Source organism: Anas platyrhynchos, chromosome Z (genome assembly GCF_047663525.1).
Source record: "Anas platyrhynchos isolate ZD024472 breed Pekin duck chromosome Z, IASCAAS_PekinDuck_T2T, whole genome shotgun sequence".
Taxonomy (NCBI): Eukaryota; Metazoa; Chordata; class Aves; order Anseriformes; family Anatidae; genus Anas; species Anas platyrhynchos.
This window is the reverse complement of record NC_092621.1, coordinates 28030395-28174573: the sequence shown is the minus strand read 5'-3', so window position 1 is coordinate 28174573 and position 144179 is coordinate 28030395. Positions and strand designations below refer to the sequence as shown.

At 39.6% G+C, this 144179-nt stretch overlaps 3 protein-coding genes and 1 long non-coding RNA gene across 8 annotated transcripts; 2 read left to right on the top strand and 2 right to left on the bottom strand.

The window, feature by feature from the left end:
* The first annotated feature begins 7728 nt into the window (after positions 1-7728).
* On the top strand, positions 7729-36664 carry ZNG1A (Zn regulated GTPase metalloprotein activator 1A). Of its 3 annotated transcripts, none has more exons than XM_038170470.2 (15): positions 7729-7931; positions 8789-8875; positions 9569-9665; positions 10786-10877; positions 13903-13962; positions 14975-15012; positions 17448-17494; positions 18190-18276; positions 19120-19164; positions 22665-22721; positions 24753-24804; positions 30558-30626; positions 30726-30791; positions 35308-35437; positions 36124-36664. In XM_038170470.2, exons 1-15 carry the CDS (start codon positions 7826-7828, stop codon positions 36195-36197), a joined length of 1107 nt encoding a protein of 368 aa, XP_038026398.1. In that variant the 5' UTR covers positions 7729-7825; the 3' UTR covers positions 36198-36664. The 3 variants fall into 3 exon arrangements, 2 of the variants coding, with proteins under 2 accessions (XP_038026398.1, XP_071886961.1); XR_005261651.2 differs by having other exon boundaries at positions 7742-7931; positions 35327-35437; XM_072030860.1 differs by lacking the exon at positions 36124-36664 and having other exon boundaries at positions 7742-7931; positions 35292-35414.
* A 9583-nt stretch (positions 36665-46247) lies between these two features.
* On the bottom strand, positions 46248-51777 carry LOC110351333 (uncharacterized). 3 transcript variants are annotated; one of them, XR_003492858.3, is made up of 4 exons: positions 51559-51777; positions 51326-51459; positions 48283-48408; positions 46248-46467 (listed from the first exon to the last, which is right to left on the bottom strand). It is a non-coding gene; the product is annotated as an uncharacterized lncRNA (long non-coding RNA). The 3 variants fall into 3 exon arrangements; XR_011805709.1 differs by having other exon boundaries at positions 51281-51777; XR_011805708.1 differs by having other exon boundaries at positions 51326-51777.
* Positions 51778-51941: 164 nt separating this feature from the next.
* Positions 51942-136225, top strand: PGM5 (phosphoglucomutase 5). The gene is made up of 11 exons (XM_027446247.3): positions 51942-52317; positions 60073-60235; positions 62958-63104; positions 65515-65640; positions 68063-68253; positions 69160-69314; positions 101928-102043; positions 113609-113744; positions 114653-114836; positions 120375-120509; positions 134634-136225. Exons 1-11 carry the CDS (start codon positions 52057-52059, stop codon positions 134721-134723), a joined length of 1704 nt encoding a protein of 567 aa, XP_027302048.1. The 5' UTR covers positions 51942-52056; the 3' UTR covers positions 134724-136225.
* A 5142-nt stretch (positions 136226-141367) lies between these two features.
* TMEM252 (transmembrane protein 252) lies at positions 141368-143143 on the bottom strand. The gene is made up of 2 exons (XM_021266892.4): positions 142825-143143; positions 141368-141712 (listed from the first exon to the last, which is right to left on the bottom strand). Exons 1-2 carry the CDS (start codon positions 143097-143099, stop codon positions 141454-141456), a joined length of 534 nt encoding a protein of 177 aa, XP_021122567.1. The 5' UTR covers positions 143100-143143; the 3' UTR covers positions 141368-141453.
* Between the last annotated feature and the right edge of the window lie 1036 nt (positions 143144-144179).

Below are 144179 nucleotides of genomic sequence, written 5' to 3'. Positions count from 1 at the left end.
TTTTTTTTTTTTTTTTTTTTTTTTTTTGATATTACTCAAAACTGGTATATAAAGAACCTTATTTTCTCTTTTTTTTTTTTCTTTCAGAAATTTAGTTTAGATATTAATAAAAAACACATTCTTCTTAAGATGCCATGAAATAAACACCAGTTTGTGCATTTTCTGTGCTGTCCAGACTCACTGCAGAACAGACAGGAGACATTACTTATGTCCTCTTCACACATGTTGAGATGGTCTCTCTCAGCTCAGCTGCATTCTAACTCCTCTGTAAAAGGAGTAGTGGAGGAAAAACTCCATTTGCAGTTTTTCACCAGTAGAAGGTCACTGCTATCACGTGCAATTGTTTTCAGGTAGCTTAAACCTGCATTATAGATTGCCTGTCATTAGAAGAGCTACTTGTCCACAGAAGTTAGGTCTCTTGTTTCTCAAAATATTGCTTCTGAAAACCATAACCATCCTTTTTGTTGTTTAATTTCTAAAGCCTTCATGAAGTGCTATGTGTTTTCTAACTATGAGTCTGTTTCTAGCAGCTTACAAGCAAAGGAGGAGAAAAGTAAGCAATGAAAAATAAGCAAGTAGCTCCCTTAACCATTCTGTACATTGTCTAGACGTAGAGACAGCAGGACAAAAGTTTTGGCAATAAATAGGTTTCACACCCATCTTTCTGTTCATTGCAGGCCCAATCGAAGGAATAGGACTTTCTCACTCTTCCTTTACTGCAGCGTATGGTTAATTGGGCTTGGGGTGTTGGTTTTGTTGTTTGTTTTTTTTTTGTTTGACGACAGGACCATGCTTCTATTACTAGCTTTATCTTCAGAACTGCTAACTATTCAAGAAGAAATCATTACCTCAACTTTTATGCTATAAAAATAGTACAGGCTTTATCTTAACAGCTCATGTGGTACCTTCTTTGATTGCCAAATTTGGCCACACAAATTGAGGCGGCAGTAATGCATATAACATCTCAATCTCACACAACTCTTAATTTTGCAGTTTCCACTTTCTTTCTTTTTTTTTTTGTAAACAAGGACAAAAGGATAATTCAAAAATAATTTGTCACGTGGGAAAAAGCACCTGTAGAGAAACACAAAACTAGGGTGTTGTGGTTTAACCCCAGCAGGCAGCTAAGTACCACACCCTTTAATTAATCACCTCCCTTCAATTAATACACAGATATTGTTCACTTAGTCTGTGGACGACCCCCATGAAATGCCCTTAAATTTTTCATAAAATGTCCACTGAGTTTTTTCAGTCCATGACTTAGATTCTACCTGTTGTGGTGGCTGCTCAGGGCAGGAGAGGTGGTGTGCTGCATGGAGTTACTGGGCACCAAGGCCAGCTCAAGTTGGTTCACTGTTGCACTTGCACTGTTTCTTGTGAGACATCCTCCATTGGTTTGAGTGGTTCCTGCTATAGGACTTCCTATAACATGTGGCTCATATTGGGTTGAATGGGTTACAACAATTTTAAGGTGTATCCATCACAATCTCCACCCTTGGTCCCCTCCGACCAGGCTGCAGGGTTCTGCATTGCAATGAGCTCCTCCCCTTGTCCCTGGCCTGGCTAGCAGCAGAGGGTTTCTCCTATAGCGCTCCCTATAAAATGCAGCTCAAATCATGGGTTGCAGCAGTTTGAAGGCATATCCACTACAATCTCTACCCTTTATGCCTTTGGACCAAGCCATAGGGGTTGACATTGCAATGAACACCTCCACAATGAACACTTACCCAGGAGCCACAGCATCTTCAGAGGCCTACCTGCTGCGGCATGGCCTTGTCCACAGCCACAGCTCCCTGCCTGCAGTGGCATGGACATATCCACAGCCACAGCCACAGCTCAAGGTGTACCTGCACTAGCATGGTGACATGGGACCTTCAGGGGCCCCTTCAGACACCTCCTGTGTTGTGCTCTCACCCACGGCCACAGACACTTTGAGGTGCATTCTGTCATGGCCTTATCCACGGGCATGGACACTGCAAGGTGCACCTGCTGTGGCACGGACATCTCCACAGCCACAGATGCCTAAAGGTGCACTTGCTCCAGAGCTGGCTCCTCCATGGTCAGAGATGCTTCAGGGTGTACGTCTCCCACGTGGGCTCACAGGTCTCCATCCTTCTGACTTGAGTTCACTCTGGAGCCCCAGCCTGTCCAGTAGAGCCGCACAGGAACAGCAGCGATGCCCAGGCCATCTGCCAGCCTGGGCGCATGGTCACAGATGTTAGCAAAATGTTCCCAGCTGAGCACCCCAGTTGCTCACTCACACTCCACAGGTGGCATGGGGGAGAGAGTTGGAAGGATAAAAGTGTGAGAAATCATGGGTTGAGATAAGGTTCCCAAATTCCTGTCAGTAGGCAGGTGTTCAGTCACTTCCAAGAAGCAAGGGTCATCACTTGGAATGGTTTCTTGGGAAGACAAATAGCATCACCCCAAATGTCCCTGCTCATCCTCCTTCTTCACATCAGCTTTTATTGCTGAACAGGACATCATATAGTGCGGTACACCCCTGTGGTCAGTTGGGATCCACTGTCCTGGCCCTCCCAGCTCCTTGTGCACTCACAGCCTCCTTGCAGGCAGGGCAGCATGAGAAGCTGAAAAGTCCTTGGCTCTGTGTAACCACTGCTCCTCAACAACTAAAACATCGGTGTGTTATCAACACTGTTTTCATAAAAAAATCCAAACCATAGCACCATAGAAGCCTCTGTAAAGAAAACTAACTCTATCCCGGTCAAAACCATGACAGACGGTTTCCATGGCTGCTAGTATGTTCAGCAGCTACATCCCAAACATTTAGATCATTAGAAGTTTTCATTTTTTTTTTTGCATGAACTGAATTATCATCAGCCTACTTCATCATATGAGAAGCAAAAGTCATCAAGTATTCTTTTTCATCTATTATTTCAGCACTTTTTTTTTGTTTGTTTCTGAAAAAAAAAGGGGGGGAAGGAATTCTGTCATGCAAGTTTACATATTTTTAGCTTGTTGGATTACTATAAGATGAGGTGTTAATAGATGGACTTTTTACACTATCTGATCCAATAAAATTTTGTCAATACTGTTGCTTCAGCTTATTATTAAACCCTGTCATTGTTTGAATTCCTGCAACTAACACACCTACTGCATACAAGGCCATGAAGTCTAGTCATGTCTTTAGAAAAAGAAGTAGGAAGGTCTTTCCAGTCAAGAGATGAAAAAAGCCATCAAACCAAGTGTGAGTGAAGTGAGCACAAAATCAAGATAAAGCAAAGAAAATAATGCAGTTTGTAACACATCGTGATTTTCCAGACCTGGCTTGCTTGGATGGCAGCAGATGCTGGGGGGTCTTGCATACCACACACTAGAAGGAAGCATGCTTTCATTCCCCGTCTCCCCATCCTCCTGTCACAGATGCAAGCATCCCAGACTGTGATCCTAACGATTGCTTCCTCACTCACCACCACATTTCAGCCCTAGAATCTGTCATAAAGGCATGCATCCCCTGACCCCCACTGCATTTTCAAATGTTCTCACTCTGCTTTGGTCTCACTCCTGCAACCTGGCCAGCAGGAGGTAGGACACCAGCAGCTGGGCAGGGTGAGGAGCTGCAAGGCCAGCCTCCAAGGGCAGCGAGGTGCTGCTGACTGGTGGTACTGCCAGAGCAGCTACTGTACCCAATGTTGCGTGAAATTGTCAGAGAACAGGCAAACGGGATTGGGAAGCACTGGCAGGGACAATAAACAGCGTGTCTATGCGCCATCTACCGGGGGCTTTTTTCTGTAATGACAAGCATTTCCAAAAAACTTTTTCCTTAGAAGTGTAAATTAGGAGTCACTTGTTTACTGGCAGTCATATACCTGAAAAAAATGGTATGGCATGGCAGGGTGCCTACCACTAAACCCGACTTTATGGCCCAGGAGAGTCGGGGATGATGAAGCCCTGGTGAGGCTCTAAGCGTCCCTTGCTTTTTGCAGAGGATACGCCTTTGATGTTTTATCAAAAGCTGAATTAAGTCCACAGGAATATTCTCAGTATCTTTTAGAAGGGTAACTTTGAATCCTTGGCAAAATACACCAGCAATATGCAATTTCAGTAAAGAATAACCATTACCTGATCATCTCATTAGAGTATTGGAGGTTCACATCAACAGGAGAACTGTGATGATCTCTACCCGCCAGCAGCACACAATGACTGCCAATGTTTGCTAACATTACACCATCCTACAATGCTGCTGGCTCATCTAGCCAGTGCCACTACGCACTCTTGCTAAGGGAAGCTGGATCTGGTCATGTGCAGTGCTCTCACTGGCATAAATCTCAGTAATGTCTAAGATCACTTCAAGTTTAATAAAACAAAAAACTCTTATATGAAAATTAGGAGGCTAAATCTAAGAAAAGTGTACTTTTCTACTACTCCTACTGATGTATTAAAGAAATTGGCAAAGAAATTCTCAACCATCCTTTAAAAAACAAACAAACAAACCAAAAACCGCACCCACCCAACAACAACAACAACAACAAAACACTTCTATCTTTAAGTTTCATTTCTGTGTTGGTGAAACATAAGAAAGGGAACTTAGACCACACTGGAGCTGCCTTTTCACAGAACATTTGATTCTAGAAACAAAGCAATAGCCTATGTGAATCTTCTTTTTTTTTTTTTTTTTTTTTTTTTTTTTTTTTTCCATTCGTTTACCACTAATCTATATAATTTTTTCTGTAGAAATATAAATATTATAGGCTGAACTCTCAACAGAATGCTCACATAAACAGCACTTAGGTGGAGGCAACGCTGACAGATAATATTTTCCATTATAACCACCATCCTCTTACGTACAATTAGGGAACCTGCTAGGTTGTATATGTTGATATTCAAATTCTGACTATAGGCCATGCCTCTACTCAAATACTGTGTTTCACTAAAACAAATTAAAGCATAACACTGTACTACACTCCAGTCATAAAAAGCAGAAGTGTCAAAAAGTAGGTGTACTAACTGAAGTAACACTTTTGCTTTTAAAAGCATCTCCTTGTCTTATATTCCATGTTAATGATGTGTTCACTAAAAAAAAAAAATAAAAAAAAAAACAAAAAAAACCCGACAATCTCCTTTTATCAGGGAGTTAATATTTCAATATACAAGTCATTTTCAGAGCTTCACATGGGTAGAACCTTACTTCATTATTGAACCTCACTACAATGCAGCAGCTACAGAGGTCTGACAGCACCTGAATTGCTTCCCTGATTCAGGTCAGCACATGCTGATGACACTGACTCTCCACATACACTGTGCCAGGAATCTATAGGAATCTATCACAGTATTTGCAAGATCTGGGCCAGCATTACATCTTTTACCTACTGTAGTTTTTTTTTACCAGTTATTACTGGACATCGTTTCTCAGAAGACTGCTCAAGCAAAAGGCTTTCAAACCCTCTTTATTTATCTGTTTATTTCCTGTGTGTCCACAATGGGTGTACCAGAAACATCCACAAGTACATTCATAACAGTTGCCATGAGAAGTTCTCAATGTACATACAAATAAGAAAATAGAATCTAAATATAGATAAGAAAATAGAGAAAGCTTAACAGAAATACTTAAACAGCATTCATAGGCAAGAAAGAAGTTAATGTACCCAGGGCAGTGTGCAAATCACACTAAGGTTATGCCTCTGCTTACCAGTTTGTATTTTGAGATACATGGGGCTGCTAAGCAGCTACTGAACTCATCACAAAAATGAAAATTTCAGTTCCTTCATTGTTTTGCAGATTAAACAACATCAAAAAAAAAAAAACAACAAAAAACTGGTATTGTTGTATTGATTTGCAGCAACACCTTTCTCTGGGATGCTGAACTACACTTTACTATATACACTATTAATACCGTCCAGAAACCTCCTTCTCCAGAAGGCATGATGCTTTAGGACTGTTATAGTCTATATACCACTGAAATGCCAACGTTTTTATTTTCCTGTTGTTTAAATCACATAATGCTCCCATTATTGATACATGATACAACAGCATTTGCAGTATCTTGCGACATTCTTCAGTGCATCTTTTTCCTTACTTTCACGGCTCTTACAGTCTTGTTCCCTAATTCTCCTCAAAGAGCAACAGCCTAAATAAACATTTTTATCCTTTGTTGAAATCAGTCTGAAACAAACTACTTGCTTGCACTGAGATCTTCAGAATTTTGGAAGGTACTAACTTACTTCAACTGCAGCCAAAACCACCTAAACTAACAGTTAAATATGACTTCCTGCAACCTATCAACACTTCACCACTTTCTAATGGTGTGACTGGAAGAGAAATACCTTAGAATAAACCACTCTGACTATGCCACCCAGTTTGCTGTGTTCATTTTAGTGGCCACCACAACAAAATATGCAGGCTTTGCATTTAAATTCACATAGTAGGCCTTATTACAAAGTTCAACAGAAATGCAAGGACAGCTAATACAGCAAATTTCTGATGTTTGAATGTAAACTTTCAAGAAATTTGAAAGGAAATCCAGAAACCACATTATTTATTTTGGGTAATTTTGTTCCAGAGAAACGTAATGACCTGGCACATGTGAACTAATGAAAAGCAGAACAACTTGCAGAGCCAGGACACTGGTCTCATCATATCTTTTTTCCCCAGTATGTCTCACTGACATGTAAATGAAATTTCAGTATTACATTTTTTTTTTTTAATGTTCTGTCATGCTAACATGCCAGTTTCCAATACCTCTCTGATTATTTTCTTCCTTTTGTTTTCTGTGAGCTTTCTCACAGTGGAAATCTTTACAATTTTTGTTAATTAATGCCCTAATAGAAGAACTATGAAAAGCTGAGCAGTCTCAGCACAGCAGAAACACGTGCCATTGGAATTCACTTTCAGAGTGCAAACAAAGAGTTTTGAAAAATGGGCAAGTTTTTTCCTTTAAAACAGGATCTGTAACATTTACCTGACCGAAACAAGACTGCAAACAGATGTATCATGTCTTGTATTGGTCCTAAATTGCATGCTTATACAATATAAGCAACGGATGAGATTTACTGTCTTTAACAATTAAGGCAACACAAACTCCACAACTAATTTCTGTCAGGTATCCTTATTTATTAAAGGTACCTAGGCCTGTCACCTTGTTAAACTCACGGCTTTCATGCTCAGGCCTTTACTGAAATTCTATCAAACAGGCAGAAGATTTAGAGTATTAAGCAACATGAATTATTTTAACTACAAGCAGAACAAAAATAAACAAACAATCAAAAAAAAAAATAATCAAGCACTGCATTTCTGTAAAAAATCAAGAGCATAATAATTTGCATTTGAGCTTTCCTTTTTACCTTAAATGATCGCATAGTTATAGGTATTTCTGTTGGAATAAGTAATTGTACGTGCATGGACAAGCTAAATTAATGCATCTTGTAACTAACTTGATCGCTTTTAGATCAGATTTTTACACATTTGTGACTGAAGTAAAATCAAACTATTTAGCTACAGAGAAGTATCATTGAATATCGTTCACATCACAGGGATGTTTTAACCTGTAAAAACATAAGAGGATTCAAAGGCGTGTGTACCGCCCACAGAAGTAAACAAGCACACAAACACGATTAAGACACGCATTTTATTAATTTGTACCAAAACCCGTCTCACTAACGCCTGCCTCACCAGGCTTTACAGCCAGATGCGCATGCGCCCAAGCGGGCAGCGCATGCCCGCGGCGGGCCGTGATGGGAGGCGGGCGCGTGGCGGTGGGGGAGGAGAAGGAGGAGGAGGAGGAGGAGGAGGAGGAGGATGGCGGGGGGAGGGCGGTGGCGGCGGCGGGCTGAGGGGGAGCGGCGCGGCCGCCATTAGCCGCGCTGTGATGGAGGACGAGGAGTGCCCGGCCCTGGTGCCCATCGCCGGCGGCGGCTCGGAGGGGCCCGACGCCGGCAGGAGGATCCCCGTGACGATCATCACGGGCTACCTGGGTGAGGCGCTGCGCTGCGGGCTCGGCGCCCTGTGGGGGTGTCCCCGCTTAATGGCGACCCCGTTTAACGTCTCAGCGAGGTGCTAGGGTGGTTGGTCGCGGTTCCTTTGGTTCCTTTTGCCAACCAAAGCTTTGCTCTCCCTCTCTTAAACCAACGCGGTGATTGGGAACACGGCATAAAGGTGTGTGCAGTAAAGGACCGGGACTGCACACCCCCTTCTGAAACTTGTCTTAAAACTTTGCACTTCGTTGTCCTCTTCCCCCCCCAAAAAAACCAACAAAACCGAGGACGCAAAGGAGGGTTGTCTCACCAAACCCCTGTTTTCTTTGTGGGATGAAACTCCTGAGAGTGTGGTTACTGGTTGCTTAATGGTGCCTCGTCCCATGGCACGTAGAGCACAGTCACTACTGATGACAAAACTGCTGCTTAGAAGAAGCAACGAGAGGTAGAAGAATAAACGCTTATTCTTCTACGCTTATTAACACAGTAAACGTGAATTTTCTAGGAAAAGGCTGCCCAGCTCGTAAGGGCTTGTAAATTACTTGAGCGCTGGCACTTTGTGAAGAGAAGACTCTGGTTTTTTGGTTTGTTTGTTTTTAAGCTCAGATAGAATGAGCTAATAGTCTTTGAAGTCTCCTTCAAATTTTTTAATCTCCTTCAGTTTACTTTTTTCAGTTTAATCTCCTTCAGTTTAATTTTTACGGTGTTATAACAGAATGCAGGATGTGAGACTGAAAACTTTTATTTCAGAAGAGATTAGATTCGTCTGATGTGTGTGTGCCCGCAGTAGTATTTGCTTTTAATTTGAAAATTTAGCCACTTTTAAAACCATATCAGAAATGATGTTTGTGTTCTAGGTGCTGGGAAGACAACTCTTTTAAATTACATACTGACAGAGCAACATAGTAAAAAAATCGCAGTGATACTCAATGAGTTTGGAGAAGGTATGTAGACCCGTAGAAACATTATTTTTATTTATTTCTGCCTGTAAAATATATATAAAATTGCTAGAAATCAAGAACATCTCGTTGCTGAGATTATTGTTATGACACCCTAGAAAATGGCAAAAAGTCTTTTGGTTGGTATTAATAGAAAATTACTATGTGCTGATCAGTTTTGTACATCACTTCAATTCCTTGAAGTCAAGTAAATGAATATATTATGCTGCTGCAAGTGCTGTACCTCCATTTGGCCTTCTCATTCTTAAGCAGATGGAAATTAAAATGAACTGTTGGTGGGTAAGCTTTTATATATAATGGTCAGTGTTGCTTACAGTTTGCACTGTGGTAGTGTTGTTTTTCTTTAGTGGCGGTGTTTTTTCTATATGCATGTCACTTCTAGTCATGGAGCCTAAAATAACATAGCCTTTTCCCTTGCTTTTAGCAAAGTTAGTTGCAGTTGTGCTGTCATGTTTATCCTTTGGGTTTTGGTGTTTGTAGAGCCAGTCTGACTTTGTTATTTAACTGTCTCAAAAAATGGAAAATACTGGCTTACAAACAGTGTATTAGAAACAGTCTCTGAAAACAAAATGTAATTTAAGAGTGAAATGTATGCCAACCTGATTCTTTCATATCTCCTTTGCAGGCATTCTTTCACAGATTTTTGGATTCAAATTACAGTACTTCCTCTTTTTCCAGGCAGCGCATTGGAGAAATCCCTGGCAATCAGTCAAGGGGGAGAACTCTATGAAGAATGGCTGGAGCTCAGAAATGGCTGCCTATGCTGTTCAGTAAAGTAAGGAAGGACTGTTACGCGAGTTCTTACAGGGGGTTTTGGGGAATTGAGGAGACCGAGGTCTAGATTCACAGAACTGATGGGAGTGTTGATTGTGACCTCTTTTTGTCAGTTAAAATGAGAACTGGAATTTGATAGGTAGAAATGTATTTTAGAAATGCATTGATATAAACACCAATTGGGTATTGTAGGGTAAGGAGCTCTCAGTCTTCTGTTACTAGTACATGCTATTAAACAGGAAGGCTGGAACTAGGACTCAGGTGAACTAATTTCCAGTTCAAATCCTTACATGGTGTTTCTTACTCTATCTTGATTAACACTTGAATGTTTTGTTCCTCAGAAAGGGTAGAGGGTGAGCTTGGTGGCCTAATGAAATGTGATATTCTGAATTGTAAACTGATGGTTATGTTGAAAAGTAATAGTGTATTTGGTTTTGTTATGTTTTGTTCCCATGTTCATTTGAATGCTGGATTGTTTTTGATAAACCATCGCCTTTCTTATAAATTTATTTGCCCAGAAAATTTGAAGAACTGATCTTAAAAATGGGATAGTAAGGGGAAAACAAAGATCCTATTGTACTGTGTTGTATGGCGGGATGTAAAGAATGCTGCCATTACTACTTTTTTTTTAATATACATTGGTTTCCTATGTAAAATACCGTATGTTTTGACTTCATCAGCTGATTCAGTTACACATCTTGATTTTGCTATATGTGATAGAGAAAGACAGGAGAACATTGATTGATCTCCACTGCCCCCCTCTTCTTTTTAAAATCTCAGTTTACAAATAAAAAAAGTTATACATTCATACAGCTGTGCTTTACAGTTATTTCAGTGTTTGAAAATGAATATTCATTTAAATGACCATTGTTACGCCCTTGGGAGTTGGCAAATAGTATTTTCAGACTAAAACAAAATAGAAAACTGCTATTTACCTGATAGTGGAACAGCATCTTGATGACTGAATTTTAAGTGTAGTCTGTAAGTCCTGACTCAGACCTTTGCTTTGATGATACTGTTACTGTGTTCTGCATCAGAAGATAAATATGTTTACATAAAACATGTCTATATATGTTTTACTTGTATTCTCTGTTCTCAGGTTTAATTGTTTCTTCTTATAGGGACAATGGTGTGAAGGCTATTGAGAACCTCATGCAAAAGAGAGGAAAATTTGACTATATATTGTTAGAAACAACTGGTTTGGCAGATCCAGGTAGTTCGCATTATGCTTGTTTTTCATAACCATTATAATTATCCTGTTTTTATGAAGTGTTCGTTTGCTCACCAGTCAGTTCACCATTCAGAATGTATTATAAAGTGGTGACTCATCAGTCACATGCTTTGGTTGCTGTATAGACTGAAACTGAACTGGTGAAGGGAATTGGTGCACCAAGAGGTTGTGGTGTTTTTTGTTGTTGTTTTTAAACTTTTAACCTTTAGATTGACTCTAAAGCCTAACAGAAATCCAGTTAGAATATATGTCTTCCAACAAAATAACTGGTAAGGCTTGGAGAAGAGCTAGCTTTCAGTAGTCTTTTCTGACCTGTGTTTCTCCTTTCGAAGTATAGATTAGTATCATCTGGTTTAGTGTTACATGGGTTGTCATAAGCCTTGTATTCTGTGAAGTACTGCCAAACAGTACATTTATAAGTAAACTTATACATTGGTTTGGTGTACAGAAGGCAGTAATAGATCTTACAAATTCCTTGTGTACTGTTTAGTGATATTTATTATAAAAAGGTGTTTCAACTGGAGTTCATGTTAGTAATAACTATCTAAACGTTTGTCTCTGAGCCATACCAATTAAAAATGTGTCATTGATTGAGAGTGGAGGAAACTCTTACTGGCAGTTCAGTTGTTTCCCGTTTAGTAGATTGACACTTTCCAGCTCAAAGCTAAATAGTTGTCATAGTAAAGTAATTTTTTTTTTTTTTTGAAGGAAGGACATTGATTTGGCCTCTGTTACTCACACATCCTATTTGAGTCAAATTGGAAAACTATTAAGCTTTTTGGAAAAAATCAATAGATACCAGAAAACCATTAGATCTTGTGGCCTTTGCTATAGCCTGCATGAGTAAGTCCTGTAAACGATTGACAGGTATTTGGTGGTGTTACAGAGTGATGTTTGGAGGACTGCATCTTGTCAGTTCAGCTGGACAGCTCTAGGCATTAGAATAAGTTCAGTTATTGTTTTCTTCTGTGATTTATTTGCTTAGACAGTCTGTCAGTAAAGAAGAGTCTGATAATTGAAAAATACGAGTACTGTCGCTGCTGTTAGCTCCTTCTATCTTTCATGTTGTAGCTCTGATACATGCTAAATTGGTTTGTTTCATGACAACTTGTGATTTTTTTTGTAAATATGCAGCACATCCTACAGTTGCTAGAATGTATTTCACAGGGTCTTTTTAGCAGAAAGCAAGGAGTAGCGTGTTCTTGGGCCATATATATTACACAGGTTGCAGGTCACAAATTTCTAAATCCTTGATAGAATGTGACCACAGTGGTTCAAATACTTTTGGATTCTTTTTCCTCTAGGCTTATCAGCTTAGTATGTTCTGTTTTACATTATAAAGAAATGTTAAAATTACACAATCACAGACTATTTCAGGTTGGAAAGGATGCTGGAAAGTCTTTAGTCCAACTTCCTGCTCAAAGCAGGGTAAGATATAAGATCAGGTTGCAGGGTATTCTGTCAGAGAATGGTAGTGATAGAACAACTCCAGTCAACCTGTTCTGTGCCTGCCTTTTCATGGTGAAGCGTACTTCTGGTATATGTGGTCTGAACCCCTTATTCCTGTGATTGTATGCTGAACTCATACACGTCTATTGACATTTTTTGTGTACATGGGATCCCTGTGCTGGAATTGCTATCCAGGTATGGTCTTAAAAATGCTAAATCGAGGAAAATGACCTGCCTCAGCTATGCTCCTGTTCCAACAGCTTGGGATGCTGTTGGCCTTCTTTATTCCCATGGCATACTGATGGCACAGCTTCTGCTGACCACGATCCCAAGGGCCATTTCCATAGACCAGCTCCCTAGCCCGTATTGTTGCAAGGGGCAGGCTTTTCCTGAGTGTGTGGCTTGACCTTTCTTCTTGCTGAATTTCATCAGGTTCCGATTGCCCTTTCCTTTCTGACTGCCCCTCTGAAAGGCAGCCCTACCCTTAAGTGGTAGGGCTACCCTTAAGCAACTTTTCATTTCCCAGTTTGATGTTCTATGTGAGCTTGGCAGGCATGTCCTCTATCTCCTTCTCTGGACTGCTGCTAAAGAGGTTAGAAAAAGGACAGGTGCAAGGATAGACCCCTGCAATACCCTGCTTATACTGGCTTCCAAATAGGATGTGACCCATTAACTGCAGCCTTCAGATCTTGCTGGCCAACCAGTTTTGTCTAGTTGTGTTTCTGCTTAGGTTGGTAATGCTGCATCGTGTTTACAAGAATGTCTTAGAATACAGCATTCATAACTTCGCTAGAGTTGAGGTAAATGGCATGCAGTGCACTGCCCTGTTCGACAGATAAAATGCTCATTAGAAAAGAAGGCCAGGCATGGCCTTGACAGATGGGTCAGTCATGATTTACACTGTTAAACCTCCAGCATAATATCTGTCTGCAATTTGAACCTACATTAGAGATTTGTTAACCTGATTTATCCTAAAATATTTTAGGCCAGAGGTTTTCCTGTGCAGATCAGAGATAAGGAAAGCATTCTTCTCTGTCTTCAGTTATTCTTGACTTTCTTCATACTGTTGATTTTTGATGAAAGAAGCTGCATAGAACAGTTCAGAAAAGCTGCTGAAGCGGAATAGATCCCTGGGTGGGAGCTGATTTCTCCCACACGTCCCAATACCATTTTCCTTTAACAGTTTTATCTCTTAAATGCCCCTCTTTTTTTTCTATAAAATGTGTGGACGGTGACCATGGGTGACAACGGGTGAAGGGAGTAGCGCTGAAAACTTTAAAAATGAGGGAGCCATGCCATGAGTACAGTAATGGCACTGGGTTAATACTACTGAGGTACTAAGCTAGTTCAGACAACTTACGTGCACCTGTGTGGGGTTTTTAAAGCTTTTCTTAGTCATAGCTGTTGATTTGCACACAAACATAATGTAGCAGCTGATAGATAAAACGTGGTGGTTGGGTACTTGACCTCTATGATGCTATCTGAATTTGGAAGAGAAGGATTTTAAATACAGTACTATTAATGTTAATTTTGCAGCTAAATTTACTGTATTTCTTAGGAGCTGTGGCCTCCATGTTCTGGGTTGATTCTGAGCTGGGAAGTGACATTTATCTTGATGGTAAGCAGCGCAAACTTGTACCTGTGTTTAGTGTAATGTATTCTTATAATTTAAGGCAAGATTTCAGAAGATGTTTGAAAGACATAGTCTTGGTTCTCACATCCACAGATTTAACAACAAAGACCCATTTTCTTGCTCTGATACTTGTATACTTGATGAGCTGTTTTAGTTCACTAAAGCCAGCAAAAGTTGTGTATGTTTTGCAGAGGGATCAGATAACGAGAGATCTTGATTTTGATACCAGGGGGAATAAATCAAAAAGAAAACACCTCATTAGTTAAATGTAATTAAACATTATTTAGGAGTGATATTACGGTTTCTATTCAGTTTCTATTATTTTTATTCAATGTTTCATTATTTGTCTTCTGTGTTGTTTTTGCCTTTTGTACTCTTGTTTACTTTAACATTTGCTGTGTTCTATTAAATATCTGAATTTACTGTAATACAAACTGTCAGTAGTTAAAGAGCATGTTGAATGTTGTTGTTTTTAGCTAGAAAAAAACTTTTAGATTTTGGATTAAAAAAAAGTCCCTGAACCAATTTGGTTAGGCTGTGAAGCAGCCAGCTAGTCAAGGAATGGTTCAGTTGTGTAGGAAACAGCTTCCAAAGTTTCTGCTAGACAACTGCAGATTCCTGGTCACTTAAAATAACTGTGTACTTCAGTCAGTCCCCTTAATTTATTTTAGTGATCTGTGGAAGTATCTCTCTGCCAATTTGCTTTGGCCTGGAAGCAGAAGGAGAGGCATCCGTCTGGTATGAATTTCTCTTACCTGGCTTAGTAGACTTCAAAAAAAAAAAAAAAAAAGCAAAACAAAACAAAAAAACGAAACACAACACAAGTGTCAAGTCTAATGTTGAGATGCACTGGAAGCACTGAAAGTATTGTGAGCAATTTTAAATGTGATGATACTGTCATTTACTGTCACTCTACTAGTTGTACATGAAGCTAACAAATTGTTAAATTCGCTGTAAACGGTTAATGGTTTTACTCCATTTTGATATTCTCTTTTAGGCATTATATCTGTCGTTGATGCAAAGCATGGACTGCAGGTAAGATACTGGCTTTGTTACATATTTGAAAAAAATTGCAATGTTAAAAAAGCTATTGCAATATTGTTCATTTTGACAAATTAATTTTTAACAGTTGCTTTAATTCTTACAATGGATGAGGATATATTTCAGTTACTATAAGTAATCACCAGTTATATTTAGTGCTGTATTTTGAATGGGAATAAGAAAGTACCAATACACAAGTAGTTCCCGGGTCCTTACCTGCAAGTGCAGCAACGTGTCTACTGAGTCTTGTCAGGTTGCTAAATATTTAGTTCCTTATAGGTTATGTCATTTCACCCAGGTATCTTGGTTGTATTCCAAATATACTTCTGTATTATTGTGAAAGCAGTGGGAGAAATTTGGCTTACAGAGCACCATCGGTCCAAGTTACCTGAAGGTAGAGGGGTAAGAGTAGAACTCTGATACTAGTGTGGTAACAAGTGAGTTAAGGCTGTAAACTCGGGAAAGGTGCTAGCATAATTGCAACTTTGGGGAGGAGAAATTGGAGAGCCTGATGATGAGGCACCCTATCAGATAGAACCTATGTAGAACCTACAGACCTACAGAGTGAGGCTGAGTAAGAGCGGAAATTACGATTAATACAAAATACAAATAATACAAATAGTTTACCTTATTCATTAACAGCTGGTTATATTTGTAATTTATTAACTTAAGCAGTGACAACTTTGATTAGGTATTGATTTTGTAGGATTCAAAAAGAAAATGATTGTGAGAAAAGATGCCCCTATGATATAAAAATACCATCATGCTCTGCTAGTGTTTTTGGTGTCTCTATTTTGTATTTTAACAATGGCTGCAAGAAACTGAGAAAACTGAAGAAGAAAGTTAAAAATAAGGAAATGATCCCTCCTTTCTAAGGACTTATTTTGTTCATGCTATTTGGTTTCTTGTTTTAGTTGAGCTGATCCAGTAGCTGGCTTAGCAAAAGGGTGCAAACCTATCATTTTACCAATTTATGTTGCACTAACTAGTATGGTACTCTTGTAGTCCCCTAGCAGCTAGCTCAGTGAATGTAAGACAATGTGTTCTGCATGGTTTTCTGCGAAGGAGATGGTGGAAGAATGAAGGGGAGGGTCTGAGAGCAAGCTTGCCATCACAGAAAGGATCCAATTTTAAAATAAGATCAACTATTAGAACAAGTCACAATGTTTTAAATCACTCCACTTGTCAGTTGGGCACCCTTGTATTGATTTAGATGTGTTGTATTACTTGCAAAAATGTTGTGTTTAACTTTCTCCTTGCACAATGCTGACTTATTGGCTTGAATCAAATAGACTTGTGTGGTACAGGGCTGTACTTAATTTTTAAGGAAAATAAATTTTTGATGTTTAAACTTGTATGTAATATGCCAGAAAACAAAACCAAAAATTGAAAAATTCAGCTTTTCTATGTGTTACTAACTTTGCTCAATGAAAACTCTTATATTATTTTTCATTAGCTCTGTACAATCTTGACATCTGCCCAGAATGATAGAACTTCAGACTTTTGAGTTATATGCCAAGCAAATAACTTCTGCTTTACATTATGGACTTGATACCTTTTGCAGTTTCTCTGGTTACAAAGCTTGACCTCAGGAGCTTCTTGTGATTCACAGAATTCTGAAAGCAATACAAGCAGGGGCGTTGAGGTAATAGGCAGAAATCTAAGGGTGTCATGCTTCAAAAAAACAATACATCATTAAAAAGACAAATAGTACCTTGTGACCAGTCAGTCAGACAGAAACTGAAGTTATAATTGGCATTGTGGGCTGTCACTCTAATAGGATTGTCACTCAACAGCCTGAAATAGTCATTTCTTTTAAATCAAGGACAAACAGTTGGACAAGTTGAAGTGATAATTCTCCATTTTCAGGTCTAGACGTTTGGGATACTGGCACTGTCCTTTTCAGAGCAACAAGTCTGACCATGTTTGATTTGATAGAATCAATATACAGAAGCTTAGAAACGAAGGGTCAGAGGAGAGGTTTCCTTCCAGTCATCCTGTTATGATCTGCTTAGGTTGTGCACAATCAGGAAATAGTTTTTGTTTGTTGTGTTTTTTGTTTAAAAAAAAAACAAAAACAAAACAAAAACAAAAACAAAACAACAGCACACTGATAGTATGTGTGTATATGTATATATATATATATACACACACTATATATAGTTAACTAAATATAAATACTATACTATAATTTTCTAACTCTTTGGCATTCTAATTAAAAATAATTTTTAAAAAGTTTTCATTAAAGAAATGTTAAGCTTCTGTAATGATGAATATATAAACTTTTCAAAAGTAATTAAAATAACCAAGATGTAGTCTTCCGTATTCCTTGTTGAAAATCATACCTTGGCTGAAATATTTTTGGCTTGCTTTATGTGCAAATGAATTTGACCGTTATTTGAACATCCTTAATCCAATTGTTTGTCTAGCACTTGACAGAGGAGAAACCAGATGGCCTTGTCAATGAAGCATCTCGGTATGGATATAAAGACTTTTTTTTTTATTGTTGTCTGCAACTGCGCTGTATGGAAGGTCATTAATTATTTTAATTATTTTTTTTATAAAGCTTTTTGCTTCTTTTACACCAATCTACATTGATTTAATGAGGTAGAAAGCAAAAGTGAGTTCATGTTCCATCTTAACTCTTCTAATACATGTTTTAAGAGAGATGGAATTTTACATAAAATATGGGGAAATAACATGTACTGGGGGCAAAAAAGAATGACATGTTAGGATCTGTCAGATAGTCAAAGTAGAATGGGAGATAGAGAAATATTTTGTTTATTAAATGTGGAGCCACAATGAATAAATGTAATTGTAGTAATAGCAGTCCTCATAAAGCAGGGACTTCAAATATGACTTTATGAAGAGTACGTGCAAGAGAATTAGGCTCATAAATCACCAAACACTTTGGAGTAGATGACTTTTTTAACCTTTCTACATCAAGCCTTTGTAGCTTAGTAGACTCAATTCTGTCAAAGGAGAGGAGTTACATGGAGGTGAAGTCAATAGTGTTGTAGTTATACTCCATGATGTTCTTGTTTGATTAATGCTTGCCCTTCTGTACTAACAATATCATACTTCTATGTTCACATGGGAGAGATGTTGCTTCTGCCTTACAGAAATAATTTGTTTGTTCAAGTGTCTTTTATTTTTTTTCTTAACATATAGGCAGGTTGCATTAGCTGATCTTATAATCATCAATAAAACAGATTTGGTTTCAGGGGAAGAATTGAATAAAGTCAGAACATCTATCAGGTATGAAACTTTGGTTTAACTGTAATGCTATACTGGTTCAAATGTTATTTTACTATGTAACCACAGTTAGTTCTTGCTGTTAATCCAGAAATTAGATCTCATGATTATTCTGATACATCATTTAGTCAGCAGTGAAAAAGAGACTGCAAAAGAGACTTTTGAAGTCATGCCCATTACATTTATGAGCTTCCACAGTCTTAACAGCTTGCCTGCATAAGACCTGATATTATCTAATAAGGGAAGGCCTTTGTCTTAAGTGTCTACTTTCTTTTATTTTGGGGCAGCTCTTCCCATTTTTCTGAGTAACCATTTGTAGGAGGAGGAGAATCTCTTAGTAGATATGTGTTCATTAGCCAATACAAATGGTTATAGAATATATTCCGAATAATTGTCTTGGGTATGAAAGAACCAGTGGTTTGAACTGAATGAGCGATCAAAGGCTTGTACCATCTTTCTCAATAAACCGGTAAAGAAAATATTAAAATGGAGTAATACCTTGCTACTTTATTAATGGTTCCTCTTAAAAAAAAAAAAAAAAAAAAAAAGTAAAAATGTGTTTCAGTGTGTATCAGGAGTCTTGCATAAGAAAACACTATTCACTAATTTTGTTGTTAGAACTTGCGAAGTTCAATCTTAAGATATAAAAAAGTCACAAAAGCAAAGCCTTTTGGGATATCTATGGGATTGTTTGATTTGTTAATAATGGCATTGGAGTTGTTGTGGTGCTCTTTCTTGTGCTTCTTAACGTGGTCGAATTGTTCAAAAAATTGTTGGTCATGTTGGTCAAAAATCTGTCTATTACAATTGCTTTTACACTTCTGCTTTTTTTCTATTTTATTTTAGGTCAATAAATGGACTTGTCAAAATTCTAGAGACGCAGAGATCAAGGTATTAGATTGGCCAGTATTACTAGGTACCAAATCCTGTTTCATGGGTGTTATTTTAGCAAAACCTGCATTTTGGTCTAAGTTTAATATTAATGTAACTTTTAATAATTAAAATTGCTTTTTAGTAATGCTGTTACTTAGAAACTTTCCAAATGTTTTTATTCCCTGAGAAATGCTAATGCAGACATAATTTACTGGCTTCAGCATATTCCAGAAATGTAGCAGATTCTTAAGGGAGTGTTACAGGCAGGAATTCATTTATTCTCCTACCTTGTGACCCAGATCTTGTATATAGAGTAACTTGTGAGGCCTGGTTGTTTCTGAGGTAAACGCTGGTCACAAATTTTATAATATCCACATTTGAGTATCTTATTTTTGAGATCTCTGTATTATTCACAATTTATATGATCTCTGTGCAGTGACATTTCTTCATCTAATGTATGTATGTACTTTAACTATAGCCTAAGTGTAGCATCTGGGTAAAGAACTCATTGGGAACAGCCCTGCAGAGAAGGACTTCGGGGTTCTGGTGGACGAAAAGCTCAATATGAGCCTTGTAGCCCAAAAGGCCAACTGCGTCCAGGGCTGCATCAACAGAGTGGCCAGAAGGCAGAGGGTGGGGATTGTACCACTCTGCTCTGCCCACTGAAGACCCCACATGAAGAGCTGCAACCAGGTCTGAGCTCCCCAGCACAATAAGGACACGGATGTGTTAGAATGACTCCAGAGGAGGGACACGGAACTGATCAGAGGGCTGGAGCACCTCTTCTGTGAAGAAAGGTGGAGAGAGCTGGGGATGTTCAGCCTGCAGATGAAGGCTCTGGGGACACCTCAGTGCAGCTTTTCAGTACTTAAAATGGGCTTAGGAAAAAGATGGAGAGCAACTTTTTGCTCAGGCAGAGAGCGACAGGACAAGTGGGAATGGCTTTAAACTAAAAGAGGGGAGATTTAGATTAGATGGTTGGAGGAAGTTCTTCACTCAGGAGGTGGTGAGGCACTGGTACAGGCTGCCCAGAGAAGCTGTGGATGCCCCATTACTGGAGGTGTTCAAGGCCAGGCTGGGTGGGGCTTTGGGCAACCTGGTGTGGTGGGAGGTGTCCCTGCCCATGGCAGGGGGTCGGAACTGGGTGATCTTTAAGGTCCCTTCCATGATTCTATATTAAAAAATTGAAAGATATTAGCATCTTCCTTAAGGTTAAGAGCAAGTGTAAAATTGCTGTGAAGTGATGGAGTTGCAGAGATGCAGTTGTAGCATTTCCCTTTTCTCCTGTTAAGGAAGCATTTCAGAACATTATATTAATTTTTAAAATCCTGGATTTCATCTTAGGAAGAATGGGAAATTTTACACATGGCAATGAGTGGGGAAGTAAATTAGGGCTTAGGAAAGAAGTCTTTATGAAAGAAGACTTGTAATAGATTGTTCAAGCTGAAATCAAAGAAGGGACAACATGAGAGTTTTAGTGAAAATAGTGATATTGAGAAAGCAGGTCAAGAGTTCCATGTTCTTCTGCTGCAAGGCAGAGAACAGAAATCATCAACGGAATTCTTTGTGTTTGGGGGTGGGAAGAAAGCTCTTACACAATTTATGCAGGATATAACTTTATTAATGTGTATCGATCTAACTCCCTGAAGGAGATGATTACAACTTCGGGGCCAAGATTTTTGTAATGTGCCAAAAAAAAATCTATAGTGGTTAGCAATTTTGAAGAGCATACTAAATTTACTGCTTTGGGGCTTGAATTAATATCTGTCCATGGGGGTTAGGGAAATCCTGTATGTGAGGTGTAATGCTCACATCTGTACTTCCCGTGAGTGTTTGATGCCAACCAATGTTAGAGAGATTAGATTAAGTGGACCTCAGGTACAATCCTCAGTGATAACTGTTATTTTACCAATAAATACTCTTCAGTGAGTGATACCTTTCAGAAGTGAAACAGGCACCAAAATAATTTATCATCATGCTATTTGAAAACATTTTTCTTTAATTTGGGCTTTTGTCTCTCAAAATCCAACATGTAAAAACAATCACTTGTGTTTCTATAAACCAAATACAAGTTTTCAGAAGACTGCTGCGAACAGTTTGCAATGAAGCTAATCTTGAACTTTATAGAGGGTTTGTTATGCATTTTACATTATAAACCTTTCATCTTAGATACAGTTTTGTAAAGCTACTGTTGGGTATAAAAGTTTCATAATAATACTGGCTACACTCCAGAAATCTCTTTTTAATGTCTTGTCTGTAGATGTGTTCCTTGTCTTCAGCAACATTAAATATGCTTATAAAGCTGTCAGTTGCTATGAGCAGTGAAACCTTTGTTACAAATCAAATGAGTATATTTCTTTTATAAAACAAAATATTTTTATGCAGGTGTTGCAGGTATCTATTCTTACAAGTAAATATGATCAGTGCTGCCTATTCCAAATTACATTTTTTTCATCAGTCTTAGCTTCAGATACTAGAGCTGAAATTCTTCACAGTAACATTTACATCATAGCGTATTGCTAGTGATTATTTCAGTAGACGCAGCTTGGTTGTTCCGTTGAGTGAAGTTTTGGTATTCCACCTTGTTCCACCAGTATTTGAAAAATAAAATTAAACTATGGCCATTTCTGAAAAGAAGTGCCAGCATCCTGTGTTCTCAAACAAAGTCTCTAGATAGAGTAGCTTTTAAATAACTGTGTTTCTAGGTGTATGGCTTTTATGTTCTCCTGAAATCCACTCACTGAAAATGACAGCCTGTAAGTACTCATGGTTTTCTAGTTCAGAGAATTCAGTGGCCAAGCAGTGTGGATTTTTCACAGCCAGCTCATGTCCAGGGCAGCAAATGCTGAAGTTGCTGCTTTGGTCTCACGGTGGTATATGCCAGATACACGTGCACTGAAAAGTCTAAAAAATAGATATAGACTCTTACTTTAATAAAGCTCCAGGATTCCAGCACAGAAAGGGCCAGTCAGTGGTTTGATGAAGGGGAATATACTTAGCTCAAGATGTAAATTTGAAAACTTCAGCTCTCTTGGCTGTGTGTCAGTACAGCTGCATGTGTTTCAGCAGTATTTTGTGTATCTGCCAGACTTCTAGTGCACACGCGTGTTGAAGAATTATATTAGTAAATATTAAGGGTGCAGATTAATTGCAGGAAGAACCTCAAGATCTTTTTTCCCGTATAGGAACATAATATTATTCAGGCATCCATTATGAGGGATTTTATATTTCTGGAAATACTTTCTTGACCTTTATTTTTTTAAACTATATTGTTCAAAATTCCATTTTTGTGCTTACATATGACTGTGTAACTAAAAGTTGCTTTTCGCTGTAGTAAAGAACACCAACCACCAAAGTCCAAAATTAAGGCTAGCTGCTTGTGTTTGGTGGCATTAGAATAATAAACCAGAAAAAAAAACACACTAGCTATTTCAAAGATGATTCATTGAACTATGCAAAATGGTTAAGTGCAGTAAAAATACAAAGCTTTCTTTTTTTGTTGTTGTTCCCTTGTGTAGAGTTGATCTCTCCAATGTGTTGGACCTGCATGCTTTTGACAGTCTATCTGGAATAAGGTATGGCAAGAATTCCACTGTTGTTTATCAGAAATAATGTTTATTGTATAAATGCAGGCATGAAATAGACATACGCTGGCAAAGACTACATCAGAGTTTCTGGTACAAGTTCTAGTTCGGTCAGTTGTGTAACATTGTCACTTTATAAATAATAGTGTTTTTTTCCACTAGACATGCATGCAACAAAAGGTTTTTAAGTTTTGCTTTAATACTACTAATAATGAATCAGATTTTGATTTTTTTTTTTTTTTCTGACTTGTAAGTTTCTCTTAAAACTTAAGAGGATTTTGAAAAATTTTCTCACTTCATATCATGAAGAACTGGAGACCTTAGTTTTCACAGAAAACCAAGAGGGACTGAAGTGCCGTAGCATTCAAAGCCACTGCAAATGGTATAATGTGTTCCTGGTTCCCTGAAGTCCCCAGGTTCTTTAATGTTGAAGAGAAGACCAGTTTTAAATTAGAAGACACGCTCTGCAGTAAAAGTGTGCTGTTCACTGGAGTTGAATAGAAGCTGGCATGTAGTATTTTCAGTTAGTGTTATAGTACTAATTTAATTGAAAACTATTCTCACAGGCAATAGTTTTGTACTTTTTTCTGCTAAAGTACTTTTAGTAACTGATGTCCACTACATGGACGGATTCTAGTTAGTTTTCCCTGCTTGCACTAATGATGCAAGCTCCTACTTTTGCTCATACACAAAGGAATATTCAACATTGTTATTATTTGAAGTATAAATACTTATAGTAAGAGTTAACAGTATGCTTATTTTAATCTGTGTTTATGTTTTAAACAAACAAACAAGGAATTCAGGCATATTTCAGATTGGTGAATGCCTTGAGTGATAATTTAATACTTACGTTTATTTTTTAAAGTTCTGTATCGCTGACAGTAATAAACATCCCCCTGACACCAGAAGTTTTTTTTTATTTTCTTTCATAAAACTACAAAAGTATAAAATGTGCTGGTGTGCTTGTGAGCATAATTTAAAATTGGTATTTTGATTGTTTATTCATGAGCTTTGTTTTTTGAAGAACCCAAAAAGGAAGGAGAAGAATTTGAACTCTATCACTGTCAAGACACCTGGATGATTAACTTGGCTAAACAGTGTATTTGCATGTGAACTTTTTTAACCTTTTTAAGCTCATTCTTACCAGTGTACAAATTTCACTTATTTTCTCTGTCTGCTTTCATCAAATTTCCAAAAATCTTTGTCGTCTTGCTGTGACTGAAGTCACAGCGCCAATATCGTGATCCTTTTTTCATGTAAAATAGTTTCTTTCTGAGGTTGTGTTTTCTTGCATTTGAACCTCAGCACACCCGTACAGTGTGTGACTCCATGATGTTGAATCCATAGTTACAATGAATTTATTTTTGAGTGAGTACTGTGTAGTGTTGCAACTGTTCTGGTCAGAAAAATGTTTGTGAACTTCAATGTGTTTAATGTGATTTGCTGTTTCACGACAGTATTTTTAATTCAAACTGTTACCTATTCTCAATAGAAGTTACACACTGACACGTGATTGCTAAAAACGAATTAGAGGGCCATACTGTTAGCCTGTTTATAAAAATGGATCTCCAAATCTTTTAAGTCAGTCTGACAGTTCAGTTAGTCTGTTGTGATTAGAGAACTTTGTTAGCTCTTTAGCTGATGCTCAGCTTTAATCCTACAACTTCAAACAAGAATATGTTGACCAGATAGGTCACACTTCTTTAAAATTTCTTCTCATGTAGAAAAAAAATCTGTTACTGTTTTGTACATGATAAAAATAAGATAATGTAATCTTAACAGTAATGTGTTGAGTGGAAAGCCAACAGTCAAACTATGACAAACTTTCTAACACAAACCATTAATGAGATCAAACCATGTAATTAAATGTAACTATTCTGAGATTAATATGAAATTAACAGTTCAACTGATATTTGGTATTTTAGTTTTGCTCCGCAATGCTGAAGAGTTTTTGTAAACTTCAAAATAATGATATTATATCCATGCTATTAAAATGTGACATTTAATTTTACTTATTTTCAGTTTGCAGAAAAAGCTTGAGCATGTGAAGACAACACGTGCGCATTTAGATAAGGTAACTGCCAAAGAAACTGCTTTAGTCTGTTTGTAAGAAGATTGTTCAGGATAATTGCAACCACTGCAGGTTAATCCATCTTACTTTTTCAGAAAGTTTCAGTTAGGTAGTAGAATGCTTTAATATCTCCAGAAGATTACATTGAATGTCTGCTGCAGTGTACTTTGTGGATACATTCTAAATGTATATAGTAAATTACACTATCAGAAATAGCTTAGAGTTACACTGTTGCAGGCAGTCACATCATCTATTTTTGTATATTGGAGACTGTTATTGAAACAGACAAACACTACTACTCTTCAATATTTGCAGAATTGAGTCATGAATTTATAGCAGATCTCTATCCTGTAAGTTTTCTGTCCAAATAGTCTATGTATGTACTCTGCATTTTTTTGAAGCTTTATTAAAACTTAACTAGGAGGTTAAGGAGGTGTATATTCCTGAGTGCTACCCATAGCTTTCACAAGGAATAGCAACAGTTTGACTTGTAACAGTCAAGTAGATTTTACCCTAAACTAGTTGTAAATTTTACTATTGTGTGTATGGTAGAAATTAGGAACAGTTATGTTGATACTATTTTTAGTTTGTCAAAATCTAAAATGTTTTGTTTTTCCAGATCTGCAACCCAATGAGTATTTATGTCAATGCAGAATCCCTGTGTGTAATAAAATGATGCTTGCATAATACAGCTGTAAAATGCATTTCTGCCTTCATGGCTTTTGTTTATATACAGAGCAAATGAAGTATTCTTTGTGGTTTGCAAATTGGATTTCTAACACAGGCTCAAGGAAAAAGGATCTGGTCTGTCATCCCTACAGAATACAAACAGTTTTGGGCTAAATGCTGCTTTCAAGCATCTGTCTTATTCTTGATACACAGGTTTTACTAGTAAAGCTCGCTTTTCATTTTCTTTTTTTTTCTGGTTTCTTTTTAGTTTTCCAACTGCTATAATCAGTCTTTTTGTTTTGTTCTGCTTAACCTTGCCAAAAGCAGAACTTTTTTTTGTTGTTGTTTTTAAAGGGAACTATAGAGTTTATTGTGAGGCAACAAAAGCCTACTGATGTAGTACTGGGAAAAACAAAACAAAACAACAAACAAAGCAACACCAACACCAACAAAAAAAATGACTTCAAAACAGTTACACAAATACTTAAATGAATACCACTTTCTCTGCCCTTCTCTCCCTCAGCTTGCCCTATATTTTTTCAGGGGGTTGCACTTAGTCAAATCAAGCTCATCCAGCAAGGCAATGACTGGCATAAGAGGTTGGGGATGTTTGTTCAATGACTTTCCTGTGCCTCAGTGTTCTGTGGTGCTACTGCCCTCTGGTTCACCCAAGTGCCCCAGTCCCTGTGGAGTTCTCTTGTGCTGTGGATAAAGCACAGGCTGCAATCCCTCAGGGGTATGTGTAACCAACCCCTTTGGCATGCCATGCCTCCTCCAAAGAATCTGCTGTCCCACATGACTGGAGTTGCCTCTCTCTATTGAAACAGGGTGCCATATACTTCTCTGAATGGCTAAAGATTTAGTGGGATTGTTTATTTTTATATTATTTTTCACTGTTGTACCGTTTCAAAGCTGACTGGAACAGGTCCTAAGAGACACCAGGCAGCTGATGGCCTCCACCCAATGCCTAACCAGTGCAGCCTCCTGCTACACAAGTCTTGTAAGCTTACACATATTAGAAACGCTTGTTTAAGAGCTCTGTGAACATACATTGGTTATATGCTCCACCCCTCATATCATCAGGAATTGAGTTTATACCTACATCATGTTTCACCTGTTGCCTCTAAGAATCGGAGCGTAGGTATAAAATTGTAGCAGTCTGAATATACACTTGAAAAATTCCACTGCATACTCCTTCAGCTGGATTGTGGGGGTTAGCACTGGAATGGTTTGCTTATTTCTATTGTAGACTTCACCCTTTTCCCCTTTGCTGTATGTTACAGAGATTAGTATTGCTTACTCCAAGGTTTAGGCCCTGTTTTTGTAAAACACCAAACCGAGAGACTCAACTGTTTAGTTTATTCACCATACCTTAGTATATGAACAAACACTCAAACAAAACCATTATAAGGTACAAACAAAGAGTAACACCACTACTGGATATCCAGTATATCTGGGTCTAGGAGCTGTAGTTTCATCCAGGACTCAAAATGTGTGGTGAACAATGTTCATTGGATACAGCATGGACATTGTCCCAGTCGAGGAGTAAAATGATACATCCTATGACTTAAATTTCCCAGAGTTTGCTCCACATCCTGTAACCATTCTAACTGAGCTCAGATCTCTCTCCACAGCTTGCAATTACTTAACTCAGGTATCTAGATCTTTGAAGGATGTCGTGCCACCTCTAAGTCACAGTTTGTAGGGTGGGAGCAGGGAGCTTTTTCATCCCCTACCCTCACTTTTGCTGCTGCAGTTTTGTCATGCTTTGCTGTGAGGCTGATCTTGCACCTGCATGCTCCCCATAGTACGATGCTGTTGGTCACTCAGGTGCCTATATGATGTCCCACTGTTTTATCAGGTGATAGGTAATATGAGAGGGTCAAGAGTGGCAGTGTCTAGTTGTCAGAGCTTTGGAGCTATGGCTTCAGTGATAAAACCTTTTCAGGGTCCTTTATCCCTCTCCTGTAAAGTCAAGTGGTAGTTCAACTGCGGACAAATTGCCACTTCTGCCCAGTCCCTTGACAGAGGTCATGTTTGTGTGTTTGGAAGAATTGAGCTCAACATACCTCTCCCATCAGTTAGAGAATCACACAACGGTTTGGGTTGGAAGAGACCTTAAAGATCACCTAGTTCCAACCCCCCTGCCATGAGCAGGGACACCTCCCACGAGACCAGGTTGCTCAAAGCCCTGTCCAGCCTGGGCATCCAGCCTTGAATGTCTCCAGGGATGTTAAGCTGGGCGTCCACAGTTTCTCTAGGCAACCTGTTCCCCAACTGTTGTTGGGGACTTTACGTAATATTGTGTTAGTAAAAAGTTACAGATACCTTGTTTGGAGCAAAAGAAATGCATGGATGATTAAACACCTATCCTCTCTGTTTCCAAGTGTGAAATTTTTTTACCTTCCCAGTAGGTTTTTGAGTCTGTCAACATTTCTCCATGGAGGAATGGAGATATGGCATTGTAGCTTTCTGCTGTTTTTTTTGCGTAATGTTTTTTTTTTTCACTGCTCAGTTCCTTGGTACGCCTGCTCCGTGGGTCACCCACGACCCCAGTCTATGTACAGGTACCCTGCTCTATGGATTAGTGATGGGCCACCAATATCTTCAAGGTATCCCCAGTCTGGTGCACTTCACCCACTTACAACTGCTCTCTAAGGGGCTGGAAAAAAACAAAAACAACAACAAAAAACTTCTGTTTTTATGCAGTAGATTAGAAAAGTGTGCCATCTTTTTAGAAAGTTATGATTGAATTTAATTTTCAAGTTAAAATGCAATACATATGATACCTGTAGTTTTCCTTTTGAACTGCAAGTCTTGACTGTGAAATTGATAGTCTCAAAAATATGAAAGATGGTTATAGTTTTCTCTTGGAACTAAAGATTAAACATAAAAAGAGTTTCTTGCTGAACTATAATTATGGTCTGAATCTTAAATTCGTAGGTTTTTGTTTAATAAAAACTTAAGTTAGTCTTAACAGTGTTCAGCTATTGTAATAAAAGTCTGAAGTAAAGTAGAAGCCTTCCTGAATGTTGCAATTTTCATAGTATACTTGTATCGTTATGGAGATTTCTTGCTGGTTTTGTAGCGTGGAGCCATTCAACCAGCAGGAAACAGAATTCATTGTTATTATCTCTGTTTAGTTCAACAACCACAGTTTTAAGATAGCTAGTGGGACAAATGAGGCATAAATGAGAGCAGAACACTTCTCTCACAGCAGGCTGTAAGTCCCTGTTGGGTGATAAAGTGTGTTTATTGACTTTATGTGGAAGGTCAACGGAAACAATATTGCACTATGCACAAAGTAGTGCACTGCTGTCTAACTTGTTTTGAAGTTGCCTGAAGTGTGTTAGTGGTTGGATGTTTTGGTTAGATTTCTTGGGCATTGGATAAACATGTAGATTTGCTGCTTGTTGCTTTTATTTGTTTTTGTTAAATTGAACGAGCAATCTTCTGAAAGTACTAATCTGAAAGGTTTTTAGGTTGTACAGAAAACATTCTCTGTGTGCTTGTGTGCCATTGAGAGGTTTTACTTGCAAAAATACATTAAGACATACTTGGTCTGTTCTGAAAGCAGTAGGACTGGCTTTTTCCTGGGCGAACGGGCGGATGAGAGGTGGTCTGCACGCGCAGGATCGGTGGAGGGGGATATTGGGAGCGCTGGGAAAAATCAGCAGTCGGCTGTTGAAGAGAGCAGGTCGCTTGTACTGTGAACACCTGTGGAAACGCCTCGTCACGGAGAATCATGGAGCGTTTACTGGAGCAGCGATACGCGATCAAATTTTGTGTAAAGCTTGGTAAAACGGGCAAAGAGACTCACAACATGATTAAGGAGGCCTACGGTGATGCTGCCATGGGTAGATCGGGTGTTTTTGAGTGGCACAAGCTGTTCCGAGAAGGTAGCGAAAGAGTGGAAGACGACGACTGCTCCGGACGCCCTTCGACCAGCAAGACCAACGAAAATGTGTCGTGAGTGAAAAATTTTCGTGGAAGTCCTCACAAGACTTGTGAAAACGCATTGCTCGTGTCCGCCTAGCCATCGTCAACAACTGGCGGCTGCACCATGACACCGCGCCGAGCCACACAGCGTTCCGCATAGTGGAGTATCTTGCCCAGCACAAGGTGGCAACGCTGCCTCAGCCCCCCTACAGCCCCAGCTTGGCCCCACCAGACTTTTTTCTATTCCCGAGAATAAAATCGACGCTCAAGGGGAAGCATCACGCATCGGTAGAAGTGCTTCAAGAAGCCGTGACGAGCTAAACGGCATTCCGGTCCAGGCGTTCCTGGAGGTGTACGAAAACTGGAAAACTCGTTGGCAGCAGTGTGTAGATGTGGAAGGGTGCTACTTTGAAAAATTCTAATCGTTTGTTCTATTCTCATGAATAAATTTTTTTTTAAAAAAAAATGAGTCCTACTATTTTCAGAATAGACCATGTACGATTTCCTTTATTTTTGAACAAAATGTAAATTCCAAACTGCATTCTTACTGTCATCTTCTGTTACAATAGCTGCTTTGAGTGGTAGCTGATGGTTGTTTTGGAATAAAACTTCAGACATCCTTACTTCCAGGATCTATTCCTACACAGTGTATTTGTAAAAAGCTTTTTATGAAAGTAGTCATAGATTAAAAGTACATTAGTGATTTTTCATCTGATAGAAATGTGATGAGAAGCAGAAATGACAAAGATTAGTAGGCCAAGAAAATAGCATTTTTAAACTCAGTTATGTGATTGAGCTTACTAACCTTTAAGTATTACTAACCTTTAAGCATTAAAATTGTTAGGCTTTCTTTGAGACCTAACATCACCTACAGCAAAGAGTTTTGCCATAGAATATGATGGTATTAGCCTGTCTCGACTATTGGTTATGCCCCCTAAGTGCACACCCAGGCAGAACCAGGAAATCCAGTATATTAGGGCAAAAGAGAAATGGAGATATTATTTTATTTTGTTGTAATTTGGGAAGGAGTAGTAGAAAGTTACTTTCTTTTCTATAAGGCCAAGTTATAAAGATTGCTAACTTTTAAAATTAATGTATTGAAAAGTTCATGCCATTCAGTAATAATAACTTGGTCTTTCCATTTGCAGGGTATAATGACAGTAACATTTGAAGTTCTAGGAGACATAAAAGAAGAAAACCTGAATCTCTTTATACAGGTAAATAATACATCACGGTCAACTGAACAGTCATTGTAACTTTTTATAGAAAGTCATCCCACACTATTCTGTTCATGAAAACATTTTTCCTCTTTATAGAATCTTCTATGGGAGAAGAATGTGAAAGATAGGACTGGACATGCCATGGATGTTATAAGACTGAAGGTTAGTCTGAAATGACCAACTTATTTGTTTTGTCCTTTGCTTCTTTTACATTTAAAATGTACTGTCAGTTACAGAGCTGTCAAAGGCACTGCTGAAGCAGAGCAGACAAAAGGGAGAATAGCAATTTGTCATTCTTCCATGTGTAGACAGCTTGTTTTTTGCTGGCCAGTGGAGCAACTCAAAAGGAGATAGCTGACAGAGAGGCAAACATTGATCCTACATGTTGTGAACTCAGAGGGAAGACTTGCAATCCCAAACATCCCCAACACCAAAGTGTGGCAGGATTAATGAGCAGGACATAACAAAGTCAGTCGTTCATTTTTTACCTGCTTTGCTCCAAAAAGTTTCATCCGTCTCACTTGAATGTCTCCTTACCTAGGGTTGTAACTATAGGTTGCTATCTGCAGTTATAGTTATTGACATAATATATAGAAGTTGAATTCAGCGTAACAAAGCAGCACAATACTAGTTATGGTCTACACTTAAAAACTTTTTCTAATATGTCAAACCACAGTTTTAAAGATGAGATCCATACATAAGTGTATTTGTCTTCATGAACACTTCATATGTGAGTCTGTTGCATGGTTTTGAGGTGAACATAGGTGACATTTTAGTGTTACAAATTCTGAGTCAATTTAGCTTTCTAAGATTTATTTATGGGGTTAATAAAAGGCAAGTAAACAGTGCTGGGTGTGCGGGGAGTCTGGGCTCCTCCAACACGCACACTGGTTACATCAGGCAGCTGGTTTTTATGCTCCTAGACTAATACATATTCATTGCTACTTCTAGAAAAGGCAGGGTTATTATAACCAGTTTCTGGAATCCAAACCCTCCCACTGGCACACGTGTATCAATTTCCAGTGGTCCCTCTGGGGGTCTCTCGTGCTGAAGGCTCATAGTCTTCCTCCCAGGCTTTGTCCTTGTCCTCCTTTGTCCATCTTGGCTGGATGTCAAAGACTTGCACAGCGTCCCATGCAAGCTTCTTTTAGTCGTCCTTCAGCTTCCCCTTTCTCCTTAATCTCTTGGCCAGATATCAGAGACTTGTGTAGTGTCCCATGCAATAGTCACAGTAGTTAGCAGTTATTCTGAAACCCCTTTGTTCTCTTATCCCCGGACATCAGAGACTCAAGGTTTACACTTCAAGCCCTCTGTTGACACGAATTGCTGGAACATTACTTACATTAGTATATATTTTCATTTTCCTTAAACCAAAGCACTGTCATTAAAAAGTAAAAATCAAGTTTGTAATTTAGTAAGGTGTGAGAAATACATGAAAACATGTATTTCTGTAAAATGTAACATGTAAACTCTGGTTTATTTTCTGAGAATACTTGTGTGTCATGGGTAGTAACATAATTATTTTTACTTCATTGGAAGAAAGGTTGTATTCCTTGATCTTTCAGCATCAAAACTGAAGATTCTTGTCTTCCCCCTCATAAAAAATAGAAGAAACTAGCCACTGATGCATTTTAAGCTGTCTGAAAACAGTACTGCTGAGCTCAAGTATGCTTTTGTTGTACTGAGCATTGGAATCAAAGTAATTCTTCAGGAGATCTGAGGCAAATAACATACTGTGTGCTGAGCCTCAGTCATAGACAAACACACCAAAGCAAAATAATAATTAATTATAGAATGGGTTCCAAATTTTATTGCTTTTATATTTATGTAAAATATAAAGGAGGGGCGCAGCAGTTTGTATGGCAGTTCACGCAGGCAGGGTGAGCAGGGAGGGCCCCTCGATGCTTCTCCACAGTGGTCTTTCCCATCCGTACTTGTAACCATCTTGTGAAAAGCCTGGCCATGGCATCAACCAGGCAGAAAACCATGGCCTCCGCATCTCTTGCGGCCTCTCCAGCCAAGTGTCTCCTGCCATGCAGAAGACAAAAGTTCCCTCATACCGCCAGGCAGCAGGAGGAGACCGAGGCCAAGGGGGGGAATGGGGGCAGGTTCCTGTTCAGGGTGGTAGGTGAGCCCTGTCCCTGCCCACCTCACCTTCCCATCTACCTGTATGTAACAGGTATGAGGGTCTAGAACACAACAGTCAGAACAATGAAGGAGACAAAAGCCTATCCCAGCTGGAGAGGGTGCCTGAGGCACGGCAGCCTGCCCCCGCATTGCTACGTCGTCTGTCAAGAAAGACAGAAAGGTTATTGTCATGGGGGACTCCCTTCTGAAAGGGACAGAGGGCCCAATATGCCGACCCAACCCACAGGGAGGTCTGTTGCATCCCCGGGGCTCGGGTGCGAGACTTCGCTAAGAAAGCCTGGTACTGCCCAGTGACTGCTACCCGCTGCTGGTCTTTCAGGCTGGTACTGACGAGGGAGCAAGGAGAAGTCTGAGAGCAATCAAAAGGGACTTTAGGGCTTTGGGACGACTACTTAAAGGATCAGGGGCACAGGTTGTGTTTGCCTCTTGTCCTTCTGATAGGGAGGATCAATGCTGACAATCGGGCTCAATTAACACGTGGCTTCGGGACTGGTGCAAGCAGCAGAACTTTGGGTTCTTCAGTCACGGGAAGGTCTACACAACACCGGGCCTGCTGGCACTAGATGGGATGTGCCCCTCTTAGAGAGGGGTAAGGATTTTGGCCCAGGAGTTGGCAGGAGTTCCTTTCATGTTTAGATCACCTGTCTTGTCAATCAAGGGAAACCAAATGATGTGATCTTTTTGCACTTCAGCAAGGCTTTTGACACTGTTTCCCATAGGATCTTACTGGACAAACTGTCCATCATACAACTAAACAAAAACATCATAGGATGGGTGAGCTGACAGGCAGGGCTCAAAGGGTTGTGGTAAATGGGGCCACGTCAGGCAGGCAGATGGTCACTAGTGGGGTCCCTCAAGGCTCCATTTTATGGCCAGTCTTCTTCAATGTTTTTATAGATTATTTGGATGTAGGACTAGAAGGTGTTCTGAGCAAATTTGCTGACAACACCAAATTTGGAGGCATTGTAGACACTGATGAGGGTGGAAAGGCCTTGCAGAGAGACCTGGACAGATTGGAGAGCTGGGCGATGACCAACCCCATGAAGTTTAACAAAGGCAAGTGCTGGGTGCTGCACCTGGGACGGGGAAACCCTGGCTATACGTACCAACTGGGTGACGAGATGCTGGAGAGCAGCCCTGCAGAGAGGGATCTGAGGGTTGTGGTTGACAGCAAGCTGAACATGAGCCAACAGTGTGCCCTGGCAGCCAGGAGGGCCAACCGTATCCTGGGGTGCATCAAGGGAAGTGATTGTCCCACTCTGCTCTGCGCTGGTGCAGCCTCACCTCAGATATTGTGTGCAGTGCTGGGCACCACAGTACAAGAAGGACATTAAACTGTTGGAGAGCATCCAGAGGAGGGCGACAAAGATGGTGAAGGACCTAGAGGGGAAGACGTATGAGGAGTGGCTGAGGTCACTGGGCCTGTTCAGCCTGGAGAAGAGGAGGCTGAGGGGGGACCTCATCACGGTCTACAACTTCCTTGCGAGAGGGAGTGGAGAGGCAGGTGACCTATTCTCTGTAAACACCAGTGATAGGACCCGTGGCAATGGTGTCAAACTGAGGCAGGGGAGGTTTAGGCTGCACATGAGGAAGAGGTTCTTCACCGAGAGGGTGGTTGCACACTGGAACAGGTTCCCCAGTAAAGTAGTCACTGCACCAAGCCTGTCTGAATTTAAGAAGTGATCGGACCGTGTACTTACGTGGTCTAAACTTTTGGGTAGATCTGTGTGGTGCCAGGAGTTGGACTTGATGATCCTTATGGGTCCCTTCCAACTTGGGATATTCTATGATTCTGTGACTATATTTTGCCTGCAGTGATAATCCTTTTGGCAGTGATGGTTGTAGAATTCCAACTAGTTTCTCAAATGCAGTTATTTTTTACACAAAATATTCTTAGCTCAATATTTTTTTTACTTCCTTAGGGAAGCGTAGAAGTGTTTGACAGAATGCTAGAATATTTTACAAATTTTTACACAAAGTGATGAAAACTCTTTATTGCAACTTCTAGAATGTGGGTTAATGGGCTCAATCTGGCAGGAATCCATTCTAATCCCATTGCTAAATCCATTTTACCTCATAGATGTTAGTTCTTTCTCCAGTTTCCAGAGGTTCTTTTTCAGAATAGTGTTAATGCTAAGCATGAGAGCTTAATCAGAATAATCTCAACATTTTTGCTCATTTTACATCATCTTTGGCTGGCAATCAGTCTTTTGTAGGAACATACCTCATGCATATGTTTAAAGTGACATGGTAGCAGATGATGTTTTATTTTACTCAAACGTAGTAGGTAACTGTCCAAATACAGGTAGAGTATGTCAGAGTGTAATTGTTAGTCTTCAACAAACTAAAAAGATAGGAAAATGGATGTTACAAGAGGTGACTGTACTTCATTGTCATTTGGATTAACTGGTTCATAGTTTACAAAAATACTTTTCCCTGTTTGCCTACTTTCAAAGTTGTTTTTCCCTCCCTTAAGTACTTCCTCTGTAAAGGTTTGTTTATATACCCTAACAGTTATTTTTCTGATAAGGGACTGGTATCTATTCAAGGCAAATCTCATCAAGTGATAGTCCAAGGTGTCCATGAGCTCTACGATCTGGAGGAGACTGCAGTAGAATGGAAGGAAGATGAGAAGAGAACAAATAGACTGGTTTTAATAGGTAAGAATAAATTATGCATCTCTTTGTGTAAGTTTAAGGAGCTGTTTCTTTCAGCAGGCGGTCCTGGGACCTGTCCAGTAAAAAGCAACCAGCCTAAACTAACCAGAATAATAGCAGTGAGAGGATGTTCAGTATAACCTTCACTCCAAGGTTTATATGTGAAGAACTCCTGTTTTTTTTTATTGCAGCTGAGGAGAATCTGTGCTATCCTTTTTAGTGATATAAAAAAACATAATAAGTATTCATTAATTATATAGGCATATTGAAGACTATTTTGAAAATACTTAAACCTAATCATGTTGTTGGGAAAAGGTTGATATTTGAGCACATTTATTAGTGGTGAGGAAGGTGATTATAGTCATTGAAGTGTACCAAATATGATTTCTTTCTGATAAGCTGTTAACACTGAGGTTGTATGTTTCTTACTTCCCGCTTGATGCTGTGCTTTGTAAAGTGTTTTTATGACCAAAAAACCTCCTAGTTTTCTGTCCTCTTTTCCACGTACAGCTCGAAATGCGTTGTTGCACGTAAAATGTAAAATTAAGCTTGTTACCAGCAGTTTAATTTTAACAAAGTTCTGTTTTCACTCATAGATAAAATAAATATTTTCTTTGTTGAGAAGACTTGCAGGTTCATACATAGCTTTTTGTGAAATACAAATAGCTAACCTTTTTTTCTCTTTACAGGTAGGCACTTGGATAAGGCCATCATCAAAGAAGTGTTCATAGCCACTGTGACAGAGAAACATGGAAACGGTTGACATCAGACTATAAAAACAAGTTGAAAAGCCTCTGCTTAACCTTGTGAGCCTTTTATGATAAAAAAGACAGAATGACATGCAGTGTAGTTGCTCTGTTTTCATTTTGCAATTTACAGAACAGTTAAACTCTGAAGTTCTCCTGAGAAATCCAGCTCACCTACTGCTTAAAGATTAGCTGTTATGGTCTAGAATCAAGCACAAAGAATTCTAGCATGTTGGATTTGGCTTAAGTTACATCAGTAACATCGTTTAGATTTGCAGAAATACAGATATGCAAAAGACTTTATTATGCCGTATGTGAAAAGAAGCCATAAATTCCAATAGGCATGTAGTAAACATGTTTGAAACCCAGTCCTTTCTCCTGCTAATTCTCCTTTAGTACTGGAAATTAAGTAGTATTGATTTTTACCAGTCATGTAATTACAATGAAAAGTATTTAATGTTTACTATTAAACTCTCTTGCCTTACTTTCTACTTGTTCCTTGATTTTTGAACACACCCATCTATCCTGGGAAACACTAAATCTGTTGTATTAAATGAAATTAAAAACACATAAATAGCAGAGGATCAAGACCACCTGGAAAATGTAGTCCACATAATTCTGCAGCGTTCAGTCATGTAGTTGAAGTGTTGAAAGATGTAACTGGCCTCATAGGTCTAGGCCTTGACCTTGCCAGTTCAGGAGTCTGGGGGGCTGGGGACAGGATATTTTCACTGTGTTATCCAGACTGCCCTGCACAATTCGTTATGGCATTCTCTGACACTGCAGTTGCTGCCTTGTAAACCTCGTTTGAAGTTTCTATTTCTGTGCTCCTTGCTTGTAGAAGATAAAGCTGAATTTCTTGCTCTCTAACTTCTCTAGCAGCCATTGTACACCTCCTAGCTTTAGAAGGGTAAGTTCACCACAGCTGGGTGAATGCAAAGAGAGTGGATGGAAGGAAATAAGATGAAATGAAAAATATTTCAAAAAGATAATTATAGCATATGCGGTGAACAGTCTGAAGAATAGGGTAAACAGAAGTTAGTTTTCAGTACTAGGGTGTGTCATGTGTCATGCACATAATGTGCACTTCAGGAGAAAAGGTGCATCAAAGTAAAAATAAAAGGCCATTTCCTGAATAGCAGCCTTAAAAATTTATTTTGCTTCTACTATTACAAATGACCTTAGGGAAACAATCAGTTTCCAAAGACCTGAGGAAGGAGACATGGTAGACATGGTTAATCTTTCACTGCCAGGTGCTGTTGTCTCATTTGATTAATATATGAAGTCATGTGTCCATTAAGATGGAGGCCTTCAATCTACCAGTGGATAGACAAGCAGACATGAATTGATTCGTAAGTAGTTTTAGGTAGCTTGAAGAAATTTCCATAAACTATAAACTGAAGTTTATAAAAAGAAAGATTTTTTTTTTTCTTCGGTAGAGAAAGCAATCAAATATCTTTTATCATATAAATACCTTATATACTTAAAGAAGTCTGTTACTTTTAGAAACATGAATTGATATTCTCTGAAGTGCCCAACTGATTGTTCATTTTCAACTTGAAAAGTGTCCAGAGATCTAATAAGAACTTCAACCACGAATCATAACAGAGCAAGCCATGGATACCTGACACATTTATCATCACATTTTAAATGCATTCTTTTTACATTTGCTTCCCAATCACGTATTCCAGAGATTCCACAAGTACTGTCAATATCCTGGTTTGTGTTGATGAGATTAGTGGGGCATCTCTGCAGCTGGCAATCTACTTCTGTACAGCTCATCTTGCTATTACTCTTCCTCTGCAGGCCCTTACCTTTTGCAAAGGTAGCTCTAGAGGAACTTAGTCGCTGTAAGCAGCTCTTATCTCCCACTGTCTCCTATAAACTGTTTCTTCCCATAGGTCTGAAGGGAGCCACTGGCCCAGAGAAAGATTGTCAGGCAGGGTAAGATGGTGCACCTCTTTATCCTTGCTGGCCATCAGTTTGCCTGCCACGTTGTGTCCTTGTCTACTCTATTGACACATTAGTAGTACTGTCAAGTGTCTGCTCCTTATTTTCTCCTCCCACGAAGATTATTGTATTCTTTTTTTTTTTTTTGGGGGGGGGGTATTTGTTGGAGGGACTTTTTCTTGTCTCATATGTCCAGGTTGGGGTGCTTGCTCTTGCATCACACCAGAATGAAAAGAAGAAAAGTGTATGTCTGAGCTCCAATAAAAACTATGTTTTATGAACCGATGGTCGAACATTTCTGCTATTTGCTTTGTGTTACTGGCAGTAACATCAAGGATGCCCTCATCCTGGCATGGAACCTGTGTTACAGTGAGGTGTTATCTGCAGGTTCATGACCGAGACTGCACGTAGAGGGTGTGAGCACAGGGGCAGGTCCACCTGTGGGGCAACCTTAATGGTTCCCTTCTATGATTCTCCCTGTGGGGGTCCCAGGAGGGGCGCAGCAGTGAGCGGTCATGCCTCGCTCATTAGGAAGTTGTGCCCACTGTGGGCCAGGAGCCATCCACAGCCTGGCATGCCACTGAAACTGCACAGTTCTCTTTGTGTTGTTGTTAGCAGAGGCAATTTTTAAAAGCAGCATGTTTTCTGGAACCTCTCTTTGTCAGAAGAGAGTATAAAATAAAGATCAGACTTTTGGAAGGTAGCATGTTTAAGTTTGTCAGATCTTTTTCTGTTGCTCATACTGAAATATCCCGTGGGAAATTGTGCAATGTGGTGAAGAAACTAGAAATTTCACACCTTCCCAAAGCAGAGTGTGCTGCTCTCTGTTTCTGCCAGGAGCTATGAGGAATTCACAGCCTTAGAAGTAACCTTTAGTTGTCACAGTCACCTGAAGGCTTATGCTTTTAATATTTACTCTCCTTTTTAACACCATGCTTTTATTTTTGCACTCTACCTTTTGCCAGTTACTTTTATCATTGCTGTGAGAGGCTTTTCACAGACTGAAGTGTTCTCAGTTCAGCAGACAAGGTCACAACCAGAGCTGAAGCCAAGGGCTGGATCTATACAAAGACTGAGTAGTGGAAAGATGTTCTCTTTCAGATATTTAACTATTCGAAGCAACCTGAAGTCTCAGTTACCTAGGCTGCTTAAATCAAAGAAGGACATCCTTCCAGAGTATGCATTGTAGTTCACTTTCCTTGACATCGTATTCCTGGAGTTTCTGGATATTCTGTGATTCTGTGGTTTGATTTTGTGGTGGTCCTATGTGGAGCAAGGAGCTGGACTCGATCCCTGTGAGTGTCTTCCAAATTCTGTGATTCTAAGATATATCACAAGTTATTTAACATGCAGGAAAGTCAGAAAAAAGTCAGAAAAGGCAATCATATAGCTGTCTTTTTTGACCATAAGAACATATAAGTTTTTTTTTTTCTTTTTTCTTTTTTTTTTTTCCTTTACCTATCAAAATTTTTTAAGAATTGAATTCTATAATTTTGACTGTAAAATACATAAATTACAATTGTCTGAAAAACAAATACTGACAGGTTCACGGGGTGTCTGACATCAGTGTTCCATGTTGCATCTATTAGCTACAGGGGAAAGGAAAGAAAATGGTTTTACTGTGAAAAAATACACTACATAATTCACATTAGCCAATTCAGAGTAAGCACTGCAATACGACTAACCAGAACTCCAAATCTCTCCATCCCTGTGTTTCCCAGGAGTGGTGGGAGCCAAGTTTTCTGAGGAGTAGGATCTGCTCCCGTGCCCCGCTCAGGTCGGTAAGGAAGCCCACCACCTCATTTTAATCAGAAGGTGCCGCATCACTTTGCATTTCTGCTGAAACTGATCCTGGCCACTTCCTACCCTCCAGTCTGTTGGGTGAACTGTTTTCTTACCCGATCCTCACAGTCTTTATGTTACAAAAGACCTCATGATGCAGAGTGTGATGGAGGGGATGAGAGGTGGGAGGAGAACGGATTCTGGCTCTTTTGCTAACACAGCATGGGCAGCTGTGTTTTCCTATTGCTCTGGTTGAGTGTGTCAGAACACCCATTCCCAGAACTTTGTTATTCAGCCCAATAAAATGGGCTTTACAGTCCACCGGCTGGGGAACACCATGTGCTCCCCCCAGCTGGAGGGGTGCTGCCTGCTCCCAAAACACACCATGCTCACACGGGTGGGCACTGGCTGTGGCACCGGGCTGCCAGGGCCTGTGCTTCTTACTGCCACCGACTGGTGTTACCCTCCTTCTTCCACGTGTGCCCCAGGATGCTGGGTCTGGGTGGGACTGAGCCCTGTCCATGCCTTGGGCCGTCACCCAAAGCCTGGGCCTTGTCCAGTCACAGATCTGCAGCCAAGAAAGGCAGGCTGAGCCTCAGTGCCAGAAGAAGGAGCTTGCACATTTTCTGTAGTCACTTTAATGGGACTTTCAGTCTTTCTACACACACAGAGAGACGTGGGGCAGTTTCACAAGGCCGTTGGGCCTTGCAGTGGCACTACTTTTCTTAGTGAAGCGACTTGCTCCTTCTTCTCTGGAGGTGGAAAGAGACCGCCCATCTGCCTCAGTCACCCTTAGCTGAGGAGTCAGACGAACCTCTGTCCATCATAAACCAACATTCATCATCGGGGAGCAGCACCAGTTGCTGTGCAATGCAGCGGCAATCAAACATTTTCCTGCGAAGGCCAAAATGCCGCTGCGTGACAGGGCACCTCTCGTTGTGAGGGCTGCTCCAGCCTTTTGGAACCTGGTTTGGGAATCTCATGTGCAAGAGGAGCAGCACAGAGCTAGGAAATCAAGTGTGTTTGTGAAACTGAGCTTTTTAACATCATTCACTATGATTTACATCGTTGAAGACAGAAAAAAAAACTTTCTCCATGGGGGGGGGTAGGAAGGTTGGGGGAGGGGAGCGTTTTCAAAGATTATACAAACCAAAGAAAATAAAATGTGGCAGAAAACTAGTATTTGCTGTCATCTACTGGTAACACTTATTTTAGCAACTATGTGAGCTTAGCTACAGCAATGTTCCTGTGTTTTCTCATACAGGGTTCTAAAGCTGATCTTGGACTTACTCTCTTTTTCAGGCAGTAAAAGTGAGGGGGAGAAAGCCTACATCTTTTTAGTGGTAATTATTTTTTTTTTTTTCTTATTAAATGCTTTCCTCTTGTTATGGTTTAAATCCAAAACACAACACCATACCTCTACTAGGAGGAAAATGAATATCCTAGCCAAAACCAGGACACCTCTGTCTTGTAAAACTATGAGAATTCTGACTAGTTTTTTGATGAGCAACTTTACTGACATTATTGCAAGAACCTCTGACTGCATCAAAGGTGCCTGAGAAGCTAAGCTTTAGCTTACTAACATGAGCACCAACAGAGGAGGGATAACTTAAATCACAACTAAAAAGAACTGGTCAATATTGTGAAGAATATAAAAGCAGTATTTTCTCAGTACAATTGAACTCATTCCCCCCCTCCTCCTGAAAGGAAGGAAAGGAAGGGAGGGAAGGAAGGAAGGGAGGAAGGGAGGAAGGGAGGAAGGGAGGAAGGGAGGAAGGGAGGAAGGGAGGAAGGGAAGAAGGGAGGAAGGGAGGAAGGGAGGAAGGGAGGAAGGGAGGAAGGGAGGAAGGGAGGAAGGGAGGAAGGGAGGAAGGGAGGAAGGGAGGAAGGGAGGAAGGGAGGAAGGGAGGAAGGGAGGAAGGGAGGAAGGAAGGAAGGAAGGAAGGAAGGAAGGAAGGAAGGAAGGAAGGAAGGAAGGAAGGAAGGAAGGAAGGAAGGAAGGAAGGAAGGAAGGAAGGAAGGAAGGAAGGAAGGAAGGAAGGAAGGAAGGAAGGAAGGAAGGGAGGAAGGAAGGAAGGAAGGGAAGGAGGGAGATGTATCCAAAACAAAACAAACAAAACCCTCTATCTAAAACCAAGCAATTGCATGGGTAATGTTTATATCATACCACAAAAAGATTAGGACTTTTTGAATATATAATTCCTAAGGAGGCTTCTAGGTGATATTCTTGCTGCTACTAGGTGGATGCCGCTGTGTGAATTCCTGAGGGATCACTCGCATCTATTACATGCCACAGATGGCGTGCTGAGTTACAGCTGCTCTTCCTTGCTTTAGCTCTGTAGGTACCAATCAATAGCAATTTGTACTCTTTGAGGAACTGCCAGACAATGGGATTCAAAGTAGAGCCTGATGCGAGCAAGTCAAAACAGCTTGGTATGCACACACAGACCTTCGCTTCTGTGCAAGAGGAGCCTCCCAGGAAAATGAACTTGTAGCTCTAGAATGAAGAAATTAAACAGCATGTTACTTCTTTAAAAAAAGCTTCATGGACTAAATAAGACAAACTTGCTCAAGGCAGATTCATTTCTGAAGTATTAGGCTCTGAAGACCTCAATCCAGACCTGGACTGCTTGCATAAAATGAATTGTTTTATATTTAGCAGGAATTAAAGGAATTATCCCCTATGGTCGCACAAAGGTCACCTGTATCACCCTGCTTACAATTTAAGCTGATAATTTATTGTCTGTTGCTCTATTATGTGGAAACATGTTCATTTCCTTTCTTAAGTGCTCAGAGATCCTCAAACAGGAAACAGAATAGCTGAGTAGTTTACAGCCCAATAAAAATAACAATTCAGCCTTCCAGTTGTTTGGAAAGAGAAATTTTATTATTTTATTCTCTCTATGCCTCTACAACCACAGAAACACTACGTACATTAACTCAGTGCCTTGGAAATCTGCAGGGAAACTACCTATTAAACACCTGCAATTGATACTTCGCTTATATTAGTATTTTAGTTTACTTTGTATTGCAATTGCCAACCACAGACTCGTTTTCCAAAGTGCATCAAATATTGATTCCACTTGCGCTTGCAAAACATCTACACAAGAAAATCTGAAGTGACCCTGGATTCATCAGAGGCCAAATGAAAGGGCAGGGAAGACTGGGAGGGAAGAGGCAGTGCAATGGAAAAGCTAGCTTTTCTGACTGCAAGCGCCCGGAGGCGCTCCTCCAAGCGGGGATGCCCAGAGAAGCACCCTGCCGGGCTTGCGGCAGTCTCAGGGACGAGCAGCAGGACGTGGCACGCTAAGGAAGGGGAAAATAAAGCAGCTTTTCCTGCGGAAAAACGGGCTGTCGAGGAGCAGACACAGGGAACGACTGCAGAAGGAGGCGCTGCTCGATCAGTTTGCGCATCACTGCTGAAAGCTGGCTGGGGTTCTCAGGTCTCAAGCAGCTAAATGTAAGTCTGAAGCACCTCGGAATTACACCTTTGACTCGGTTCTGTCTGATTTTTCTGGAGTGTAAGGTCGGTTCAGAAATTAAACTCAGCATTTTTTTTTTCTGGATTATTTTAATCCCTTTAAGGTACTGCTTTTATGTCTATCTAAGCTTGTTAGTGGTCAAAGAAATAGGCAGAGCCACCTGAATTCAGAGAAGCTGTGTAACAGACACAGCACATTACCATAAGACATTTCTCTTCTTGCCACCAGTTATAGTGGCAGATAATATAAATGACAGATGATAATATACATTTGCTGGGAAAATCTGTCTGTGAGCTAGAATTTAGAGTATTTATGCTGAAAACTTTCCTGATCCTTGAGATGAAAGAGAGGGAAATTCATAAAAAGAGAAGAATCTCCCATGTTTTAACCAGTAATATTACCTGGAACGGCAGGGCCAGAAGCAGCAGACAATGAAGAGTGAAGTTAACAATGTCGTTTTCACTAGGTTCGAAGAGGAGCAGAGAAATTCTTTAATCAACTATACAAAGTGATCTAACCATGATATTGATACTTTTTAAGGAATTGATGGAATTCTGCCTGGGACCCTTCCTGAAAATATACCTAGGGTGGCTTTCTAATCCCAAGGTCTTGAAGAGCTTTCTAAAGCATGTGAACCGAGGGACTTAAACAAATGTGACTTTACCCAAAACTCAGAAAGTAAACTAGGTATTATTTCCTCCCCCCCCCCCCCCCCGCCCCGTCCCATTCCGAGGAGCTGATTTTCCATGTTGCTTTCTTCTTCCATCTCTGTTGCATTCCTGAATAGTTTTCAAGTCTTGAGCCCTTGTCAGAGAGACTGTGACTTGGAGCAGAGATGACAACACCTTCTTTGCTTTTTCTACCTTGATACCTTGTTGTTGAAGCCAGTGTATATACAACAAGGAGTCCCTGGAGTCCCTGAGCCAAACAATCATAATATTGTGTATCTCCCTTCAAAGGTGTTTGCTTTCAGAATGGCTGGGGAAGAGTGCTTCCTGCTGTGCATTTTTCAGCTTTATATATGCTTTGACTACAAGTTAAAAACAGTGTTTTCTCTGTTACCATTACTAATCAGCATCTCTGGTGCTGGTGGCTCAAAAAGATAGCCAGAATATATATCAGAACATACATTTCACTTCTCTGTTATCACTGCCCAGCTCCCAGTATCAAACTGCTGGTCCTCAGGTGAGATTTTGGTTAGTTTTGTTTCATTTTACTCAGCAATTCCATTGAAAAGCATCAGCATACATAGAGAATATGCTAGCTTGTAAGGAGCAAACTCTGGGCCATGAAGCAATTTATCTGCCAGGTTTCTGAAGTGAAAAAGTGGGAAACGATGGTGAAGAGGCCATCCAGTTGGCAGTATCTGTGAGGATTATTTGGTAACAGTTATAGAACATGATGCCATAGCATAACAGCTTGGTCTCGTGTCATTCTCATTGGTTGCAGTGATAGTACCTATTTCTTGCACCTCGGAACATCGGACCTGAAATCTGCAGGTCTTTTGCAGTCGGAGCAGTTTGCAGGTGGTGCTTTATTCTTTGAATGTCACCTGCCAGAATGTCAATCCTATGCATGAAGTTTTCACTCGTAACTTGTGACACAAATGGTAAATAGCCATAAATGGAAGTGGAAGGCTTCCACAGCATATACGGAGTAAGCTCTTGCTAAATCAGGACTTGACGGCATGTTGCTTACTTGGCAACACAAACAGTTTCTTAAACAGAATATAATGATCTTTACCACACAGGCTAACAAGATTGTGGTGATTGCACATGTAATCTTACATGTAGAAGGATTAATTAACTTACTTATTTGTGTTAGAAAGACTACAAATCTCTTAACAATGGGCAAAAGTAAGAGTATGAAACATTGCTCCATATTAAGCACTTCCAGAAGGAAAAGACATATTCCTACAGAAACAAGTATAGGAAGAGTTTCTGCTGGACTCAGAGAATCTGTCACTTCCTGAACAAGAATTTAATTAGGTAATTACAAAATGTTAACATTTGATAATGTTAGTGTTTTAGATGGCTTAAATACATTTCCACATTCTGTGACTAACTTCCAGAAGATCCATGTCAGAAGTCCTTTTTTGGTTTGCATGTGGGCTTTGTTCATTCTGGGCACTGACTGCCCTGAAGTATTTTTATGGGGTAGTAGGAAGGACTTGTACTGCACAGTGCCTTCTCTCAAGTGCCCTCTCCTGCTGGTAAGAAGGAGACCACTGTTCTGCACAGATCTTTCTTGTCCCTAGCCTTTCTCTTCCCCATCCCCATCACAGCTCTCTTTACCCTTGAATCAAGTGACTTCCCATATGTATTTAATTAAAGGACAAGAACAAACATTGGATATGTTGATGGTTCATCATTTCATGCTGAATTTTTTGGTATTCATTCATTTTTAATTCCCACACAGAGAAGAATAATCTCACATCTCTACATAAACCCCAGCATGAACTCAAGTTAAGAATACTGAAATGTTCCCAGAAGATGTCCTCTGCAGATGTCCAGACTCCTAATGTTGGTAGCTAGTGTGTGCACAAAGAGTTATACACATTTTAGAGCTTACTTGAATGATTGAATCCAGCAGCTGTTAAACAGGAGTTATTGAACAATACTGAGAAAAACTTGAACAGTATATTACTTTCAGTCTTATTATCAACACAGCATTTATTCCACCCCTTTTTCCTGGGTGTATGAGCCCAGCCAGGCTGACTAATGAGAAGCTGTAATTTGTTCAGAAACGTATCCACTACATCCTGATTTCAGACATCTAGCCAAATCCTCTGTATGGCAGCACTTGTTTTGGACTAGACAGCAAACCTAACATGTATGCAGACCAAGACTTGAATACATTTTAATTCTTTTAATGTACATGGAGTGCATAATAGTTGATGACCTAAGAATGCAGTGTAAGTAAGTATAATGGTGTTCTTGCAATACATGCATAGCATGGCAATACATGCACAGAAGCTTTGTATATACCCTTGCGGACTGGAGAGGGCTTACTTTGACTCCCAGGCATTGTATTTTGTTTCCTCTCCCATGCTGGTGAGTCACATTCCACGTCCCTGTTAAGGCAATAGGAGAATTAGTTTCAGCTGCTTCCCCTGCTTGCTCCAGTCCTGACAGCAATGGAGCTCGTGAGCTGTGGCAGAGTGGGGACAAAGAAAGTTGCTTGGGCCCACATTCAGGTTCTGCCTCTTCCCCAGACTAGCAAGGGCTGAATGGGTAAATGCCCTTACTTTTCCATGACTTGTGGACTAGAATTCAATGTGCATGCCCAAGTGTTTATGGACTTACTTATTGAAAATAAGAATAACTGATTGGTCTATTCATAGTACTGGAAAAAGAAAAATTGCTAGTGATGCCAAGATACTCAGAGAATTGAAAGCTCTAATTTGAGTAGGCATATTGTTATAGTTTTGAAATGGATGCTTATCCTGATTTTCTCAGTTATCCGCAAAAATATTTAAATAAACTTTCCACATTTGAGGGTATGTTATTTTTACAAAATTGTCTTTCTCTGTTAGGTCTTTCTCTGTTAGGAAGGAAGGATCTTCCTTCCTCACTCCCTTCCTTCCTTGTTTTTCCTAATTTGATGCTTAGTGATGGGCAATTTTTTAAGTCATACCTTATCTATACAACATTGTGAGTTGCTGACATAGCAGTAAAATAGTTGCCAGTTATGAGAATTATTTTTTTTAGGGAACTTTTGCTGTGTGGACTCTGTAAATCAATTTGCATGTGAGTTTGTGTGAAAATGTCCCTTAGAACAATAGCCCTGTTTCATAATAATTAGAAGCTTACAGCTGTGGTGAAATATAGCCTTTTCCGGCGATTAAGAGTAATTTCCAGAAAACAACTTCACTGAGTTGTGATATCCACACTATTATAAATACAATTTCTCAATAAAGTTCTGCTACAAGGGAACTCATTTTCCTACAAGTCTATAAAAATACACTTTTTGACCTTTTCTAAACAGTTTGTAGCAGGGCTTACATAGAAAATCTTCCATTTGTGAACTCATTTTCATCGTTTATTGTGAAAGAAAGGACAGCTCAAGCTACTTAAAAATCTTTCATTTTGATTTTCTCTTTTATTTTTTTTTAACTCCAAAGTGACTTACATTTTGAAATGAGGTCATTAAAGCCAAAGAAAATGAAGTACTCAGAAGAATAAAATGCCTCATCTAGAAGCACTGTGTTTTAAAAATTGTTTTTGCTTTCATTTGCAAAACAGTACATAGATTGGAATTAACTATTTTCTTTCTATGTTTTGATTTTGATGTGCCAACATTTTATGATAACTTTTCTGCAAAATGTTTTTTTTTTTTTTATATATGTCAGATTAGCATTTTTCATTTGATAATAAGAAAACCATATGCTGTTCTTCAAATGATCACTGCACTTTGACAGTAATTGGAAAATCCAGTTGCATGCTAGAATAAGAATTTGAAATGCAAAATATGGCACCTTGGTGCATGGCTTAATTTTGTGTATCTAACTGCATTTCTATCACAAGCATGTACTGCATGGAACTGTTGTAAAAGTATGTTTCTGTCCAAAACTTAGGTATGCAAGCACTGAATTACAACTAGTAATACAAATGAAGGAGCAAAACTTGTTAGCTAAGGGTACTAACAGTTCTGCTGCTGAAGCAATGTTTGCAAGGCAATAAAAAAGAATATATATAATATATATATATATATATATATATATATATATATATATATATGTATATTTTTTTTTTAACAGGAAATAAGCATCAGGTCCATAGCAATTTTTTGTATATTTGCATCAAATCACATCTGGGCTGGGCTTCACTAACCAGCCTTTAAGCAGATTCCTTTGCAGTTTCTGTTATCTTGGAGAGGGGACACTTACGTTCACCAGGCCACTGACGCAGAAGTAATTACATGGCTATAGAGGACTTCTGTGGGAGTGATTTCTTTCCTGTGAGTCAACCAGACGAGAACCCAGTGTCCAGCTAAGTCGATGAAAAAATTGGATCTGAAGGCACACGAACAGACATCAGTATAATGCTGGAAAAAAATAACGAAATGTAAAAATTATGTCTCTTACAACATTGACTCATTTAATTGCAGAACACAAGTGAATTATTGTAAACATTATAAGGCCCAGAAATTAACAAGTGTTAATCACATTAAAGGTTGAAAATGCTCCTGAGCTGGATAATGTATGCCAAAGCCAGCCTGCAAAGTTGGCAGTCAGAAAGCAAATTGTTTTACTTGGAAATGGAGCAAACCGAGCATGTATTCTATCACTCCATTAAGTTGTTTTTCATTTTGCCACCATTTAAAGACTAAATCACAACAAACTATGGTAATTCTAAGAATATATTTAGCTGTTGTTTTCCTTGAAGGCATTCCAAGGATTTAATATCATTCCATACTGATAGTTGTTCCTTTGTTAAGAGATACGTAGCAGTAACCACTTAATGTACTGCAACAGAGGTCATTTACAGAGACCTCCAGTTTTGAATGAAATTTGCTGAGAGCAGAGCCACTTGTGGGACTCACATTGCTATAAAAGAGAATTTGAAGAGCTTTCTCAGGTATAAATACACCAACGAAATGCTAATCCAGGTGCTTGAAAAATTAGGAACTTATATATAAAAAAGGCTCCTTTTAGTCAGTTCTTGTGCTAGAATGTTTTCTAGTTCTATACATTCTCTACTTCTCTGGGCTGGTGAGTTTTTTAATTTAAAAAACAACAACAACTGAGCTTCTCAGGAAACAGTATGACTTCAGGAACTTGAGTTTTGCAAATTATTAAAGGAATCACAGTAAAAGAGGGATCATGAAAACGTTAGCCTGAAGATACTTTTCTAGGAGAGACTGACTTTGAATTTAAAAATTTACAGTGCTCTTTATAATCCATTATAATCTTGGTAGAGACAATGTCAAGGTGATACCTGAAAAAACAAAACAAAACAAAAACAAAAACAAAACAAACAAACAAACCTCCAAAACACTATTTTTCTTTATTTTTTAACATTGTTTATGTAGAGGAAATGACTGAAGACAAACACTTCTGGGAAACTGTCACTAGCAGTGCCTCTAAAACATGTATATTCTGGGAATTTCAGTGTTTGTGGCATTCTTCAAACTGATGTATTTTTTTTTCCAAATGGTGAATGCATTTCCCCTACAAGTACAAAATGTGCAGTCATTTCCCTGTTTTGGAGGCTAGTACTTTGCTTCTTCCTTTGATCCTGTGTATTCCTTTATTTGATATTTGGATCATCCATTGTTTCTAACACTTTCCACCTTTGTTGCTGTTTCCTCTTTGAATTGTTGCTGTGATAAATGTCAGTTACCCGATTCAATTTCAGTTCTCACTATTGCAGCCTATATATTGTGGCTACATTACTGGTAATGCCCAAAATTATTTAAGGTGTAACCACCTCATCTATAACTGTGCCTTGTTTACATTAGCGGTCTGAGAACTGGCATTTCTATACTTTCCTTTTGCTATTTAACATGCATTCTGATTGGAACAGACAGGCATAAATGTCACTATTTTCTGCTGAATTAGTATTTCTAAGAAATACTGGATACATTTACTTTTCTTTTAGTTTTTCTTCCATTGATTTCTGAATTCAAAACAAACAAACAAACAAAAACAACCAACCAACCATCAACCTAGTTCACAGGCTTAAACGCGTGGATGACCCTCTGGAAATATATTATTACCCCACTTCTACTGTTGTTCCAGAGCATGGGAGCACTAGAATTTCTCAAGCACTGGTATATTTAGGACTTTTCTTAAGGAAAAACATTTTCTCCTTCTTCCTTTTCAGAAATGATTTATCTATTAAATCACCCACTGTCACAAAAAGGCCAGCACTTGGGCTCATCTAAACAGGGAGATCCCTGCAATACTGGCTTTGCTGACATAGCTGTACTATAGACCACAGTACATAAGCTCTAGGAGATCTAACAGAGAACAGATGACTGCTTCCTTCTATCTGTTCTGCAGTACTGGCCCTCTGCCAGAATGTAAGTGACCCTTCAAGAGAGCTAAAATTCCTACCTGCTTCAGTGGGTAAGTTTATTTAAACTGTTAGGCCTTGCCTACTGTGGCATGGAGAGCATTCTGCTGTGAAGGTGGCGGTCACTCACAACGGCGTGGATGACAATCATATTTTAGTAGACATATTTAGTAGACAATCATATTTTAAAAATGCCATACACTGTCTGCCCAATCCACCAAGAGGTCTGCAGAGATGGCTCAAAAGTGTGACTGAGTTACTGCAGTTACCATTCATCAGGTGAGTCTTCCTGAGTCTTACTCTCATGAGTCTCACTTCATGAGCACTTAGACTATGTAATAGACAGAAGTATTTTACTCCTTGTTCACCTGGTCACCTCTTGTAATGCTGCTAGCATGTCTTGTTGAGCCTTGACACTCCGTCAAGTTTCTGAGCAGTTTCTGAGCAGCCTCTTTAGCGGAGACCTTGAGAATGCTTCCATGAAAGTGAGCCCAGTGAACTACCAATTTTTTTGTCTGCTCAGGTGTACTTACCCGGGGATTTCATAAGCACAAGAATGCCATTTAGGTTGCAAGTCTCTCTCTCTCTCTCTCTCTCTCTTTTTTTTTTTTTTTATTTATTTTTATTTTTTAACAGTTCTCCAGCCAACAGAGCTGCCCTGGCAAGAACAACAAAACAAAACACACATGCACACACACAACACTGTTGTGTGGACCTAGTGTGAAGCAAGCATTTGGATGGAAAATTTCATCTGATGTTTGACAGCCATAGGCATCTGTAAACACTGCTTTTATACTGGGAAATGTCAGACATCCCTGCAATAGTGCTAGCACCTCTGCGTTTATTTTAAGCAGAATGAACACTCACGTGAATGGACCGAGTCAATGAACATCCCTAGGAAACGCATAATACCTGACATTTTTTTTCAAAGTGAAAGACTGTTTCAGAGGGATGCTTTGCCTGACAGGAAAGATGCCTGGATGGAAGCTTGCATGCTCGGTTATCTTTCTGTCAGACCAGACTCTTTCTGTGGTACTCAACGCCTGCTGCAAAAACAAACAAAAGAAAACCCTTCTGTGAACTTGCTTATTACACAAAAAACTTGTTCGTGAGCAACACGGGGAAAAAAAATCCCTTCGCCTCACTTCAGGCGCTGCAGAGACAGAAGGTCTTCATGCGTTAATTCCTCCTTGCTCCTCTCTTTCCTCGCCCGCAAAACGGGGCACCACCACCCCCAGCGGGCTGGGGCTCAGATGCAGGTGCTCCTGGCACCCGCAGCGGGCTGTGCTCCCCCGGGCCGGCTGCCGGGGGTGCCTCCCGGGGCTACCCGTGCCTGCCGGGGCCGGCTGCGGCGCTGACAGAGCGTGATCCCCCCGCGCAAGTGTGCCTCGCTGGCCGCCCCTCTGCCTCCCCAGCCTCCAGTTACAGCCCTGGCAGGAGGCGGCGGCGCCTCGCAGGGCTATTTTTGGCCGGCGGCAGAGGTGCCGCGGGGGCCCCGAGCCCGCCTCCGCCCCGGGGGGCCGGCCGTGAGGGAGCCCGACCCCGCGGCCGCCCGGGGGAGCGGCACCAGCCCGGCCGCCAGAGGCTGCCGCTCGCCAGCCGAGCCACAGCCGGGCGGGCGGCGGCGGCGGCGGGGCGCCGGCATGGAGAGGACCCCGATCCCGGTGCTGACCGTGCAGACGGCGCCCTACGAGGACCAGCGGCCGACGGGCGGCGGGGGGCTGCGGCGCCCCACGGGGCTGTTCGAGAGCCAGCGCAACTACCTGCCCAACTTCGTGCAGAGCCTCCTCTCCTCCGTCGACCTCCGCGACCGCCAGGGCTGCACCATGGTGGTGGGCAGCGACGGCAGGTACTTCAGCCGGGCGGCCATCGAGATCGTCGTCCAGATGGCGGCGGCCAACGGGGTAAGAACAGCGAGCCTCTCTCTGCGCCGAGGGCTCGGGCTCGGCGCCGTCCAGCCCCGGGCTGTGCCGGCCCCTAAGGCTGCGGTGCCCCCGGGTGTAGCCGAGGGGTCCCTGAGAGCCCCGGGGGGCGGCCTCGCCCCGCACGGGAGCAGGAGAAGGCGTCTGACCCCGCGGCAGGGGAATGCGGCGGGATTGGAAATAGACTTGTGTGGGAAACGGAGGTGTCAGGCGTGGGCTCGCGGTCTTCTAGAGACATAGCGGGAAAATGTTGCCGAAACGGGAGAAATTCAGCACCTTGGGTGCATCTTAGGAAAAAATGTTCTTCACTGTTCACCTACTGAACAAATTATGAAATGCGAGAAGACAACAGTGGCAGGTAACTCTAATCGGATGGGTTGCAGCTTTTTTTGTTCAGTTTTGAAAATAAAAAGTAGTAAGAGAACCGATATCTTCTGATAGCATAGCACACACTTGTGTGTCAATTTGTACGTATTTGTACTTATTTCCAGCTTTCCAGCTGGAAATATCAGCTTAAATAAGCTCAAAGTTTTCACTTCAAAGCAGAGTTAAACTGCTGTCTCTTTGTTAGGATGGCCAATCTCATTCTTCAGGTCAGGGAAAAGAAGAAATACAATTCTATTGCAATTTTGTTAGTGAATTGATTTTTGATTTTATTTTTAATTACCCCAAAGTTCTTTATATTTAGTCCAGTTTCACAACCCGAAGGTCTTCCAACTTCAAATTTCCATGCGTCTGAATTTTCCCTTCTCATTACTGTCAAGTGCGATCTGTGTGGCGTAGCCAGCCTGGTGCAAAAAATAAGCACTTTTAATTTTTCCCTAAATCATGGTCTTGCCAGTGCGATGCTACCAAACACACCCCAAGCAGCACCTGAGGTTTTAGGGAGCCTGGCTGCCTAGCGTATCAGGTGCCTTTGTAAGCTTGCTGTTCACGCAGGGCTTGGCACGGGACAGAGCCTCAGTGGCACCGGGCGTGAGGAAGGCTCTCAGGGCACCCGCCGGGGTATGTGGCACTGGGAGCGAGCACTGGCTGTGGGGAGCAGCAGGGTGCCGCAGCTTGATGCTGGGAGGCCCAGAGGAGCCCTTTCCCCTGGCCCCTCTCCCAGCTGGCTCAGCGAGGGAAGCCGCTGGAGCTGTCTGCTGACAGGGCAGGGTAAAGCGCAGTGAAAGCTAAAGTGGCAGCCCTGCAGCGAGAGCTGCTTTGCCGGTCCTGAGGTCGTGCGTGTCCCTTGTGCGGACAGTGCGAGTTAGGGCTGCAAGGTGACCACAAGGACTGAAGTGCTGAGGGAGGCAAGAAGTTGAGGGCTTAGGAGAGCAGGGGGTTCTCAGCCAGACTGTGCTGTATTCCAGACTCCTTCTTGGCTAATTTTCCTGTCAGCTTGCCTCCTTCCAACTTGTGTCACATTCCCCATTCCCCTGCAGATTAAGCCTTTTTGACCTCAGGAGGTTTCCAGTTTGACAGATCGCTGGCACTTCGCTGTAATAGTACTTCCTCTTTTCTTAAGTTACTGCAACTTTCTTGGAAACAGTTTCTCCTGACTGTTTTCTGAAGCCAAGAAACAAAGTTTTTGTGCTCAACAGTTCCCACAAATATGTGAATTAAAGCATGATACTCTTACTAATGATACAGTCTTTAGAGATTCAGGAGGCTGGTTGGTGGGGTGACACTGACACTGAAAAGTCTTCCTCTTTCTGTGTGCTCCATCCCCTCTCTGCCAACCCCACCTTGTACACCCTCTTCCTTGTCTCTACAGCACACTGTAAGTGCATAAGCCTCACTTTTTTTTTTTTCTTTTTTAGATTTCTTTTCCTCAGTGAATACTAATTGCACATTTTATTCTTTGACCGTTAAAATGTGACAGCTGGGAAATTATCTGAACCTCCCTTAAATGTATTGTTCAGTGCTGTGCTGTATAACGGGAGGGAGAGAGGGGGAATACTCCTGAGGGCAAATATCCTTCCCTTTGGGTGAAGTGAAATGTCACTAAAAGGAGCATGGCCAATATCACAAGGGGAAAAAAAGTGAGCTGGCATAGACAGGATGATACGAAATGTGTGGAAGCCTTGAAGCTGTGCTTAAAACCTTTACCTGCAGCTGAATTCCAGCAGGGTGATGGCCAAATAGTGCTCAGAAACTGAACCTGAGTCTCTGTCCTGCAGGACATGTACTGAGTCGTATGGTTAGTTGTGCCTGCTGAGTATAAAAATAAAGGGGATTTTCTATTATCAACTGTAAATGTATTGCCCTTTAGAGTCACTAGGTTCCCCTTGTTCTAATTCGGTGACTCACCCCGCATTCTCCCTGTGTTAGTGGCCGAGCACAGTTGGCATTGGCCCCAGGACAAGGAATGAGCTGAGGCCCCCTGCCCAGTCAGCTGCCACTGCTTGCCCTGCCTTCCTGTCATCGGTGGGCCCTCCCACTCACACCCTCCAAGTTGGGGTTGCAGGTATACACTCCACAGCTGCAGCTTGTTGGCAACAGCTACAGGGTGGTCCGTGCCATGCAACTGTAGTCTGCACACAGTTCACTGCATCTTTCTGTTCAGAAAAATGGGTATAGACTAGCTGGAAGCGGTCACCCGTTGATGGAGTGCATGGATGGGTTTGCAGCAAACTCATTTAGGTAAGGGCCTGCACGTCACCGGAGCATGGGGGAGTATAAAGAAAGCCAGACAGGTCCTGTCCTATTCCAGGCTGCAGTAGCCACTTTTGCAAAGTGAGATTGTAGGAGAATATCTGAGGTTCTTTCTTCGTTTTCACCCTTGTCCTGTCAGTAGCAGTATCTGTGTATCTTATCAGAAAGAATTGAGGCAGAAAACTCCATGATGTGTAACACTGCTCCACTACAAATTCAATGCAAATATTCCATTAGACCCATCAACTGCATGTGCACTTTATTTTTGGTGCAAAACTTAGGATAAATTTAAATACAAAACAATTATGTCAGGGTCTGATCAGAAGCAGATGAACTGATGATCATAATTTGTCTATGGAGTCATAGCAACATCGCAGAGAAATCACAGAGTACTGCTAATAACGCTGTGAAGGTTTGAAGTGGCAAAGAATTTTCCAGTTGTCTTTATAATATCATGTTGTTTGTATTTCCCATGGTCTTCCGTGCAAATCTTGCCTTTCCTCCCTGCACCTGTATGACTGACATATTTGCTTCTTTGTTGAGCCTGGCAGTCAGTTATCACTGAGATACCATAGTGAAAGATAGGACAGCATTGCCCCATGCTGTTCAGGATATAATCTACTCTCTTATATTCTTTCAAGTTTAATTGACTGCGGCATGTGAGGGAGAGATTACTGGAAACAAAATAATAAAAAAGCATTAAGTGACTCCATGTTGATTTACTGAATTGTCTGCAAATGCACAGCTGCACATGGTGATATTGCATAAAAATGTTCCTGTACAGTACTTGTTAGGGTGACTATTCTTGTGGCCATTTGAGTTTGCTGAGGATCATGGTCTTTGTTGCTGCTGTTGCTACTAAAAGCAGAGTGACAAAATAGAATGTGGTGTGGGGCACAGTATTAGAAGAGCCATTACATGCCTGTGATCTTGTAGCCATGCAAGTTTTTGAATTCCAAAGATAGTATTTCCCTGCTATGAAACTGTCCAAGATTTTCAGAAGGATATTACTGGAACTTTAATTGTGAATCAGTATACAGACACTATTTCATTTCTGTTCTAGCCCAGCTTGTGTGAAGTCTGTAAATCTGAGAGTCCATTACTTAAAATTCATTAGATGTCAGTTTAATATTTGATTCAGAGACAAAATGAACAGCAACTGGGCCAAGAGTGGATGAGGCTGTGCATTCCTGCCACCAAAATGAAGAGAAGAGAGGAAGATGTGTACACTTACAAGGAGTGTCTTCAGGAAATTTCACAGAAACACTGAAGACATTCATATAGACTGAAGCTCTTTGCAACAGTCATCACAAAAAAAATATCTGTGTACTATAACATATAATTTCACTTTCATCTTTAAATGACAATCCTAAATATTACAGTATTTTTACAGTATGGAATTCAGTCTAATGAATAACATTTCTAATTTGAATACGCACAATAACATTGTGACAAATGCTGAAGGAAAAGCAAAGTAGTCCTGTTCATATTAATTTGTGGCATACAGAAAAATGAGAGAGTTTCTGTTGAACAGGAAAAAATGGAGATACAGTGAAGAGAGAGTGCCAGGTAATTTGTGCATTCTGAATACTCTACATATTTTGCTTACTTCAAAACAGTAGTTTCTGTGTGCTTGAAAGCACAAATCTAAACCTTGCCTAGAAGTACAGAAGAATTCATGATATACCCTATTTTCAAATATAAATGTATTTGTACTTGAATACCTCAAGATGGATTCAGCTCTGTTGTTTTCAAACATTTTTCAAAATATAATTCTTGTCCTTTTGCTTCCCCATATACAATTCTGTTCTAAGAGTTGGCACCCATTTCTGACAGCTGTATTTGGAAGATTGAGTCATTGCTCTAGTGTTCTACATGCTTCATAGTTTAAAAAAGGGACAGAAAATGTTCAAAACATTTTTTTTTCTTTCAATATTTATTTTCATTATGCTTTCCTTCTCATAATAAATGTACTGGTATAGGCTGGAAGAATGTTTGTTAAAGCCTGTTAACTAATGTTCTGTGTTTTTTCTAAAGCTTCGGTACAATTGGCAAAAATGGTTAAATGACAGTACTAACACAGCAATCTTGCAAGAAATGACATCTTGTCCAAAAGCTGCTTCATGGACTGAAAAGAACCCATAAAAGGACACTTTCAAATTCAAAGTAATTTGAAAAAAATCTGTATTTCTCTTTCAAATTACTTACATGGCACTGGTATAAATAAAACAGTAAGTGATGTGGCTAATTGAAAGTTTTCTTTCTTGAGCTTTATTTTGAAAGTGCCTCAAGGCATGTGCTTGAGCTGCTAGTTATTTCAGTGCCCCTCCTGGAGGAGTTTTGAAGGTGTTTTACCCTATGTGTTTTCTGAGGCTGACTCTTCAAAAGTCAGCCCACAACAACTAGAAACACTTCTGCTTTATAAAAAAGAGTCTTCCTTGTTCCACAACATTTCTGCAGTAACAAGTAGCATTGTATAGAAAGTATTTTAGAAGTGGTTCAGTATTCAAAACAGTTGAATAAAGGAAATGCAAATGTAACACTGGGAGATTTAAAGTAGTTGTAAGAGATGGTAATAACATTATATGCATGCTAAGTTGTCTAATCAGTAAGAGAGATACCAGTTTTGTTCTGTAATCAGTGAAATAACGTTTAATCAGCCACTTCACTACGCCTGGGGATAGAAGCAGAAGAAAGATACCTTTATTGTTGCTCCTAAGATCTGTAAATTGTGATAAATTGAGAGATTGACAAATACATGTACTGTAAATTGCTGTTTAGTTTTACCTTCAGGGAGAAGCATGAGTGGGAAGGCCGGAGAGCCAGAGAGCCAGAAAGCAATACGGAGTCTGCCAGGAGCAAATGCTGTCACAGTGCACTAGCATAACATTTAGTCTGTTCTCCAGGGAAAGCTAATCACTACTGTGTTTTGTTCTTTTTCCACAAATAATCATATGTTGGCCTCAGGTTCTGCAAATAGGAAGACAGTATTGTTCTTAATCATTCAGTCTTAGGCTAATGAAACCATATTATGAGTCTTGAATAAGATATAAAATTGTTCAATACCACTGAACTGAGCAGAAATGAGGTTCAGCCATCTGGTACGTGTGTTAACCATGTGTATGCTCCACCCTGACCAATTGACCATGGCGATGGAATAATGAATTAGAAAAAAATATCTATTGAAACACAAAATGTGGATTTTGTTATTTGGATAATTTTTCCCCCACAGCATACATGTTTCCCTGGAAAATATTGTAATTAAAGTAGGATAATGAGAAACCATATTTTTTGGTTTCTTACATTTATTTCTTATCGTTTCCTTCATAATTGCCCCTACTGGGGATAAAAAAAGGCAGTGAGACAAAACATTATCCTAGCAGTAGCAACAGTAAATCAAATGAACCCTGAAGGTTTTCAATTAACTTTACTTATGATTTAGATAGCTTTCCTGTTTTCTAGCAAAAAGAACCAAAAGCATCAACATTATCTGCAAAAACTGTGAAAAGATATCAGGGTGGATAAACACATAATCCTAACATCAGATCTTGAGATAGAAATCTCAGTTAACAGTACATGTTGTTCTGAATATGTATTTTTTCATATTTGAAAACAGGTCTTGTCATTCTCAGTTGAAGAGAAATAGCTAACCGTAGTTCTGTGTTTTGTGAGAGTTAGAAAAAACAACAACTTATTTTTCATTTAGAAGCTGATTGTTTCAATTTGGAAGTCTTTCTTAATTATTAAAATGGTTAACAGTAACAGGCTTAATAAATTATCTATCCTTTGCTTTCCTGAAATTACTTGGAATCCCACCTGTAAGTAACTGTTAAAGGTCTCAAACAAATGCTGGACCCAGAAGAAGATCATCTATGTAAGGAACAGATCTTTCTACAGAGGAGTCAGGTAGTGACATCTCATGTGCCGTTGCTTTTCCACACAGACTGTAAAGCCATCAAATCTCCCTTAAAGTAGAACAAGAAATCTGAGGTTGAACTCCCTGTTTTTAGGTAGTGAATATGAAGGATTTGGAATTCTCCCTCTTTCCCTCCTTCTTTCCCCCCTTTCTGTTTTTAACCTTCCTGAACTGTTACAGAATAGTTTTTTTTTTTTTTGTTTGTTTTGTTTTGTTTTGTTTCAGTAAGGCTATAAAAATATTTTGTAGTATCTTCTTAAGCTCTATATAGAGCTGCCTCAGATCTCATCTTTCATATTAACCTTCCCCTCTCATCAATGTTTTTTTACTTGTCTGTTTCACTGGAACTAGAACCTTTTCATATTTCTTTGTAAGTAAATTTCTGGTCGGCTCCTAGTTTATTTATGTTGAGTTGAAACTGTAGTATGTGTAGGTGATGAAGGCAAGGTTTTGAAATTGGAACCACACAGTAGGGCTACACATAATACCAAACACATTGAGTCAGTGTTTAATAACACCACCTGAAAGCATTTTTTTTTTTAGTTTAAGAATGGTGAGAACTTCTGCTCAGCTCTGCCCTCGGAAATGCAGCCTGTTCATCTGGAAAGAGTAAATAATGACTGAAGAAGAAATAGTATTTTCTATGGGGCAGGACATCTAAGGGTATTTGGGTTACAGAGATGTGATTTAGAGATTACAAGTTTTAGTATGTTCAGTGTTTGTGATTGCACTGGAAGGCTCCTCCATGAAAGGCAAGTTGCTTGCTGTTCTCTCTTAGCTTGTTGAAGCTCCAGCCCTGCACACACTGTATCCACACAGTCAGCCCTAAACTATAATGATATTTGAAGGTCTTTGCTGATTCATGGAGGTATCTTGAAAAGTCTGATAGCAGGATTGTGCCCTGGTACTGTGCTTGGAAGCTTTGCAAATCACTGTTGTGCCTATGCTCATGCTTGCTGCACTGGGGCTACAAGATACAGTGTTTGTTCACGCTCCAGAGTAGCATCCAACCAACCTGTGTATGTGTTTTTTTCTGCAAGAGAATAGGTTCCATAGCAGGAATTTAAATTTCCATCTTAGCCAGTGTATACATCTATACTGTGTGTGTATATTGTGTGTGTTTGCTTATTACTGTACAAGAATTTAGTACCATTCAGAATATTTTAACTTCTTTTTTCACCTAGATTGGCAGATTGGTTATTGGGCAGAATGGTATCTTATCCACACCTGCTGTTTCATGTATTATTCGAAAGATCAAAGCAGCTGGAGGTATTATTCTAACAGCTAGCCACAGTCCTGGGGGACCTGGAGGAGAATTTGGAGTCAAGTTTGAGGTTGCTAATGGAGGTGGGTCTTCTTTTATTAATGTGTTTACCACATTGCATCTCAGTTTGATGAAACTACAGTCCAACTGATTTTAACTGTGAGTGCTTTTGGTTATTCTGTTAGAACTATAAGGAACACTTTTTTTTTTTTTTTTTTTTTCCTCATGGGTAGGAGTGTCTTTGTTAGCATGCGTATGTACAATAAGTATTAAGCATTCATTAAAGTCCTTGCAATATTGGTAAGATTTCTACAATGGAGGTTTACTGTCACATTTTTATTACATGTTACTTAGTCTGCCAGTCCATTGTAGCAATTTTCTTCCTTTTATAAAGATGCCTTTGAAGGAACTTTGTTTTGCTTGTATTTCTGTATTGCTTGTCTTGGCATTTACTTTAAAACTTTTAATTTCAGAAGTGCTGTAAGCAGCAAAACTTACATGTCTTACATAGAAGAAAGAACTTCTCACGTTTACCCAGAAAATAACTGCATTTATCAAAGGAGAGTTGTACCACTTCAGTTAACTTGTTTAACACTATTGTTAAATAGTTAACATTTCACTCTTGAATAATTTAATTTGTATATACAACTGAAGTCTCATTTTCTGAAATCTGCAAGTTGACACATGTAGTTATGTTACACATTGTATATGTTTTATGTTGTAGATCTGTGCACACCCATAAAACATCACAGTGACAATTGCTGATACCATGTATAATTCATAAACGTAGAGTGCGTTCCTTTTGAAAATCTCAAAGTGCCCTTAAAATAATGTTTTCTTGCCTATTTTGAAGCTGGGAAGACTTGACAAGGGGATACTTCTCCCTTGTATGTTGTTTGACTGAAAAACATGCATAGTTAAACCAGTGGGATTTTATAAACAGAACAGGCTTGAATCCTAGAGAGATTAAAGGGACTATGTAAGGGCAGGCAGTGAGCAAGCCAGGGGCAGAGCATGAACACACCAGAACCAAACTGTTAAATGCTTTAGCACTCTGTGAACTTCAAAATACCATGTACCACCTAAAATCTGTTTGATAAGTAAGTAGCAGTTGGTGGGGCATTTTTTGTGGTGTATTTTGCCTTTTTAAAGAAAATTCAAACAGGCTATTAAACTTTAAATGTAAACCTTTATAAGTATATAAATATATATACCTGTATATATACCTCAAGCACAGGTCACAGGGTTCAATTATTTATGATAATCTGCGAGGACAAAATGAAAAATAGTTGGTTTAAGTTGCCATTGAGAAAATATGGGTTAAGCACCAGGCAAGACTTTTTGTCTCAGAGAATAGTTGAGCACCACAACAAGCTCCTAGGGGAGGCTACTGTTTCTCAGTGTTCTCATGCAGTCTATTTTGCAGATCCTGGCTAGGCAAACAGGCTTATTTCTGTAGTTGTAGGAGAGAATGCAGAGCAATACTATGGGATTGCCTTAGCTGGAAATATTACTAGATGAAATATCCATTCATCGAGAATGATCTAGAGCGAATTAAACCTGTCCTCACCCTATGGGTAGGTTTGGAATAGACCAATAAGAAGTCATTTTCTAAGCCAAGTTAAGAGTTAACTGACTGTTATTTGTATTGCCCTGGCCTATCTGATGTATTGGATCTGAGATGTGGCAAGGCAATTAATGTGGCAAAACTGCATTGAATACAGCAGCATTGCTAGAGGAGGTGGGAATTTTGTGGTGAAAAGACTGAGACATTGGATCAGGAGAGAGTGAACATAAGAGAGAATATAGGAAGTCATTTTCATGGTGAAAGTGTAGGAGAAGAAGAGTCAGATAAGCCAGAATGGTCTTTTGTTGTAACTTTGACTGAAATCTTGCTTTACATGCACCATAATTTATATGGTAATAAATTTTTCAAACCTGTAATTTTTATCAGATTGTCAGTAAATTTTGTAAAATATAGTCAATCTTCAGGATTTGGTAATAAAAGTGTTGCACGAGTAAGATGTGATTTCTGTTTTTCAATTACCTACCTGTAGCAGGTCAGAATTGCTTGTCAAGCGATTAAGTTATTTTGAATTCTAACAAAGATACATGTATATTTCATTAAGCCATTGGAGGAAAGCTGCAAGAAAATAACACTGTTAATCTGGTAAAGTATTCATTAATGATAATCTATGCCTAATGAAATTAAGTGGAGTCTCCTTCTCTGGAGATATTCAAGAGCCATCTGGATGCCTACCTGTGCAACCTGCTATAGGGAACATACCTTGGCAGGGGGGTTGGACCCGATGATCTCTGGAAGTCTGTTCCAACCCCTACAATTCTGTGATTCTGTGAAGTATAACATGAAACTACCTTAGCTTCACAGGTGTGCATTTACAAAAAGCCCTACAAAATAACAGAAACTGCTTCTGGCAGTTTGTCCATTAATGTATACGTTGAGATTTGTTGTAGAAAAAAAAAAGTCAAAATCTTTGAGCAATAAAGCCAAGGGAAGTTGTCTGTAATTGTTTTTCCCTGGGTAATTATTGACTTAAGTAAGCTTTATTAATGCATTGAGTGAGATTATATTGTATTTCCTTTTTTTTTTTTTTTTTTTTAGATGTGTTATATGTGTTATAGTGTAAGAAAAGACCGCATTTTACTACAATGTTCTTTTTTGTGGCTTATTCTTCAATAATGCTGATACAATATTGAATCTATTTTTAATGTAGTACATTTTTTTTTTGGTAAATCTTAAGATTTGAAGAAAAAGAAAAAATAACACATTTTCTTTTCTTACAGGACCTGCTCCAGATGCAGTTTCAGACAAAATTTATCAAATCAGCAAAACCTTGGAGGAATATACCATTTGTCCTGATCTCAGAGTTGATTTATCTCGCTTAGGAAGACAGGAGTTTGATCTGGAGAACAAATTCAAACCTTTCCGAGGTATAGACATAGGCTTTTATGCATGCTACATTTGTTTATTCTAGATACTGCAGTTGCTGCAGAATGCTTATTGGTAACTATTTAAACAAATCTTAATTTCTTCAGAATGCTTTACTACTACCAGTTCTCAAAATATTAAGCAGTACAGGTAAGTGTTGCATTTATTTTGCACGCAAGGGAGCTGAGGCATGGACTGCAAGTGCGTTGGGACTTACCATTTAGTCAAATACCTTTGCGGCATATATGTGCTAGTGGTTAAACTAGCTAACTAGTGGTTAAACACAAAGCACATTTTTGGGCTAGGAATAATTTGCTCATGTAAATCTTATTGGCAGAACAGTTCATGAGAATCTTACTTTACTCATTCTTCGCTCATGCTTCCTTTCTGAAAAGTTGTGAGATGCAGAAGGAGTAACTTAAAATGTGAAGTAACATGAAGCACATGTTTAATTTTAAGCATATTAATAATTTTATGCCTATGTTTAATTTAAAATGAGATAACACTGCCATTTTGTTCTGAATGAGTCAAAAGCAAAGGAAGAGCTCCAGAAGAGGAATATTCCAAATAGTGTAAAACTTCTGTGTGGCCTTGGGAACTATTCCTCATTCTTGATGGTCTAGAATTAAAGCCACTTGCTTTTCCAGAAAACATTTTCAAAGGGAAAGTACATTTTGATAGATGAAGTTTGTGATTTAAATACAAATTTTAAATTATTATTTTTATTGTTTGTTTCTGTTGTCCTTTAAAATAACATGTTCTTTTTGGCTTCTATGCCAAACAAAAAGCAAAGAAAATTCATCTCTTAACACCACTCCAGAGTCATATTAGATTGCTAAATTTTGATTTTCCAGTATTTTAGTCTCTCCAAATTGTATTTTTCAAAATGAAAATTAAAAGAAACACACTACAAAATACATGACAAGTAGCATAAAAATAGATTAAAAATAACTTTAATTTATTGAATTTTCTTCTGAGGAAAAATTGTTTCCCAATCATCTCTCCCCAGAATGCATCATTCTGGGACAATATAGCTGCCAGAGAACCCTCCTGCAATTGGCCTACAGGTACATGAATAAATAAAATTTACACAGGTTTGAATGCAAAATCAAATTGCAGAAAGAATGAAAATAATTTAAGAAGTATTTTAAGATTTTATCTGATATATTTCAAACTTCTCATTACTCAGTTGTATGACCTAACTCCTGCAAATCAAGGCTACAGAGGTGTTGAAACTACTGAGAATAAGTCAGTTGGATTTGGCAGGAACGAAAATAATTTTTAGATTTTAAACTTACATGTACTTTACCTTAACATGTGTAAGCAGTTCCATGAATTTGAGGCATTTGTTCATTTGTGTGAAGCTTAGATCCTACATATGCTTTATTAGGAGCAGGGCTAAGAAGGTATACAAAACTGTCTTTTAGTGGATTTTTGAGAATGTAACTTTATACCACAGAATTGACCCTTTTTCAAATAGGCTTTACAGATTACTTTTCAGCCTTGGGAACTTTTTTTTTTTTTTTTTTTGATTCGTTTCTCAGTTCAAGTGTATTTTCCTAATCTATTCTAAGCTTTTTTCTTAGGCACAAAAATATCTGTGTCATTTTCATGTTACGCTGAAGAAGAGCAGTGGGGTGAGGTCAGTGTTTCTGAGGAAAACTGGCTGATATTCTAAGTAATAATTTAACTTGTAACTAAATTATTTCAAGATATTCATTTAACCAGATAAAAAGGCATTTGTATAACATATGCTTTTTAATTTAATTAGGAAAAGTAATATGTTCCAAGATGACTGAAAAGCATGGCTTTTGACAGGTGCTTGATAACTGCTTTGATTATGACAGACTTACTTTCATTAATTCATTTTAGTTTGATCTGTTTTACATCTGACAGAACTAGAAAAATTGTATCTCTGTGCCTTTATGAATTCACAATTCAGATTAGCAAGACCCTAGCAAAAAAACAGATGTTGTGTTTGAACCTACCTTTCCCGAATCAGTAAGATATAAAATGCAAAAGTATAGTAGTGAATTGGCAACAATCTGGAGACAGATTTTCTAGGTGCCAAAAAAATGAGAAGAATAGGCTGTATGTCTCTCCTGATAGGGTGATACAGATACTGCTGTCAGACAATAGAAACTGTGACTTTATATCCACACAGACAGCTCCCGTCTTCTGCAGTCCTTTAGCAGGTAAAGCTGCTAAACTGTGCAAGGCTTAAAGCCTGATGGAAGCCACACTGAAATCAGTACAAATCTTTTACTTTGCCTCTGTGGACTTCAGAGCAAATCTATATTATATAGAGGTTGCACGCTCCAATTGTTGTTCAGGTGCATGGGTTGTGAAACGGTTCTGGGAGATGTGTTCCCGTATGTGAATTGTACAGTTTTTTAACCTTATTTTTTCCAGTGGAAATTGTTGATTCTGTGGATATCTACCTCAATCTCCTCCGAAATATATTTGACTTCAATGCAATCAGAAATTTGCTGACTGGACCCAACCAGATTAAAATAAGGATTGATGCCATGAATGGAGGTATGAATTTAAGTTACTGTCACAACAAAACTGTGAGTACACTGCAGTGGTTTGCCAATAAAGGTACAGTGTATAATAGTCAGTCTTTTTAGAAAAACAACTTGAGGTAATAAGACAGGATTTGAGCATTAGGCTAGTAACAAAGGCAATCTTAGCAACTGGTTAGGCTCCTTACTAGGTGAGGAGGTAGATATTTCTTGATAAGAATTAAAGGCATATGTATCCAATAATACATATATATATATATGTATAATATATATGTATATGTATATATGTATATATATATTTTTTTTTCTCTGCATTTGGAAGCAAGCAGGATGAGCTAATCTTGCTATGAAAGGGTGATAAAGTATTTACAGTGTATAGTTACCAAGGATGTTGCAGGACAGTCTCTACTGTCCTGCAGGTAAATGGCATAAAATTATTTAAACATGAACAAATTGAATCCAAGAGCCCTCAGAGAGTTGGCTGAGCAATAAGGAATGGAATGCTTTGTGTCATATACATTTTTGGAGAGAATGTTATTGAAATAGTTTGTAGAGCTCTGATGCCCACATCTATTATAGAGTACTGAAAAATGCAAATGGTGTCCAAAAAGATGCATGATCTGGCTAAGGGTTAGAAAAACTGATTAATCGTAAGAAATTTAAAGGACGAAGTTTGTTCACTTTGATTACAAGGTTGTAAGGTAATAAGAACTTATGACTTTGTATTGTGTTGGAGAAGTAGCCGTACTATAAATACACTGTACACATGCAGTAGCATATACAAGAAGTTTGTGCAACAGAGAGGTTTTTTTTTTTTCTCATTTTTGTTCAGCAAAATCATGACTCTTTCCAAATACCAAGAAGAATCAACAGTAGAAATCTGAGGCCAAACAAATTCAATTTGAAATGTAGCACACATGTTTATGGGTTATGGTGGTTAATCACTGGAATCAAAGGAGTTGGGATTTGTCATTTTTGGTGGCAACTCATCAATACTCCTTCCTGCATGAAGTGCATTAGCCAAAAGTGAAACACCAACCATAATAGAGTTACAAACTATAAGAGAGTTAGTTACAAACTAAAAGCTAGTTACAAACTAGCTCTTCAACTCTGGAATATGCTTTTATGCATGTAGAGATTGGTAGTTTAACATTGGCATAGAAAAGGATAATCTATCATGAGTCTACTCTTGATAAGAACCTGAATCATCATCATTTATAGTATGTTTATGGAACTGGCATCTAAATTTTCTTGAACAGAAATTTCTTGCAATAATGTGTGTCATGTGTGGAGAAAGAGGAAGCAAGAGCAAATGAGCAAACAGTCGCTTGTGTTTTTTTTTTACCTCTGTGTGACCTGTTCACACTTGCAGCAGGAATGCAGAGAGCTCAGTCAGTTGTTAGTGTCTGTTCAGCCATTGAATGCTCTAGTGTAGATTTCAGACACAACTAACATTACAGTTTCTCCACAGAAGAAAAGATTTAATTGTGGGATGGACTAATGTTTCACAATTTTTTGATAATGACTGCATTTCAAGGTGCATGTGTGTTTAGGTTCACTTTATTTCTGGGCTGAAATGATAGACATTTACTATTAAAGGTTATAAAATATTCCTTTTAGATATTTAAGATGAAGACTCATGGGTTGAAGAATGTAAATTTATATGCTTTTGTTCAGTAAGTAAAATTAGGATGGGTAAGTCCTACTAGGGAATTAAGAAAAGACATGAGATTTTAATGTGGAATGTAGGAGAAATAAAAAGCTGTTCCAAAATGAAACTCAGTGTTGCTTTTGGATAGTCCACAGTATTACATATACTAATTATGATATAATCTCATGAACTGGGGTCTTATTTGGCTATATAGTAAAAATAGAGGAGTTATTTTGTAGTTAGTTGAAAGAAAACTTTCATTTATTATCTACATGAGAGTAGAATAAATGTGGTAGAATTCATTGGTGGACAAGTCTGTTGTAATTTCAATTAGAATTAGAAAACTTTGAGAAGCTTATTCCCCATTTGTATTCCCCTATTGTTTGCTTTCTTTGCTAGTATATTTGTTAATTTGTTACTTGCATTCTGGAACACCCCAAATAGCATCTCATTTTTATTTTAGTAAGGAATGCCCCTAAATGTATACGATAATTTCTTTCCCTAGTAATAGCTAAATAAAACTTTGATCTTTCACTCTTCAGTAGATTACTTTCTCACTTCCACTAGTGGGGCAGTGTGTTTTTGATGCTGACTTGCCAATTGATCATTTACTGTGGGGATGATCACATACTTTTATATGAAATAATAGTTTGTCTTCTGTTGGTAAGACAGATGTATAGAGTTGCTGAAAGTATGTTTTGTATGAAGTCTCCATGGTACTGTGAAAAATTTAAATGTCAAGCATATGCGCTTGTGATTGCATGGCAGATTTCTGTTTTTACAGTTATGGGACCGTATGTGAGAAGAATCCTGTGTGATGAATTAGGAGCTCCTGCAAATTCTGCCATAAACTGTGTTCCTCTGGAGGATTTTGGTGGACAGCGTCCTGATCCCAATTTAACATATGCAACTGCCTTGCTGGAGGCTATGAGAGGTGGAGAGTATGGATTTGGAGCTGCTTTTGATGCTGATGGAGTAAGTATTTTAATCCATTTGGAGGTTTCACTGAAGTTGTTGTTTTATCTGGGGTCAGATATGGGACATGTAAGTGTAATTTATTTGCTTTTCAGTAAGTCCTCAAAATGGAGTGATGATACCTACAAGCAAAGATTATAGTATTTGTACTCATAAATCAGACACATATAGGGTAATTTGGCCCTGCAGATGTTTGCAAACTGAACAGGATGTGAGTCCAGAATGAGAATTCTTTATTTTTTTTTTATTTTTTTTATTTTTTTTCTGTATTAGTGTAAAACTTCCCCGGGTGGGAAAAGGCAGCATATACAGATAATATTGACTAGTCACAGTTAAGTAGTAACTAAGTAACTAAATGAAGCCAGTTTTGGTTAACATCGCAAACTGAAGATTTTTTAGCTAAATAAAGCACTTAATCCTAATCTTGTTTGTTTTATTTTTTTTTAATGTCATATAATCAGCCTACCAACAAAGTGTTACAGAGAGCTTTCTGACCTGACAGGATGTAGGAATGATGAAAAGGCTGTGAAGAACAGAAGCTGTTATTTGTTGTTCTTATACACAAAATCCCCTCCTACTCCCTGTATAGTGCATGACATTGGCAGAAAGATTCTCCTACACAAGAATTCCCTGGCAGGAACAGATCTGCTAAAATATCATATAGGAGGCTGATGCTAGGGACTGATTTGGAACTTTTGTTTGTAGGGCTTGAGAGAATTATGGTGTGATAGTGAAATTATAAAGCTTTCAGGACAATGTCAATAAATTATTCTGCCCAAACAGGGGTCCAGGTAACCCAAAGCCTGTTCCTTTTTTACTGTATCTACAGTGGATCTAAGAGAAGAGATTATCTTTCCCCAAAACGTAAGATTTAAGACACTCTTTTGTATCTCTTGTCTTCTTCAGGACCGCTACATGATCCTTGGCCAAAATGGTTTCTTTGTTAACGCATCTGATTCGTTGGCAATTATTGCTGCCAATCTGTCTTGCATTCCATACTTCTGTCAGATGGGTGTCCGAGGATTTGGTAGGAGCATGCCCACCAGCACAGCCCTGGACAAGTAAGACAAAACATCCATCTCTATCACCTTGGTCATTTCATTAGTTATCTCTCTGTTTTGTATTATATAGCAATACCAAAATTATTAACTCTTTTGATTAGAGCATCTAATTTTCACAACCTTGATGTGCTTGATTGTTTTAACTAATTTCAAGGATGTCTTGATCTTACCTAGACTTGGATGAAGAAAGTTTAATACAATGTGAAAAGGAACTAAGTCGGTAAAACCTTTCTGAAAGTATGAACACTGAGTAGTAATTCATTTTCCAAATAACTTCACTGTTTTTCATAATAATAATGGTTTACAGCCTAATCAAGGCCAGTTGAAAGTATACTTAAGCTACTTCTGGTAAGGCCAATCTGCTCCAAAAAAACCTGCTGAAGATGCATCCTATGTTAGCAGCTGGATTTTAAACAAGTCTCATGCAGGCCTAAATTTTCTATAAATCTCCTCCTAAGAGGATTAAGCTAAATGTTATTGCCTTAGATTTTCCGTGTGTAAAGTGTTCACAGTGATAACTGTGTCTCAGTATTAATCTGGCTGCATAGCTTTACTAACAGATTGATCTGTTGCTCCTATTACATTTGTCTACATCAGGAAACAGTCATTTTAAAATTAAATGTAACTTACATGAAGAGATTGATCACTGTTTGAAAAGCAAGAATATTAGGGTGCTTCCATATTTGGAAAATTTTGAAAATTTACTAAATTGAAAGGTTCATATAAGGCTTCATATAATGATTGTCTGAATCTTCAAGGAAATATTCCTTACTTGTAGGTGGATGGTCTGTTTTAAGAAAATACCATTAGGATGGGGTTTGCTGTATTTTACCTTATCCATTTAGCAATCTGAAAATCTCAATTTTTAAGTGAAAGCTACTATTATATTAAGATACTACATGAAATAAATAGAGGTTCATTTTGGTTCTACAACCCAGAGTATGTACATTCTTGGAAGACTTGAAGACTCTGTGACTTTTAAATATGTTTGTCTTTCTTCTTAAAGCTGGTAAGTACGTCAGAAAGTATGAATGTACTGAAGTCCCCTTCAATAACACTGTGACTACTTGACATATGTTCTTGACAATGTTTATTTGACCTTCTGGAGTACAGATTGTATCCTAGTCATTACTGCCTTTTTTAGTTCGATGGAACTAAGTCTTATTATTAAATAAAACTGAGCAATTGATAATGATGGGAGGATGTAAATATTGTCCTAGTCATTCTTAGAAATATTTATTATATTATAATGATGTTTGCTGCTTGTATCCAGGACACTTTTGTTTTTTTCTCATTTGTTTTGAGGTTGTCTGTGTTTTCCTGAGGATCTACAAGCTGCATCTTTTCAAAGATGGTTACTTTTGTTTTGTGACTCTTCATACTCTTCATTTAGATTCATGACAATCCAAAATACCTGAATTATAAAGTTTCTTTAATAATGCCATAATGATATCCAGATATTCACATGCTTTGGTGGCCAAAGTTCTATAAGTTGCTTAACTTCCATGTGCCAGTGCTGAACTCAGCCCTTGAAGAGCCCAGCAGCCCAGCTTAGTCATGAAATCGCACACAGTAGATAATCTTAAGCAAGTCACTTTTTCTATATATGGGCTGGCTACGTGTATTGACATACAATAAGAAATATTATAAATACCTTCCTCAAAGGTCAGCTAGAAGAATTATTGAACCACCATGCCTTCCAGGATTCCTGTTGGAGCCCACCTTAAGGAACTGCTTAACATCCAGGAAAGATTGTTGTCTATAAGAGCTATTTTCCCAAAAAATTGTAGAATGTCATTGTCTGAAATCCAGTATATTGCCTAAAGGAGTTTCATGTTGAATTGGATTCCGATTTCATATATCTCTATACATAAGGGACAGTTTTACTGGTGCCAGTGAAATCTCTGTATGGGACAATGGATATAAAATAAAATGCTTAAAGCATTCATGATTCCATTCTCATGGACTAAAAAGCTAACTTACAAGAAAATGTATATTTTGTGAGTTGTACTTTTGAAGGACAAGAATATGTTCCCACTGCACTGAGGCAAAAAGAAAAAAGCAAGACCAAGCAGTTCCATGTAGAATTAGCACACTAGTATAGTGTTTAGTATTAGAAACCTGAACGCTCCACAAAAGAAAGGCAAATCCTTTCTCTTCAAGATTATGACAGCTGATAACAGACAGCATGTTGTTTAGTGTGAGTGACACTACCATCTCTGTTTTCTGCTGCGTATCTCATCTCTGATATAATTAAGTCAATGTGGAAAATATTTTGTGTTCTCAGTAGAACATTCAGAAAAGAAAATATAACACTGCTTCTTTAAATTCTGGAGTAGGTTTCAAGTTGCTACTTACTTGTGCATGCTTTTAATCTATTGTTTTTTTTTGTTTGTTTGTTTCTTGATCCTTTTTATTCCTTTTTGATAAGACTGTCTTCTGTGCTCCAGGGACAATTGTCATAGAAGTCCATTCTATGTCTGCCCATACAGCTCATGCTGCAACCATGGACTGGAAAGAAACCACTGAAAATTAAGTGTACTGTGAATATTAATCCTGACAGAAAAGAAGGAAGTAATCATGGCATAATTGAGGCTGGAAAGGATGCCTAGACATCCTTTAGTTTAATACCCCCGTTCAAATCAGGATCAACTAGAGTGCGTTGCTAAGAGCCATGTCCACTGGGCTTTGAGTGCCCCTGAGAATAAGAGACTCTGCAGCCTTTCTGGACAACCTCTTCCTCTGTCTCACCACTCTTACATTAAACATTTATTTTTTGTACTGAAACAAAATTTCCTGTATTTCCGTTTGTGCCCATTGACTCCTGTCCTGTCACAAGGCACCACTAGAAGAGGCTGTCTCCATCTTCTTTCCTCCCTTTCATCAGGTGTTTATGCACATTGGTAAGATTCCCTCCTGAACCTTCTCTCCTCAAGGTTTAAAAATTCCATTTCTCTCAGCCTCTCCTAGTATGACAAAAGCTCCAATTCCATAGATTTCTTTGTGGCCCTTTGCTAGAACCACTCTAGTACGTCTGTATTTTTCTTGTCCTGGAGAGCCCAGAAGTGGAGACAGGATCACAAATCCTGCTGCACCAGTACTAAGTAGTGAGGAAGACTCACTTGATCTGCTGGCAGTGCTTTTTCTAACGCTGTCCAGCATGTTATTGGTCTTCTTTGACACAAAGGCTTATTGCTGGTATGTGGTCAAGTTATCATCCAATAGGACCCCAGGTTCTTTTCTGCAGAGTTGCTTTTCAGCTCTTTGGCCCCCAGTATGTACTGGAGTGCCTGAGATTATTCCTGCCCTTGTACAGGGTTTGGCATTGCCCTGTGTTGACCCTTATGGGGTTCCTGTTTGCCAGTATCTCAAGCCTGTTAAGGTCCCTTGGAGTGGCTGCATAGCCACCTGGTATATTATCCACTCCGAGTGTTGTATCATCTGCAGACTTGTGGAGGGTACACTCTACCCAGTTGTCCAGGTCATAAATAAAGCCATGATATAGACCCCTGGGGGACACCCCTTGGTCTTCAGATGGAATTTGTGCTGCTGATCACATCTGCTTGAGCTTTTTTTTTTCTGCCAGTTTTCAATCTACTTCACTATCAAGTTATCTGCTGTGTGTTTCATCATTTTGTCTATGAAGATATTAAGGGAGAGAGAGTTGAAAGCCTTGCTGAAGTCTATGTAGACAAAATCTGCTATTCTTCCCTCATCCAGTGAGCTAGTCACCTAACTGTAGAAGGCTAACAGATTGGTTAGGCATGATTTCCTCTTTATAAATTTGTGTTGATTACTTGCAGTCACCTTCTTGTCCTTCATAGGTTTGGAAGTGATTTCCAGACTAGGTACTCCATCTGCTTTCCAGGGATTAAGGTGAGGCTGACTGGTCTGTACTTCTCTAGATCATTTTTGTTGCTCCTCTTGAACCTAGGATTGATATTTTCTTACTTTCTGTCCACCGAAGGCTCCCCCAGTTGCCACGACCTTTTGAATATAACTGAGAGTAGCTTGTCAATGACATTGGCCGGCTCTCTCAGGATCTGAGGTCTCATGTACTTGTGCATGTCTTGTTTAAATGTTCCCTGTTGTGCTTCTCCTCTACTGAAGGAAAGTATTCCTTGCTTAAGAATTTTTCACTCATCCCTTGTCTTATATTTGTCCTTAGAAAAAGGCTCTTGTGTTACATAGTTATAGTTACAGTAGAAAGTGTGAATTGTTAGGTGAGTGAAATGTCTGACAGATAAAGCTTTAACTGAAGTATTGGTTAAAATGGACTTGCTGAATTAAATCCTAATAAACTTCCAAATAATGATTTTAATGAAAACTGTAAAAGTTTTGAATGTCATAGTTCTTCATATGATGTTAGCTGTAATCTGTCTTGTTTGCTTAACTTTCCAAAACTGCTTGGCTTTTGCCTTCCTTCTAGCTATTAACTATTTGCTGTTATGCTAGTACTAAATATTTTGTTTGTTTCTAAAAAGGACATCAAAATATGCATCAAAGTATTTATGATGGGTCTTGACCTTGGCAGATAATAAACACTCATACAGCTGCTTTCTCCCTATCCTCAACAGAATGGGCAGAGAAAATAGGATGAAAGAGCTCATGGGTCAAACTAAAGACAGGGAGATCTCTTACCAATTATGGGCAAAACACACTTGACTTGGGGAAATTTATTGCCAATCAAAACAGATTTGGGCAGTGAGAAACAAAAAACCCACAAAAATTAAAACAATACCTTCCTCCTACGTCCCGCTTTTTTTTGGAGGCTTAACTTTACTCCTTTGTTCTCAACTCTTTGACCTTTTCCTCTCAAGCAGCACAAGAGGTTGGGGAGTAGAGGTTGCAGTCAGTTCATGGCAGCTCATTTCTGGCACTCCTTTTTTCTTATGCTTCTGCCCTAAAGTAGCATGGGGTCTCCATATGGGCTGTAGTCCTTCAGGAAAAAGTTTGTCCCATATGGGCTCTCCACAGATGGCAGTTCTTGTCAGGGAATATCCACCAGTTTATGGCACGGGGTTACCCACAGCATGCACTATGGATATTCCTCCACTGTTGTTTTCTCTGTGGTCTGTGGGGGAATCTCCTCCCAATCCTTCTTCACAGACCTTGGTGTTTGTAGAGTTGTTTTTTGGGCTTTATATTCCCAAGCCCTCATTGCTGGGCAGCATTTTGTGCTTTCAAAAGTTTGTTTCATCTGAGTTGCCACCACCTGCTGGTCTTAGCTGTGCCCTGTGCTTTGTCCTTTTTGGAGCTGTTTGAAACTATCTGGGTCCAGCGTGAGGACCCATGCTCTTGCTGACAACACCTGCATGGCTACACCCAGTGTAACCACTAAAACAAATCCCTTAAACGCCTAAATATTTCACTCATATCTAGACTGTCATTCATTCAAGTTTGCATGTATTCTGTTTGAAATAGTTGAACTCAGAGCAGATCTTATAGACAAAGATTAAGTAGTATTTTTTTTTCCTACTGTAATCTACAACATGTGATAGTATGTACAGCAGCCTGTGCTTGAAAAAGTCATAAAGTTACCGATTTCATTTTCTTGAGGAGAATAAGAATATGACTTCATTAACGAAGGAGGAAGAGCACACTTAATAAACTGAGTACTTAGAAAACACTTCTACTGTGCTGTTGAATGCTGATATTCCTTTTTTTTTTATATTTTGACATTCTGACACTAAAAAATGAGAAACAATGTTAAAAATATTACTGAAAAGGAAATGGCAGTATTTGTAATGCTATATGCAGTAGGTTAGAAGAAATAACACATAGAAATGTAGCAAAACTGGTTTTCTACTTGCTATGTCTCAGTCTTCCTGAAGAAGTTAGGAAATGCTAACTTCAAGCATATCTGTGTGGGATTTAAAAATGCAGTCACTACTCCATAAAAAAATAAAACACATGGAAATGTTTTCCCAGTTGATGTTACAAGTAAGAAAATGGGAGCTAACGCTGGTCAGAAGGATGTGAACATTATTATTTTTTATTTTTTATTTTTTATTTTTTATTTTTTATTTTTTATTTTTTATTTTTTATTTTTTATTTTTTATTTTTTATGAGACACAGATGGATTCTGCTAGGCATGCTTTTGATGTATTTGATATATTTGATGTATCATGTATTTGATGGTGTAACTATGTCTCTGAAAGAGCACTTAGGTTTTCAGAGCCCCGCTAATGACTGAAAGGTATGATTTGATCTGTGTCTACAAAATGAATTTGTTTATTGTTGTGTAACCCAACTGTCTTTTTGGGCCTGCTTCTGGATCTCAGTGATAACAGTGGTTCTCTCACAGGAGAGAATTGGCTCAATAGAACTACTGTCTTATGAGGTCATGGGACCTCTCTTACCTGGAATCTTATCTGTAAAGCAAAGAAAAAACACATCTTCTTATGGTGCATCCATATTATGTGGCCATTGTTTATACTAAAATTATATTAGAGCTTTTAATAACTTCAGCTATTAAAAATGCCATGCATAGTACTTGAAAGAAAATATATATAAAATCTAGCAGTTTGTTCATTTTTATGTGTGATGATGTGTTGTTTAATAGTTTTTCAGTGTGCATTTAATGGAAGCAATAATCTAGAGGACTTAAATGTTGCTTAGGAATACACCAATAGCAGATGAAGCAGTGGATTACAAGAGAATTCACTTGAGATGTTTAACATTTACATGTGTTTCCTTGAAGTGACTGCTGGAGTATACTTGTATGTGCTGTAGGAAGAGTATAGCATTTGACAGGAAACATCTGCTTTAATATGCTCCAACATCAACAGGATTGTGGCGGTCGGTCGCCAGACTTCAATTCTCTGGCAATACATAACCTTAGGCTGGTATTCTTTTTCTTGTGGGGAATGTGAAGCTGTGTACACTGTTGAAAAAACTATTCTTTTTCATATCCTTGTATTCTGGTTTATCTGATGTCTGCTTAACAGAAAAGGAAATGGAATACTGAGATGTTAGCTAATGGTCTACAAAATGAGAATCACAAGAGTGAGCAAAAGTTGTTTCTGTAGGAATTATGAAGTTGGGTGGGTGTGGAAAATAATAATCAAGTTGGTACAGAAAAAGAGGATTGTTTAGAGAATTCTTTTATGGCTAGCATTATCTAATACCTTGTTTCTATGGCCAGGTCCATATAACAACATTTAGTTGCTCAGATTATATTTATCCTGAACAGAACTAGTCACCTCAGTATCTGCTGTACATCTGATAGCCCATCTTTTAATGCAGTTCTGACACCTTAGTTTTCTGTATGCTGATTGTCCGTTTACTGTCTGGTTGGCTAGAAGCAGGTTTTGAGGGGGCCTATAGTGGTAGTGACTGTTCTGACTTAAATATCCGCATGCAGCAAGGGGTAGAGATGTGATGGCTCTGAATAAATTATGTTGGGTGCAGGAGGCAATCCCTGTTAGCAAGAAACTCTTAAATTCATAGTGCTGACGATGATTTGAAGGGGGATTGGTTTTGTCCAAAGCTCAGCAAAAAGATTTGCTGAAATGGCTCTGCCTGTTTTGTTCCTGTAGGACAGAAGCCCCCAACATTACGACGTTGTTTCCACTAACAAATATTGAACATCTTTGTTTGGCATTGAAAACAGTTGTAATAGAAGGAAACCACAAGGGCATAATGAAGTTTGAATGATGACTTAGAGCTTACTGTGTTATGTCAGAGTCAAACTATGCACAAAAATTGATACAGGCTGATGAGATGGCCAAGAAAGAAGGACTGAATGTTCCCCTGAATGTGATTCCCAGCAAGGACAGAGCTACTGGGAGGCAGTGCTCTAAACCCAAGTCTCTGCTGGAGGATACAGCCTTATGCAGACCTACTTTCCCCTTGAAACACTGGACCCTCTCTGTACACTTTTAGTTGGAGAGTATTGTCTGCTGTAAAGTGCCTGTGCTGCTTCTTGTTCCCTGCTTCCCATCCTCCTGTTCCCTGACACAGCAGGAAACTGTCAGGGAAACAAATAAAAATTTAAATAGTGTCTTCCTCAGAAATCTGTGCTGCATATATATTCTTTCCTGCTGTGCTATAATCATTCCATTATATGTAGGATTTAGTATTCCTGAAGACAATTAATGTATTTGTGCAACAGAATGCTTGCATTGTTAGTTCCTGAATCCTGAAAGCAAGTAGGAATACAGGAGATCACAGAGCGTGCTGAAAATAGATCTTATTTCATCTCTGGACAACTCTAAATAGTTACATAAATAACCTCATAAACTTGAAAAAATTAAGAAGCTGACTTTTCTGACCAGAGAGTGTGATTGCTTTTGATAATAGCTCTGTGGGTACGTTCTTTGTTGGCTGAATAGTATCTAGTAGCATAGCCACTAAGTATGTGTCTTTACAGAACAGTGTACATATCAAGGAATGGATTTAAGTACAGAGCATAATTAGTTGAGACACCATTTGCAGCAGATCACGGACTGAAGAGGTGAAAATAGGCACCATGCTGTAAGAATTATTTTGAAGGAGTAAGGGACTCAGGCCTTCAACTAGTGCCTAATGCACAAGTCTTAACTAGGCTGGAGTGAGGAGGGTCTCTCTAAGTTCTGCCACTTCTCCTGAATCTAACTGAGTCAGCTGAAGGATCTCTAGTCAAGCAAGCTTAAAAAGGCCCCATCTGTATGATTACAGCTACTCATAAAACTGGACTAAAGCATATTCCCTTGACTCTGTTACTACATGGTTTCAATCTGCAGTTTAACTTCAGGCTTTTCTAACTAAAAGAATTTCTGTAGTGTCTGATCTCTGAAAGAGAATCTATTCCAACATGTTTGCTATTAAAAGCCATTGTGCAATCTGCCTATCAACACTCAGGTAGGTATAACTCAAACAGGTTTAGTGACACTGTTCACATCTTCAGTGTGAAGATCTTGAATACTTCACAGACGCAAAGGCATTGATCAAACCTCAGCCCTTCTTGTATGATTGCATAGGGACAAATACGGTCTTGCAATAAGCAAGTGAAGAGAGAAATTGCTTATGTAATCAGGAAATAGACTCCCAACAAGTTCATTATAAATAAGTTATTGTAGACCAGGAAATTAAGGGCTGTTGTTTTCAAAAGTGGTCTCCAGCTTGAAGTCTATCAGCTTTTCTTTTCCTTGTCTGATCTTTCAAAGAGAGAGCTGGTTGTTTCCATTGATAGCCTTTACATAATAAGTTTGACCTTGGCCATTGACTGTTAGTCTTTTTTAATTATATACCATGTTTGAAAAAATGAAGTCTAAGTGATGTATGTAAGTGAAGATGGGTCTACCATGAAGCAGAGACTTAAGGTTTCCTGTGCTTTAATCTTAGATCAAGGTTAAAGCTTAATGTTCCCTATGTAAACACCAAAAAAAACCCAAATATTTTTGGATGCTAATGCATGTGGCCTTTTATTGCTGTTTATCAGGCAGTAGCAATTAAAGAAACATGCAACTCTTAGTTGCCATGGAGAACAACGTACCAAATTCTACTTGTGCCTTTGTATTTCCCTGAATTCTTCATTTACAAATATTGTATGAGTTTTGTTGAAGTTTTTGTAACTTTTGTATGAAGTTTCTGTAACATAGTATCTTGTTTCATTGCAACCATATGCTTCTCATCTATATTCTTGATGATTTGTTTTAATGACAAAATTTGTGAAAGAAGCAGGATAGGTACCTTGCATTCCTTTCCCCACATAGATGTCCTTCACTCTTGAGTTCTAAGGGATTCTTCTGAAATAATGACTTCTCCAAGTTATAAATACAGCCTTCTACTTGGTTAATGGAGCATTCATTTGCTGTAACTGTGATTTGTTTAAGTTCTGCCAGTTGTGACACGCTCTTTTTATCTTCCTTCAGTGGGATAAGTCAGTCTCACTTTCTCTTATCTGGAATAGGCTTGTAGATTTTTTAAAACACCTCTGTCAAGCTGAATCCATGTCACATATAAGCAGTTTTTAAATTAGACGAAACAGAAGGACAAGTTTAAGGTCTGTTCTGGAATGCTGCAGAAGAACAACTGCATAAAACCTTCATAAATATAATTTAACATGTTAGAAGTATAATACAGATTTGTTGAGCACTGTGTTATGGGAAATTTGTTCAGGATTTGCAACTTTTTAAACAACACTGCAATAAAAATTGCTGTATATGTCCTTTGTGTGCTTGTATATCTGGTAAAGAATAGCGTTTTTTCCCTTCCAACTTTCAAATACATTATGCAGCTAAATGTTTTATTTATATAAATATGCCACGATTCAAAAGCTTTGTGGAGGAAAAAACAGCAATTATTGTTGCAAGGCACTGCAACCCTTTCATTAGTTCTGCCTTAGTTTCATTTCTACAATGCACTTGTAATCTAACTGTTACCCTCAATGTATTGTGTATTTTTGAACTTTCCGGGAGAAAATGAATTGTGTTTTTGTATTTCTCAGTGGCTGCATTTCATTTCTTGGAAAGAAACGTACAGAAAGCATTTCTGTGTACTAGGAAATATCTGTAGGAAACCCTGTGTTGTCCTCTATGGCTGAAAGGTCCTGTGGCTTACATCTTTACTTTGCAAACAGCTTAGTTTTTGGGCCTGAAAGGGATTCACTGGCCAATTCTGACCCTGAGGCAACCGACCCTACTAAGAATGGTGGGTTGCAGTTTTGCAGTTAGTTGCCTTCTGGCCTGTGCTTGAAGTGGGCTGCTATGGCCCTGAGCCTGGAACGAACAGGTTCATTGGTTGTACAGTGAACACTTTTTAGGACCGAGTGCAGAAAGTTGTATTGAAAACTCTCAACATTTATCGATGAAAAGATGAGTTGAAAGCTTTACTGTGCTCTGTTTCCAGCTTAAGTTATGATGGTAAATTAGGTCTGCTTGTATAGCTTGTCTGCCAAACTTAGAGAGAACAAGATTTTGTGCTTGGTGGGACATAAACATATTCTGTAACCGTGACTGATTTATTAAGAAATAAGTTTATCTGGAGTCTTAACAAACAAACTTTTGTCTGGACTTCCTCTGCCACATCTGAAAACTGTCTGAAGCAAAAACACAATTTTTTGCAAATCATTTTGAGCAGATCTTGCACTTTGCAATGGACAGATATTGGGAAATAGTCCACAGTTGCACTAGTAAAGTCCACAGTAAAGTCCACAGTCTTCTTAGTGACACATCTGTCTTATATCTGAAAATGTAAGTAAATATGAATAAGCAACAAGAATTTATACAAATGTCTTGATAAAAAAGTCCAAAAGCATTCTAATTAAAACACTCTGAGGCATTGCTCGGCAAGTCACTTGAAGACTTTGTGACTACTAAAAAAGAGTTTAAAATAAAGTCCCCTTTTACTTTCAAGGATTTATGCAGTCTTATTTTTGGCTTTAACCTCGAAAGGCTCCCACGTGGATTAGCATGTCTGAACAAGTTTCATCTGTGTCAGGCAGCACAGCTGGTATCAGCCCAAGAGTGACCTCTCCCATCAAAGGATTTTTGTAAATTGGTGACCTTCATGGAGAAGGCTTCCTGCTGATATCAAAGAAAACCTTTCTGGCACAGAATTTCAGAACAGTATGTTTAAAATTCTATTTCTTATAAATATTTTTTAAAGTGTGATCTTCTGGTAAATTAATAGATTAGATTGTTTACAAATTAAGAAGACAGAAAATTGTTCTTTACATTCTTTTGGTTTGGAAGAAGTTCTCTGTAGAACTGTGATAGAGCCATGGTACTTTAAACCCTCCAGAGAAATACAGGATTCATGTAAGAACAGATCTTACTTTAAGACTTAGTCACTTGAATTGTCAGATTAATTTTGGAGGAGCAGAAACATTGTCTTCTGCTTCCTTTTGTGGAGTAATGAAAGAGGCCTATGATCTTTCTAGAATCAGAATAAGGAGGTGAAAGTTATGTGTGTGAGAGAGAGAGTGCTCTTAGGAGAACCTAGTATTAATGGAGAATGGAGGTTCCCTTTCTTAATAGTCTTCTAAGTTACCATTGAAGCTCTGTTTTTAGTATGAGTCTGAGAAATCACTTAATTTCACATAGTACACTGCAGTCAAAACTGAATTCTTTCTATAAGCAGAATATATGAAAAGTGCTGGAATACTCTGGTAATTTCTACTATAAGAATATTCCAGATTCCAGATAGAAAGAACATCCAGTATCCAAATCCAGTATTCCAAATATAAAGAAGACAGAGCTGGGTTCTTTCCAGTGGTGCCCAGTGACAGGACAAGAGGCAGTGGGTACAGACTGAAATAAAAATAGAAGGATAGTGCAGGAGTTTACATGTGACCTGTCCTGTATATATGTTTATCAGTGATCAGGAGAAGGGGATGGAGGGCACTCTAACCAAAGCGGTCTGTCGTTATGCTGGAATGTATCAGAGGGGCCTGGACAGCTGGGAAGGACAGACATGGACCTGAAGTTCTGCAAGGACAAGTGATGAATCCTGTCCCTAAAATGGCAGAGCCCTGCAGTGATGCAGGCTACAGGCAGAGGAGCTGGAGAGCAGCTTTGTGAAGACCTGCTCTTGAGTCCTGGTGTGCAGTGAGCTGGATGAGGGCCACCTGTGTATCCCAGAATCAACAGCACTCTTGGCTGTATGAATGAGAGCATGGCCCAGAGCCAGTGGGAATCAATTATTCTCAGCACTTTTGAAAACACTTCCACATACTGTGTCTGGACCAGGGATCCCCAACACAGGAAAGATCTCAAGCTGGAATGAGTTCAGAGAAGGGTCGCCAAGACAGCTGGGGGTTGGAGCACAGGCCCTAAATAAGTGTTGGGAGCTGTGGGTTTGTTCAGCCTGGAGAAGGGATGCCTTTGTCAAGACATAATAGCAGCCACCTGTAGTATCCACCTATATAAATGTTGTCAGGATGGAGCACGTCACAGCTATGTATGGTTAGAGGACAAGAGACAACACAGTTTGGAACAAGGGGGTTGTTCCAAACCCATCTGGATAAAGTAATGAGCAACCTAGTCTTATCTCATGTTTGACCCTGACTTGGTCAGGAGGTTGGACTAGAGACCTCCCATGATACCTTACAGTCTGAACTTTTTTTTTTTTATTGTGCTGTGGCCCTATGAAGAAACCATTGCTGGAACATTCTGGTGCTGCGAGATTGTTAAGGTTGCCAGCATTCTTGCAGTCTTGTAGTTAACATGATTATCAGCAAAGTGATGTACAGAAAACTTCTTAGTTTCACTTCTTTCACTTTTTGTTCTCTTTTAAATCAAAGAGATTTGCCAGCTGGAGAAACTGCATTTTATTTTTCCCTTTTTTTCTTTTTTTTTTTTTCTTTTCTTTTTTTTTTTTTTTTTTTTTTTCCTGAAAATTGTCTGAGCTATCCTGCTGACTCTGAGAGGATGTGTGCAGTATTACAGTACTTGGGAAGTGAGGAAGAAAAGGCTGTGGAATTAGCCAGTAACTTCTGACAAGTACCTAAGACTGTTGTTTCTCTGTTACTTGGACAATTCAAGTACTGAAACTCCATCCTGAATAGCTGTCAAAGCACAGTTTGGTGTCACAGATTGTAGTTATATTCATATCTGTTTTGTATCTTTATTAATGAGCATAGGCACAGTGCCTTTTTTACCAGCTGACCTCACTGTAATAGGCCTAAACAGGCTAAATATCATTGGTCACATGTGTACTCCAAATTACTGAAGACTCTTTTCCCTGTAGTTGGTTCATAGGATTCTTGATTTTTTTTGGTAAAAGGTCACGGGTCTTGCCAATTTTTAATGATGTCCTTACTGAGACTCACCTATGGGCACGAACAACAACCTCAGTAAGGATTTTCAGAATAATGTGAGACGTGTGCCCCTCTACACCTCTCATGAGAAAGCTGTAGGCTACGAAACTTTATTTCTTTTCCCTGTAGCATGCATATCTTATGGGTCCTATTGAGATTTCATTTTTGTACTCAGTATGAAATTCTTGCCAAATCCTTAAATAGGCAAAGTCCAGTACTGATATTAAAGACCACCTAGTTCCAATCCCCCTGCCATGGGCAGGGACACCTCCCACGACACCAGACACCCACGACTGGGCAACCTGTTCCAGTGCCTCACCACCATCTGAGTGAAGAATTTCCTCTTATCATCTAATCCAAATCTCTCCTCTTTTAGTTTAAAAGCATTCTCCCTTGTCCTGTCATTATCTGCCTTAGCAAAAAGTTTCTCTCCGTCTTTTTTATAAGCCCCCTTAAATATTAAAAAGCTGCAATGAGGTCACCTTGGAGCCTTGTCTTCAGGCTGAATATCCCCAGCTCTCTCAGCCTTTCTTCATAGGAGAGGTGCTCCAGCCTTCAGATCAATTTCTTAACCCTCTTCTGGACCCACTCTAACAGCCCCACATCTTTACTGTACTGGGGACCCCAGGCCTGCATGCAGCACTCCTGGTTGGGCCTCACAATGGCAGAGCAGAGGGTGACAATCCCCTCCCTCAATCTGCTGGCCACTCCTCTGCCGATGCAGCCCATGATGCAGTTGGCCTTTTGGGCTGCAAGTGTGCACTGCTGGCTCATGATGAGCTTTTTGTCCACCAGAACCCCCAAGTCTTTCTCTGCAGGGCTGCTCTCAGTGAGTTCTTCTCCCAGTCTGTGCTCATGTCTGGAACTGCCTCGACCCAAGTGCAGCACCTTGCTGTTAGACTTGTTGAACCTCATGCAATTCACATGGGCCCACTTCTCATGCTTGTCCAGGTCCCTTCTGAAGGCATCTTTTCCTTCTGGCCTATTAACTGTACCACTCAGCTATGTGTCATCTGCAAACTTGCCAGGGGTGCACTCAGTCCCACTGTCTGCATCACTGTTGAAGATATTAAACAGCACTGGTCCCAAGACTTGAGGGATGCCAGTCATCACCAGCATCCACCTGGACAGTCATCGACCACCACTGGGTGTGGCTTTCAAGCCAGTCCTTCAATCCAGTGAATGGCCCACCCTTTAAATCTATTTTTCTCCAGTTTGGAGATCAGGATATCATGTAGGACTGTGTCAAAGGCCTTGCAGAAGTCCAGGTAGATGACATTGGTCAGGCTTGCTTTGACAACTGATGCAGTCACTCCAACATAGAAAGTCACCAGATGGGTCAGGCACTGTTTTCCCTTGGCAAAACCATGCTGGCTGTCTTGGATCACCTCCTTGTCCTGCATGTGCCTTGACATTGCTTCCAGGAGGATTTGTTCCGTGCTCTTGCCAGGCACAGAGGTGAGGCTCACTGGTCTGTAGTTCTCTGGGACTTCCTTTCTACCCTTTTTAAAAATGGGAGTGATGTTTCCCCTTTCCCAGTCACCGGGGACTTCACCTGAGTGCCAGGACTTTTCAAATATGCTGGAGAGAGGCTTGGCATCTCCATCAGCCAGTTCCCTCAGGACCCTGGGATACATGGCATTGGGTCCCATAGGCTTGTACCTGTTCAGTTTCATCAGGTGGTCTCAAATATGCTCTTTGCTTATAGTTGGAGGGACTTTGCTCCCCCAGCCCTCGCCTAGAGGGTGAGGGACTTGAGAGATGTGGGAAGCCTGACTGGCAGTGAAGACTGAGGCAAAGAACTTGCTGAGGACCTCAGCCTCCTCCATGTCTTAACTAGATATGTACATATATAGATGTTAACCATATATATGCATATGAATGCGGAAATAGTAATGAAAAGTGATTTTTTGTGTCTCAGCCAGGAAGGGCATGAATAACGTTAAGGATTATTGCAATACATCTGGAGAACATAGTCACGTGCTTACCAGATGGTTGGACTTTTCAGTCATCGGTACTATGAACTCTCTGCAATCAAACCTCAGATTCTGTGTGGATCTACAGTACATGTGTGAGCAATTTCACCTCACAGAGACTCTGAGCAATGTGCCAACTGGTTTTATTATGTGAAAGACAAAATTCTGTTAGTTTATGCTGCTGCCAAAGCACATCTCTCTCTCATTATATACTCACACAAATGCTTGTATTTGCTAGTTGATTTTACCAGAGCAACTTTCATCTCTTGCTTTATCCTTGCTTTTAGCATAGCTGTATTTAGATACTGTATATATGAACAGCTGTTTCTAGTGATTCTATTAGAGTTGGTATGAAGGGGACAATGAAGTTTTCACATGGCAGGGAGTCACAGGCTCTCTGTCCTGAAGGTTATACTTCCTTTGGGAGCTGACTCTTAAAACATTTATGAAAGAGGGTGCGAAGTTACACATTTTGGATTTGAATCTCAAACTGATGACTAAAGCAACATGAGAACAGCATCTGGTATGGAACGTTATGATGGGTACACCTGTTAGCATCCCACACAGTGAGGAAAACAAATCCATAATAGAGTTACACAGACTGCTTCATATGAAAAGCTTTCCAATACATTTGTAACCAAGAGAAACAGATAGAAACAGCATTAGTTACTGTAATACTGTTTGTCAGAAGTTTTCAAACTCAAGTTTGAGTTCATGGAAATATTGCACAGTTCAATGTCAGAATGATGACATTTTCATGTAGAATCATAGAGTCATTAAGGTTGGAAGAGACCTCCAAGATCACCTGGTCCAACCGTCACCCTGCCACCACTATCACCCACTAAACCATGTCCCTAAGCACCATGTCCAACCTTTCCTTGAACACCCCCAGGGATGGTGACTCCACCACCTCCCTGGGCAACCCGTCCCAATGCCTGATTTCTCTTTCTGAGAAGAAATGTTTCCTAATTTCCAACCTAAACCTCCCCTGGCACAACTTGAGGCCACTCCTTCTAGACCTATCACTAGTTATCTGTGAGAAGAGGCTGACCCCCAGCTCCCCACACCTTCCTTTCAGGTAGCTGTGGAGAGCAGTAATGTCTCCCCTGAGCCTCCTCTTCTCCAGACTAAACAACCCCAGTGCCCTCAGCCGCTCCTCATAGGACTTATGCTCCAAGCCCTTCACCAGCTTCGTAGCCCTGCTCTGGACATGCTCCAGGGCCTCAATGTCCTTCTGGTACTGAGGGGCCCAAAGCTGAACTCGATATTCAGGGTGCAGCCTTACCAGAGCTGAGTGCAGGGGCTGATCACCTCCCTGGTCCTACTGGGTACACTATTCCTGGTACAAGCCAGGATGCCATTGGCCTTCTTGGCCGCCTGGGCACACTGCCGGCTCATGTTCAGGTGAGCATCAACCAGGACCCCCAGATCCCTTTCCTCTGCACAGCTTTCCATCCACTCTGCCCCAAGCCTGTAGCATTGCATGGGGTTGTTGTGGCCAAAGTGCAGGACCTGGCACTTAGCCATGTTAAGCCTCATCCCAGACATCATACATATATATGCATATATAAAGAGGAATATGTAGCTGACCACTGTAATTCATAAATAATGTTTACCTTAGCTGATTTGCCTGTGAGACCAGTACGAATTTTCATGTTTTTATCATTATATTGCTTGTATTACTCATTTGATATTCTGAGAAGTATGGGCTTTGCTGTTGATGAACCCACACTAATATTGGTGTTTTTGTTAAGGTTTTGGTGTAGCAGTAGTGTTTATTGTCACTAAAACAACATCATGAAGTTGCCAAGATGTTACAGTGTGAACTAAATCACAGCCCGTAGATTTCCTTTAAGGATTGCTCCATTCTGTTTCTTTTGCTTTGTACTGTGGATCTCAGATGTGGCATGCATACAACTACAGTACCATAGGAGCCTGTGCTGCATCTGTGTGTGCTCTAGAAAGCTTTTATATCAAATTGGCATTTATTTCCCTCTCCAACTAGCAAAGTTCATCAGTACCTTCCTGCTACTCCACTATGTCCTTTTTCTCAAATGACATAAACATAACTAATCTTTATAGCTAGTATAGGTTAAGAGACATCTGTAATCATTGTAATTCACATTCTTTATGGGATTTTCAGGAATTGTTTTTTGCTCCATGCTTCAATTTTCTTCACATTTTTTCATATTTTCTTTTTACTGTGTACTTTTACTGTGTATTTTTTGTCTAGGAAGAGTAAGAGAGCAACCCCACACTTTGTCTGTTTTCTGCCACAAATTGCCACTACAAATATTGTTACCCTAGAGAGTAAAATTATCCTCTCCTCTCCCTCCTTGAGACTGACAGAGTGTAGTCTACAGATACACTCCAAGGTACAAGGTGGCATACTAAAGGTATCACTCCATACCTTTTTTTCCCCAGTAACTCTTAATGTTTTTTAGAGATGTAGACTCACAGCATGCTACGTGTCTCCTGTAGTATGCCAGAGAGCCTCCTTGCTTGAAGTCAATGTCCAGACATCACAGGTGGTTTCTCTGGCCTGCAGAATCTTTCTGTGATTCTGGAGAGTGACCAAATACCGATGTAGCAAGTGTCTCTGGACATTTACTGCTGGGTTGTGTTAGGAAATGAGCTTGGTCATAGATCTATTTGTAAATTGGAGAATTAGTGTTCTTTTGCAGCTGTTGCAAACTGGCTGATCATTAATGCTAAAGTAGTTTGCTGAATTGTTTTACCTCTGCAGTAATTCCATGTCATATTTTTTCAGTCTCTTTTTTCCCATGTGAAGATTGACTTCTTAGGGAAGATTGGGCATGATGCAATCCTAAGGATTGCTCTCCTGTGGGCCAGACAGCATTGATTGTCCACACCAGCTCTTGGTTCTTGAGTCTTCTGGAACTGAGAGCTAATTCTATACCCCTCCTTGTTATTTGAATCTTACTTAGATAGTTCTACAGAAGCACAAGAAATTTTGGTCTAACACCATATTAGTCTATAAGTCCATGGCAAGCATGCCATGATCTGATGCAACTACTTCTTGTTCAAATGAGTCAGGTACATCAAAAGATCTCAATTTCTTTTTGTCAAACTTCTGTACAAACGTAATTTGTTTTGTTCTTTCTCCCATAATTCAGGAATGCTTAAGGCCTGATTCATGCTTGCCTTTGCCAATTCTAGGATCTTACTGAGTTTGTTACCATTCTGAGCTGTGTGCTCATCATACAGTTTACATCTGACTACTTCTCTGCTTTGCAAAAATTGGCTTTGCAGTGGGTATCACTCAGACAGTATAATTAGAGAGACTGAACTGAGGTTTCTATAACTCACTGGCTTGAAGTGTTGGTAGAATGTCGTGCTGAGCTTACCATAACAATGTTTAACTGTAGCTTAGACTAACCCATCAGACCCTTCCTTTTCTATTCTTATAGCCACCATCAAATGCAGGAAGAATCAAGCTCCACATGTCGTATGTGTTCAGAGTAACACTTTGTTACTTGTACCAGATGAATCCATTCTTTGTGGTACTGAAGAACGTTGTAGAAAGCCTTGCAGTATCTTCTTAGAAATTCTTCAGAAGGATCATTCAGCACATTACTGTTTGTTAATCATGAATGGCTGAGAGTCCCTGTAACACTTCAGTATGCCTCAGAGTATTTCCGTACCTGAGATAAAATAGGCAAGGGGTCTACTTATTTCCTCCTGTGCCCATTGCTCATGCCCCAATTTAAGGACAGCCCCTTATTTACACACCCTTTATTTAACCTGCTGTCTTTAGGATCTTTTAAACATCACCCTTTAACTTGAGAGACTGCTCCAAGCTATAATAAGTGAGGCAAATCCATGTGGGCAGAGACTGAGAGGACTAAAATAACTTACTAACATTAATTAAGCATTCATTCTAGAATGTTTTCTTTCCCCATGTGGATGTGATTAGATGCCTTTCCTCCCTCAAACTCTGGAGTCTGTTCATGTCTGATTGGTACTTCTGGTTAAAGAAAATGAGGGACCTGCAGGGTCTAGGCAGGAGGAACACATGCAATATCTAGTCTCAGCACAGACAAATATCTCAACTCTTTCCAGTAACACTGAGGAATTGCTGGGGTTCCTTATAGGGTGTGTGTTCACAGCATCCTGTTTTTCTATATAGATGTACACAATGAGGAGAAATCAGGAGCAAGAGGATGAACACAACCATTTTTGTGCATTAGAAGTACCTCTTCCCTCCCCTTAAAATAATAAACCTTTGAACTTATCTTTATTTACACAGACCTATCCACCTTGGCATCAATTTTTTTATTTTTTATTTTTTTCTCGTCATAAGGAACAGTATTTCTATCTGCAAGGTGCTGGATTTGTTAGCAGATTTCTTGGAAGCAGGCTTTACAGTGCAAGTAACTAGTCTTGATTTTTAGTGGGTGCTTAATACTCAATAAAGGAAAATAGTTGACTTTTGCCTTTTGGCACCAGTTCAGCGAAATACTTAAGCATACACTTAACTTTCAGGTTTGTGAGAAACCCCAGAGATTTGAATGGAAATATGAAAGACCTTTTTAATGGTTTACTAAAAAAAAATAATAATAAAAAATAGAGAATTAAAAAAAAAACCACACACACAAAGCACTCTTTTTTTCCATGACTTCAATGTTTTTATCTTTTCCCCCATTTTATTATGTGCTATCCTTGTTACTTTTTGGCTCTGAGCCTTTCTATAAAACACTTGTTGTTCTGTATAGTAGAAGTTGCAGTTGTACCGTGACCGGGTCAGCATTCTCTTAGCATAAGCCTCCCAGATTGCTTCTCTTCATAAATCTCAGCATGGGTGGCACACTCAAGCAGGGCTGAGAAGACATAAGAAGACATGGAAATGGTGTGGAACACAACTCAGAAAGCTGGGTTGCTTGTTCACAGACAGTACTCTAATTTGAAAGAGTATAAAATCTGTGAAGTTTCTGGAGAGTGCTCCACCTCAGGGAAGAGTGCCTGTATCATGCCTACATCACTCAGCACAGTGTTTTTTTCTGGAAGCCTAAGTAAGCCCATATGTCTATATGGTATAATACAGAGCAGTGCAGAGACACTAGCGGGAGTCCCACTGCATGTATGTTTGTACTAGCAAGGCACCAGGAGACCAACCAGCAGAAGAACAGTGTCCCACTGATGAGACCAGACTGCTTCCTGCCTAACAGATAAGCTTCTTCACAGTGAGGTTAGTAATCCCTGAACCATGCTGTGTTGCACAGTATGGCATACTTTACTATCTATCACTTGCACTTTCAGAGCAGGATGGCTTTGTGGAGGTGAACCTGAGAAGTACAGTAGACTTATTTCTTGTCTTTTTTCTCGTTTCTTGTCCAGTCATGACTATGTTTTCTTTCATACACAGCAGAAAAGAACACCAGTATAAATTCTAAGACTAACACTTTCTATTAGCAAACTCAGTGCAGATATAAACATTAGGGCTGATGGTCAGTCTGGATTTAAACACAGTAGATTCATTCTGACTTGTAACGTTCAATGGGAGAGAAACGGAACAGAAGTTGGTCATGTGAGGAACCCAACACAGGTAAAATTCTTAGCAGTTTGGAAACAGGTTTTTCCACTTATCTAATTCCTAACAAAAAGTATCTGAGAATCATTTCTAGCAGTGCGATGTGAATTGACATAAGGTCTTGTTCCCCCAACTGTAATAACAACAAAAATATTTATTTTGTAGTGAATTATAATTAAATTAATTTTTATTTTAAACAATTGGATGATTTTTTTTTCTCTTGACCTTTGAACGTGCTTATTATTGGAGTATTCAAATTTTAAATGCAGTTTCAAGAAAGTGCTTCTTAGTTACTCTGCTTGTAGAAAACACCACCAAGTCAGTATTTATCTGGTTCTATTTTAGTATTATTATGCAAAAGTCTAGCATCTAGCAGTTGTGTCTGTTTATGATTTTTTTCTGAACATGCTAAAATTTGTCAAAGTGTTGAGAATTTTTTTAAAAAGCTGATGGAGGAGATTTGGGGAGGGATTCTGGAGACGGCAAAGAATTGTGTGTTTTGTACTCTGAGCTACACTGATTTGTTGCTGACAGCACTGTCCATACCATGATAGCCTGGATGAGCAGAAACAGATGTTGTAGGTTCATTGGCTGGTTTCCTGTCTGAAGGAGGGATTTCTAACAAAGTTCAGTTTTACTTGGTAGGATTTCTTTAATGCTCTATTTACTTGAAAAGAAGGAAACTTAGGTAGATAACATATGCACAAACTTCAGTTAAATTGAATTAAACACGTAACTCTTCAGAGAACTTTTGTCTCCCATAGAATCTCATTGCTAGGACGCTTTGATATCATCCAAACTTTACAGGGGAAATTATTAACCAAAACTGTATTTAAAGGTCTTAAAACCTAAGCCTATCAGGTCTCCCTTAGGGCAACTTCTTAAAAGTGATTTAACTTCTCGGAAAGAGATACTTTAATGCCTCATAATCCCCTTAGCCACAGATTGGAGATGATAACAATCTCACTGCGATAATATGCATGTAACTACTGTTTGGTAGTTTTAACATTGGCAGTAATTTCATATCTCAATAGCTACAACAATAATGAAGTTGCAGCACATGCAAACGTAGGGTGAAAATTTTCATCTTTGAATGCTGTCTATTTTATTCATTAAAGGTTCATTTACTGTGCCTAGTCACCAGTTAATTCTACACCAATGACATTTCATTCTAGAACAAATTAGGGAGGCTGGTCTGAAGTACGGTATCCATAAAAAGTGTTGTTACACAGTGGACAGGAGTATCCCATCAGTTCTGAAGGCAAAAACACACACCATAAGGAGCTGTGCTGGCCATTTTCCCTTTTATCACTTTCTCCCTGAAAAATGAGGAAGAGGCAGAGGTTTTCTGCAGCCTTTTGGCAGAGTTTGCAAGTAGAGCTGTGCTGCATCTCTACATCTGCTGTCCTGCTTAGAAACATGTTTCAGTTTGGCAGTGTTCCCCAGCTGGCTATGAAGCTGACACAGAAATTTACTTCTACTGCTTGTGACTGAATCACGAAATTGCCTGTTGGGTTTGGGACACAAATTAGTTTAACATTGTTTTGTAAAGTGTCTCATGTACTTCAGAAATTGCTGTCTTTTTGTCTTTTTGTTTGTCTTTATTTATTTATTTATTTTTCACAAGGGGCTTGTAAAATTTGACTGAGGTGTTACGGAATGTATGCAAGAAAACTGGGCAGTGTGAAACATTGAACTGTGTGTTCACACCATGGCCTACAGGTGGCAACAAGCAAAGTAAGTTATGCCAAGGCCCCACTGTGTGCATGTTTTTGAGCCTGAGTTCCCTTCTCAACTCTCCTCAAGTCTGCTCCTACAGGAGTCATGGAATCATAGTCACAGAATGGTTTGGGCTGGAAGGGACCTTAAAGATCAGCCAGTGATTGTAGCTCACCAACCCCCCTGCCATGGGCAGGGATACCTCCCTCTAGAACAGGCTGCTCAAAGCCACATCTAGCCTGGCCTTGAGCACTTCCAGGGATGGGGCATCTGCAGCTTCTCTGGACAAACTGTTCCAGTGCCTCACAACCCTCCGAGTGAAGAATTTCTTTCCAATATATAACCTAAATCTACTTTTTTTTTTTTTTTTTTTTTTTTTTTTAAGTTTAAAGGCATTACTCCTTGTCCTATTACTATGCTCCCTGACAAAGAGTCCTTCTTTTTATTTAAAAAAACAAAAACAAAACAAAACAAAAACAAAACAAAACAAACAAACAAAACAAACAAACAAACAAACAAAAAACAAAAAACAAAAACAATGAACTTCAAAGGCCCAGGGGAGATATTAAATTTTTAAATAATTTGTTTTAGGAATTTAATGCCAAGGTGCTTATCTTGCATGCAATACTTCATGTCCATGCAGTATAGTGGTGAAAATGAACATGTTCCATGTAGATCAAATAAGTTTCTGGTATGTATGGTTGCTGTGTGTTACAAGGCATGTCTCCCACAGTATTCTCCTGGAGAAGCTGGCAGTCCATGGCTTGGACAGGTACACACTTTCCTAAGTTAAAAACTGATTGGACAGCCAGGCCCAGAGAGGGGTGGTGAATGTAGCTAAATCCAGATGAAGATCGGTCACCAGTGGTGTTCCCCAAGGGTCAGTGTTGGGAAATTAATCTCTTTAATATCTTTATTGATGACTTGGATGAGGAAATTGAGAGCACCCTCAGTACGTTTGCAGATGACACCAAGTTGAGGGGAAGTGTCAATCTGTCAGAGGGCAGGAAGGCCCTGCAGAGGGACCTGGGCAGATTGGATCAATGGGCAGAAGCCAATGGGATGAGGTTCAACATGACTAAGTGCCGGGTCCTGCACTTTGGCCACAACAACCCCATGCAACGCTACAGGCCTGGGGCACAATGGCTGGAAAGCTGTGCAGAGAAAAGGGATCTGGGGGTCCTGGTTGATGCTCGCCTGAACATGAGCCGGCAGTGTGCCCAGGTGGCCAAGAAGGCCAATGGCATCCTGGCTTGTACCAGGAATAGTGTACCCAGTAGGACCAGGGAGGTCATTGTCCCCTTGTACTCGGCCCTGGTGAGGCTGCACCTTGAGTGCTGTGTTCAGCTTTGGGCCCCTCAGTACCAGAAGGACATTGAGGCCCTGGAGCATGTCCAGAGCAGGGCTACGAAGCTGGTGAAGGGCTTGGAGCATAAGTCCTGTGAGGAGCGGCTGAGGGCACTGGGGTTGTTTAGTCTGGAGAAGAGGAGGCTTAGGGGAGACATTATTGGTCTGTACAACTGCCTAAAAGGAAGGTGTGGGGAGCTGGGGGTCGGTCTCTTTTCACAGGTAACTAGTGATAGGACTAGAGGGAATGGCCTCAAGTTGCACCAGGGAAGGTTCAGGCTGGATTTGAAGAGACATTTCTGCTCAGAAGGAGCAGTCAGGCATTGGGATGGGTTGCCTAGGGAGGTGGTGGAGTCACCATCCCTGGGGGTGTTCAAGGAAAGGTTGGACGTGGTGCTTAGGGACATGGTTTAGTGGGTGACATTGGTGATAGGGGAATGGTTGGACCAGATGATCTTGGAGGTGTTTTCCAACCATAATGATTCTGTGATTCTATGAAAGTAGGTAGTGTTTATATGACTTTCCGTTTCAGCTGGGATAATTTTTAGTTTGTGTTGCTGAAAGCAATTAAACACAGGGAAAGGCCGATGTGAGACTAAGAAACAGAAGAGATTATTGGAACAGTGAGTTGGCACCACGCTTAATGCTGCACGAGTGCCAGGAGACTCCATTGATAGAAAGGGAATTCAAACTGTCTTGAATAAAATTTAGCAGTAACAGGATTTCTGCAGTTATCAGCAATTCGTAACCATACTCAGAACTATGGCCAGGTGAAAAAATTCACCTGAAGTTGCCAATTTTCAAGACAAAAACTACCTTGAACACCAGTTATTGATTTAGTGTACTTTTAGTCTACCCACAGAAGCATCTTAGAGTTAAAACTTTGAAGGGGGTGGGGAGGTGGCAAAAACAAAAAAAGCCAAACATTTTTAGATCCTTTGTAGTTAAAGTGTCTTCAGGTGCTTTTTGTTTATCAGTTTCAGTTACTGTAATCTTTCTCTGTGAGATGCAGCATACTTGAAAGCAGAAAGAAAATTAACTTGCTGTCTTGTAAGTACCTTTTTTTTTTTTTTCCCTGCCTTGTGCTCCTGACAGCCTCTCTGCCAACCATAGCAGTTTACATCTTATCTTAGTGACATGTCCTCGTTATCTGTGTTGTGTGTGAGCACTTAGCATTCCACTGCTTTTTGCTTAATAAATTAAAGCCTGGGAGGGAGTAACACTGTAATACTTGACCGTATAAGGGAGGTGACTGTTGTTTTAGTTCTGCTCCTTGCACAATATGCAGTTGAAGCCTTTTAAGGGAAGGTGGTGCAGACAGAGTGAAAACATCCAGAAGCAGAACATCTATTTCACATTATAGTTGGTGCCAGTGCTAGTGCTGTCATTGCTACTGCCGTGAATTTCTCACAGGCTGATACGAGTTTCAGAGCTGAAGAGGAAAGGGGGAGACTTGCAGATGAGACTGCAGAAGAAAGTTAAAACTGTTTAGTTCATGGCTCCAGCAGCTTGAGAAATAATAATGAAGAGGAAGCTGACCAGAGGCGAGCAGAATTGGACTTCCAGAGTTGAGAAACAAAGCAGCAAGGAGTTCTGCAGCATCAATGAGAAGAGAACACCGAAGTGTAAACATCATGCAGTGAGAATGGGATAGGGACTCTGTGGCTGAAAAGACAATGAATATTTTGCCTAAATTTTCAAGGAAGTTTAAAAAAAAATCCTTAACAAAGGGATTTAGAAAGTTGGAGAGGGAGTGAGCTAACTAATGCAAAAATTGGATGGAGAAGAAAGTGTGGCAGCATGATAGAGTTCAATCCTGGATGTCATCTCAGTACTCCAAAATGAAATTTTAGGTCTGGTTGAAGGAAACTTAAGTAAGCCTGTGAAGGCAAAGGCTGTACGATGTGGCTAGAAAACGATAAAACAGGATCTCTAATAAAGGATCAGAAAAATTGATGTAGACAAACATTAGTCAGTTATTATGATCACAGAAGTGTCCAGGGAGTTACAAACATTTTGAAGCATCTGAGTAAATAAAATATCAAATAAAATACAGCATTTGTGCAGCAAGGTTTGACTGTGCCAGAAGACTTTATTTCAGTTAGAGAAATGATTTTCTTGATAAATCATATGCAGATCCTTACCTGAGATATTTTTTGTGCTTTGTGTGAAAAAGACTACAGAAGTGGGGAAAAAAACTGTCTTTCTTAGCTTCAGTTAAACCATAGTCTTTACTTTAAAATAAAATGCACTTTAGGCGTTAAATGAAATGAGGTTTTTAATCAGCTGGAGATCAGATAACGCAGAGTATATTTCAGTGGCTAAAATAGAGGTTTAGAAGACTCATTGTGAACCATTTTTCTTTTTTAGCCAGCAACTCTGAAAGAAGATCTTACAGGTATCCTTTGAGAAATGCCATTACCACACGCTTCCCTGCAATGTCCCGTATGCCTGCCTCTCAAATTCTTTCAATTCCAGTTGACTTTGTTAGGGCTTTGAGGGTGCTTACCCTCCTGCAGAATGGGGCTCTTTGCTGCCTAAGTTACAGCACCTTGTCTACCTCAGCACTGGCTCCACAGAGGGGAAGAGGCTTGAAAAAAATACGTCCAAGAAATGCAAGTCTGTATTTTCATGTCTGCTCACCCAAGTGTCTGTGAGCATACTTCAGATGTGCAGCTGACACCTGTAGGTGGTGGAAGATGAGAGGAAGACATGTAATAGTTACTTCTTTAGTAATTATTTTACTGAAATCTTTTTTTTTTTTTTTTTTTTTTTTTTTCCCTCCATGTTAGGACTACAGAATGAATGCAACACTGAAATTTACCCTAGCGAGCATTAAACCTACAATGCAAAACTCTAGCCAGTTACTTAGACCAGTTCATGAGGCCTGTCAAAGAAAGCCCTTCCTCCAGTATTGTGACCTTTATCTTTGCAGTGAACAGACATTATGACTCTGGCAGGATAATTTTGTTTGATTGACTGATCTATTCTCAGAAGTTATAAAAGTTTCACTGTGCACAAGAAAGTCAGCTTGCCCCAGGCCATTTGCTGTGTCTGAATGATGTGTATTCATCAGGTCTTTCTGTGGCATTGTAGAGAATAGGTTGGAGTAAACCCTCTAACTTCTGTGAACATATGGATAATTCTGCTTAAACCAGTGGTGTTAGTGCAAAACCACAGTAACTGAGAGGTACCCTCAAGGACCACATTGCCTTGTTTGGCCATTTGTGAAAAGTAGTTCATTGTCTTCACTGGATGGGAAACTGAAAGGACAGTCTCACAAGGTTATTCCTTTAACTTTTTGAAATAAAAGAATTTATTTATTTATTTATTTATTTTCTTCGCAATGGAGAGTAAACTTTTTACAAAGTTTAAGCAGGATAGCGTTTTTACTGCTGTGCCAAGGAAAATGATTTGGGCTATGGAGAGTCCTGTATCCTCTGTTTTCATAGTTAGATGATCTGCATATGGTTAATGAAGTATAAGGAAGATCTGGGACATTCAGATGTTCAACTGTACGATGATTTATCCACTTGCCTGGTGCAGAACAGGCAAATTTTCCACATTTGTTTCTCAAGGCTTTCAGAAGCAATTTGAACAATTAGCTATTAATTCTTTTTTCCTGACAGAAAATTTTCAGAAGTCCTGATCTTCCTTATGAAGCTTGTTACTATGTTCATTATTACCTTCTTTATGAACTAGCCCGGTCATTCTTTGGTGAGCTGTACTGTAGAGCTTAAGAATTGGCTTAACAGTTCTTGGTTGGTACTAAACTTTCCAGTAATTCTGCTTTTCATTGATGAGATAACTCAAGCTACTTCTTATAGTTGCATTGTGTGCGTTTTTATGTTTTAATTAAAAATGGATGGCAAGTATAGGTAGTGTGGGAATAGATCCTGAAAATAAAAATGAGAATTGAGTTGTGCAGTAGAAGGGTACATGTTGCTACATAGCCTTACAGTAATTACGTTCTTATTGTAACTCACTTTATTATCTCCCCTTATAAAAACAGGTGTTTTTTTTTTTTTTGTTTGTTTGGTTGGTTGGTTTTTCAATTTACAAAGCACACACAGTTCTAAATATTATGTATAACTGTAATAAGTACAGTCTACTATTTCTTGAAAATTTTCCTTTGTATTTCGGCATACTGGGACCCTAAATGTCTTTAGCTCTGATATGGGCAGAATAACTGAAGTGACTGCCTTACAGTATAGGTGGAAGTGTAAATGCCCTATGTCCCAGTCTAGCTAGAGCTACTTAGTGTGACACACAGACACAAGAAACTTTACTGTGTAATCTCATTGATGTAGTGAGCACTTACGCTGAGAGAAGGCAAGCATGAATACTCTTTGAAGTCAGTCCCATTAAATGTCTGAGGTGAGAAGAACCAGAATGCCCGGGGTTTTCTGTATTCCTTCCACATAGTTCATACTCACAGAACATATAAACACAGGTATATCAACTGTGTGGTTAGACATAAATAGAAAGCCTTTGCTTCAAACAGACTAGGAAAATAGACCTATTCATATGGCATGTTTTCTTCCAGTTTTTCTTTTGAATTGCTCTGGAGATACATTCTAACCATTGAGTCAGAACTCTTGACAGTTGACACTTACACCCAGAGAACTCAGAGGGTTAGGTACTGTCCTTACAGAAGCACCACTGCATCAGTATCTTGGTGATGATTCATCATTCAAATGTAAATAATAACATACAATATTTCCTTAGAAGAGTGGGACAGTGTGTCCATGACCTCTACAAGTTGTAATCTCTTTGCAGCAGCAGTTCCAAAACTTATTTTCTGAGAGAAATAGTATTCTGTCTGACCATGAGATTGTTTGTAGACAGCAAAAACTTAGTAACCACCTGTCTAACTCCCCAAAATTTAGGGATTCAAGAACTCAGACTCCAGTTTAAATATGCAGAAAGAAGAAGAAAAACTTTAAAAGCTGCATATACGTGTACGTAGACTTGTTTGAACTATCCTGTAAAGGTGCATTGCTAAAAACATCATAGATTGATTGTTATTTTGGATCTGTGATTGAGTACAATTACTATGACCAATTGTTCTTGCAGAATTACACGTTCCAGGAATCCTCATCATAAGCTTTTATTTGCCTAGTGGAATAAATGTCTTAGTGTTTTTTAAACTTGTCATGAAGTCTTATGCTGCATGAGAGAGTGCTAGAATCTTCATTAGTTGGTAGAAACTAACTACCAAATTTTGGACCACAAGAAATGCAATGCTTATTTTCAGATGGCACTTCTTTTTTATGTATCTGGCTTTTCAGTGACTGAAAGCTCTGATTTTGTCATGTCTGAAAGAAAACAGTTTGGCTGAAAAAAAAAATCTGGGTAACGGAAGATACATTTTTTATTTTTTTTTTATCACTGGTGTGATATCTGTCTTGCTTCTTGTTTCAAATGATGTAGATGTACTGAAAATCCCTCCTCCTCCACCACCGTTCAATCTCTATTTTCCATGGTTTCGAAGATTTAGTAATTTCCCAGTTACAAAATATTTTTTTCCGTCTTCTGAGAATTATTTTCCTGTAGCTTGTTTTATTATTTTTTTGATCTGACACAATACATTATTGCTCTTAATCTGCAGTTTTGAGAATTTTGTTCATCTTCCTGTGGAAAATCATCTATATTTTCCACAGTGGTCATCAGCTGTAAATGTCTCTAGGTTGCACAAAGGCACATGCTCTATTTATTGGGCTCCACTTTATTTCAGTAAACTGAAAAGATGATGCTCTATTTTTTAGTGTGCTTTTAATAGCTCTCATCTTCAGTGTTTAGTGATGTCACATATTTAGTATGGGAAATTTAAGCATTTTGTGTAGAATTTATAAATACAGAAGACTCATTGAATTGATCTGTCCTTCCTTTGCTCACTGATATTTATGCTCTGCTGCCAATAATTGTGACTGGTAGATACTGATTTTTTAAAGTTGTCATATTTAAAGTGTACATTCTCCTCAGATTCCTGACCATAGGCACATATTTATGGGCAAAGCAGGGATAATCTTGGGCTGGGGACAGTAAGAGTAACCTTATATTTTTCCAATTTGTACCCTCTAGTCATTGTAACACCCCTACACTGAGGATGGGGCTCTTTGCAGTGCTGCTTTGATGAGATGCCAGTCTTGTCAGATATTATAATAATTGCATGTTAATTCAGACAGACTGTTGGTTTATTAAACAGTACTGCTTTTCTGTGGCTTGGAGACCAAAGAAAGATTTTTATGAAGGTTATTGTGGTTTGGGTTACTCAGCTGGGACTGAAGCCTTTTGTTTTTTCAGAACTTTGAAAACAGTACTAGTCCTTGCTCAAACAGTGACAGTCTAAATGCGGAAAACAGACAGAGAGAGGAAAGTGAATCTCCTCTGTACACAAATTATAGCAGAAATCATTTTGGTTTAGAATATCATATATTGTTGAGTACCTTATTTAGCAGATCTTTTGTTTGTTGCATAATATAATGTAACTGTCTTCCCTACAGCACTACTGAACAGTAGTACCTAAAGCTGGCCTGAATTTGCTGCTTCTAACTATTTACTCTGTTAAGGTCTAACTGTTTACTCTGTTTAAGTCTGTGAGAATCAAGAACAAACAAAAAATAGTTGCTAGAAACAGTCTCATATTTCACTATAAACTTTATACGCATGTATTTATATTTATATTTATATTTATATTACGTTTGTTTGTTTGAAAGACATAGTCTAAATTAAACCCAATACCGTAATGATTTCACTATCTGCATTTTCAGAGCTGGCCTAGTAAACAGAAAACTTTCAACAAGCATAACAGTCTCTGGAAGACTCTCATTCTCATCAAGATAGGTCTATCTGAGGCTGTTTGTCCCCAGACTAGAGGAATACAGAAAAGTGAAAGGGAAGAGATTTTCTTCTCTATTAACAGTACCAGGATATTGGAACATTTCTGCAAACAGAAATATTCCTGGTGTATTATTAGGCTACCTCAAGAGAATTATTTTTGCTCTTCCAGCATGTAAGTCATTGTTTTCTGTTTGATTGTTTTCTACTTTTTGGCAGGATTGTCCCATTCCCAGCCTGCAGTTATTGTCACACAGAGATTAAATCCTTTTATGTTTTTTATTTTCTGCAGAGCCAGCTAGAACCCTTTTCAGCTCTGCACTGTATAACATCTATTATGCAGTGATATATCTAAGGGTCAGTAATACAGCTAGTGCTGTATAAACACAAGAGGTATACTTGCCTCTAACTCTACGCAGACATGAAAGCCAAGTTTAAGATAAAACATTCTGATAATTCTTCTTACTCCAAGTACCTCTCTAGCTCTTTTCAAATCAGGATCAGCAACTCTTACTTGATCTCATTTATAAACACCCTTTTTAAGGTGTAACATATAGATACAAAAATAAACACCTGTTCCTAGAATACATGAAAATACTACAGTGTAAACATACTTGGGTCCTGACTGAGACTGGTTTCTGAGACACGGATCAGTTTTGAATGGTGCTGTTGGTCTGCCACGTTGTATTTTACTTCATAGTCTAACTGTCAGGAGACAGAGTGAAACCTACAATATTCCTCAACTGAAGAAGTTGCCAGCAGGTCAAGGAGGTGATCTTCCCCCTCTGCTCAGCCCTCGTGAGGCCACACCCGGAGTACTGTGTCCATTTCTGGGCTCCCTCTTAAAAGAGGGAGATAGAGCTACTGGATTGAGTTCAGAGAAGGGCTATGAAGATGATTAGGGAACTGGAGCACCAATCATACGAGGACAGGCTGAGAGAGCTGGGCCTGTTTAGTCTGGAAAAGAGAAGAATGAGGAGAGACCTCATCAATGTGAATAAATATCTGAGGGGAGAGTGTCAAGAGGATGGAGGCAGTCTCTTTTCAGTTGTGCCTAGTGAGAGGATGAGAGGCAATGGGCACAGACTGATGCACAGGAGGTTCCAGCTGAATATGTGAGGACACTTCCTTACTGTGAAGGTGACAGAGCACTGGCACAGGTTGCCCAGAGAGGTTGTGGAGTCTCCTTCTCTGAGATATTCAAAACACTCCTCAATGCCATCCTGCACAGTGTGCTCTAGGTGATCTTGCTTGGCAGCAGGGTTGGACCAGATGAACTTCAGAGACCCCTTCCAACCTAAACCATTCTGTGATTCTGTGATCTCAAGCCATATATAAAAACAAACAAACAAACAAAAAACAAACAAACAAAAACAAACAAACAAACAAAAAACTACACTGTCTTAATTGTTGGTGTTTTATTCTGTCTTCTATAGAGTGGCAAAAGTAATGAAGGTTCCTGTGTATGAAACACCAACAGGATGGAGATATTTTTCCAATCTTATGGATTCTGGACGTTGTTCACTCTGTGGGGAGGAAAGCTTTGGCACTGGTAAGTAATACATAATCAAAGATTTCCACAGACTTTTAATGACAATATTTTTTCAAAGTTAAATGAGCCAAAGCCAAAAAAATCATCAAATTAACTTGATATTGTGCTTGAACAGAGGACTGTCAGATGTTGTATCTTGAACATCTTCTTGCAATCTCTGGTGTTCATCTGCGTTTGGAGTAAGAAACATGTGAAAGATGGACATTGTGAAGCCATAGGCAATCCTATCACTGCCCAAACAGTTTTCAGAGGTGTCTGCCACTCTTCTGACTTGAACGTTATGCAGAAGGATCTCATTGGTCACACTACAATAGTATTTTTCACAGACTGCAACAACCTTTTGAGGAATGTTGCCTGCATGCACATGGTTCTCGTGGACTTGTGGATGAGTCTACAAAGCATGAAGACTGGTATGTCTAATGGCATATCTAGTCAAACCTGTTCCAAACATCCCATGTTTAGAACATCACAATTACTGGAAAGTCAGATGAAGATAAAATCATCCCTAGAATAAATTCAGCTGCATGTCAGCACCTGTTTTCCTAAGTTAAGTATTTGTCCCTCATCTGTCCCAAGACCAGTCAACAATAGAGTGCAGAACTCAAGACAAATCCGAGCAGTCCTCAAGAATTCAGTACTGATGGGATTCAGTCAGAGCAAACCAGTAGAGTCTTTACTCTGTAAATCTACACAAACATAGTTTTGGATTATGAGGGAAACTGAATACATTTTACAGTGTTTGTTTTTTCTTTTCTAGATTCTACCACATAATTTTTTTCTACTTCGTATAAGTAGGGTAATGTTGTAAATGTTTTTGAATAATCACATATCAGAATTACTTGACTTATTTCCTGGCTAATTTATTCTGTATTTTGACGTGAGTTCCATGGAGTTTGATTTTTTGGTTTGTAATTCATTGGCTACAGCTTTTCACGGAAAATTATTTGTCATGCACTGAAGTTTGGTTTACAAATTTCATGTCACTTTGATTTAGTTGACTCTAGTATTTAGTATTAGTTGAGGTTAATTAGAGCAGAATGCTGCTTGTTTAAAAATGAAGACTTCTTTAAGCCATACACATGTCCCTTTATAGAGTAGACTGTCATTAACTTTCCTGTGAGTATCTGGATTATGATAGAGAAAAAAAAAATAATAAAATGTTAGGTTTCTTTGGGTGCCTGTCTGTAGGAAGTAAAAGAAATTAAATGAACAATGAATGTGTATTTTGCTTTCTGTTCCAAATGTGAATGACTGTCCCAAGATAGGAAACCTAGCTGCCTTGTCTTAACTTCTGTGGGAACAGAGATCTGTATTGCCTTGGGTGTATCTTTTGAACGGATATTTTCTAATGGTCTTTTGCAGGGTCATTGTGTGACAGTTCTAGCTTGGAGAGAAGTGTGTTTCTAGAAGTAGGGAGGTCTTGTTCTTTTCGGAATGTACTGTCATTTGCTGCCATATGCTTTTAGACCACATTCAGGCAATTCCTAAATATCGCAAGTCAGGCAGGCGGGGCAGGAGGCCGTCGTGGCTGACCAGGAACATTCTTATGGAGATTAGGCGGAAACAGAGAGTGTTTCGCTACTGGAAGGAGGGCCAGGTGACATGGAAAGAATACAGGGATGCTGCTCGTGTCTGTAGGAAGAAAATTCGTGTGGCTAAAGCACACCTAGAGTTGAAGCTGGCTGTGTCTGTGAGAGAAAATAAAAAGGGTTTTTTTAGATATGTGAATGGAAAAAGGAGAACTAAAGAATACATAGGGCCGCTCCTTGACAGGGAAGGTCTTCTCACAGACGATGACATAGGCAAAGCAGAGACGCTTAACGCCTTCTTTGCCTCTGTCTTCAATGCCGATGATGGGCTTCGGGACCCAGGGTGCCCCGAGCTGGAGGACCGGGACGGTGGGGATGACAAACTCCCAACCGACCCTGAACGTGTGCGGGATCTGCTACTCCACCTGGATCCCTACAAGTCCATGGGTCCGGATGGGATTCATCCCCGGGTGCTGAAGGAGCTGGCGGACGTCATCGCGGAACCTCTCTCAATTATTTTTCAACGATCCTGGGAGTCTGGAGAGGTCCCGGTAGACTGGAAGCTGGCAAATGTTGTGCCGATTTTCAAGAAGGGTCAGAAAGAAGACCCTAGCAATTACAGGCCTGTCAGTCTCACATCAGTGCCTGGTAAAATCATGGAGAAGATGGTTCTCGAACGTATTGAGGCGCACCTGGGGGACAAAGCAGTCATTGGTCCCAGCCAGCATGGGTTTGTGAAGGGTAGGTCCTGCCTAACTAACCTGATTTCCTTTTATGATAAGATCACCCGTATGGTAGACCAAGGGAAACCAGCTGATGTGATTTTTTTGGACTTCAGCAAGGCTTTTGACACGGTTTCCCATAGGATCCTCCTGGACAAAATGTCCAGCATACAGCTAAATAAAAACATCATACGATGGGTGAGCAATTGGCTAACGGGCAGGGCCCAAAGGGTTATGATGAATGGGGCTGCGTCAGGCTGGCGGGCGGTCACCAGTGGGGTCCCTCAAGGCTCCATTTTAGGGCCGGTACTTTTCAATATTTTTATAAACGATCTGGATGTAGGAATAGAAGGCATTTTGAGCAAGTTTGCTGATGACACCAAACTTGGAGGAGTTGTGGACTCGAATGAGGGTGGAAAGGCCTTGCAGAGGGATCTGGATAGGTTGGAGAGCTGGGCGATTGCCAACCGCATGAAGTTCAATAAGAGCAAGTGCCGGGTCCTGCACCTGGGACGGGGAAACCCTGGCTGCATGTACAGACTGGGCGATGAGATGCTGGAGAGCAGCCTAGAAGAGAGGGATCTGGGGGTCGTGGTAGACAACAAGTTGAATATGAGCCGGCAGTGTGCCCTGGCAGCCAGGAGGGCCAACCGTGTCCTGGGGTGCATCAAGCACGGCATCGCTAGTAGGTCAAGGGAGGTGATTGTCCCGCTCTACTCTGCGCTGGTGCGGCCTCACCTCGAGTACTGTGTGCAGTTCTGGGCACCACAGTATAAAAAGGACATGAAACTGTTGGAGAGTGTCCAGAGGAGGGCTACGAAGATGGCGAAAGGCCTGGAGGGGAAGACGTACGAGGAACGGCTGAGGGCACTGGGCCTGTTCAGCCTGGAGAAGAGGAGGCTAAGGGGAGACCTCATCGCAGTCTACAACTTCCTCGTAAGGGGGTGTCGAGAGGCAGGAGACCTTTTCTCCATTAACACCAGCGACAGGACCCGCGGGAATGGAGTTAAGCTGAGGCAGGGGAAGTTTAGGCTGGACATCAGGAAGGGGTTCTTCACAGAGAGTGGTTGCACACTGGAACAGGCTCCCCAGGGAAGTGGTCACTGCACCGAGCCTGACTGAATTTAAGAAGAGATTGGACTGTGCACTTAGTCACATGGTCTGAACTTGGGTAGACCTGTGCGGTGTCAAGAGTTGGACTTGATGATCCTTAAGGGTCCCTTCCAACTCAGGATATTCTATGATTCTATGATTCTATGATCTCCATTTACCTATGAGAGGTCTTTACTGGGCAGTGGTGTTGATTATGATTCTTGTAGATGTTTCTTTTCTCAGGGAGAAGAGAGGAATCTTTACTTGCTTAATAGAGACTGGCTTCAAAGGACAATTGTCAGGAAAAAATTATGGTTCAGTGTGGTTGTTTTATTCAGGTGGGCAGCTGAGCTCCATCACATCCTCTCTTTCACTGCCCCTCCTCAAAAGGAAAGGGGAAGAAAATACAATGCAAAGGGCTCAGGTGCTAAGATAAGGATGGGGAGATTGCTCAACAACTATCATGGTGGGCAAAACAGTCTCAGCATAGGGAGATGAGAGAAATTTGTTGCCTATTACTAATAATCTAGAGAAGTGGGAAACAAAGGAAAGAAACCAAAAACACCTTCCCCCATCTACCCTCCTCCTCCCTCCCCAAGAGGCACAGGGGAATGGGTAAATGGGTCTGCAGTCAGTCTTCAGCACTTCGTCTCCACCACTTCTTCACAGTCACTCTTATCCCCTGCTCCCTGTGGGGTCCCTCCCATGGGATGCCGTCCTTCCCGAACTGATCCTGTGGGGGCTGCCCACAGGCAGCAGCTCTCCAAGCACTGCTGCCACACGGCTCTGTCCCACGGGGTCCATCCATCCCCCAGGAGCAAACTGCTCCAGCACGGGTCCCCCCAGACCCCCTGCTGTTGCGTGGGCTCCTCTCCACAGGCTGCAGCTCTGGCCCGGGGCCTGCTCCTGCTCCATGGGCCGCAGCCTCATCCAGGCCACATCCACCTGCTCCACCAGGGACTCCTCCACCCATGGGGGGCTGCAGCGTGGAGATCTGCTCCATGTGGGACCCATGGGCTGCAGGGGGACAGCCTGCTCCACCAGGGCCCCCTCCACAGGCTCCAGGGGAACTGCTGCTGCCTGCCTGCAGCACCTCCTGCCCTCCTGCTGCACTCACCTGGGGGGATTCAGGGCTGCTTCTCACTCACCTCTTCCAGCTGCTGTTCCCCAGAATTTTTTTCTTCCTTTCTTAAACCTGTTCTCACGGAGGTGCAAACAGCGTTACTTATTAGCTTGGCTCTGGCCAGTGGTGGGGCCCTTATCTTAACATGGAACAGCTTCTTGATTCTTCTCTCAGAAGCCACTCCTATGGCCCCACGCTACCAAAATCTTGCCACATAAAACCACTACAAGCCATTATGAAAAAGACCAAACACCAAATTTCCCTGGCACCTTGAAAAGGCATGACCTATATCCATGTTCAGGTCTTCCTAAGTAGGCTCTCCAAACAGTTGGTGGACTTCAAGCCTGCAGATCACTTTTATAGAAATTAGAAGTGGTTTCAGGGCTTGATCTGAAAGCACTGAAGCACTAAGGACATTATGCTTTGTGTTGGCCTAACTTCTTTATTACCCAGAGTAGCAGTTGCTTGTTGAGGTTGGGAAAGAGGGGCAGTTGTCTAACAGAGGTAAAGGGCCTTTGGGTTTTGCCTGTTCTTCAGGGTGGACAAGATAATTACAATTCCTCTCTATCCCTGTACCTGACTTCTTTTCCTTCACTAGGGTTTTGCTGCAGGGCACTAAAACAATTGTATTTTGTACAACAGCCTCTCTTCTAATTTTGAAGCTTGCATCTCCTGACCTCACACCAGCTCTGCATTCCTAGCACTCTCTGTGTTCCTGTCTGAATCTGTTTCTCCTATCCTGTCATTAATTCTCCACATTTCTAATAAACTCTGTCTCTTGTGAGTTTTAAGATTCCCTGGCCAATACATTTCTGGCCAGTATGGAGAGCTGCTCTACAGCAGCACTCAATCTATGCATCTCAGTCCATTCTGGTCAGATGGGCTTCCTGGTACCTGCAGCACTTCACTGGCAGTGCTGGAAGGCCTTCTGGCCTTCCAGTTTTGGCAATGCCATCTAAATGCTGGTATAAACTGTCAGGATTGAAGCCCATGGGCATTCAGACAACTTGGAGCACTGGATCAGTGTGTAGGTAGTTGCCGTGTAAATGGATTGTGACAGTGCCTACAGGGCAATTACAGTGATGTCTAAAGTTTGTTTTATTCCCTGCCTCAGTTTTCTTATCATCTTTCAGTTCAGTGCAGCTGTCTGAAAATATCTCATATGCCAGGAGGTTTATTTGTAAAACACAGGCTGGTCTGTAGATGACCAACATGTTAGCGATGTGAGCTGTTTTTAGCAATAAATATTTACCTTATTGCGAACCTTTCGGTAATGTCCTAAGCTGCATGACCTTCACAAGTTTCTGCCACTATTGGGCATTTGAATCAATTTTACATCTTTCCCCTCCATCGTAGCTATTTAGGGAACTGAAACTTAGTACTTTTTTAGCTTTCAGTGTGGGATTTTTCAAGAAATGTGCCATACAGCACATTACATCACAGAGTGGTAAAATTGTTGTTCTGTGTAAGAGAATGGAGTTTTATAGATCCTTGTTCTATTGTCAAACTAACCGAACAGCATTGGAGATTGATTGGTTGTGTACCCAGGTAATCCAGCCCAGATGGAATTTCCAAACAATACAGAGCCCTAGTTTTATAATATAAGGGATTTTGCACTGGCAAGTAAATAAAAGCAAAATTTCTGCTATAAAAGGAAAAAAGATTTTGAAAACATCCCATATGGCTGTGTTTCCCAGACTTGTTTTCTGGCAGCTGATCTTGGAGCTCAACCAATGCTTTAAAAACTTCTTCCATTTTTGTAGCAGTGTGGGGAGCTTGTCAGATGAGGTTAGTAGCTTTCTGGTTCTGTGACTAATGCCCAGGATACAGTTCAGAGAAGGGCGTCAGCAGCAGCAATTAGTTTCTAAATTTCATCAGCAAACTATTAATCAGGATTAGGAGAGCTGTGTGGTTGATTTATCTTTCTGCAGTTTAAGCCCCTTCAGTAATTGCTGCATCTTTCATAAACTTGCATGCTTCATCTCCAAATTTTCAGATGCCATTAACACCAACTGTCTTCTCCTGCAAGATAATGTGAAAGAAGAACTAGTGGAGAATATAAAGGTGGTCTGGTGTTGGAAATAATGAAAGCCTTTAAAAACCCATATGGTGGTATCTATGACAGTAACACATATCTGAAATAATCCTGTTAACTTGAGTAAAAGAACAGATCAGAATGTCCCTAAATCTCCATTTGCCTAAAATATCACCAGGATTCAGATTCCTGGATGATAAGTCTGTAAGACTAGAACTGTGTGCAAACAAAAAATGTTGTACTGTGAGTTTGTGAACTTGCCTCAATCTTATTTTTGCTTTAAAATTGTATTTACAAAATACAATACGCTAGACAGAGTTAGCTAGTTTAGGGAAAAGCAAATATGTTGTCTTCATGCATATGTCCCTCAGGGCTCACTCTCTCAATCAAAATTGCAAGTCATTTCAGATAAAGAACAGATGAGGCATATAAACGCTTGCGTGCCCAACAGCTTTACAACATCAGAAAAATCATAATATGAATATATTTTGTATGATCTTACTTTGTCTCTCAAGCTACTGACTCTCAAGTCTTTACTTCAGTTTAAGCCTGTCTAAGCTGAGTATTTATTTCTGAATGGGAACATGCTCTGACAGTTTTTCCCAGATTGTTTACTCTGAGTCTGGCTTTAGCAATTGACTTTTACAGTAGTAAAAGAAAAACCTTTTGCTACTATTATATGGAGAAATACGTGACAAATTAACACAAAAATAAACTGTGAAAGTACTTGTTATAATTTTCCTTAACAATGTCAAAATACATATAATGGGATAATTGGAAAAATATTTATTGACTCCACTGTTCTTTCTGCTTCAGCTCCTTACACAGGGCCTGGAATTCATTAATGTGTTGGTTTTTCAGTAAAAAGTATAGCTCAGGATTATCCTGAGATTGATATATTCCCTCAGCAAGACAGGACAACTGTTAGTATTGTAATTTCAGGAATACATAGTTGTGAGTCATCTTGATCACTTTGTACAGACCAGCTCTGCCTCTGCAAATCCACAAGAGATACTGGGTATATAAACAAAAAACTGTTAGCTGAGCTGAGGCAGAACTAGCTTCCTGCCTAATCTTTCTAACATGTAAGTGGAGAGGTAGAAATAAAAGAGGGAGAAAAGCAAAGACATGTACAAACAAAGGTGCAGCAGGTGAAAACCAGAGTTGTCTGAGTTGTGGCAGTGAATTTTAATCTGCTAAAAGAAATAAAGGCAATACATTCACACATAGATGCAAATAGTAGCTCAACTGATGGATATACTGGTACAATAAAAGAGGTGGAATAAAAAAGTTCTGAGAAATCCCAGTTGCCAATTTTCCTTCTAGTAAGAACAATGAACCGAGACGTTTCATGGGCACACAGGATTATTGTTGCTATATCCACATTAGGCTAGCATTTTTAATCAGTGATTTTTAATTCTGGAACTGTTGTGTGATTTCCAGGTTTCTCCATCAAGACTTTTGCCTCTGGGTTGCTTTTTTTCCAATGCTTTCTCTTTCCAGAGAAATATCAGTCTGTCTGTTGTCCTGAAGGACACACAAGGACACAGCACATGCCAAAGCTGCTAAATGGATCTGAAGGATGATACATGTGTACACTCATCCTTCTTCATAGAGATTTATAAGCTTAAACCATGCCAGAACAAGGCTTGGAGCATGACACAGACCTTTCCAAAAATTCTTCTCTCCATGTTTCACTGGACCATTTTGGTTCAATGAAACATGCTCAAACCGTTTGTTAAATCAAAATGCATCTCTTCTTTGGTGGTTATTTCAGACGTTTGCACAGAAGTCTTGATATATTGACCATTTTGCTGACTGAATAATCTATTTTTCACTACATGATTTGATGGCTTGTAGTCTGCAGAGTGTTATACAATCAGAGAATAAATGATTGCTTATATTAGAACTAATTGTCTAGGTGTTTAGTTTAATTCTGTGTCTCCACTTGTTGCTAGTACCTGTAAGCAATTTAAGTTACTGGTAATATCAGCAGTAGAGATAACTTTTTAGGCAAAATAGACTTTTCCAGTGTTAAGGATGAATGACTAAAAGAAGAGCCAGGAAGGTTAAGAAGGAAAGGAGCAGCCATGGTGGGGCATGCTCACGACTGCTAGGGCCGTGCCCAGCCTCTCAGGGCTCCCCGGCCCTGCCCAACACCTAGGACCCCATATCAGCCCCTGCCCCAGCAACACCACAGCAGGGCTGGTCTCCAGCTCCCTATGCTCCTGTCCTGCCCAGACGTTGGCCCTGACAAGCTGCTTCTGATCCCCAGGGAGCCCCCAGTCCCTGTGGTGACCCAACAGCTGGTGACATGACGAGGAATGCAGACACTGGAGGGAAGTGACAGGTCTCTTCCAGATCTCCCTTTTGGTGGTACTGGCAGAAACCTGCACTGGCAGCATTATCTGGAACAGACTCTTGGCTAAAGTAAAACTGATCACGACCATGCCATCTGCTTTTCATATGAGCAAAGATGACTGTTATTATCTGTAGGTCTTAATGTTGGAGTTTCTGTGGAAGGCATCCTTCAGCTGACCTAGTGTGTTATCATAACGAGGGAGTAGAAGAGCTGAGGACCTGATTATCTGAAGGGCTGATTTCCTGTGGAGGGACATTTGTTTTCCTTTTTTATCTGAAGCTATTTGCAAAGCTCTGAGAGCTCATAAATAACCCTGCCCTTTTTCTTCTGATTAGTCGGCACTCCATACTTTGATAGCGCTCGGAGGCTGTGAACCAGGGAACACAGTAAGCTCTTACTGTTTTTATAGCAGCTGCTCGAGGACCATCCGATTGCTCTAGGCATTGTATTAGGAGACTGTTCTTGTTGCAGAGAGCTCACAGGCTGCAGACCAAGGCAGATAAAAAGAGGAGAAAAGACGTATTCTCAGTATCATGACAGCTACTTTGCAAACATGAAGGAATATTACTGCCTGTCTTAGTTTTTAAATCCATCTGTGCTATTCAGTGTCCCTGTCTTCTATGTTACCAAACTCACAGACACAAGCATTATCTTCATATGACTTTTTTGTTGTGCTTTCTAGAAACATATTTTTCCTTAAAAACTCTTCAATAATTTTATACAGCTCTAGTATTGTGCTGAAATAGTCATTTACATGTAGTTAACTTTGTGGTCTTTTTTGTTGTTGTTGGTGGTGGTGGTGGTGTGTGTTAGATTCAGGGGGCTGAGGGTCTACACCCCAGGGTTGAATGAAATCAAAGGAGCCTAAGCGGCAGGCAGAGTTGTGGCAAGCCCAGAATGATGGGCTCTTAGCAAATTTGTAATAGCATCTGTTAGCCTGACTGCTGCTGTCTCTCAAGAAGAGGGACTGCAAGTTGAAGGCAGCAGCAGTGACTGTCAAGAGTGGAACTCAGGAACCATGGTGGCTCCATGCAGGTCTTACTGTTTTCCTTATATGTCTTTAATTTTCTGTTGACTTTTCACAGGATTAATGGCTTCAGTGTATCGATTTATATTATGGGATCCACGTTTGCTGCCAGTAGGAATACACAGCAATTTTAACAAATGAGTGTACAGAACTTTCAGGCTATTCTGTACAACAAGGTTTTTGTGTTTGATGAAGGAGGATACGTCATGCAGCAGGTTTTGAAGCTAATTATGTTTAGATTTCTCTGTGGAGGATTCTTGCTAAGTAATTTCAAGGAACATGGATAGTCCCGCTGGTTGCCACTGATTTGATAGTAATTGATGGAGGAAACAAAACTTGTGATTTAATGTATTTATTTTGTACCCAGGGTTTCTGTATTTTGTGACTAGATAAAAAATGGTAACAGTACAGCTAACAAACTTCAGCCAAATCTAGTATTATGGTGCTAGAGTAATGGCCACAGATTTAACCTATCAAGTTTTTTGAGTTTATTAGCTTAAGTAGTAATCTTCCATATCTACTGAGCGTCAGGTGTATGAGATCTTACTTTATATTAATTATCAGTCATCCATGCTTTGTTATGATTTTTTTGTCATCTGGATTAAGTACAGATTGCCTCAAAATTTTGCTGTAAATTATCCAAAAGTAGAGGGCACTAGCTGAAGTGGCCAAGACCTTTCCTATGAAATACTCCTTTGTTAGAAAATGCTGATTATTGAAACTTTTTGCATTCTTGTTTTAACAGGCAGAGTTTAGCTTCATAGAAATGTTTCTAGTCAAGGTATGATATATGTTACATGTCTATTGCAGAGCAGGCCATTACTCCAAGTTGGCATTTTGGTTTTGGACGTGGGAAATGCAAGTCCATGCTTGTTTGAATTCAGACAGTAGACTTGAACTTGTGCCTCCTACATCTCAGAGTATGTGGTAAATCCTTTGGGGGTAGTCCAAAATTGTTCTCAGTCCCCGCTGTTGTATCAATTTCTGTCTTCATAAATAAAAAGCTAGGAAAGGACTTAGATATGAGCATTCAAACAGTTTTATCACTGAGAAGTATAGAGAAATGTGGAAAGGGGAAAAGTGAAGTGTTATTGTCTACTTTTTTCCCCAGACTTATCATGCTCATTATGTGTTTTTTTTTTTTTTTTTTTTTTTTTTTTTTTTTTTTTCCTAATGGGAGGTCATGAACATTCTGGACGTCTTCATTTTTTTATGAAATGGGAAAATTCTTTCTCCACAGCTTGATGGATGAATGTCTGTGCAAATAAGGAGATGCAGTTGAACTTGACTCATATAACTCAGAACATTCTGCTTCATGGCCAAGAGTTTGCATATCTGGCCCAGTTCTAGGAAAGGGTACCAGAGGTGTGAAAATACCCTGCATGGCTGTGAGTGGGAGCAATGATTAAAAATGTTTTACTGCTACTACTACTTTTATCCAAGTACTTGAGTATCTTTTTTATTTAACCTTAGAAGTACAGACTTTGTCATATGTAAACGAATCACATTTTAAACATTAGTTCTGCTTGTCTGTCTAGGAGCTACCATAGTTGTGGAGATTACTACCTTACAGATTACTGTTAGTTGACGTACAAGTTGAATGAGCCAAGCCTCCTTACCTTGTTTTCTGATATACAGGAATAGCAAATAATGTGCTTTACATATCTCTCCTTAGGGTCTGATCACCTTCGAGAGAAAGATGGATTATGGGCAGTGCTAGTCTGGCTGTCAATCCTAGCAGCTCGAAAGCAAAGTGTTGAGGAGATTGTCAGGGATCATTGGGCAAAATTTGGCCGGCACTACTACTGCAGGTAGGTGTTTGCTGTGTCAGCACAATGAAAATCTGCCACAGATTGCCATTGTTCTGCATGCAGTTTTTTTTCTGTTGAGAATTTACTTACTTACTGAAGGAGCAGTGTGTTTATGTCACTTACAGTGTATGGATAATTGATTTTTCTGACATCAAATGCAGAAATATTCAAATCACTTACATGTGGAATCCATAGGAGTAGTTAGCTACATGGTATTGAAAAAAATTAAAATCTCAGCACAAGTTACTCATGTATTTCTTTCTGTCTGTGCTTTCACATGAAAATGTTTTTGTAAGAACTTGGACTATGTCTACTTTTAAGTCAGGAGAACTCTTCCAAAGATCCAGATGTTTACTCATTTTTATTAAGATCTGGGAAAGGTGAATTCTAACTGGTGTTTCCATGATACATATCTTATCTTAGTCTCTGTCTCTCTCTCCTTTTTTTTTTTTTTTTTTCCCCAGAATATACTTAATCCAGAGTAGCTGACATATCTGTAACACCTTCTGCCCACAGCTGTTCCTCAAAAATTTTAGCAAAAATTCATCTATTTCAGTTTCTTTTGAGCACTGGGCTGATTGTGTCCTTAATTTCAGAAAGCTGTCAGTGTATTGATTATGTTTTCTGTATTACTTTAGAAACCATGCATTTTCTAAATGGGGTTTCTCTTGCCTCAGATCTAAGTGGCCAGTGTAGAACTGTGGTACCTCGCACATCATGGGCAGGTTGCACAGAACTGCATGTATGTGCTAGTTTGATTTGCAATGAAGTACTTCAACGGTCCACCTCTAATTTTTGAAGTAAGCAGTAAATTGCTAACTGTGCACATAATGAGCTTTTTTATTTTTATTTTCCCTAAGCTGTTCAGGACTTACTTTTTACTTCTACTTTTCTTATATATATGAAAGGTTTGATTATGAAGCATTGGAGCCCAGAACAGCGTATTTCATAATGAGAGACCTCGAAGCTTTGATCACTGACAAATCATTCAGCCATCAGCAGTTTGCTGTGGGCAACAATATCTACAGTGTGGAAAGAACAGACAGCTTTGAGTACATAGATCCTGTGGATGGCACTGTGACCAAAAGACAGGTATGGCTGTTGTGATGTAGTAGCAATGTTTTGGAGCTTTCAACATGTCTCTTAAAATGTTGTTTCTAACATTCAGGTGACAAGCTTCACCATTTATTTATAGGATGGTGATTTCTTTGCTCTGATAGAAACCACATTTCCTACTTAAGATTAGCTCAGACAGGATAAGATAATATACCTCTGGTTTAGCTTGCCCTTGCTGTGTGTAGATGGAGGCCAGCTGTAGTGTCACTGGGAATGTGGGAAGGTATTGAGTCCCTGTTGACAGCAATGCAAGTATAGTGAGGGTTCCCTTTCCTGAACAACAGAAAGTGTCCTGTAGAAAGAGAGTCTTTGCTTTTCCTATTTTCTATCTGAAATCTACACCTTAAAAAAAGAAAAAAAAGGTCAAATTTTCTTGCTTTCAGTGGCGTACAGTATTTGCATTATTAAGGTACATTATTCTCTTGTGGCCAACAGCATGCAGAAGACTTAAGTCGATTGTACCATATGTGGGCATGTTTGACTTCTCTAGCCAAAATGACTGCTTCTTTGGTCCTTCTGGGCTGACTGTAGTCTGTGTCAGTAAGATTCCTTGGCTATCAAGTTTTGCAACTCAAACTGAGCCTTCAGTGTTTCATGACGTACTCAAAACTAATGATGTACTGTTGCCTGGTTAAATGTTTATTAAAACATCTTGAATATGAACTATGGTTCATATTTAAATGTGTTCTGATTTTATGCTGTTTATTTTTATTGTCCCAGTTTCTGTGGTTTGTAAATTACTTGACCTGACCAGACCCTTACAAATGATATTACGAGCCATTAAAACTATTGTCATGCCATTCTGCTCAGCATATTTATAGTTTCCATTTATCATTGCATCCAGATAATATAATCAGCCCACCTGCCAGTGAGCTATTTTCTTTGTGCTTTTTGCTGTTGAAAAAATACACGACGATATTGTCATATCCAAGTCCACTGGAAAATTACAGGCACAGCAGGCTTATGGCCCTTGTCCTTTTAAAAAATAGCTAGTAAATGTTTAGTGTATTTTTCTTTCCCTTACTTTGCATCCAAAGCCCTGTCCTAAATTGGAACATAATTGCTAATCAAATCACAATGTAACACAAATAGAGAAGCATGACTTGGCCTGTTTTTAGATGGACTCTGAGTCCATAAAACCAGAAAGCATATGTTTTCATAGGCAAAAGCACACAGTTATTGAGAGTACAGTTCAACCAGATTGTCTTCATAGAAGGTTACATTCCTATCTCTGTGTGTCTGCAGCCTCAGTGGGATTCTCCAAGCACAATAAAATAAGAAAGGCCACTAACCTGGACAAATGAAACAACAGTTCCTGCTGCCATTTTCCTCAGGTAGCTTTCTCTTGTGTAAATACAGATGCCTCATTGTGACTGTTATGAGTTTCATGTAGATTTTCAAGCTATGTTTTCAGGAACCCATTCAAAGTTTTGTTCCAAAGCAGTATGTGGAGAGACATTTATATTCAGTGTAACTAAGCAACTTCTCATGAATGAGAAGCTGGCCTCATACTAACAAATCAGTGTTAATAAACAGCAAGAACAGACACAGCAACAGAAAACAAACACAGCAACAACAAAACAGGCAGATAACAATACACCCAGACTGTACGTTCTAATTTATTCTGACTATTGAAACCCATGAATATTGTTTATCACAGTGCAATAAGGTATAAAATTAAACATTCTGCTGTTCTTGAAGACTGTTTTCATTTCTGAAGTCTTATTGTGCTAGCTTTTGCACAAACATTAGCACATAACAGTGATGCTCCTGAGGATCCTGCAATCTAGAAACAGGACCATTTGCATTTGTCTATGGAATTTGAATTAGAAGGACCAAAAGTTGCCCGTTGTAAGACCTATCATATTCTGAGATTCACAGAATAAAACTCCTGAGCTTTATTATTTAAATTTTAATGTTTTCTTGCTCCTTTGTTAGATTTAGGATTCAAGAGGCTCTGCATATGGTCTGGTGGCTTTTTGGTTTTGTTTCTTTTTTTTTTTTTTAGTTTAAGCAAGAGTCAGGAAAAAGGCATTGGACAAACTGGAAGAAAGTTTTTTCATATAACTCCAGAGATAAAGCAAAAATCCTTTTATATTCAGAACGATTGTTTCAATCCTGTACAAGCAATAAGGTATTTCCTGTCAGAACAGTGGTCTGCTATGCCTTGGAGACACCCAAGGGTCCATAGAGGGATGAATAGAAATTATGATAACTACAGTATTTTGAAGAAAGATGTGGCTATTTTACATGCACTTAATTTATGTACGTGTCTCTGTTTAATATATTACTGATAGGCTATATTTTCTACTGGAGTTGCATACTCTGCTGCTATACTTTAATAATGGTTTTCAAAATCCTAAGCCATTTTGCTTTAAGTTTGCTACTTAGCCCTGTTCATCCTAACTTACTATGCTAGTTAATTCCTACTCATTTAAATATGAAAATGTTAACTGGAAAAAAAAAAAAAAAAAAAAACAAACACACAAAAAAGCACACAACAAAACTGCTAGAAAACAAATTTACATAGTACAATATGCATTAAGTTTAGTTTTCTGGGTGCTTCACAGATCCTAATAAATTTGCTGCTTAACCAGAATATAATGCAGAAGGGAGAAATCCCTGTGAAGCTCTGTCTGTCATACTACCTTCCAAGCCAGTGAGTTAACCATGGAACATAATTTTGTTTCAGAGTTTCCACACAGCTCATTAATATCCATTAGCAGGCCTAATTTGCCTAGCATAAATATCTGCAGATGTCCAGTGTGGGAGCTGTACAGAACATTCTCATATGCTTTCTCCTGGAAAAATGACTTATCAGTTCCCACAAGAAAATATGTTTGTGACAAATAGTGTGCCCTATCTTATTAAAAGTGCAAGTTTCTCTCCTGTGTACTTTTCAGTGTGCTACTCTCTCTTTTTTCCCTACCATACAAATTCTGCCTGGCACTTCAGAGATTATTGTTTTTAATGAGTACAGCCTCTGTCTTTCTATAATTCCCTTTTGCTAGACTATTCTAAGTTGTATGGCAGGACTCGTAGTCTTGTAGACAAATATCAGCTGTCATCACTCTCGTGTAAAAATCAATACCATTGGTCATGTGTCCCTGAGAAATGTGAAATGGAGAGAATAACAAGCTCAGAAATAGTACAGTGAACTGTCTGAATGCTGGTCGTGTGTGTGTGTATGTTACACAAAAATTCCAAGTACCATAAAACTAACAAAGTGGCTACAGATGCTGTAGTTTGGTAGAATATTTTGGCATCATAAAGTTGAAGGCAGAGTTATGGGGAGAGTTTATAAGCCTTTTTTGTTCCAAAAGACCTTAAGTTAGTGAGTAATGAGATTTCAGAATCTAATATTCTAGGAGAAGTGACAATGTGTTATTGTTATTATTGACAGATAAACAGGGAGTATGTGGAAGAGTGTTCAAGTTGGTGCTGCTAGTCATGTTGTTTTGGGGGTGGCTTGGCCTACCAGGAACATACAGAATGTCCACTTTGTAATTGAATAGGAAGACAAGCTCACGCTCATGCTCATGATAGTTATGGTTTCATTTTGTGCATGTTATACTCCCTTCCTTCTTAAAGCTGTTTGACATTAATGTTACATACTTTGAGATGCTGGTCCTATGTTTGATTACCATTCAAAGTGTTGGTGCATGTTAAAATTAATTTATATTACTCTCATACCAGTGAAATAGAGGTTCATGTTATCACCAAGGTTAGAGATGGATAATATTTCTTAGGCCATCTGATCCAACCCTTTATCCATGTGTGATATTTTTGTATTTCCTAGTGTTAATGGGTAGTATCATCCAGACAGTTCTTTACACAGGGCTGAAGATATTTTGACGTCTACTTGAGAAAACAAAGGTTTTCCACCTGTATTTCAGAATGCTGAAGCACTGTGTCAATAACAGAGTCTTCTCAAGCTGCTGATAAAAATGGAAGAATAAAATACTTCTCCCTTAATTCTCTTCTTTCATTTTTCAATAGTTTGCTGCCCATTAAAATTAGCAAGGATCTCAATTTATGCACTAGGCATTTTTCAACAGCAGGACTAAAATGGGAAATAAAGTTCACTAGTAGAACAGGGGTGGCATTTGGCCTAGGAGTGCTATTTACAGAAAGGGAACTAGTATGTGTGTTAGTGCAGAATTAGTAGAGTATTAAACACTGCAACTATTTAACTGTTCAATTTAGTTCTTCAGTTTTAGTGGGAGCAAGTTTATCTGTCTGACCTTCTTGCTTACTTTATGGCCTCCCTGTACAGAAAATCTGTTGGCTGTGGAACTGGGTACATTGACTGTAGTCTGTGGAAGAATGTGTTCATATATACAGCATGAAGGCAGGAAGGAGTAAAGAAAAAGAGATGAAGATGGAGGCAAAAAGCAAATTCCAGTTTAATTAATAATAAATCATTTTTATTCTACATGCAGTTATTGTGTGTTAATTAGTATATTGAAATTAACTCCATAGGTTAAGTTCCTGAATTGTTTCACATACTTGTTGAAATCCTTGTAATCAAATCTAGATGTGTAGTCTATAAGAGAACTGATGCTGTCTTTTGTTTTCACTACCAACAATGTTTTTTTGCTTCTGTAGTTGCTTCTAACACTTTGCTGATCTCATAAATATTTCTCAGGCCATTGATTTTTTGCTCTAGCAAACAGAACAAGAACAAATCATTGAAAGAAATTAAAAACGACATTAAAAAAAGCCCTTGTTACGAGGAGTGGGAGGGAAAAGACAAGATCATTTCTGGTCTTGAGAAGGGAAGAAGGTAATAAATGAGTTGTCCAAAGTTATAGAGAAAGTCACGGGCAAAACAGATTCAGCACAGGGAAATTAGGGAAATGTATTGCCTATTATAAACAAGCTGGAGAAGTGAGAAACAAAACAAACTTCAAACGCCTTCCCCCCATCCACACTCTCTACCTCCTCCTGACAAGTGGCACAGGGGGATGGGGAATGGTGGCTGTGTCCCTAATGTTTTGTCTCTGCCACTCCTTCACAGTAACATCCACCTGCTCCACTGGGGGCTCCTCCACGGGGGTGGGGGGGGCTGCAGCGTGGAGATCTGCTCCGTGTGGGACCCATGGGCTGCAGGGGGACAGCCTGCTCCACCAGGGGCCTCTCCCTGCACAGCCCGCAGGGGAACTGCTGCTGCCTGCCTGCAGCACCTCCTGCCCTCCTGCTGCACTCACCTGGGGGGCTGCAGGGCAGCTTCTCACTACTCTCTCCCAGCTGCTAATGTCCAGTGTTTTTTGTTTTTTTTCCCCTTTCTTAAGAATCTGCTCTCACAGAGGCATAAACATCACTTACTGGCTCAGTTCTGGCCAGCACTGGGTCCCTTTGGAGCTGGATGAAACCGACCCTTATCTAACATGGAGCATCTTCTGGACTCTTCTCACAGAAGTCCCCTGCTACTGAAACCTTGCCAAGTAAACACAGTACATCTGTAAAAGGTATTGCCAACTCACATATATGCCACTTATTCTTCTCCCATAGGGCCTGCGGATTATTTTTTCAGATGCTTCCAGGCTTATCTTCAGAATGAGTGCTTCTAGCCATGTGAGAGCTACTCTCCGGATCTATGCAGAGAGTTATGAGAAGGATCCTAGCCAACACAATAAGGAACCACAGGTAATGTAATAACATTGTATTAAGACCTGTAAAAATCAGCCATTTGTAATTGTCTGGAAGTCAGATTTCAGCAGATGCTCTTAGGAGCCTGAAATACACTGTCACTATTGTTTTGTGAAGTGCTAAATGTAGAATACCTGAGTGCCGTGCCAAAACTGGTAAAAGTGCTAAGGAAGCATCACTAGATCTGTGCTTGGTTTGGGAAAGCTGCTTCTTGATCTTGGAAAGGAAATATCAGGGATACAATGAGAGGCTGAAGAATTTACATTAGTTAGAATGATGTGGATTGAAAGTATAAAAGGATATTTTGAAAATAGGATAATTTGCAAAGAAGCTAATTTGGAAATCATCAATTCAGTGAGGAACACTGAAGCAGAGAGCCAAAAGGTAAAAAGGAAAGAAGTGCTATGTGAATATTCATGCATTCGGTCAATCAGTCCAGACAACTCTAGAAAATATCACAGCCAGAGAGAGCCCATTTTTTGTTTAAAATGCAGATGTTAGTGGTGTAAGTGGAATGCCAGAAAGACAGTGACATCTAAAGCACCAAATATTGCCTTCACTTTGAAGGGTATGTTGGCTTTGTTCAAGTTTTTTTAATGCTATCTTTTCACATCTATGGAATTTACTAGACTCATAAGGAGTCCTGGATTAGTCCTGGCTTTTACTATGTACTGTCACTTGTGCTAGCATGACTAGGCACTCATTCATGGCCTGTGGAAGAAGCATAGAGGGTGTCCTTTTTACTCTGGAAGGTTTTGCAGGCCTACTTAGTTGCATTGCAACCAGTGATAGGCTGCTCACATCTGGAAATGGTATCAAAAAAGAATAAGCAGGTTGGGACGATGAATAAGACTAATTTACTGGGACATGAAGCAGAGCTGCAGATGTAACTGTCAAGTCAGTTCCTAGCAAGTGATTGTTAGATACTTGAATATGTGCTGTGGAAGGGTTGCTTTATACTCGTTCTGTTCCTGTACTCTTTCTCTAAGTATCCAGTATGGCACTCTCAGACAGGATACTGGTTTAGATGCAGCCATTTTATGCTGGTGGGAATAGTAGTGAAGCTTCAGGTGCCTCGAGTGCAGTTTCAGGGCTCTTGGAGAGGAGAGGGCATGTGTTCTGCATCTCAGCTTTTTCCTTGACACCTACTTGTTTTCATACAATTCCAAACAATTTCATGCATCACCTCAGCCTGTAGAACTAGATGTGCCTTGCATCCTGTGTAGCTCCTCTGGTGTGAGGTCCATTTTCCATATTAAGAAGCGTTAATCCAGCATTTACAGATTTTCTGTCCAAGAAAAGCTTCTATCCAAGTGTCTCCTGGCTTGAACTAGAACTTGTCACTGTGGTCCTGTTGGCAATCACTGGACCTAACTTGTGGATTGAATTCCCAGTTTGACCTTGGACCTGTGTCATTGCCATGAGCTTGTCTGTTGATCTGGACTGTTAGTTGAACCTTGGTACAATTTCTGTGTCTGTCATGCTTGCCTGACTTGGGTAATGTGGACCTGAGCCCTGCCCTGCCAGCCTATGTTGCAGTCCCTGGCACTGAGGGAGCAGCCAGCCTTGCTGCCTCCTGACAGTATCTGTCTTGTTTGCGATGCTTACGTCTCCTTCTGTCACCCCCAGCTTGACTCTTCCATAGTCTTCTTTCAGCCCTGCCATGTGGGTAATTAATCTATGCCCGATTCTACCCTAGGTGCAGCTCTCTGAATCCATTGGGACATTAGGGATACTTCTTTGCAGTACGGGCTGGAGGTTAGTTTTATCATGGGTGCTGTCAGAGCAAACTGATGACCTTCTGACAGGCTTCTGGAGAGGACAGTCCCCCTCTGCTCATAACTGCTGGAATGGGGAAGAAGAAACTTTACACATCACATTAATAGAATGTTTTTGTTTGTTTGTTTGTTTGTTTTTTGTTTGTTTAATATATTTAATTCATTTGAAGTGAGTGTATATGTAACACGCTTCCCAACTATAGCAATCACCACAGATTTTCATCCTGAATCACAAGGAACACTCAACACTCCAACCTCTGTTTTTTGTGCTTGTGGATAATTTTCCTAAGTGTGTGACAACATTCTGAGGCAGGACTAGCAGTTTTAGTACATGTTTATGTAATATCTAACACAACAGGAATGTCAAGGGCTGAGATGTCTGAGTGATAAGAGCTGCAGAATAAGTTGTAGTCCTTCAAGAGATTTTTTATTTTTTCACTCAGATTTTGTAAATGTTGTATTCTGAGTTTTTAAACTATATTTTAAAAATGTAATTAATTTTCAGGCAGGTTGTCTGGGGATCACTTACTTAGGTTATACCAGGGATTCTTTGCAATGAGAGTAAACTTAGGAAGCATGGATGCCTGAGTCTAAACAGTGTAGGGATTCCTTGTAAGGGAAAGACTTTCAGCTGTCCAAGAATTATCTTACATCATAACCAGACACTTTCCTAGGAAGACGGAAGGTTGAGAGTAAGTTTCAGTACAATTCAGAAGACAGATAAACCAATTAATAATATAAATTATATATCCACCTCTAAGATTTTTCCATCTCAAACACATGTTGTGAAATAAAACAAGAGAGGGCTAAGGATGTTCAATGGAAGAATGGATAAGCATTTAGTTTGTAATAAATAAAACCCCTGTATTTGAAGGCACATGTAGTTTTGTATTCATGAGTAGAATGCAAATGCAAATTTCACCAAACATAAGTGTATTCCTGCTTATGGCAGGGAAGTTGGAGTTAGATGATCTGTAAGGTTCCTTCCAACCCAAACCATTACATGATTCTATGATAAGTGTTGTGAAATCATTTTGAACCCTAGGGGAATGTTTCACATTGTTTCTTCATCAAATTACTACCATAAATTTAGTGAGTTTAGTTTTATGTTATTAAACAACTGTCTATCAGACTTATAAAAGTGCTTCAATTTCCCCAGAAATTTTGCAGATCCAGAGATGGGCCTGGAGCTGAGCACATCCATGGAGTTGCTCAGGCAGGAACTAGCACCACTGGAGTGAGCTGAAATGGGCCCTGTGTGCCCATGGAAAGGGTACAGGGGAAGTCCTCAGGGGAGATGGTCAGGACCAGTAAGCCTTATCAGTGTCCTCAGGGATTTTAGAGTATGGTCTTCTTTTTTTCAAAACATCAAAAGAGTCTGTTACTCCTAGAGACAGAAAAAAGCCTGTACGTCTTTTTATATATATGTGCCAGAGCTTTTCTGAATGTTATATTTCTGTCTGTTTATCCAAGATATTCACTAGTGTAATTGTGATAGTGATATTCACTAGTGTAGGTAATTCCAGGGGAAGAAATGGCATTATCTTGAAACTTGCTGCAGGAACTTTACTGCACAGTGAAGACAGGTAGATGTTTTAACATTCGGACAGCCTTACGAAATACCTAGTCTTGTAGAAATCCTTCTTATCTCTTGCTGTGTGCAAAACGCAGGGACAGATGGTCATTTGAGATTGATTAATGCAATGAATCCATCTAGTTTCTCATTGTATATAGCACAGTTCCCACTACTCCTCTTTCCTTGCCCTGCTGGTTACATTGCTGCCAGCAGTGGGGCATTATGAACTTCAGGGTCATAGGTTGTATCCCACAGGCATATAGAACCGCGGAATCATAGAACTGTAGAATCATTAAGTTTCGAAAAGACATCTAAGATGATCTAGTCCAACCTTTAACCTTGCACTGCCAAGTCCATCATTAAACCATGTCACTAAGCTCTACATCTCATCCTGTCTTAAAATTAAAAGGAATTATCACAGAATCACAGAGCAGTTGAGGTTGGAAGGGACCTCCGAAGGTCATCTAGTACATCCACATGTTTTTTGAAGACCTCGAGGACTCAACTACTTTTCTGGGCAGCCTGTTCCAATACTTCACAAACTTTTCAGTGAAGAAATATTTCCTAATATCCAACCTAAACCTTCCCTGGTGCAACCTAAGGCCATTTCATCTTGTCTTATCATTTGGTGCTTGGGAGAAGAGACTGATCCCCACCTCACTATAGCCTCCTTTCAGGTAACTGTAGAGCATGATAAGGTCTCTCCCATGCCTCTTTTTCTTCAGGCTAAACAATCCCAGCTCTCTCAGCTCCTCAGCTGCTCCTCCTAAGACCTGTTCTCTAGACCCCTCACCAGCCTTGTTGCTCTTCTTTGGACATACTCCAGCACCTTGATGTCCTTCTTGTAGTGAGGGGCCCAACGCTGAGCACAGTACTCAAGGGGAGGCCTCACCAGAGCCAAGTACAGAGGGACAATCACTTCTCTAGTCGTGCTGGCCACACTGTTTCTGATACAAGCCAGGATGCTCTTGGCCTTCTTGGCCACCTGAGCACACTGCTGGCTCATGTTCAGCCGACTATCAACAAATACCTCTGGGTCTTTTTCTGCCAGGCAGCTTTCCAGCAACTCTTTCCCCAGCCTACAGCATTGTGTGGGGTTGTTGTGCCTCAGGTGCAGGACCCGGCACTTGGCCTTGTTGAACTTCATACAGTTGGCCTCAGCCCATTGGTTCAGCCTATCCAGATCCTCCTGCAGAGCCTTCTTACCCTTGAGCAGATCAACACATGCACCTAACTTGGTGTTGTCTTCAAACTTACTGAGGGTGCACTCAATCACCTGTGTTTTTGCCTGTTGAAAATTCCAGTTGATTCTACTTCTTTGGATAATCATAACTCCTGGGATACTATTCAGTTTTCATTTGACTACAGCAAACAAGCAAATTAATCAAAATTTTCAAAAATGGGATTGTGACACCAGGTTGCTAACCTCTCCCCCCCCCCTCAAGTTTTGGTTGCTATAACAGATAAACACAAAAATACTACTTCCAAGTGCTGGTATTTTTCTGTAAGAGAAAGTATCTGTGAAAGTCTTATTCAGTGTTCACTGACGTGTTATCCTTAGAGTGAGTCTGTATAGTGAAAGTGTTCTGAGGGTACTCAAATCCCACTAAAACTGATGTTCAAACATGGACACTTACTACATACTTGACAAAACTTAAATCTGCTGTGGGATGTAGAGCAACATAAAAGTATTTAATATGTTTTTACAAGAACTAGGCATTTTTATTGCCCAATAATTAAGATACACAAATCTTTATATCCAACAAATAATTTAGTATGAATTAGTAGTTTCTCTTCAGCTTGGCATTTGCTTTTTTTTAGATCAGTAATTTAACACATTTTAGTAACTGACAGTGTCAAAAGAAAAGCAGGCTTTCCTGTGAAATTGTTATACTGTGTTGTTAGAGTGGGATTAATCTCAGTTAACTGTATTCATCTAATTTAGTCTTTAGTACTCTGTCCCCAGTGAGTGAAAGCATCTCTAGAAGACAGTTCTACATATCCTGCAGTATCTAACCTTACATAGCCCCCTGTGTTAGTCTGAGATAAATTGCTCCCTTCAAGTGGTTTTAACTCCACTGCCACTAGGAGGGGGTGGAAGGAGGTAACTCAAAACAGATGCTATATTTTATGGAGAGATGAATCTCACCTTTATTTTCATGTTCCATGGAGAGTATCATCTCACTTCTCTTAAAATAATAAACGCATGCATTAAAACTATAACCCATTAAAACTATAACTCATTTTAGGACAGTTTGCAGTTCTTTGCGTATGTGACAATCTGTTTCATGCTATGCAACACATATGCATTTCAACCAATTGACTCAAATAACAGTGCCATTTAATGGCCTCTTCTTTCAAGTCTGAGTTTCGGCCACTTGGATCTAAACATGTTGAATACAAACATAAGTTCAATCTTGATTCTGAATCAGCTGGGAAGAAATAAAAATGTTTTCTGTATCAGCAGTATTTATCAATTAATTATTTTAATTGTTTTTAGTTATAATTACACTGTACTGATTAAAGAGCGAGGGGATTTTTAAAAGTAAAGAATGCAGTAGAAATCTGGCAACAGATCAAGCTTTGTGTCAATTCAAGGTTTTTAGTCAATGTCAGGTTTGCCTTACTATTCTGTGCTCTGCCCACAGTAACTATGTTTAGGACCAGCTCTGCTGGCCAGGTGATGGAGAAGTTACATGGTTCTCTGAACTAAAACCAAACCTCTGTGAAGTTGATGAGTTTTGCCCTTGTGTGGTTCTGATGTTTGAGTGTTAATTTACCATGTATATCTGATTTTAAGATTATTGTTCAATAATCCAGCAAGCTCAAGCAGAAATCTTTTCTTGTTTTTTGTAAGTTGATTTTCACAAATGCCCTTCATAAGCAAGGTGGCTATCCACAGGGTGTGATTGAAAACATTCCCATGTTTAGCATAAATTGTTTCTCTAAATGTGAATGAAATCACCCGTATTTAGTACATCTGCACCATTACAATTGAATTTATTTTTCTTTATAATTTTAAAAGTCAATTAATGGGAATTTGGGAAAACTTCTCGGAAAAAAAGAAACCTCTTCTGTGAACTTTTTGTCAGTTCTTATTGTGAAAGTAGGATATGATTTATGCCATAAAATCAATAAGCTTGTTAAACTTTTAGGACAGCTCAGTAGCCTTACTTATTCAGCCAAGTATAATGATTCTGTGTGCGAAATGTTAGAAGATTGTGCATGAAAAAGTTTTATATGCTTTTCTTGGTGTGTTTGTTCATATCTTCTGAATGAAGGCAAGGGCCAGACCTAGTTACCTCACATTTCATCTGATTTCTTGGGTAGACAAACTTGCAATTTGGACAGACTAGAATATTCAGTTCTAGGTGTAGAATCAGCAGTAAATAGAAATGCTTGTGATATTTTAGCATAACCTTGTATATACATGATATCTAGCTAGCCAGTCGTAGCATTGCTTGAGTGTCTTTGTTCTCATTCCACTGTGACTCTTTTTCCCTCATTTGCAGTACCTATCATTTGCTTGTGGAGCAGCCATTGCTGCATAAGAAGCAAGGGTGCTGTATGAGCAACACTTGTCCGGAATACAATTTGAAAAAAGTGTATTGTATCTTGATGATATCAAGTTAAGTTTAATATCATCAAGATTCAACTAATTGGAGAGTGCCAGAGTGTGTTTGGTTTGAAAACCTGACATACTCTGAAGTACTGTTTAGGATGCTTGAACTTGTGACTTTTGTTTGGCACAATTTTTGCACCATAGGGCCACTTTAATGACTTGTGCTCAAGTGAGGCTTTCTTCATACCTCATTGTGCTTCAATTCTATCTATGTCTCCATGACTCTCAGACTAAGAGCTGATTTTCAGGTCTCATGGCCTGTAAGTGTTTACTTTCTACCCTCAGAGCTTCTGTAAGAGCATTCTTGTAGCTAGAGAGAAGCAAGGCTCATAAGGGCCTTTTGTTCCAATTCATGTGTGGGCCAAACAGTAGCTATTAATGAATGTAAGGGTCACCTAAATGTTATTTTAGTAGCATCTTCATACAATTAATTGGTTAATACTTTCCACCTTGGAACAAAGCATAGCCAACTGCTTGATCAACAACATAAAAGTCCAAGGGAAAGTAGTAAAACATGCTAGTGATTAGAAGTCCAAGGTCATGGGTAAGTGTGAATAGCTGTGGTCACTGCCTGCTCTATGATCAGTTCAAGGAAATTGGCAGGAGCAGCTTTATGATCACCTGGGAATTAAGGAATGGTTACTCCATTTCCATGACTAGTTCAGTTCCTCCTACAAGCCAGTATCAACAGGAATAAAAATCAGGAGTGATTAATGGTAAATGACTATCAAGTTCTGTGCAAAAGTACATTAAAAGCAATTTGCTGTCAGCATTTTAAAATCACAGTTTATAATTATGATGGCATCTGGTTCTATGCAGGCTAAAACCAAGTATTTAAAGCAATGCCCAACACTTTTCTAAAATATGAATGCTCACCTTAAAATGGAATAACAGTCTGTTGCTGCTTCTTATCACTGGTGATGCACTACATCACTGTACATTAGAAGGCTGCTTTCTAGTTACCTTGGAACATATTCTTAAAAAAGATGGTTTCGTGGGCTGTCATCAGTCAAATAGGCATTCAACTAGCAATTTCTGGAGTTTTATTGCTTTATAATAAACAACAAACTTCTTTATGTAAAGTCTTGAACCTTTATGCATTGGAATAGTTCTTTGTATAAATTTAATAGAGTTAATAGCTATGCTAAATCAAACACAGATGAAAAATCTAGAGATGAATAGATGAATGGGCACAAAGAATTAAAATATGAGGTTTTTGACCTTTAAATTCATTTATAGCTTTGCTTTACAGATCAACTAGTTGTTCCCGATTTATGGATCCCAACAGATGGTTAATATCTACTTGTCCTTTTTCTAGCCACCTGGATACATTATTGAACTTGGATAAAATCCAAACAGGAAGATTCATAAACAAAGACCAAAAATGAAATGACTCATTATGCAGAATTGCTTTCAGTTGTTTTATTCGTGAAAACAGTGTTCTCTCCAACAATGTGATTTTGCTGTTGCAGGCTAAACGTCTCAGGAGTGTAGTGAATAATTTGGATTGTTCTATGTATTAACTAACCAGCTTTGTTTACAGTATGTTATTATTCATTTCTTGAATTGCAATAGAAATAAATAGGTGTTGTCATCCATCCATTCAGTCCATATGAAGTACTCCTTAATTGGGATACAGTGAATCACAAATGTTACAATTACTATAGCCAGAGTCTGTTGAATTAGGTGCTAGTTACCTAAAGAATCAGTAGATTAACAGCAATCACACAGTGATTTTGGAGCAAGAGTTGTTTCATTGTGCTATGTCCAAAAAGACATGCCAACTAAAAAAGTCATCGACATAAAAAGTTTCTTCACCATCAAAGACTGAATTTCTGAAACAATTTTTGAATAGCAAATAGCAGAGGAAAACAGAAACTCATTTTCAGGTGGACCTTTGTAAGGACCTATATAAAAAAATTGCGATTATGTATGATTATATATATGTGGTGATTGTATAAAGGGATTGTTTATCACTCAGAAACCTAAGTTTGTCTCAGAGCATGGAACTGGAATCAATAACATGGAAGCCCTTTTGCTCAATATTATTTAACAGAGATAAATTGAAAAGTTTCTATATGGTTCTATCAAAATGTTCTTAACAACGCCTATACACACGTGCAGTTTACTAGAGAGTTATTGCCTCTTCATTTATTTTTGAAGCACTGGGTCTTTTAACATGCCTCTGGTTGGCTATTAAATGTACTGTATGGGTCAAAGAGTTCATATAAAGTTTTGCTTTTACTGTTCATAGATTTTCTTTGAAGAGATGTGGGAAGTGGAGATTTCCATCTGTTTGATCAAAATTCTTTGTGTATGCTATTCAAATAATTTAATGTCAAGTTCTGCCTGAAGCTTTAGAGTGAACAACATTCACTTTAAGTTGGAACTGGAAGGGGTAGTTTGTTTTCATGTTATCTTGGAAAAATAAATCATGTGATGGTAATAATAAAACATTTCCTGAATCAAGGAAATGAGTTCATTAAACCTAAGCTTCAATCTGAGCTCTTTGGATATGCTAGAAAAGAACCAATCTGTTGCAAACATACATATTTCCAAGCACCACTCAGGGATACTTTTTCCTCCTGTCTTTTTCATGCCTCATGCATGCCCTCCTCTACTGCCCGGGGCAGAACAGCTAGCCTCTTGGCCCTTTCTGTTGCTTTATTTGAGTTAGCAAGCGGTAGTTAGTAGTCAGTAGAAGGAGTTAGTTAGAGATGGCAGTTCCCTTTTCCCATATCACGTGTAGCTTCATTGTAATGAGATGACCACGATCAGTGCTGTGGATGTTAGAGACCCAGTCAGCCTGTTCCATGATTAACCAAGTTATCCACATTGCTTAGATCTTCTAGGAATGGTGGCTGTAGCATAAACTTTTCCAAATAATTCTGCTTTTTTTGGAATACAAGACCTGACAGCTATCTGTCCACCAGGCGGGCATTCTGAGATGAGCTGTGTATTTACCCCATATGCAGGATATACAATATGGTGCCAGGCTATGTGGTTAGTGCTGAGTGCTTGCTAATGCTGAGCTCACTTTGCAGCTGTTTTAGTCCGTTCCATATGTTTCTTCCGTCACTTAAGTGTTGCTTTGTAAGCGTATTGGTTTGATTTTCAAAATACATTACAGCCAAAGGAAAAGATCCTTCTGGCAAGTAAGGCCATCAAAACATGTTTGGGGGATTCCCCACTCTCTTCTGCCTTTCTTTTTCTCTTCCCTAAGTTCAAGTAAGACTGATTTTGCTGCCCCAGGTTGAAAAGGGGTAACAGCAGCTGTAAGCAGTCACATGAAACAAGGGAAATGATATGGCAGCAGGGACAGGTAAAAAAGGAAGGAGTTATTTCATAATTCCTCTGTGTCCTTGTTCTTGGACTTAGAGCTATTTCAGTTACCCCGATCTCTGAGCTGTCTTCTGTATAATGTGTAAATGATAAGAAGAACTTAGAATGAATTTAAGTGTTATGAGTGAAAAGGATTCCTATGAAGCTTCAAGGTTTATCATAATTTATAAAACAATAACAGCAACACCTAGCAAGAACAGCTTTTGGTGACTTCAAAACAATCTGCAAGCATGTTTTTCTGAATGCTACCTTGAGGAATTGGAAAACTACTTTAATTGATATCAAATCTGATAGACAAGCAGCTGAAGAGGTAGAATTTTGGATTTGACAGCAGTTTTTAGAAGGGGAGAATGCAAAGATGGAAAACACTTGGCACATCTGCTATCTTGGCAGAGCTTCAAATGTTAAACTATAGCCCTTCTTTGATGACTTCATGCTGTACTAACTGGCTTGTTTAAATCTCTTTAATTTTGAGGCATTAAAAATTGTTCCAGGAAAGTGAATTCTTCTGGAACATGTAATATTGTGCCAGATCTGCTTAGAAATCTGTAGCAAGGCATGAGCATTTGTTTTGAAATAATTACTGTCCAGAGTGTCCTTTTGGTTATTAGTAATTCAGGTGCCTAAGTGCTTGTACATGTATACCATGTAGTAGTCACACAAGGATTAGCTGATTGATGCTGGATCTTTGCCTCCAGCAGGGCATTCTTTTAATGAGTGGCTAATTCAAGTGGCTTCCCATTATCTCTCTCTGTGGTCCCGGAATACAAGGAACAAATGGGGTAGTGCTTCATGTTTTACAAATGCCAATATGTATACAAATAACTCGACCCCATGTTTTTATTATTACACCCATGTTTTTATTATTACACCTTGCTTATTTGCTTGGGTACATTTAAAGCTGAGAGAGCCCAAAATAATGCTGGTGGACATGATGCTGTGTGCAAAATGCACATCAATGCAGGAAGAGAAGACATAGCAAAAATTTGAGAACCATCAGAGCTGTGGTTACTTGTGTTCACTAAAATGCTTTGGGTCCTGCTGAGGTTATTACCATTCTCTGAGAGTTTTCTGCTTTATTTTTCCCAGATAGGTTCTGCAGAATTCTTTTAACTGACGCAACTGGTCAGGCAACTTGTTTTTGAGACTTGTAGTGGATTGACAAACGTGATTTTTAGATCTTACAGAAAATGTCCATGCCTAGACTATGTAAAACTCATCTATATTTGGTTTTCCCTAGCAAGACTGAAATTCAGCACAGACTAGGCAAGAGACTTGAGAGAAAAGTCTTGTGAGCTTTCCAGGCAAAGTCTGAACAGATTATGATTTTGGCATCAGAACTGCATGATTTTTTGATGAAAGTTGGCAAGTCGTAGCATGTGCTACAAAGGTTTTAACAAGGTGTTTCTTGATGCTTGACCACACTGAGAAATTTTTTTGTCTAAAGCCAAAGTCTAGGCACCTGCTGACCTTTTAACATGCAATCAGGTACACTTCAGACCTGCCTGAGCTTTTAATAAACTGGCTGCATCATGGGACAAATCTTATCTAGAGTTTGACTAGGAGAAAGGTAGTTGAACAGAATTTTCTTACAAGGTCACAGAGAGCTAAAATACTGCATCAGCCAAGCAGGAATAACACACCTCAGACAGTCCTGTTACTGCCTATTCCCATGCAAAATGCTTTGAATAATGTTTTGCCTTACGGTAGATAGCTGCATGTTTGAAGCATTTTCTCATATGAATAATTATCCTTAATTATCCTAGTTACTTTTTTTTAGAGGTATAACTTCTATTTGTTCTTACAAAACAATTTTTTTTTTCTGATTAAAGTCACTAGTTCTGCTAATTTACAGTTCTCTTCTTAAATATCACATAGAGGATGACATTTTATACCTTACAAATAGTTTATAAAGAATAAATATGTTCTAAACTTAGAGAGTGATTGCAATTGCAAGTTGACCTGATAACAGAAAGGTTTTAGAACTTACCAAGTAAAATAAGCATTTGGAAAATATTTTAAAATCAAGATCTCTTTAAGATAGTACCTTTAAGAAGTCTTTATAGGCTAATATTAACTATAAATGACTGCTGTCTGAGATTTATATTTTGCAACTGAAATGTAAACTGTTCATTGCAGAGGTAAGGAGTTTTTAAAAGGCATATACAGCTCTTCTTCCTTGTTCTGCTCTGCTTTTGGTATTCCAAAAAGAATGCACTTTTTTAACATCTGCAGGATGAAGAAAATGTAGCTAAATTAAGTATGAGAGGACAAAACTAAAATAGGCTTTTCTCTTTTGACAAGAGTGATATAAGAAGCAGAATATTTTAATGGTAATTGGAACCACTTGGCAAAACAACAGCAGCTAAAATGTTTATGTAAATGGGTGTCACATAAACTGATTTGATTTTTTTGTTGTTGTTGTTCAAAGCACTGGGTAGAGCTTTGTTTTTCTTCTTGTTTCTTTAGAGTAATTTGGTTGATTGAGACATGAGAGTCAAGTAAAGCTAGTTCAGTAGGGTTTGTTGGTAAGTTTTCCCATGCTTTTTAGTATAGATATGGAAGAAGGTTCTCAGGACAGTGCCAGAGTGTTCAGATGCTTCATTCTTTCAGTTTCCTTAATTCATGGTGCAGGAAAGAAGGAATTACATGATCCAGACCCTATACATTGGCACGTTTTACTATTTATTTCTGCATGATTTGTCCACGAAGTGAATTCATGCTCCATGTGTTAAACTGTCTAAGCAAGTTTGAGTTTAATGGGCTTGTATTCTGTTTAATCATTTTTCAGTTGATAGATATCTACAAATGTGGAGGTTGTTGAATAATAATGTCAGACCGCTCACACTTGTACACAACTAAGTTTGATCATCAACTCTCTTGATAATGGCATGGTTGGTGTTGTATCATGACTCTGCCTGCACAGTTAGTTTGTTTCCCCACTACCATTTAACCATCTGATCATTTGCATCAATAAAGCAAATCATACTATCAGGAACTGTTAGGTGAAAAACTGATATAAAGAATTAATTATATTAAGCTTGTAAAAAGATATCTGTTAAGCTCTTCAGAGCCACAGATTTGATTTGATTTTTAAACCTGACAGGTTTTAAAACAGAACGTAGTTTATTTGAGACAGGGGAAAAAAGATTTTTGAGGGTCAGAAAATTAAAATCTTAGTTCAGCAATAAAATGTATTATTCTCTTAAAATACGTTTTTATACAAAACTCAGTTCTGCCAGTTTAACTTCCCGTATCATATACTAAACTGAGAGAAGATTCAGTTGTCATTTGAAAAATTGTATTTTACTTGGTTTTCATATTGTACTATCACAGCTGTTATCTGCACTTACCCATATGGGCGTTTTCATACATAAAACCATTTAGTAAGGTCAGTAGCCTGAAACTTGAGACTTCATGCTGCTTCTGTGGCTTTTATCCTGTTTAATACATCACTCGTCAGAACAGAAATAATTCAACATATGTTATTTCTAAACTGTTTTGTACAGCAGATTTCAGAAGAGCTCCATGATTCCTGTCACACTGAGACACTGCCATTTTGGTATATTTACTGGTTTCTCTTTTATGCGCCTCTTAGGTATTTACAGTGTAACACTTCACAAAATGACATGATATTGTGGTGTATCAAGTACAACACAGTGTAAATGCATAAGTTTTTTTGTTATAATTGCACTTAATAATTTACTATTATATAACGTTACAGTAAAGAGGGGAATACATAAATACAAGTTGTCTCTTGATATTTCTTCTCTATGTAATCCATTGCATTTCTTCCTCTTCAGGCTGTGCTGAGTCCTCTTATAGCAATCGCACTGAAAATATCTCAGATTCATGAGAGGACAGGGCGAAAGGGACCCACTGTCATCACCTGAAGCCACAGAGGATTGTTAAACCAGGGCCAAAGGAGGAACAGCAAGGAAGAGACGGGACCTTGCTGAAACATTTTAGCTGTTTGTGCCTTGTATGATTTTAAAACTTTTTGTGGGGATAGAGGGAGGTGGGAAGAAAAATTCAATATGATATTGAGAATATTCAGTTGCATCGATCTCCAAAGACAGTCGTGTATTGACTTCTTTGTTTTACCTGCAATATCTTTATTTCAGATAGCAATATAACCACAGAAAAGGCCTTAACTCTCAAATGTTGCCAGCAATGTTACAGAAAAGGCAAACTGCTTATTTTTGAATGCTATTGTAAAGGTTGGGGGAATTTCAGTTAAGGAAAGAGGAGGAGAGGTTGCAAAGCACAGACATGTTTGGTGAATATTGTTTGTGAACCTTGTCACCTTATGGTTGCTTTATGGAGACATACAAAGCAAGTCTGGGGCTTAAGAGCTTTATATTAAACTTTGCAAAGGGTGTGTTTCCTAACCTGACACCACTTCTCCTCACCAGTCTCTCCCATTGCTCACAAATACACGCTGGCAGCAGTGCTGTGTACACACTTGCACATGCTCCTAAAGAAAGGGTCATCCTATATATTTTTTTACCCTTCTTTTAAAGCATATCAATGTGACCTGTGCCTTTACATCTTCCTGAATTTTGAGACTCTTTTTTTACCTCCAGAGGGAGGCAGTTGTGCTATGGAAGCTGATCGTGTCCTTCCAGCAATATGTTGGGTGTGGAATTTTGGCTGTCTTTTGCAGTATTCCTCATGTCAGCAGATGATATTGGTGCTTACTGTGTTTGAAAGGTAAACATTGAAAGTTCAGCAGTTTTTCATGAAGTTATTATGGAATTTTTTTAAGTCTTTGGAGCAGTGACATTCTACTTACCACAAAGTGGTAAGTCAATTGTGTAGTGAAGAGGAAATGAAAACAAACGCTAATGAATTAAATAGAAATAACTTGTTTGATACACCAGCTGGACTCAGCTTTTGTTAGATTCTGTGTTCCAGTAGATTATGAAATAAAATGTTGGGGAGCACAAAGAGAGAAGAGATGACCTGGCATAAATCTGAGAAGGACATTGGGGATACAGACATCAGCATTTTTCTGCTTGTGAAGTGATATGGCAGTTCTAGCTACAGTACTGTGCTCTGAATAAGAACACAAACACTTTATGCATGTGACTTGTTTGAAAGCTTTGCTTCCTTGGGAACAGTGTGGTCACTTGTATCATTTGTCAAGGTGGCTTTGTGCAACTTGCCTCTTTGCAGTGTGTTTCAATTCATTGTGGTTGTCAAATTTTAGTGCAATTTATATGACATTGCAGCAAATGAAATTGTTTTGATTTCTTTCAACACTTCTGTCAAAAAATTTCTATGACACTGAGTACACAATAAAGAGGTATGCTGTATTTCTGTCTTAATATGCAATTGTTAACAAGACACACTGCACTTTCAAGCATCCTAATAAAACTGTCTTTAATACAAATATGCTATCTACTTAATTGACTCTAAACAGATGAGGCACTCATGTTTTCACAAAGCATCTCACCTTACTATTAAGTGTTCTGGTAAGCCAAAAGAAATTGTAAGGCTTCAGTTCTTTTTCTACAGACCTTTTTTTGGAGAAGAACATGGCATTCTCACATACTTTGGACATCTTTTGAATGTAAGAATCATCATCTTTAGAGAAGAATTGTTTAACTATTCTTTCAGTTTTCCTATAAATCAAAATCCTCTGGGTGTAGGCTAGTGAGTTCCTAACTGTAGTGTATTACAGGTGGTCAAGCATAGACATACTCAAGATTATGACACTTAAATTCAAATTACTGTGCTGCGTGGATGGATGTTCTGACAGAGACAGTCCAAGAACTTCTAAAATCTCTTACATGTTCTCTGAAAATGTAATCATTTTTGATCACATGGTGGTCTGATCATACTTATGCTTTTATCAGAAAGTTACTGGAGCACTAGCTGCAGTAGATGGCAGTCTGCTTTTGTAAAGGCAGCCTTTGTGAACAAAGGGTATGTTTCAAAAGTTCAGTACTGACTTTGTTCTGAAACAGTTTTGCCTCAGTACTGAAATGGAGAAAAAGACTGTGTGTGACTTGGAATAACTGTTGAGCAAAACCAGCCTAACCCCAAATCCACTCACCGCCCCTTTTTAATGATGATTGGCAATATTGATAAAACATAACAAATTGCTTTTCTGGACAAGAAGATGCATAAAACTTTGTAAGGCTGAAGTACAGTGTATATCTTTAATGTCTCTGGGGAAGGACTGTAGCCATTATCTCAAAGTGTGCTGTGTTTGCTCAGGTCTTTTACTTATTCATGTAAGAGATGAATGGTTGGATGTTGTTATGAGGAAAAGGAGCAACATACATGTGTTTACACAAAGATGCAAGGCTCCTAAAACAGTATACATGTATAAATCTAGCAGAGAGAAAACTGTTATTAATAATATCTGTCTTATCACAGTGTTTGAGGTTTTTGATGGAGACCTAGACCCTCTGTTGCTATTATTGAATTAGCAGTTTTATCAGGTCTGGAAATTGCAAGGTTCCCATGTTGTTTGACTGTGATTGTGCTAGCATTGACATGTACAGTAATTCTGTCTTCAAAAACAAGATTTTTTCTGTATCCATTGATAGGAAGATATACTGGCAACACACTAGAGAGGGAGGAGTTCACAGACATCAGTGAGAAAAACTATTTCAAGGTATATTAGCAGAGGGCTAACCAAGATGGGGCTTGGGTGGGTCCCGTGAATAAAGAGCAGCAGGTAGAAGGAGAGGACTAAGAAAGCACAGATTGCTGGATTCTACTGAAAACAGAGATGATGAAAAATGCTAATAGCACAACAATGGGCTTGAGGGATGGAAAGAGAGAGAAAGGAAATAGATACAAGGGAGCATAATTTAAGAATTATATAATAATATACAATATTAAAGAAAATTGTCTGTAATCTCATCCATTTATTGACAGTGTATTGTAGTAATTACTGTCATGATCTAAGATAAATAGTCTACACAGGGGGGAAATAAAGCCAACTTTGGAACAGTATAAAATGGTGGCTGACATAACTTTAACAGTTTACAAATCACAATAGCTAAGAATGAATTACTGAAAACAATAGGAGAGTGTAGTGCACATGTGACTGGAAGCAACAGATTGTTTTGAGCAGTCTCAGGGGATGAGCACGGTTGTAGCTGTTTGCTGTACATACTACTAGCATCTGCTCTTCAGCATCATGTGGTATGAGCTAAGTCATAAAATACAAGCAGATTTACTACCTAGCACGGCTGAATGGTTGTTGCATTTTCCCTTGGGAGCAATGTAAAGTTAGTGGCAGGATGAAAAGCACGTGGTGTTCAGAGACAACTTGGATGGCAGCAGTGCTCATTAGACTCACAGAATCATTGAGGTTGGTAGGGACTATCAAGTCCATCAGAAATAGGATCACCCAGTCCACCCCTTGGCTGAGCGCAGGGCCAGGAGGAGCAGGTTGCCCAGAGCTGTGTCCAGTCCAGCGTTGACTGTCTCCAAAGGAGGAGACTCCACAACCGCTCTTGGCAACCTGTTCAAGTGTTTGACCACTGCCACAGTAAAATAGGCAAACAGAAACTTTCTTGACTGTTGTGATGGAGTTCTGTGTGTATTAATTTGTGACTATTGCTTCATGCTGTCACCAGGCATCACTGAGAAGAGCTCCATTTTCTTCGTCTCCCATCAGGTACTTATAAATATTGGCAAGATCCCCCTAAACTTTCTCCAGGCTGAACACTCCCAGCTCACTCAGTCTCTCTTCATAAGACAAATGCTCCAATCTCTTAATGATATTTGTGGCCTTTTTGCTGGATATGCTCCAGTACGTCCATGTCTCCATTGCACTGAGGAGCCCATCTGGATGTAGCACTCCAGGATGTGTCTCATCAGTGCTGAGCAGAGAGGAAAGGTCACCAACCTTGACCTGCTGGTGATGCTTTTCCTAATGCTGCTCAGAGTGCCATTGGTCATCCTTGCTATGAGGGTGAATTACTGATGAGTGGTCAACTTGTTGTCCATCATGACCCAAAGGTCCTTGTCTGTAAAGCTGCATAGCAGTCCACTGGCTCCAGCATGTACTGGTGCCAGGGATCATTCTTCGCTAAAGGCAGGACTTTGAATTTCCCTTCACGGAAGTTCTTGAGGTTTCTGTCAGGCCAGTTCTTCAGCCTGTCCATTTCTGAAGGCAGGAGTGACCTTTGATCTCCTCCAGTCCTCAGGAAGCTCTCCCAGCCACCACAACCTTCCAAAAGATAACAAAGACTGGCCTTGTAAAGGCATGGCCCAGCTTTTTCAGCACAGTACACACATCCCATGATCAGACAGCATTTCTTATTCCATGTGGTTACCTGTCCCTGCTTCCACCTCTTGTGCACTTCCTTTTAGTGTCTCAGTTTTTACAGGATGTAAACTGAATGTTGGACTGACCATATCAAGGTCACTTGACACATGACATCCTCACTCCAGATGTTTTGGAAATAACATGCAGTGTTCTAGCTTTTACTGTGCTGTGCAGCTTCTCAGTAACTTTGCAAAGTCTCTGCATAATGATAGAATTTTTTGTCTGCTTTTATCTATCTCAGAGACTTTTTAAAAATATCTGTTTGTTTTAACACATTCCTTTTCCTCCACGTGCCTTGCATGGATTTTCCTCTCCCTACAGGTTCTCCACATCGTTTTGTCCTGATTTCCTTTCTCCTTACATCAAGTGAAGGTTTACAGGCCCTTCCCATAAGAGATGAAGTTCTTTGGAAGAAAAAATTCCTCGCTTCTCTGGACTTAGCCATTATCACCACCACCAACATGGCTTGCATTTCTAATATAAATGCAAACATAAAGTTAAACTTCTTATCTTGTGGCATCCGGGCATCTGGAAGCTCTTCTGATTTGCTGCGTTTGCAACCAAAAACAAGGCTCCGGTTATAGTCACTGTTGAAAGTCCAATGGGTGAACCTCTGTAACATTTTTCTTGTATCTGGCATTACAGACTACAGAGGACTGGATGCAAACTTTTGTCTGTGATCTTGCGGAAGGAAGGAACCATGTAGCAGAGGAAGGATGAGTCCAAGCCTGTCCTCTTTCCGGTACTCTTTTTCTAACCACAAGGCCACTTTTATCAGAAACAGGATACAGGACCCTCTTTCTAGCTCTCACAGCTCTTGAGTAAGCAGCAGCGGAAGCAACTGTGTTTAGAGACAGCTCGGAGGAATGAGCCTGAGCAGATTTTCCTGCCACAACTGTCCATTCCATTTGAGGAGCTGTGGGCATAATGAGTGTTGTCCCTGTAGCAGTTAGGATGTGTACTAAGGTTTCCTACTGTGTGGTTTTCTTGAATCATGAACACCTTGTATCTTATAGGCAAATACATGACAAGGTTAGTTTTAAATACAAATTTATTCATGAATTCAGTAGTAAAATACCTGCTATTAATACCCGGAAGTAAAACAAGTAACTTCAAAGACATGTGCTACAAAAATACTCAATTACTGCAAATGTTAAAAATTCCAGACACAAGCTCAGGAGTTAATACATTTTGCAAGTCAGCTAATGTTAGAAAAACACAGATGAGGACTTCCAGCCAAAACTCCTCGTGAGGCAGAAGACATTTTAAGATGGATAGCAGCACAAAGCTCCATCACTAGCATCCACCTAGCAGCATAGGAAATGACTTGTATTACCTGTGAGGTTGACTTTTCTAAGACACAGTGCAACAGTTTCTATCTCAAGACTACCTCTGTTGTCTGAGAGGCAGAAAAACATTAGGAATTTTTATGAAAATGGCAATAGCTAGTTGGGCTTTTCATTTCTGGCCATTTAAAAAAATATATAGTAAGCAGTGGGATCTTTATTTATTTATTTATTTATTTATTTTCCTGTTGAGTATGATTCTCAATGGAGCAACACAGTATATCATTTGATTTTGTAAGTTTAGTACTCTTGCATGCATATTTCTGTATCAGGCTGAAAATCTCAGACATCAAAGATTCATCAGCAAAGCCCATTGTACCTTTTGGGTAGAACTGCTTTGGTATCAAGCTTTAAAATGGCACTGTTATTATAGTTTCAACGAAACCAACAGATGATTTCCAACTGACCTTTACAGGGACAAACTCTAGCTCTCAGACCCATTTACTGTTACATTTCTTCCCAAAGAATCTGCAATTTCACGCAGCATTTTAAGGCACAGATCATCAGAGCAGCAAACCCTCATGCCTAGGGGGAGGGATGGGGTCTGTCCTCGATGCACCAGGGGAGCAGCAGCCCCCAGCAGGGGCTTCCCTCAGGCTGTGCAGTAACAGTGAACACATCTCTCATGCACACCTTATCAACTGGTTTTCTGAATGCTGTGGACAGCTCGTTTGCTCTTATAAGTGCTGTGGCATCTCTGAGCCCCGCAGGCCAAGTGGCCACACAGGACGTCATGCTCGGGTGTCTGTTCCCAGCTGAACGAGCACCGTGACCATGACAGGAGGCACCTCCTCACTCAGCAAACCCCTGCAGGGCAGAGACCCTCCTGCTGCTTTGAAACCCCTCCAAATTCACCCAAACACCAGGATGATCAGCGCTTTTCCGGAGCAGCTTTGTGGTATGGTGTCAGGCAGCACCAACACATAGCTCCGTCCAGGTTTCCCCCGCTCTCTCCAAGGTCCCTTGGCAGCTTCCACGCTGTCAGCAAACATGTTCTTGTGTGGGTGCACCAGGATTTGGGTCCCTCTCTGGGCTCGAGTCCTGGCCAGCAGCCAATTCATAGGGTGGGGGCTGCTCTCCCTCGATATTTTCACTGGAGGACACTGCACTGCACTCACTGTACAGCGGCGGGGGGATGTTGATGACTTCTTGCTCCTTAGGTGTGGAGACTGCTGGCAACGGGAAGGTCTGCTTTGCAGGATCTGTGCTGTCCTCATAGGACGGGGGGTAGAAGTCCGGCCTGAAAACACAGCAAGCCAACATGAAGTACACTGAGGTGAAACACGATTTGTCTCAGGGAGCTTGGTGAGGTCTGCCGTAATTCCAGAATTTAGCTGAAGCTTAAGCTGTAAGTAGAAACCTAAGCAGGGCTGGATCAGTGCAATATGTAAGCACAAAAGAGCTGGGGTCATTACCTATGTCCTTTTCCAAAATCTTTTATTAAAACACAAAATTCAGAGAAACAAGAACCTTCACCATGCGAGTTCCCACCCCTGGCATACAGACTCTTACACGTGTAAGTATCTCAGCAAGTGCCAGAGAAAAGCTTGATTTGGAAAAAAAAAAAAAAAAAAAGAGGTCACTGTCTGGAGTAGGTTAAATTAGTAACTTATTTATTATTACAATAATCATTGTTTTCCACACTTTTAAAGTCTGCATTGTGTGTTCCTACTTATCTCACCAAAATGTGCCAAATGTTGTACGCAGAGTGCTTTCAGAGCACCCATTGCCAGTGTTTCTGATGTGGTTTCCACAACAGTCTGGGGAAAGTAATCTGTGTGCAGTGACCCTGTTAAAAACTTTGTCAGGCCTCGCACCAGTTTAAGAAACTCTCTCTCTCAGAGCACCAGACTCTGCTCAGAAATAGCAGGGACAGTTATGCAAGAAAACATTAGCTAGGACCATATGGGGAGCTTGTTGCACACACCATTGAGCAATGTGGCTGGAACAAGCACTGTGAGAACACAGCCTGCAGCAGCACATCCTGAGCTGTCTTGTGGGGTGAAACTAGAGATGCTCCTGCAGGGTCTCCACAGATGTCAGTGCAGTTGCACCTGCTCTCCCCATGAATGGATTTGCACCATTCTGGGCAACCTGTCCTGTTTTCAAAAATAAGCCTTACATTATTCACTGGCGTGCGTTACACAGATTGATGTCCGTTTAAAAAAAAAAAAAAAAAAAGTAAAAAAAAAGTAAAGTAAAATTTCCCTCAATGGATTTTTTTTTTTTTAATTATTATTATTTTGGATGAAAACTTTGTATTGTTTTTTTCTTCTCAGAGTACATTTAAAAAACAGCATCTGTCCCCCCCTCCCTCTCCCAGTTCATTGGTACCAGTACTGTAACACATACCTGTCTATGGTGCTGACATGGAGGTCTCTAAGGCTGGGATTTCTCATGAAGATGCTGCTGAGGCCCCTGTATTTCATGGCTTCATGGACTGTGCTCCAGAAAACACCAGCCACGAGGAGCAAGAGCCCCACAGCTAGCAGGAAATAAACAACCAGCTTGTTGTTCCCGCATCTGCACACAGAGGAACTGGTGTAAATGCAAAGGACTCCCAGACAAATGATGGAGAAACTGAGCAAAAGCACAGAAACACGAATGAAGCAAAAAACGAACTTCATCTTTTGCCCAGAGACACAGCACTGAGCTCCCGTGTGTTGTTTGTTTGCTGGCTGTCTCAGCTCTGCTTCTCATCTTCATGCATCAGTGTTTTATACACTTCAGGATCAATTGGCCTTTGGACAATTACAAGAAGCAGACAATTTTAAGATACTCATTAACTCTTTAAGATACCCATAATCTCTTTTGAGATTAATTTGTTATCTGAAACCTACTAACAGGAAAGAAACAGAAACTTCCAGCACCAGTTCTTTGCCACTGTTATCTCTGGAGCGCTTACTGGACTGCTGTGTTCATTACATGCTACAATATGCAGTGGTTTATACACTTTGCTGGCTTATGAAGGACAACCTCCATTTCCATCTGTCCTAATGAAGAAGAAAGCAACACAAAACACTGCTCATAACTTCACCTTAAAAGTTTGAAGGGAAAACATACTTCTTTCATAATCATACATTTTATATCCCAGTGGAATTTGATCTTTTTTTTTTTTTCTTTGACAGATTATTCAACTGCCTTGATATTTTTAGCAGTCCTTTGAAAAAAGGATAGATTTCTAGTTTGCAACCTGATATCATCAATGAAGTTATCATATAAAATGAAAATAGAAAAAACAGACTGTATAATGTAAAAAAAATGACATAGGCATACAGAAAATCTCATAATTTGTTTGTAATTTAAATCGTAAGATCGTTCCTTTTTCTTGGCATGTCTTCTTTCTTCCTTCAATTTTTATTGACTTTCTAACTGATTTTCAAAAGGTTCCGTTCTTAAACCTGTGCAGAAACACCTAGACTTATTTTCTGAATATAATGAAACATGTAAAATTCATAGAGATGTTTACTGATATATATATACACATATACATGTATATGTATATATGTGTATATGTGTGTGTGTGTATATATATATCTATGTCAGAAATGCCAACACAGATTTTAGGTCTAAGTACTGCTACCTCCAATACAAAAATTAGTTTTTGGAATTAGCCGAATCCATGGATTCTCCCCTGGAGAGTATACTTACTAATTTTTGACAGGAGATAACAAACTCCATAATCAGACCCTCACTTGTCTATTAAT

What these genes read in the sequence shown, in the direction of transcription:
- ZNG1A (XM_038170470.2), top strand. Translation starts at nt 7,826, where the DNA reads ATGGAGGACGAGGAGTGCCCGGCCCTGGTGCCCATCGCCGGCGGCGGC. An exon ending in ATGCAAAGCATGGACTGCAG is followed by an intron (nt 15,013 to 17,447) that starts GTAAGATACTGG and finishes TTGTTTGTCTAG; the next exon opens with CACTTGACAGAGGAGAAACC. An exon ending in AAAGTCAGAACATCTATCAG is followed by an intron (nt 18,277 to 19,119) that starts GTATGAAACTTT and finishes ATTTTATTTTAG; the next exon opens with GTCAATAAATGGACTTGTCA.
- TMEM252 (XM_021266892.4), bottom strand. Translation starts at nt 143,099, where the DNA reads ATGAAGTTCGTTTTTTGCTTCATTCGTGTTTCTGTGCTTTTGCTCAGT. An exon ending in CATGTCAGCACCATAGACAG is followed by an intron (nt 141,713 to 142,824) that starts GTATGTGTTACA and finishes CTGTGTTTTCAG; the next exon opens with GCCGGACTTCTACCCCCCGT.
- PGM5 (XM_027446247.3), top strand. Translation starts at nt 52,057, where the DNA reads ATGGAGAGGACCCCGATCCCGGTGCTGACCGTGCAGACGGCGCCCTAC. An exon ending in CTGCTTTTGATGCTGATGGA is followed by an intron (nt 68,254 to 69,159) that starts GTAAGTATTTTA and finishes TGTCTTCTTCAG; the next exon opens with GACCGCTACATGATCCTTGG. An exon ending in GGAGGAAAGCTTTGGCACTG is followed by an intron (nt 102,044 to 113,608) that starts GTAAGTAATACA and finishes ATCTCTCCTTAG; the next exon opens with GGTCTGATCACCTTCGAGAG.